Here is a 142,125-nt window from a genome sequence, read left to right as displayed (position 1 = left end):
TCTTTTCCATTTCAATGCAAGCAAATGCAATACCATGGGTAATGAAAAAAAAAAAATATATATATATATATATATATATATGTTATGTTTATTCTGATCATGCATGCAAAATGGTTGGTATATATGCTACATCATATATGCACAAAAATATATATATATATATATATATATATATTTATACAGTCCGTCTATGGTGCGGACGGTCCTCATGGGACCACAGTATTGGTGACAGTTTTTCATAGTATTGGTGACGATTTTCTAAAAAACCGTCGTTAATACTATGAAAAACAGTTAATAATACTACGGTTCTCATGCGGACCGTCCTTACCATAGAATTTCCATATATATATATATATATATATATCCTACCTACATATGCAGATAGGCACAAAAGCAAAAACATATCAAGTGGAATGAGTGGACAAATCTTAGGCCTACTTTGGACGTTGGGTCACATTGCTCATTGGCATAGCCAGTCCAATGAGTGGATGAATATTAGGCCCATTTTGGAAGCCTGGTCACACTGCTCAATGGGCCACATTGCTTTGCTGGTACTCTATATTGGCTTGTGTATCAAAACAGTACATCGTCATGTTCTTTTATAACCAAAAAAACAAAAAAACAAAAATTGCATATTTTTGTAAATTAATAATAATAATAATAAATTGCATACTGTAACAATAGTAGTTCTATTAAAGTGTGTCAAATTTTTAAATTATTAATGAGTTTTTTTTTTTTTTTGGGGGGCAACACGTGATATTGTATTAAAACATAATTCACTTTAACAACCCTCTAAACTTTTTACATCATAGAAGAAACAAATTCTTATAATAGAGTGGAAAAAAGTTTGTAACAGACTAACAGCATGATAACAAATGTGTTAGTATAATGACAGTTTTGTTGCTATCTTAGTTGTTTTTTTATGTTTAGTTATTTTATATTCAGCTTTATTCTAAAATACTGTTGTATTAGGTAGCTAAAGCATGGCTTGTTTTTTAGTAGTATGATTACTACAGTAGTTAGGTGAAAATTAGGTGGTTTACTATTTTTGTAAGCTTGTGTTTATATGTTTTTCTCATAAATGAATGAAGATAAGTTCTCACAACAGTTTAAGCCTTTTTTTTCTTTCCTTTTTGTTTTGCTGTGTTTTTTGTTCTAAAAATCCTATAAATGGTATCAGAGCTCTAATGATCTTAGTGGGGCTGTGAGTGAAATAGCAAAAAAATAAAAAAATAAAAAAAAATACAGAAACCTTCTTTCTGCCTTTCCTTCCTTTTTTTAAATGGCTTCAACTCATTTTTATACTCCATCACCTCCTATATTTTCTAAAGAAAATTATGCCATGTGGTCTATAAAGATGAAAGCTTACCTTTAAGCTTTTGACTTGTGGGAAGTTGTAGAGACCAATATAAATCCTCCCCCTTTGACAGCAATTCCACTATTGCTCAAATAAAGCAACATAGTAAGGAAGTTGCTAAAAAGTTTAAGGCATTATCTGCCTTACATGCTGGTGTTTCATATCTGATGTTCACTAGAATTATGGCTTGCACTACCGCCAAAGAGATCTGAGACAAGCTCAAAGAAGAGTTCCAGGGTAGTGCAAGAATAAGACAAATGGAAGTGCTGAACTTAAGAAGGGAGTTCGAAACTTTGAGAATGAAGGATTCTAAGTTAGTGAAAGACTTCATAGATAGACTCATGAAGGCAGTAAACCAGATCAGAATTCTTGTAGAGGAGCTAAGTGACAGGCGAGTGGTGGAGAGAGTGCTGGTTAGCTTACTGGAGAAGTTTGAAGAAAATATCTCATCCTTGGAGGAGTCAAGAAACTTGAGTCAGATTTCTTTGTCAGAGCTGGTAAATGCTTTACAAGCAATTGAACAAAAAAGATTTATAAGACAAGAAGAGGTTTCACAAAGTGCTTTTCTAACATTACATAAAGGCAAGGTTCCAGCAAACAATAACCAAAGGAAGCAGCAAGATGGAAGAAGTAATGATACAGGAAGATATGGTACTGGTACAAGCAAAAAGGGTGAAAGAAAGAAGCTTATGAAGTGCTCTCATTGCAAAAAGGACAACCATTCTGAATAATATTGCTAAGTTAAGCTAATGCTCAATATAGAGCTTGCAAACAACTTGGACATATTGAAAAAGTTTGCAAAAACAAAGGAGGATCAGTACAACAAGCACACCAGGTACAAGTTGCTGATGAAGCATGGCAAAGTGAGGAAAGGCCGTATGTTGCTACATGTTATGTAGAAAACGGCAGCAAAGAAGCCTGGTTGGTGGATAGTGGCTGCACTCAACATATGACACATGATGCTGATATCTTCAAGAGCTTGAACTGAAACTTTATTTCCAAAGTACAAATTGGAAATTGAGACTTTATTCAAGTTCAAAGCAAAAGAGATGTGGCTGTGGAAACTTCAATAGGTACTAAACTCATTTCAAATGTGTTATATGTACCTTAAATTAATAAAAGCTTGTTAAGTGTGGGGCAAATGCTTGGAAATGGATATTCTTTGAATTTTCAAGATAAGTCTTGCACAATATATTATCAACATGGAAGTGAAATTCTAAATGTTGGAATGAAAGATAAAAGCTTTGTAGTAGAATGAAATGGGGAAAAGAGTGAAGCTCAAGTCTCAGAAGAGAATTTTATCCAAGAACATGATGAAATTCAAGAGGAGACTGATTCAAATGATGAAAATACTATCGGATTCTGAGGTACAAGACCCATGATTGATGTATATGAGAGAAGCATCTAAGGTACAAGATCCTTGATTGATGTCCGAGGTACAAGACCTTTGACCGATATCCGAGGTACAAGATCCTTGACCGATGTCTGAGGTACAAAACCCTTGACTGATGTATATGGGGGATGCAACCTAGCACTGTGTGATCCAATTACTTTCTATGATGCAAATCAGTTCAAGATATGGAGAGAGGCTATGGAAACTAAAATCAGCATAATAAACAAAAACAAGACTTGGGAGTTGGTGAACAAACCTCAAGGCAAAAAAGAAATTGAAGTGAAGTGGGTCTTTAGGATCAAGCTTAATGCAGATGGTACAATAAACAACCATAAAGCAATATTAGTAGTTAAGGGTTATGTGCAGCAACCAGGTATTGATTATGGAGATACATTTGCACCAGTTGTAAGGCATGAGACAATCAGATTTCTACTAGCCCTTGCTGCTTAAAAAGGTTGGAAAGTTTACCATTTAGATGTGAAATCTACATTTCTAAATGTTTACTTGAAGAAGAAGTGTATATTGAACAACTTGAAAGCTTTGTTTTTCAAGGAAAGGAAGACAAAGTTTATAAGCTCCATAAGGCTCTTTATGGCTTGAAACAAGCTCCTAGAGCATGGTATAGCAGAATTGACTCACTTTGTGGAGAAACAATTTAAAAGGAGTAAAATGAGCTTACTTTGTACGTGAAGTTAGGTTCAAATAATGAAAAATTGATTGTTTCTCTATATGTTGATGACTTGTTTGTTACAGGAGGAGATTCTTAAAGTGTGTTAGAGTTCAAATCTGAAATGCAAAAGGTGTCTGAAATATCAGATTTAGGAGTGATGAACTACTTTCTTGGCATGGAGATATATCAAACTAGTCATGACATTTTCTTATCCCAAAAGAAGTATGCTGTGGAACTAGTCAAAAAGTTTCACATGGAGAAGTGTAATCCAATTGATACTCAAATGGTTTACAATCAAAAATTTGAACTCAAAGATTGGTGATGCCAAGATTGACGTTTCAGTTTACAAAAGCCTTATTGGGAGTTTGTTGTATTTATGTGCTTCCAGATCCAACATTATGTTTCTTGTGAGTTTGCTTTCTAGATTTATGCATGCTCTATTACATATTCACTATTCTGTAGTTAAAAGAGTGCTAAGGTACATTAAAGGCACTATAAACTATGGTGTTTGATTTTTGAAGCAAAAAGAATACAAGTTGATAGGCTATATTGATAGTGATTGGGCTGGCAGCATGGAAGATTCAAAAAATACTTTAGGGTACTTATTTTCTCTTAGTTCAGGTCCATTTTTAGGGAGCCCACAAAAACAAGGGTTAGTTGCTTAATCCACAGCTGAAGCTGAATATATTGCCGCTGCTACTGAATTGAATCAAGTTTTGTGGCTAAGGAAGTTGCTTGTTGATTTAAATGAGAGGCAAGAAGAAGGTACCATTATATATTGTGATAATAAGTCTGCAATTTCCATTGCTGAAAATCCAGTTCAACATCGAAGAACAAAGCATATTCCAATCAAATATCATGCTATGAGAGAAGCTGAAAGAAATGGTGAAGTGAAGCTGGTTCATTGCAGGTTTGACATCCAGCTTGCTGATATTTTAACAAAAGCTTTGCTAAGAAACAGGTTTGAAACATTAAAAAATGATCTTAGTGTTTCCAGCAAAAGTGCCAAGGAGGAGTGTTAGTGTAATGATACTTTTGTTGCTATTTTAGTTGCTTTTTAATGTTTAGTTACTTTATATTCAGCTTTTTGCTAAAATACTATAGTACTAGGTAGCCAAAGTATGTCTTGTTTTTTGGCAGTATGATTACTGCAGTAGTAGGTAAAATTAGATGGTTTACTGTTTTCGTAAGCTTGTGTTTATATGTTTTTCTCATGAATGAATGAAGATAAGTTTTCGCACCAGTTTAAGCTTCTGTTTTGTTTCCTTTTCATTTTTCTGTGTTTTTTGTTCTAAAAATCCTACAAAATGCTTTCTTATTTGTTCTAATTTATCTAGAACTGCAAGGCTATGCCAAAGTAAGAACATGAACTGCATTTAAATGGGCATTGATAACTAGTTTTATAAAGCAAAAGCGGAAGAGATTCTTACTTTGGTTGTTTTTTCATTATCAAAAAGAACCACTACAGTGACAACGAGAGCATGTATATTAACACTTCCAAAAGTAAGTCTCAAATTGAAATTAATTCAGACAGGAAGTTGTAAATTAAGTACCTTTCTTACTAATAAAGTACATTTTATTAAAAGCATGATAACATATGAATTCTCAATCGAGCCATAATAAAGGGAAATCATTAGGTGGATAGATAAAAACATCTTAATCAAATTAGATATTTAACTGCATTTACGGAAAAGATTATAGAATCCATTCCAACAGGCAACAATGAGAGGGAAAAACAAAACCAAAAAAAAAAAGAAAAAAAAAACTGAATCATCTCTAATAGAAAGTAGGTTAATAATGAGTGATGTATTTTTGAATTCATTTGGAAAAATAAAAAATAAAAAAATAAAAAACACACACTAAAGGCACTATATCAAAGAATGTAGTTAGAGAATCCATTCCAACAGGCAAAAACAAGAGGGGGGAAAAAAAAAAACACTGAATCATCTCTAATAGAAAGTAGGTTAATAATGAGTGATGCATTTTTGAATTCATTTGAGAAGGAAAGGGAAAAAAAAAAGTGATGTATTTTTGAATTCATTTGAGGGGGAAAAAAAAAACACTAAAGGCACTATATCAAAGGATGTAGAATAATAATACCTGAGCATTTTTTATGAAAGACGAACATGTCTATCCCTGGAAAATCTGAATATGAATGATCTGTATATCTCAAAAATTATAAATGATGGCAAGTACTACATGGATTGCAATTGATAAAGATATATCAAGTATTTACCATCGATCACTTCATTCCCGTTATCAAGTATCAGAGTATGCAATACCTTAATATTGCATAAATCTTCTAAATTCTCAATATCATAGAGGCTATATATATCTGATAACATGATAAATGACAAGCACTTTTGTTTTGGACTTCTTAGAAATTGTTAATCAACCTTAGACATGATTATCCGGATACAAACTTAGCCAAATCCTTAAACCAAAACTCAAGCAAAATGTTTTAAACAGAGTTCAAGCACTCCTCTAAACTCATTTTAGGGGCTTAGCCCAATCTGAATATGATTGTAGCCTGATCGATCCCACACAATCTTTCATATTGCAATCCAGCTAGACACGATGGAGCAAAAAACTTTATCGTTGAATCCATACACTGATTAAATGATTGAGGTGATGTCATTTGAATGAATAAGGTGGAAAGTCATAATGTTTCTGTATGCACAATTCATTTTCACCTTATGAAGCTTGGAAAATATAAATGAAAAAGAGAAAAAGAAGCTCAAACAATTAAGAAAAAAGAAGTTTCTAATGCTCATAGTCCCCTGCACCAGAGCATTTGCAAACTACGAAAAGTTGTTTCTCATTGTCCATAAAGTTCCAAAGAAGTTACTGATGGCAACCGACCAAGCTACATCGTGAGTGAGAAGAACGTGAACAGATTTTCGAACAGAAGAAGATATGTTGAGCAGAGTTGAGATATATACACCTTAGAACAACAACCCTTCATAAGGATATTGAAGAATCACAAAGTTTTATTATCTTGTCTAAAATTCTAGATTATTTACTATGTACCAATTTTATGAGTGATAGGTTTCACATACAATACAGAATCAGTTTTCATTAGTACAATTAATAGTGTTATCATGCCAAAATTAATAGTGGGATTTTAAATTAAAATTTTAAGTTTTTTTTCCCCCCTAATATCAGCATACATATGATTTAAATTACCTATATACTCCCTAGTGTAAACAGATATTTACATTCAACTTTTCTATTTCTATCTTTTTGTTGGTTGGAAGTTTTTCTATTCTTTTCCTTTCCTCTTATTTGCTATATCTGCATAATAATTCCTCATTTTACTATAGCACGATACTAAAACCCTTTTTTTTTCTTTTTTTTTTCACCAAAATCTGCATGTATTAAAATTCAATTGATGGTTATGGCTTAAAGATTTAATGCTCTTTCAAATTTGACTTTTTTAAAAATTCAATTCAAAACTAAAGAAGTCTTTCCCCTCAATATTGGATTTTTTTAAGATGCACTTCTTATTGGTAAATTTGGTGGGTGTTTATCGAAATCATCATCATCCTTGGAGTTATAATCATCATCCTTGGAATAACGGCCTCAATCTGCTCAAGTATATAATACCATCTCATCAAGGTCTGCTATAGAGATTTTATACAGAAAACTAAGTGCTAGTTTGACTTTCTTTTTGTGTTTTTTTTGGGCCTATGGTTAGCTAAGCAAACTACGGAAGCCAAACCAAAATTGTTGGTTCGAGTTGGAATTGACAAAGAAAGTCTTTGTATTCTAGTGAAGGAAATAAAAAGACAATAACATTTTTTTTTAATAAAAAAATAATAGAAGCCAAAAGTTATTGCAATTGAATTTACAATGAATGTACATTACTCATATCCTCAAAAAAATAAAAATTAAAATAAATCTTCACTCTCTCTTTTAATTTCTCTCTTATTTACATTTCTCTCCACTTCATCTTATACCTTCCTCCACTTTCTTTGTAACACCCCGTCCCAAATCACACCGGAATTCGTGCACGTTGATCGAGGTTGACCGTTGACCGAGTGGGTCAAAAGTTGACTTTTTGTTCCAGTTGAAATTTCTAGTTGACCAGGGTACCGTGGCGAAGTGCATGATGCCCCGAGTTCGTAGACTAGTAGCACGTTGAAAATGGAGCTACGGTTGAAAGTTATGGGCAAAACAAGTCGAGGTGCAAATAGTCCAAAAGGTGCCGGGAGTTGACTTTTTGTTGTTGTGTAATTTAGTTTTGACTTTTGTATGGTTGTAAAGTACTCGTCGATACGAGTTCATAGACTAGCGGCACGTTTAAATTGGACATCTGGTTAAAAAGTTATGGACGTTTGAAGTTCGTCGGATACCGTAATATTTTATTATATTTGGTTTAAGTGCACAGTAACGCCACGTGTCATCACCTGATTGGTCCACGTGGATGAATAGGGTCACCCACGGTGGCTTTTATTTGGCAAAAACGCCGGGGAAGAGAGAGAAAGAGAGAGAGAGAAAGAGAGAGAGAGAGAGAGAGAGAGAACGATTGGTCGCCGGAATCGTCCAATTTTTCGGCCGACCCTTGCTACACGCGCCGGCCAGATGGGAGCGCCTTCCCATTTCCGGTCAAACCCTGAAATTTCACGGCCGTTGGTCGCCGGACGCGCCCGAATCGAGACGGCAAAGTTCAGCGGCGATTTTTCCCTCCACCGCCGGCCACCGCCATTTACCCAGTTTTCGGCCATTTTCAGGCCACACGCACCAGCCACCCCTCACCACCTCCTCAATTTCGGCCTACCCACCAAATTTCACGGCCACCAGACCACCGACGCACCGGGATCGGAGCGTTTTCCAGCGAGGCGCCGAAAATCTTCAAACCCCGATCTCTCCGCCGTCCGGCCTCCATTTGCCTCACTGCCGGTCCCGTTGGAATCCTCTCCCCTCGATCTACAAAATTCCCAAAAATCTCAGCCAACGGCCACCGCACGCACCGCCGCCGGTGTCGGTTGCCGGTGACCGCGGCGACTCGCAGGAAGTCATTGTTCCGGCGAGTACCCAGTTGTACCGCCGGTCCCTGTCCACTGATTCCGACCCCCTGAATCCAAATCTGGCATCCTTTTCCACCAATTCGTGACGGTTTGGGAGAATTGAAGAGTCGAATCCTGAAAGCTTTTCGGCAAGATTCCGGCCACCTCGGGTCCGATCTCCGGGAAGTAAGACCGAATCCGTGATCCTCATCACTCAAGCTTCGATTCGGTATATCACTCGTAATTTTTAGTTGTTATTTATGTTCGCTCCACGGGTACCCATTTGGGAGTAACCTGATTAAAATATTAATATATTTGGTTGGTGTACTGTGGATGTTTTAGGTGCGCGTGCGAGTAGTGGAGTTGATCCTGCGGAGGATCTTAGCTGATATACGCGCTTAAGGTGAGTGACCCACCTTTAAAAAAATATTTTGGGGTAATTAATTATGTTTAATTGGTATTTGAATTATGCTCATATGGTGCAGTTTAATTATGATTTTATGGTGATTTAATTTTAATTATTATGCATGAGCAAGGTATTTTCAGTAATAAATTGTGCGTGGTTTTAAATATTATTTTCGGGCATAATTGGTTTAAATATTTTATGAAAATATTTGTTTAAATTGGTGGTTTAATTTTATAATTATGCCCATGGTATTTTATTGGTTGACCCTCGTATTACGAGAAAAATTATGGTTTATTGGTTATCGATGTTTTCGTACCGGGTTGTTAAATGGAATATGTGGGATGGTATTTTATGAAAATTGGTATATTTCCCACGGTAATTTTGGAAAGAACGGTACGGTTGATTTAATAATTATTTTAGACGCATTCATACAGTATTGGTGTTCTGGTGTATATATATGGTTAGCGCGCAAGTATTATGTCTCCCGTGGTTGCCATTGGACCATGGGCAGGCAAGTTTGATATTGGCCACAGCCGCCTCCCTCCTTGGCCGGGATGACGGTTTCAGCAGCGGTACTATCGGGACGTCGAAGTGCCATTTGCAAGTTTCTCTCTTTAATCTCCCCGCCAGTCGGTGCTCAGGACGCTGGATATCGGAGGGCATCACCGGTATATGGTGTGGTGCGTCAAGTGTAATTTTCAGATAAAGTTTCAAACCCCAAAGGTGTTCAAAAATTATTTATTATGATTTATTGCATTTTAATTATATATTGGGGTATTTATTTATTTATTGTTTATTAAATTGTTTGATCCCTTGGTTTTCAGGAAATACAAATATCGGGTTTGTGAAAATGTTTTAAAAAGGGAACATTTCCAACAGTGTGATTGGTGAGCGTTTTGAGAGAAAATATTATTTTCAACTGTTATTATTTGCCGGTATTACTTAAATTCCCTTATTGGTTATATTATTATTATTATTATTATTAAAAGTGTTCAGTAGCTAGGGTCACTCATTGAGATGATTAGTATCTCACGTTTTTAAGTTCTGTTCCCTTAGGTGCAACGGGTGATAGACGTTCTTCCAGGGCGAACCAATTCTCCACCGCTATCTTGTTTCGAGAAGTACTTTTGTACTCGTTCATTTCAGTTGTATTATTTTTTTCATCTTTGTTGTATTTTCTATTGAATAGCACTTCATGAAGCTCTGTATACTATTTGGACACCTCTGTTTTATTTATGCACTGGGTTGCTGCTATTGTTGTGAAGTGCTGTAAATTTGTGGAATCAATTTGTAGTTTTGCGGGAGGAATAAGGGGATGATTATAGAAGTGTGTTTTCAGTGCAGATAATTTTTGGTAAGTCCTACCCTTAGTGGAGGTGCTGCCGGATTTTCCGTTGGAAGGTTCGGTGGTATTTCCCTGGGATTAGGGCTTGTCTAGGGTTCCAGGGAGGAATCCTAGACGGGTCCTGACAGTTGGTATCAGAGAATAGGTTCTTGTAATCCTAAGGGACTGTGCATTGCTGTACAGCCCATCCGTAAATTTTTTCCTTTTGTAATCGTGGTTAAGTGTCCTTGTTTCTAAACTCTTGTTGTTTCCTCAGAATCTGCTACAATGAGTAGGCGGGACACACGTAGAACTCGGGAATGCTCAGCTGAGAGTTCCGAGAGTCGAACGAGCCTTAGGCAACTTGTCTCTCAACTAACTAGAGCCTTAGGAGGTTCAAGCTCTAGTAATCGATTCGTGAATCAAGCTCGACGTTTGGGAGCCGTGAACTTCGATGGAAGCCAAGGCCCAGCTGCAGCCATAAATTGGCTATCCAACATGGAGAAAATCCTGGAAGAGGGGATGCAGTGCCCCGATGAGGATATAGTGAGAATCTCTGGTTTCTTGCTAGAAGGAGACGCCCGGAAGTGGTGGCAAGTAGAAAAGACTCGCAGAAGACATACGTGGGATCAGTTTAAGATTGCCTTCTCTACTGAGTATTGTCCTCCTGCCTATCATGAGGCAAGAAGGAGAGAGTTCGAGGAACTGCGACAGGGGAACATGACAGTGTCCAAGTACGAGAGAAGATTTCGGGAGCTGTCCGAATTTTGCATGCACATGATTCCCGATGATCATGCAAAGAAGGTGAGGTTCATAGACGGCTTGAACGAAAACATCGCCCTCAACCTTGCTGGATCAGTACACCCCACCTATCAGTCCGCCAGGGATGCAGCGTTGGAGCTAGAGAGACAGGTGGAGATGCGCAAACCCTCAAGGCACAGATCGTTCGAAGGTTCATACAGTGGAGCACCTAGCTAGGGAGTGTCCAAGAAGAGCCATAGCTCGGCTCATCGGGTAGTGGTGGACCGAGCCCACGAGGCAGATTTCAGAGGAGAGGTAGTTATCGTATGCCCCAGTCAGCTCGCCATTTGATCAGTGGGGATACAAGCTCGTATCAGCAGTCACACTTTGGTTCTCCGCCGATTTGCCCAATTTATAGGAGGAAGCATTCTGGACCGTGTCAGATGGATGGTTTATGCTTTCAGTGTGGGCAGCCAGGCCACATAAGGAGGGAGTGCCCTTATGGTAGTGGCAGTGTGCTAGGGGTAGGTCGATGAGTACAGCATATTGGTGTATTTCTGGGTCAGAGTTCCCAGGGGAGTCAGGCAGTAGGAGCTTATTCGGGATCAGCCCAACCGTCTGCAGGATCGAGTTGAGGTAGAGGAAGGAAACCCCAGCAAACAGGTCAAGGTCGGGTGTTTGCTATGACACAGCAGGAAGCCAGGACCACATTTGACGTTGTTACAGGTACTTTGAATATTTTTGGTAATGACGCACGTGTGCTTATAGACCCGGGAGCAACACATTCATTTATCTCAAAAGAATTTGTCGTTCGGGTCGGTATGACCCCTACTCCTTTAGAATGTCTGTTAGAAATAGCCACTCCTGCGGGAGAATCCTTGTGGCCTAGCCAGTCGATCAAGGAGTGTTTCTTCTGCATCCGGACTTGATGTAATCTTGGGCATGGATTGGTTGGCAAGAAACCATGCATTCGTAGATTGTTTTAGCAAAGAAGTTACATTCAGGAGGCCAGGGTTGCCTGAAGTGGTATTCCGTGGGGAAGTTGGAAGGCCTTTGCCGAGGTTGATATCTACCTTTACCGCCAAGAAGCTACTGAATAAGGGTTGCCAAGGTTATTTGGCTCATGTGATAGATACCCGAGTAAGTGGGGTTAGGTTGGAAGACATGCCCATGGTGTGGGATTTTTCGGATGTGTTTCCTGAGGAGTTACCAGGATTGCCTCCGGTTTGAATTTCCCATTGAATTAATTTCGGGTACCGTGCTTATTTCTCTACCGCCATATCGGATGGCTCCAGCGGAGCTAAGGGAGCTAAAGGTCCAATTGCAAGATTTGGTAGATAAGGGGTTTATTAGACCAAGCATATCGCCATGGGGAGCTCCAGTTTTGTTTGTGAAGAAGAAGGATGGTAGTCTAAGACTGTGTATCGACTACCGATAACTTAATAAGGTGACCATCCCTAATCGCTATCCGTTGCCAAGGATAGATGATCTATTTGACCAACTCCAAGGTGCCAAAGTGTTTTTCAAGATCGACTTGAGGTCTGGATACCATCAGTTAAGGATTCGAGGGTCAGACATTCTTAAGACTGCCTTTAGGACGAGGTACGGACATTATGAATTCCTAGTGATGTCGTTCGGACTCACCAATGCCCCAGCAACTTTTATGGATTTGATGAATAGGGTGTTTCGTCCGTACTTGGATCGTTTTGTCATTGTATTTATAGATGACATCCTGATCTATTCAAGGAGCCAAGAAGAGCACGTGAGACATTTGAAGAGAGTGCTCCAAACTCTAAGCCAGCATCAGCTATATGCTAAGTTCTACAAGTGTGAATTCTGGTTGAATCAAGTGGGTTTTCTCGGACATATCGTGTCAACCGAAGGCATCTAAGTGGATCCCGATAAGGTGAAGGCAGTGCTGAGTTGGGAACGCCCTACCACTGTGAGGGAAGTACGAAGTTTTCTTGGATTAGCGGGATACTACCGTCGTTTTATAGAAGGGTTTTCGAGAATTACTGGACCGCTTCATAACTTAACCCGAAAGGAAGGTTGAATTTAGTTGGACGGACAGGTGTGAACAAAGTTTTCAGGAGTTGAAGCAAAGGTTAACATCCGCGCCTATCTTAACTTTACCTTATGGGAATGAAGGTTTTGAAGTCTATTGTGATGCATCCCATCAAGGGTTGGGTTGCGTGCTAATGCAGAATCAAAGGGGGGTAGCGTACGCATCACGGCAATTGAAGCAGCACGAACAGAATTACCCTACGCATGACTTAGAATTGGTGGCGGTAGTCTTGCTTTAAAGAAGTGGAGACACTACTTGTATGGGGCCACATGCCAAATTTATACCGACCACAAAAGCCTCAAGTACATTTTCACTAAGAAGGAGTTAAATATGAGGCAAAGGAGATGGATGGAGTTATTGAAGGATTATGACTGTGTGATTGATTATCACCCAAGCAAGGCGAATGTAGTGGCAGATGCTTTGAGTAGGAAGGCTATCGCATCTCTTGCTCACATCCAAGCCATTCAACTACCTCTCATGGTGGAGTTGAAGAAGATGGGGGTGTTAATGCATATGCATCCTTCAGGAGTTCTTATGGCTAGTTTTCAGGTGCGACCGGTGTTGGTGGATCGTATACTGGAGACTCAAATGGAAGATCCTAAATTGAGAACGATTAAGAGCAAGGTACAAGAAGGTCTTGATCCAGAGTTTTCCATAAGGAGGGATGGAGCCCTCGTGTATAAAGGATGACTTTGCGTTCTTGATAACCCAGAACTCAAGAAGGAGATCTTAGAAGAGGCGCATAGCTCGATGTATACGATGCATCCTGGAAGTACCAAAATGTACCGAATGCTTGTTAAGTATTATTGGTGGATTGGCATGAAGAGAGAAATGGCAGATTTTGTATCAAAGTGTTTGATTTGTCAACAGGTGAAGGCAGAAAGACAGAAGCTTTCAGGACTACTCCAATCCTTACCTATTCTTGTGTGGAAGTGGGAAGAACTCAACATGGGCTTCGTATTCAAACTTCCTCCCACACCTAGAAGGTACGACGGCATTTGGGTAATCATCGATCGTCTTACCAAGTCTGCGCACTTTCTACCTGTAAGAGAGTGCTTCTCACCCGAGAAATTGGCCCAATTGTTCGCGCAACGTATTGTAAGTCTTCATGGAGTACCGCTAGCCATCGTATCCGATCGAGATCCGCGTTTTACTTCACGACTATGGCGGAAGTTGGCTGATGCACTAGGAGCAAGACTTAACTACAGCACCGCTTTTCACCCGCAATCTGATGGATAAGCGGAGCGCACAATTCAGACATTAGAAGACATGCTAAGGTCTTGTATTATGTAATTTTGCGCTAGCTGGGATGAACAATTTCCATTGATAGAATTTGTCTACAACAGTTATCAGGCGAGTATTGGGATGTCCCTGTATGAAGCTTTATATGGGAGGCAGTGTCGGACACCTTTGTGCTAGAGTGAGGTAGGAGAAGAGAGACTCCTTGCAACGAATAATGCGGTTGGATCTGAGTATTTAAGGATGACCTTGGACAAGGTGAAGACCATTAAGGACCGATTGAAGGTTGTCCAAGATCGACAGAAGAGTTACGCCGATGTGCATAGGAAGGATTTGGAATTCGAAGTAGGAGATTGGGTATTCCTTAAGCTATCTCCATGGAAAAGAGTCGTACGTTTTGGTCGACGAGGTAAGTTGGGTCCTCGTTATATTGGACCTTATGAGATTACAGAGAGGATTGGCCCTGTGGCTTATAGGTTGGCATTACCAGAAGAGCTAGCCCGAGTGCACAACGTGTTTCATGTTTCGATGCTACGGAAGTATATTGCAGACCCCTTACACATACTCGAGAGTCCTGACATAGAATTAAGGGAAGATCTTTCGTATGTGGAGCAACCAGTGCAGATTTTGGATCATGAGGAATGGGTGCTACGTAACAAGACTATTCCTTCAGTTAAGGTTTTATGGCGGAACCATTTAGTCGAGGAAGCAACGTGGGAGCCCGAAGCGCAGATGCGTGATCAGTATCCTTATCTGTTCCAGTGACGTGCGGAATTTCGAGGATGAAATTCTTATAAGGGGGAAAGGTTGTAACACCCCGTCCCAAATCACACCGGAATTTGTGCACGTTGACCGAGGTTGATCGTTGACCGAGTGGGTCAAAAGTTGACTTTTTGTTCCAGTTGAAATTTCTAGTTGACCAGGGTACCATGGCGAAGTGCATGATGCCCCGAGTTCGTAGATTAGTAGTACGTCGAAAACGGAGCTACGGTTTGAAAGTTATGGGCAAAACAAGTCGAGGTGCAAACAGTCCAAAAGGTACCGGGAGTTGACTTTTTGTTGTTGTGTAATTTAGTTTTGACTTTTGTATGATTGTCAAGTACTCATCGATACGAGTTCGTAGACTAGGAGCATGCTTAAATTGGACATCTGGTTAAAAAGTTATGGACGTTTGAAGTTCGCGGGATACCGTAATATTTTATTATATCTGGCTTAAGTGAACAGTAACACCATGTGTCATCACCTAATTGGTCCACGTGGATGAACAGTGTCACCCATGGTGGCTTTTATTTAGCAAAAATGCCGGGGAAGAGAGAGAAGGAGAGAGGGGAGAGAGAGAGAGAGAGCGACCAGCCGCCGGAATCGTCCAATTTTCTGGCCGACCCTTGCTACACGCGCCGGCCAGACGGGAGCGCCTTCCCATTTCCGGCCGAACCCTGAAATTTCACGGCCGTCGGTCGCCAGACGCGCCCGGATCGAGACGGCGAAGTTCGGGGGTGATTTTTCCCTCCACCGCCGGCCACCGCCGTTTACCCAGTTTCCGGCCATGTTCACGCCACACGCACCAGCCACCACTCACCACCTCCTCAATTCCGGCCTACCCACCAAATTTCACGGCCACCGGACCACCGACGCACCGGGATCGGAGCGTTTTCCGGCGAAGCGCCGAAAATCTTCAAACCCCGATCTCTCCGCCGTCCGGCCTCCATTTGCCTCACTGCCGGTCCCGTTGGAATCCTCTCCTCTCGATCTACAAAACCACCAAAAATCTCAGCCAACGGCCACCGTACGCGCCACAGCCGACGACGGTTGCCGGTGACCACGGCGGCTCATCGAAAGTCAGTATTCCGGTGAGTACCCAGTTGCTCCGCCGGTCCCTGTCCACTGATTCCGACCCCCTAAATCTGGACCGTGTCAGATGGATGGTTTATGCTTTCAGTGTGGGCAGCCAGGCCACATAAGGAGGGAGTGCCCTTATGGTAGTGGCAGTGTGCTAGGGGTAGGTCGATGAGTACAGCATATTGGTGTATTTCTGGGTCAGAGTTCCCAGGGGAGTCAGGCAGTAGGAGCTTATTCGGGATCAGCCCAACCGTCTGCAGGATCGAGTTGAGGTAGAGGAAGGAAACCCCAGCAAACAGGTCAAGGTCGGGTGTTTGCTATGACACAGCAGGAAGCCAGGACCACATTTGACGTTGTTACAGGTACTTTGAATATTTTTGGTAATGACGCACGTGTGCTTATAGACCCGGGAGCAACACATTCATTTATCTCAAAAGAATTTGTCGTTCGGGTCGGTATGACCCCTACTCCTTTAGAATGTCTGTTAGAAATAGCCACTCCTGCGGGAGAATCCTTGTGGCCTAGCCAGTCGATCAAGGAGTGTTTCTTCTGCATCCGGACTTGATGTAATCTTGGGCATGGATTGGTTGGCAAGAAACCATGCATTCGTAGATTGTTTTAGCAAAGAAGTTACATTCAGGAGGCCAGGGTTGCCTGAAGTGGTATTCCGTGGGGAAGTTGGAAGGCCTTTGCCGAGGTTGATATCTACCTTTACCGCCAAGAAGCTACTGAATAAGGGTTGCCAAGGTTATTTGGCTCATGTGATAGATACCCGAGTAAGTGGGGTTAGGTTGGAAGACATGCCCATGGTGTGGGATTTTTCGGATGTGTTTCCTGAGGAGTTACCAGGATTGCCTCCGGTTTGAATTTCCCATTGAATTAATTTCGGGTACCGTGCTTATTTCTCTACCGCCATATCGGATGGCTCCAGCGGAGCTAAGGGAGCTAAAGGTCCAATTGCAAGATTTGGTAGATAAGGGGTTTATTAGACCAAGCATATCGCCATGGGGAGCTCCAGTTTTGTTTGTGAAGAAGAAGGATGGTAGTCTAAGACTGTGTATCGACTACCGATAACTTAATAAGGTGACCATCCCTAATCGCTATCCGTTGCCAAGGATAGATGATCTATTTGACCAACTCCAAGGTGCCAAAGTGTTTTTCAAGATCGACTTGAGGTCTGGATACCATCAGTTAAGGATTCGAGGGTCAGACATTCTTAAGACTGCCTTTAGGACGAGGTACGGACATTATGAATTCCTAGTGATGTCGTTCGGACTCACCAATGCCCCAGCAACTTTTATGGATTTGATGAATAGGGTGTTTCGTCCGTACTTGGATCGTTTTGTCATTGTATTTATAGATGACATCCTGATCTATTCAAGGAGCCAAGAAGAGCACGTGAGACATTTGAAGAGAGTGCTCCAAACTCTAAGCCAGCATCAGCTATATGCTAAGTTCTACAAGTGTGAATTCTGGTTGAATCAAGTGGGTTTTCTCGGACATATCGTGTCAACCGAAGGCATCTAAGTGGATCCCGATAAGGTGAAGGCAGTGCTGAGTTGGGAACGCCCTACCACTGTGAGGGAAGTACGAAGTTTTCTTGGATTAGCGGGATACTACCGTCGTTTTATAGAAGGGTTTTCGAGAATTACTGGACCGCTTCATAACTTAACCCGAAAGGAAGGTTGAATTTAGTTGGACGGACAGGTGTGAACAAAGTTTTCAGGAGTTGAAGCAAAGGTTAACATCCGCGCCTATCTTAACTTTACCTTATGGGAATGAAGGTTTTGAAGTCTATTGTGATGCATCCCATCAAGGGTTGGGTTGCGTGCTAATGCAGAATCAAAGGGGGGTAGCGTACGCATCACGGCAATTGAAGCAGCACGAACAGAATTACCCTACGCATGACTTAGAATTGGTGGCGGTAGTCTTGCTTTAAAGAAGTGGAGACACTACTTGTATGGGGCCACATGCCAAATTTATACCGACCACAAAAGCCTCAAGTACATTTTCACTAAGAAGGAGTTAAATATGAGGCAAAGGAGATGGATGGAGTTATTGAAGGATTATGACTGTGTGATTGATTATCACCCAAGCAAGGCGAATGTAGTGGCAGATGCTTTGAGTAGGAAGGCTATCGCATCTCTTGCTCACATCCAAGCCATTCAACTACCTCTCATGGTGGAGTTGAAGAAGATGGGGGTGTTAATGCATATGCATCCTTCAGGAGTTCTTATGGCTAGTTTTCAGGTGCGACCGGTGTTGGTGGATCGTATACTGGAGACTCAAATGGAAGATCCTAAATTGAGAACGATTAAGAGCAAGGTACAAGAAGGTCTTGATCCAGAGTTTTCCATAAGGAGGGATGGAGCCCTCGTGTATAAAGGATGACTTTGCGTTCTTGATAACCCAGAACTCAAGAAGGAGATCTTAGAAGAGGCGCATAGCTCGATGTATACGATGCATCCTGGAAGTACCAAAATGTACCGAATGCTTGTTAAGTATTATTGGTGGATTGGCATGAAGAGAGAAATGGCAGATTTTGTATCAAAGTGTTTGATTTGTCAACAGGTGAAGGCAGAAAGACAGAAGCTTTCAGGACTACTCCAATCCTTACCTATTCTTGTGTGGAAGTGGGAAGAACTCAACATGGGCTTCGTATTCAAACTTCCTCCCACACCTAGAAGGTACGACGGCATTTGGGTAATCATCGATCGTCTTACCAAGTCTGCGCACTTTCTACCTGTAAGAGAGTGCTTCTCACCCGAGAAATTGGCCCAATTGTTCGCGCAACGTATTGTAAGTCTTCATGGAGTACCGCTAGCCATCGTATCCGATCGAGATCCGCGTTTTACTTCACGACTATGGCGGAAGTTGGCTGATGCACTAGGAGCAAGACTTAACTACAGCACCGCTTTTCACCCGCAATCTGATGGATAAGCGGAGCGCACAATTCAGACATTAGAAGACATGCTAAGGTCTTGTATTATGTAATTTTGCGCTAGCTGGGATGAACAATTTCCATTGATAGAATTTGTCTACAACAGTTATCAGGCGAGTATTGGGATGTCCCTGTATGAAGCTTTATATGGGAGGCAGTGTCGGACACCTTTGTGCTAGAGTGAGGTAGGAGAAGAGAGACTCCTTGCAACGAATAATGCGGTTGGATCTGAGTATTTAAGGATGACCTTGGACAAGGTGAAGACCATTAAGGACCGATTGAAGGTTGTCCAAGATCGACAGAAGAGTTACGCCGATGTGCATAGGAAGGATTTGGAATTCGAAGTAGGAGATTGGGTATTCCTTAAGCTATCTCCATGGAAAAGAGTCGTACGTTTTGGTCGACGAGGTAAGTTGGGTCCTCGTTATATTGGACCTTATGAGATTACAGAGAGGATTGGCCCTGTGGCTTATAGGTTGGCATTACCAGAAGAGCTAGCCCGAGTGCACAACGTGTTTCATGTTTCGATGCTACGGAAGTATATTGCAGACCCCTTACACATACTCGAGAGTCCTGACATAGAATTAAGGGAAGATCTTTCGTATGTGGAGCAACCAGTGCAGATTTTGGATCATGAGGAATGGGTGCTACGTAACAAGACTATTCCTTCAGTTAAGGTTTTATGGCGGAACCATTTAGTCGAGGAAGCAACGTGGGAGCCCGAAGCGCAGATGCGTGATCAGTATCCTTATCTGTTCCAGTGACGTGCGGAATTTCGAGGATGAAATTCTTATAAGGGGGAAAGGTTGTAACACCCCGTCCCAAATCACACCGGAATTTGTGCACGTTGACCGAGGTTGATCGTTGACCGAGTGGGTCAAAAGTTGACTTTTTGTTCCAGTTGAAATTTCTAGTTGACCAGGGTACCATGGCGAAGTGCATGATGCCCCGAGTTCGTAGATTAGTAGTACGTCGAAAACGGAGCTACGGTTTGAAAGTTATGGGCAAAACAAGTCGAGGTGCAAACAGTCCAAAAGGTACCGGGAGTTGACTTTTTGTTGTTGTGTAATTTAGTTTTGACTTTTGTATGATTGTCAAGTACTCATCGATACGAGTTCGTAGACTAGGAGCATGCTTAAATTGGACATCTGGTTAAAAAGTTATGGACGTTTGAAGTTCGCGGGATACCGTAATATTTTATTATATCTGGCTTAAGTGAACAGTAACACCATGTGTCATCACCTAATTGGTCCACGTGGATGAACAGTGTCACCCATGGTGGCTTTTATTTAGCAAAAATGCCGGGGAAGAGAGAGAAGGAGAGAGGGGAGAGAGAGAGAGAGAGCGACCAGCCGCCGGAATCGTCCAATTTTCTGGCCGACCCTTGCTACACGCGCCGGCCAGACGGGAGCGCCTTCCCATTTCCGGCCGAACCCTGAAATTTCACGGCCGTCGGTCGCCGGACGCGCCCGGATCGAGACGGCGAAGTTCGGGGGTGATTTTTCCCTCCACCGCCGGCCACCGCCGTTTACCCAGTTTCCGGCCATGTTCACGCCACACGCACCAGCCACCACTCACCACCTCCTCAATTCCGGCCTACCCACCAAATTTCACGGCCACCGGACCACCGACGCACCGGGATCGGAGCGTTTTCCGGCGAAGCGCCGAAAATCTTCAAACCCCGATCTCTCCGCCGTCCGGCCTCCATTTGCCTCACTGCCGGTCCCGTTGGAATCCTCTCCTCTCGATCTACAAAACCACCAAAAATCTCAGCCAACGGCCACCGTACGCGCCACAGCCGACGACGGTTGCCGGTGACCACGGCGGCTCATCGAAAGTCAGTATTCCGGTGAGTACCCAGTTGCTCCGCCGGTCCCTGTCCACTGATTCCGACCCCCTAAATCCAAATCTGGCATCCTTTTCCACCAATTCGCGACGGTTTGGGAGAATTGAGAAGTCGAATCCCAAAAGCTTTCCGGTGAGATTCCGGCCACCTAGGGTCCGATCTCCGGGAAGTAAGACCGAATCCGTGATCCTCATAACTCAAGCTTCGATTCGGTATATCACTCGTAATTTTTAGTTGTCGTTTGTGTTCGCTCCTCGGGTACCCATTTGGGAGTAACCCGATTAAAATATTAATATATTTGGTTGGTGTACTGTGGATGTTTTAGGTGCGCGTGCGAGTAGTGGAGTTGATCCTGCGGAGGATCTTAGCTGATATACGCGCTTAAGGTGAGTGACCCACCTTTAAAAAAATATTTTGGGGTAATTAATTATGTTTAATTGATGTTTAATTGGTATTTGAATTATGCTCATGTGGTGCAGTTTAATTATGATTTTATGGTGATTTAAATTTAATTATTATGCATGAGCAAGGTATTTTCAGTAATAAATTGTGCATGGTTTTAAATATTATTTTCGGGCATAATTGGTTTAAATATTTTATGAAAATATTTGTTTAAATTGGTGGTTTAATTTTATAATTATGCCCACGGTATTTTATTGGTTGAACCTCGTATTACGAGAAAAATTATGGTTTTATTGGTTATCGATGTTTTCGTACCGGGTTGTTAAATGGAAATATGTGGGATGGTATTTTATGAAAATTGGTATATTTCCCACGGTAATTTTGAAAAGAACGGTACGGTTGATTTAATAATTATTTTAGACGCATTCATACAGTATTGGTGTTCTGGTGTATGTATATGGTTAGCGCGCAAGTATTATGTCTCCCGTGGTTGCCATTGGACCGTGGGCAGGCAAGTTTGATATTGGCCACAGCCGCCCCCCTCCTTGGCTGGGATGACGGTTTCAGCAGCGGTACTATCGGGACGCCGAAGTGCCGTTTGCAAGTTTCTCTCTTTAATCTCCCCGCCAGTGGATGCTCAGGACGCTGGGTATGGGAGGGCATCACCGGTATATGGTGTGGTGTGTCAAGTGTAATTTTCAGATAAAGTTTCAAACCCCAAAGGTGTTCAAAAATTATTTATTATGATTTATTGCATTTTAATTATATATTGGGGTATTTATTTATTTATTGTTTATTAAATTGTTTGATCCCTTGATTTTCAGGAAATACGAATATCGGGTTTTGTGAAAATGTTTTAAAAAGGCAACATTTCCAACGGAGTGATTGGTGAGCATTTTGAGAGAAAATATTATTTTCAACTGTTATTATTTGCCGGTATTACTTAAATTCCCTTATTGGTTATGTTATTATTATTATTAAAAGTGTTCAGTAGCTAGGGTCACTCATTGAGATGATTAGCATCTCACGTTTTTAAGTTCCGTTCCCTTAGGTGCAAGGGGTGATAGATGTTCTTCCGGGGCCAACCAATTCTCCGCCGCTATCGTGTTTCGAGAAGTACTTTTATACTCGTTCATTTTAGTTGTATTATTTCTTTCATCTTTGTTGTATTTTCTATTGAATAGCACTTCATGAAGCTCTGTATACTATTTGGACACCTATGTTTTATTTATGCACTGTGTTACTGTTATTGTTGTGAAGTGCTGTAAATTTGTGGAATCAATTTGTAGTTTTGCGGGAGGAATAAGGGGATGATTGTAGAAGTGTGTTTTCAGTACAAATAATTTTTGGTAAATCCTACCCTTAGGGGAGGTGCTGCCGAATTTTCCGTTGGAAGGTTCGGTGGTATTTCCCTGGGATCAGGACTTGTCTAGGGTTCCGGGGAGGAATCCTGGACGGGTCCTGACATCCTTCCTCTACACTTTCTCTACACTTCTGACACTTCCTCCATAGATCTCTAATCTATTATTATCTTTTAAACTTTCTATCACTGCTTTCTCTCGGGACAATTTTCCCACTACATTCTCTTTCTAATTAATCTAGCTCCTTATTCTAGTTTCTTTCTCCATTTGGCTATTGCCACAAAATAAATAATTTATTCCACAAGCTATCAATACTTTCTCATAAAATCCTACTTGATGTCCTTAATTATAGCAATTAATTGCTGCAAGTGTTCTCCTAGACTAAATTTTTTAACGTTTTAGTACATTTCTATTCATTTTGATAATTATTGAAAATAACCATCCAGCAGTTTTATCCTTTTTTTTTTTTTTTTGGGAGAATAATAAGTGTTTTATCTTTAAGATTATGAGCTAACATGAATATAATATGTCTACTAGTTTTAATATTTTTTTTAAATAGTAGATTTAATGAAAGAATTAACCTGAAAATCATATTAAAATTTAGAATATAGATTAAATCAGATATGTATTAAATATACAAGTAATTTTCCTTCAAAAATAAAATAAAATATATAAGTTTTTTTTTTTAATAAAAGAATAAAAATATATATACTAAAATTTAGCAATATCCATTTAAAAAATATAAAAATTTGTTGATTTCTTACTTTAGCCACTAGTTTCTTGACATTTTCTTTCTTAACATCCAGTTTATAGGTTACCTGTTTCTTCACTTTCTTAAAAAAGCTTTTTTACTACTTTCCTCACATTCTTTACATCATGTTCACAGGTTTACTAGTTTCTTCACTCTTCTTTACTTTCCTAACTTGTCCATTAGATTTCAGTCTTTTGAGTTTTTTTTTTTTTTTTTAATTACAATCAATGTTTTTTGTTTTCGGAAAAAAAAAAATTTTCTTAACTTCTCTTTTTCAAAAAAATTTCCACTTTTGGAAAAAAAGGAAACCGTGTTTTTTGTTGCTTATAAATTTTTATCACTACATGCATCGTTTTCTTATGTTTTCTTCACAATTTCTAATTTGTTTACTGGTTCGTTTCTTAATGTTTATTTTTTATTTTTTATTTTTTATTTTGTATATATTATAATAGTAGGTTGTTTTATATGTTTAATTTTTTTTTTTTAGGACATCAAAACTAAGCATTGATAGCATATGGAATAAATAATTTTTGAAAGAAAACTAGAAATAAAGTGCATAGATAAATTAACAAGAGAAAAATAGTACAAAAAGTGAAAGAAGAAATGAGAAAAAGGGGGGAAAAGTATAAACAAAAAGCAGTGAGAAAAAGTAGAGAGATAACAAAAAAGAGAAAGTAAAGAAAAAACCAAATAGAGAAATAAACTCAAGCGAGAAAGGACACAGAGAAAGAGGAAAAGCAGAAACAAAATGCAGAGATAGAAATTGAGTGAAATTGGAGAGAGAAAAAAATTGAAAGGGAAAGAAAGCAAATGAGGGACAAGAAGAGAGGGACACGCAGCACACCAACCTACAAAAGAGAGAAGAGAACCTCGGCAATCCCCGAGCATTTCTCTTCACCCAAACACCCAAAAATTTCATACTTTTATTATTAAACAGAGTTATTGTTACAAACTTCCTTATTTACATAGCCCTGAACCTTTTTTTGTAATTTTTATGCAACCCAGAAGCATTAAGCAGCTGTAGTCCAATCAGGAAACAGTTGTCAAAATATGCTGCCAATAAAAGATGTCAATCAAACAGAAGTTAATTTCTTATAAAATAACAAATATGAGGCATCTCGAGAATGCATATCATTGAGGATAAGAAAAGATCATCTAACATGAAGATTTAGAGACTGTAAATGAATATATGTAATATTTAAAATGAAGTTGACAAACTCTTTTGTTGTTTTTCTTATTGTTTGACACAACGTTTCTTCATATGGAAACAAAAATAAAATCCAAATGAATATTTTTGTAAGAAATTAAAATCCAATATAATATAAGAAAGTAATTTAAACTATAGGAGATGTTTAAGTAATGTATAGTAAATAAAAGTTGGCACTTCAACACGGATTAAGAGCGTAAATTCACCTTTGTAACAAATTCGGATAACAATGAGATATGCAAAGCCAAATTTCTAACGTGCTAAGGATATCTCAGCACTTGATCACAATGACAAGTGATTTTCACCCCCGACTGAAATGAAATTAATAGTATGTTTAAGGAACCTGTTCCAAAATGGTAAATCTGGGCATTGAAGAATCTTAATCAAAGGTCAATCCCAAAAAAAAAAAAAAAAAAAGAAGAAGTAAAGGACACAAAAACCAAACATCTCAGCATATCAATAAAAAGAGAAAAGGACCCAAAAACTAAATAACAGTTGAAGCATTCATTACCAACCAATTTCTTCAAATCTCAATGGAGGGACCACATGAACTGTAAATCTCTTCTATCAAGACTTACATCCATGCAGAAGTTGGAATCGTATAAAAAGGATAAATATCTGAAGTAAAGGTCAATTGGAAAAGAGATTTGCTTACCAAATGATCAGAGATTGCATGCATGCAATGATCCTTAGTCTTCACCAATGCAATCCTAAGCCACAACTTTATTAATGAAACAATGAAAAAAGAGAGAGAAACAATGAGCAAGGAAAAACATAAAAAATGAGAAAGAAACAGGCACATTTGCTGTTTATGATTTTTGGCTAAGAACAATACCCGAAATATTGTTTAGGCTCTGTAAGATCTGAGTTAGAGGATTTTCCCTTAGGAACAGGAAGAAGGCATTCCCTGCAATACGAATTTACATTTAAAAACCATCATATATTACATAACAGAAAGCAACTTCAAATAAGTAAGGCTTATGACTTTATAAGCACAAGAGATAGAATGCATCGAGTAACTTTTTTCTTCCATAACACAAGGATTACATAAATGATACTTCGACAACTCATATCAGATTTCTTTTTAACCTTTTCCCCAACTTTCATTTGTGGCTAATATGGATGCAATTGGTTTACAAATTGTTTTTCCAGGAATCAGATTGCAATAGCAAGGTTCTGACCGAGTTCAACGACAACTGGAAGCAAGTTTCCCCAGTTCAAAACTTGGCACAATTATTATAAAATCAAACTAACAGAAATTGAATAACTAAGGGAAAAAATCAAATAACCAACGGCTAAGAAAATTGAAGTCTTTTCTTTTTTTAATTCTTGTTTTGTTAAACTAAATCAATCGCCAAAAAAAAAAAAACCTAATTCGCTCTTTGCCCTACAAATTCCAAACTCCAAACAAAACCTAATTTGGCAAGAAACTCTTCAAACAAAGAAAATCATAAACCGCTAATTCAGCGATTGGGGTTGGCTTCTCCTTTTTGGTTCTTTGATTAGCCCTCAACTTTCTCACTTTTCCCGGGGAAAAAAAAAAAACAACTAATTCTTCGACTAATAGATTCCAAACTCCAAACACATAACTGATTCGGCAAATTAGTAAGAAATTCTTCAAATAAAGGAAAACAAAGAAGTAAGGAACTAACTTACGAGAAGAGGCATACGTTCGATTTGTAACGTTTTTAAACGTTTTCTTTATTGAATGATTTGGGTTAGTGGGGTTAATGGGGATTTAATGGGCTTTAAGTTGTTTTTATATTTTGGAAAAAGTGAAAAAGAAAAAGAAAACAAAGGGTTTTCATTTTTTAATTAATTTTTGAAAAACCTCTGACTCTCCCTCGCGTTTTTTTGAGAAAAAATAAGAAAAATGTGTTTTCTTGCATTTTGTTTTTTCCTAGCATATTTTACATAGAAAGAGTGGAAAAGATCTAGTACACTAAAAAGTTCGAAGAGAAACCTTCGGAGGTGCTAAATCCGAGAGTTTTTCGATTCCGTTGTATCCTGGAAAACAACCGTCGGGAAAACATCTGCACTGGTGGGACGGAAATTGTCTTAAGGACACTGTGGTACTACACAGACCTCGGATCAATTTATTTTTCATACACAGATCAAAGCTAAAGGACTTTCAGGTTGTATTTGTATTTATTATTTTTCATACTTTATTTGTGTTTTATTCCACACATATATTCATATATTATGCATATTCTAATATTTTATATTACAATCTTAAGACAATTTTCCCATTTAATATATATGTTTATATATGTGGAATTGTGAATAATTGAATATTTTTGTTTTGATGATGCTTTTGATGGAAATATATATATATATATATATATATACATGTTTTTATTCTTTTTGCCTTCAAACCCGTATACTTTTTGTTGATGGGTTTTTATTTTTAATTTATAATTATTTTGTATTTAGTTCTATGTTAAAAAATATATATATATATATATATATGTATATGGAAATTCTATGGTAAGGACGGTCCGCATGAGGACCGCAGTATTAGTGACGATTTTTCATAGTATTAACTACGATTTCTTAGAAAATCGTCACCAATACTATGAAAAACCGTCACCAATACTGTGGTCCGCATGAGGACCGTCCGCACCATAGATGGACTGTATATGTATATAATGTATATAGATATATATATATATATATATATATTTGTTTGGTCCCATGGGTTTGAGAATTCTTGGGTAATTCTTTATTATTGTTTAAACTATTTTTTTTTCTAAAATCGAATTACCCATGAATTTCTAAATTTTTTGATATTTTTCTGGTATGTTTTGGCTACTGGAACAGTGCAGAAAGTAAGAAAAATGGTGAACTGGATCAAAAAACCCATTTACTAGTGAAACGGGCTGAAAAAACCCGGTTGGATGTTGAAGACGGGTCAGAAAACGGGCTACTGGGTCGGAAAAATGGGTTTGGATAGGTTTCTGAGTCAGCAGGCCTGAATTTTAAATTCTGACGGATCTGGCCCAGCTACACAGCCCAGTCCGAGGTTAGAATAGATTACTGTTCAGACAAGGCCCAAGAGAATTCAGCCCGTTATGCTCACCACGTGTCTCATCCAGAGCCAGCCACGTGTCGCAGGCAAGTGAGGCCACGTGTCTATCTGATCCAGGTGACACGTGTCAGACTCAGATGCCGCCGTGTCACCAAAAAAAAAAAAAGAGCCACGTGTCGACCTGTTATAAGTGACACGTGGCAGTGAACAGTAACTGTACGGAAATGTACGGATGAACAGTCTCATGAACAGTACATTTGTGGTGTATACAGAAATCACATTTTTTGTATATTTTCCTTTTGGAAATTGGTTCTAATTAGTTTGTTAAAGATTGAATATAACAGGTAATTGAATTTCTGGGTTATTTTCAGATTCAGAAATGGCTAGTGGAGATGTGCCTACTGCACAAGTGCCTTCAAAGACTCCTGTTTTTCAGGTGCCTCCTCTGGCAGGTCATGCAGAGAGACCGGAGAAGTTTGATGGAGCAAACTTTAAGAGGTGGCAGCAGAAAATGCTGTTCTACTTGACTACGCTGGGCCTTACGAGGTTCCTGACTGAGGACGCACCACCAAGCAATGACAAGAGTGATAAGGAGACTCTAATGGCAGTGGATGCGTGGAAGAATTCCGATTATTTATGTCGGAATTATGTCCTGAATGACTTATCCGATGCGTTGTACGGAGTGTACTGCAGCACAAATTCAGCAAAAGAGCTATGGGAAACTTTGGACCGAAAGTACAAGACTGAGAATGCAGGGTCCGAAAAATTTGTGGTAGGCCGATTTTTGGACTACATGATGGTGGATACCAAGCCACTGATGAGTCAAGTACATGAGCTGCAAGTGCTCATCCAAGAACTTCTTGCAGAAGGGATGTTCATTAATGAAGTCTTTTAAGTTGCTACAATGATTGAGAAGTTACCTCCTAGTTGGGGAGATTTTAGGAACTATCTTAAGCACAAGAGAAAGGAAATGGATATGGAAGCTCTTATCGGAAAGCTTCGAATTGAAGATGACAATAGGAGGTCTGACAGAAGAGCCATGAAGGTCGGGATGAAGGCTAATATCGTGAAGCATGGAAGTAGCTCCAAGAACAAGAAGAAGCCTGGAAAAAATTCCAAGGTGGGGCCTAAAGGAGGCATCTCCAAGAAAGCTAAGTTCCAAGAGAAATGTTTTAATTGTGACAAGATGGGTCACAGAGCGGTGGATTGTAGACTGCCGAAAAAAAAAAAGAGAAACATGGAGGCAACGATGATGGAGCACATCACAAAAGAGGTTGATGATATTGACCTAAGCGCTGTTGTCTCTGAGGTGAACTTAGTGGGATCTAATCCAAGAGAGTGGTGGATAGATACAGGTGCAACTCGCCACATATGTGCAGATAAGAGCATGTTCATCTCCTTCGAACCAAAGAAAAATGGGGAGAAGTTGTTCATGGGTAACTCTGCCACATCCGAAATCCAAGGGGAGGGCAACATTGTACTGAAGATGACATCTGGAAAAGATCTGACTCTTAATAATGTATTGTATGTTCCAGATATTCGCAAGAATTTGGTATCTGGATCATTGCTAAGCAAACATGGTTTTCACTTAATGTTTGAGTCAGACAAAGTGATCTTGTCCAAATGTGGAATGTTTGTGGGAAAGGGCTATGTAGTCAATGGAATGTTCAAATTAAATGTAATGACTATAAAGCCAAAGAACATGAATAATAAAGCTAGTACTTCTTTTGTTTACTTGCTTGAGTCTTCCATTTTATGGCATGGTAGACTAGGTCATGTTAATTTTAATTCTCTGCGGAGATTAATTAACTTGAATCATATTCCCACTTTTGATATCGATAACAAACATAAGTGTGAAACTTGTGTAGAAGCGAAATTAACAAGGTTATCATATCAAACAATTGAAAGAAATAATGAACCTCTGGATTTAATACATAATGATGTATGTGATTTAAAGTTTGCACCGACGAGAGGTGGTAATAAATATTTTATCATCTTTATTGATGATAGCAAGAAATATTGCTATGTGTACCTGCTTAAAATCAAGGATAAGGCTACAGAGAAATTTATTCTCTATAAAACAGAAGTTGAGAATCAACTCACCCGCAAAATTAAAGTGATCAGAAGTGATCATGGTGGAGAGTATGTAACTCTATTTGGAGAGTATTGTGCTCAACATGGCATAATACATGAAGTTACTCCACCATATTCGCCACAATCGAATGTTGTGGCTGCACGGAAAAATAGAATTTTGAAAGAAATGATGAATGCAATGCTGTTAAGTTCTGGAGTACCTCAGAACTTGTGGGGGAAAGCCATTTTGTCGGCAAACGACCTTTTAAATAAGGTGCCCTGTAAAGATCAGGTGAAAACACCGTATGAACTTTGGAAAGGAAGACAACCTACCTATAAATATTTATGAGTGTGGGGGTGTCTTGCCAAAGTTGTGGTACCTACTCCTAAAAAGGTAAAGATAGGTCCCAAGACAGTAGATTGCATCTTCATAGGATATGCACAAAATAGTAGTGCATATGGGTTTCTCGTGTATAAGTCAGAAATTCCTGATATACACAAGAATACAGTAATGGAATCAAGAAATGCATCATTTTTCGAACATAATTTTCCGTATAAAATTGAAGCAAGACCGAGTACGTCTAAACGAACTTATGATGCTATCAGTGATGATGATCATGATAGTGATCAAGATCAGGAGACCGAAGTTGAGACTGAGGTTGAATTAAGACAAAGCAAAAGAGTAAGAACCGAAAAATCCTATGGTCTGGATTTTCTTACTTATATGCTAGAAAGTGAACCTCAAAGCTTCCAAGAGGCTATAAATTCTCCTGAAGGGAATTTATGGAAAGAAGCAATGAAAAGTGAGATAGACTCTATCTTACAAAATCACACTTGGGAGTTAGTAGATCTTCCTCCAGGTTGTAAACCTTTAGGTTACAAATGGATTTTTAAAAAGAAGATGAAAGTAGATGGATCTATAGATAAATACAAGGCAAGACTTGTAATTAAAGGATATAAGCAAAAAGAAGGCCTTGATTATTTTGATACTTATTCTCCAGTGACGAGAATAGATTCCATAAGGATGGTACTAGCGATCGCTGCATTACGGGATCTAGAAATACATTAAATGGATGTGAAAACAGTTTTTCTTAATGGAAACCTAGATGAAGAGATCTATATGGAGCAACTCGAGGGTTTCTCCGCTACAGGACAGGAAAAGAAAGTCTGTAGATTGGTAAAGTCCTTATACGGGCTTAAACAAGCTCCGAAGCAATGGCATCAAAAATTTGATTGTGCCATGCTTAGTGATGGATTTAAAATAAATGAGTGTGACAAGTGTATTTATGTTAAAAATACAGAGAATGGATATGTCATTCTTTGTTTGTACGTAGATGACATGCTCATAGTAGATAGTGATGACAATATGGTCAGAACTACAAAAGCAATGTTGAAATCCAAATTTGACATGAAAGATATGGGGCTTGCTGATGTGATTTTAGGAATAAAAATCACTAGGGCTTTGAATGGAATCATTCTTAGTCAAATGCATTATGTAGATAAAATACTGGCTAATTTTAGTAAAGATGATACTAATATAGCCAGAACACCCATAGATGTGAGTTTACACTTATCCAAGAATAAAAGAGAGAGTGTATCTCAAGTAGAATATGCAAGGGTGATTGGAAGTCTAATGTACTTAATGAATTGTACAAGACCAGATTTAGCCTACGCTATAAGTAGACTAAGTAGATACACGAGTAATCCAAATAATGATCATTGGAAAGGAATCGTTAGAGTATTAAGATACTTACGATATACTCATGATTACGGACTGCACTACACAAGATATCCAGCTATATTAGAAGGATACAGTGATGCTAACTGGATATTAGATGTCAAGGATTCTAAATCCACTAGTGGTTATGTATTTACATTAGCAAGTGCAGCCGTGACTTGGAAATCCTCAAAACAAATAGTAATAGCTAGTTCCACGATGGAATCTGAGTTCATCGCATTAGATAAATGTGGTGAGGAGGCAGAATGGCTATGCCAATTTTTGGAGGACATTCCAAGGTGGCCGAAACCTGTGCCAGCAATAAGTATACATTGTGATAGTCAATCTGCGATTGGCAGGCTACAAAATATGATACATAATGGAAAGTCTAGACATATTCGTCGTAAACATAATTTCATTAGACAACTAATCTAAACTGGGGTTATCTCAATAGACTATGTGAAGTCGAAGGATAACGTTGCGGATCCGCTAACCAAAGGGTTAAATAGAAAATTAGTTGAGAGATCATCGAAGGGAATGGGATTAAAGCCCATGAATAAAGTCGATACGATGGAAACCGAACCTAGTTGATTAGAGATCCCAAGATCTAGGTTCAATGGGACAACGCAATTGTAAAGACTGGTGTGGATCACTGGAGGGGTTAAGTCTCTGCTCATTCCCAAGATGAAACAGTGATCAAAAGAGGATAAGCATAAAAGTATGCTTTTAATGATTCCATTATGTGTTTATAGTAATCTAAGCATAATTATGCTAATTACATTGGAAGAGGAATCACCTATGTGAGAGAGAAGAGTGGCCGCTTCAAAGAAGAATTGTTAAGGGAACAATTCTTTAGAAACTCTCGCAGAACCAGGTAGGTGTTTAAGGCCAAAATGAACACAACAGTGAGAACTGAAGTGTACCAGGAAGGAATCTGTGTGAACTATGTTGTCATTTATACAAACGATAAAATGGTTCAAAAATATCGCATTTACCATTAGTCAGTTAAGAAAATGTAGTCTCACAAGGGAAGGTTCAAAGAATAACATCTACCTATCGTATGTAGGTTCCAACTGCAGAATTTTACCATAAGAGTCTTGCTTACTAGTCAAATCATTCATGTGGAAGATTGTAACGTTTTTAAATGTTTTCTTTATTGAATGATTTGGGTTAGTGGGGTTAGTGGGGAGTTAATGGGCTTTAAGTTGTTTTTACGTTTTGGAAAAAGTGAAAAAGAAAAAGAAAACAAAGGGTTTTCATTTTTTAATTAATTTTTGAAATACCTCTGACTCTCCCTCATGTTTTTTGAGAAAAAATAAGAAAAATGTGTTTTCTTGCATATTGTTTTTTCCTGGAAAAGATCTAGTATACTAAAAGGTTCGAAGAGAAAGCTTCGAGGTGCTAAATCCGAGATTTTTTTCGATTCCGTTATATCCTGGGAGACAACCGTCGGGAAAACATCTGCACCGATAGGACGGAAATTGTCTTAAGGACACTGTGGTACCACACAGGCCTCGGATCAATTTACTTTTCATACACAGATCAAAGCTAAAGGACTTTCAGGTTGAATTTGTATTTATTATTTTTCATACTTTATTTGTGTTTTATTCCACACATATATTCATATATTATGCATATTCTAATACTTTTATATTACACAATTTCCTGTGGAATTCATGAATATTCAAAGATATAGGTCTCGCCTTTTGATCTTTACTGACCATTGACCCAGCAAGATTGCTCTTCTGCACACTGTGTGAAAGGTTTCAAGGGTTTGGTTTCCCTCAGGTTTGGTCTCGTTGGCGATTAGGGTGGGTCGGCTTCTCCCTTTCTGGTTCTTTGATTTGCCTCATTACAAGATTAGGGTTCGAACTTACGAGTAGGGGCATAGGTTCGATCTGTTTCGAACAAAAACCAGCCATCGCCTTGGTGGGTGGAGCCCAATTCCTCAGCCATCATCTCCAATTTTTTCAAAACCAGCATTCTTTTTTGTCTTTTTTTCAAAATAAAGTACCTAAATACAAACTACCTGTTTACCTTGTGTCCGTATAACTTAAACTCGTGCTTTTGTGGTCATAAATTGGAATGCTCTACCGCTGAAGTGGACTCCTGAGAATGTGAAATGAAGTGGAATGTATATTTATAACATCTCGAACATAGGCTCTCAACGGTCCAATTTTTAAAATTTTGGAAAATTTTGAAACGTCACCGTTTTTTGCACTTGCATTTATGTATTTTCTTTGATTCTCTTAAATGCTAATAATACATGCATTTATGAAATAATTAGGAATTTATTTCAAAAAAGAATATAAATTAATTAGAAATGTTTTTCTGCAGTTTGAAAATAGATTTATTTTTTAATAAAATAGATAGACATAGTTTTTTTTTAAAAAAAAATTTGTTAAAATGACAAATGAATTAAAAGTTGGTGAGTATCAAGAACTAAGAAATATGGTATACTTGTTTTTTCTTTTTTTCTTTTTTTTTTCCCTTTTTTTTAATTATTTGAAACAAGAAACTTGGAAAAACAATATTATTTATACAGTTTTTACTAATGCAAGGAATTTTCATATTCCTTTTTTTCTTTAACATCACCATCTATGTCTCTTTATTTATTGATTTATTTTATCTATTTTCAATTCATTGATTTCTTACTTTGTCCTTATTCTATACACTTTAATGTTGAAAAAGTATTTGTAGCCTTGGTTGGTAAAGTCAATAAAAATATACCATTTGTTTTGGATTCAACTAGATTTAGATGAAACCCGTTTTTCTTTTAGTAAGCATTAAAGCTATCTCCAAAATAGTATATGTACAATAGAAAATGCAATTGTTTAGAAACCTTCATTAAGGCTAAGGAATTGTTGTCTTTTTCTTTCCATCCAAGCATCAAGGCTTATGCTACATATTGCTGCTCGTTCATTAAGCGAATATATATATATATATATATATATATCTTTTGTGACAGAGTTTGATTTTATTGTCACAGAAAACTTTTTGTTCTAGTGATTTCCTCTAGGCATACATATGTAATGGCATAATTTACATTTATGTATATGCTTAGCAAGCAAAGAATACAAAATCATGTTTTATTACAAGGAAAGAAAATTTTTGAAAGTAAAGAAGAGCTTCCCCTGCACATTAACTGACCTTGAAGAAGATCAATACCAAGCTAAAAATGTGGTTGAACCTGAACTGAAATTTACTTGGTCAAGTGCAGCATGATACAGTAGATTCACCTACTCGTAACCACCAATGGTAAAAACAAAGAATGAAATGAATTATTACCAAAAAGTAAAAAGAATATGTACAAATCTACATAAAAGGAAGAGAGGCCACAAAACCGCTATTACATGGAAAATTGAATCTCAAACAAAGATTGCGTCACTTACTGATTCTATAAGGACACCGAGAGCCATCCCTTAAAAAGGGCAACAGTTTAATTATGATTTGCAATACAATGTTGTAATGTGCTTCAACGTTCCTATAAATTCCAACGGAAAAATTGATTGAAGATGGTATAAAATATACATCTTTTCATTATTATTTTGTAATTTCTGGGTTTACCTGAATGAATTGAGAAAGACCATCTTGGGAAATATGAACATATGAAAAATAAATTTGATTATGCAGGGATGCTTACTGCAATATACCAGAGCTAAAAGTCGAATGGCTGTGAAAAGTAGGAAGTTGATCAAACCACAGCAATTAACTCCCCAAAACAGTTTGTGATAATCAAAGAGTCTGTGGAAGTAGGTAATACATATCTGAACACTAAAACGGTAAAGAAGAGCTAAAAGCAATTCTCAAACCATAAAGCTTTCCAATACTGAATAACTAAATTTTGCTTCCAGCTGTGCAAATTGCAACTGAGAGAACTTGGAAATGAAACCTCATTACAAGGTAGTTGAAATATTAAGGAAAAGAGTTTGTAATAGATCAACAACATAACTTTAGGCTGACTAACTTAGCCTTGTATCGATGTTCTACGGTGAATCTTTTTCTTGCAGTTAAAGCAAAGACCCTTTTTCCTTCTCTTCTCTCCATCATTTCAAATAATACATAATAACAAATTGCTTTCATATTTGTTCGCATTTATCCAGAACTACAGGGCCGTGCCAGAGTGAGGACATGAACTGCATTTAAATGGGTGTTGAATATTTATATCAAGTATAACTACTTTTATAAAGCAAAAGGTAAAAGAGCCTTAGTTGTTTTTTGATTATCAAAACTGATCTACCTAAAATGATGATGAGAGCATGTATGTTACTTACCACTTCCAAAAATAAGTCTCATTTTTTAAACTAATTTAACCAGGAAAATGTAAATTAAGGGCCTTTACTACAAATAAACTACATCATATGAAAAGCATGATAATCATATGAATTCCAAATTTACTCAAGCAAAATTTGTAGGTGTATAGATACAAACATCTGAATCAAATTAGATTTTAACTGTCGGAAAATATAAGAGAATCCATTCCAGAAAGAAACAACACAAGAACAAATTGAACCATCTCTAATAGCAAGCAGGATTATAATGAGTGATGTATTTTTTCTTTCATTTGAAAATAAAAAAGACTAAAGGCATTATATCAAAGATTGTAGAATAATAATACCTGAACATTTTTACAGAGAAATGACATGTCTATCCCTGGAAAATCTGAATATGGATGATCTGTAGATACATGAGGAGTGTGAGCAATCTTGATCCAATCTTTCCTTTGGCAATTTCGACTTAGCAAAGGACAGAAACCAAAATCCAAATGTGAAAGCGAAGCAGGAAGACCTTCTTCAGGCAAGCAATGGAGCACTTGGCATATTGAAATATTAAAATGTCTAAGGCAGGAAAAATGTCGAAAAGCCTACCATTTTAAAATGATTTCATTTGGATGGCTTCTTTGTCATCATCCCTGCCATACACACCAGATGCTTCTAGTAAAGAAGTTGCAAGGTGTTCTTCATGTAGGTGTTTTTGAAAACCTACTTTGAAGCCAAGGAAATCCTTTTATTGCAAAATGAATTCCAATCTATCAAGGATTTCCTCCATCTTCAACTCTATATCATGTTAGTTAAATGCAGTGAAGGAAGTTGAGATGAAGTTACCTGATGTGAGCTACTTCCAGATGCACCATCGATCTTCCATCGCAAAGCTTCGATCTCATCCACCAAGTCCTCTGCATCATATATTGATTCCTTGAGCTCAGCGACAGCAAGCCATGCCCTAACAGCTTTGTTTTTTATTTGCTTCTCCTCAGCATCATTCAACACTGAGTTAGCTTATAGCAGCTTAATCTTCAACTTCTTGGGCAAACAATCTTCGAGCTTCTTTCTCCAGATGAATTCATGGACATCCCCAGAAGCCATCTTTTCAAACAAAACCTAAAGAGAAGCAGAGAGAAAAGCTCCTCCTACTAGTTCTGCAGCCATAGTGTTTTTTGGTGTATACAAAATTGAGGAATTGGAATAATAAATGAAAAAACTTTCTTTGTAGCAAATAAGAAGAGTTTGATGAGTGAAAGAGGAGTTTTGATGATATATATGTTGGGTATATATACATAAATATGGCTGAGAGCATTCGGCTTTATTGTGTTTGATGGGCTTTAAGTCTTTGGCAATACCAATAAGAATAAGTGGGAAGCTCCCTGGTTGATTTCTTTTGTTTGTTTGTGTTAATAATTCTGCTTAGTTCCATGAATGTTAGGTGTCGAACCAGAGAAGGACAAGTAAAAGTGAGTCTCACACCCTTAATTGGATGCCATTATAAGTACATTTAATATGCATTTCTCTATTCCAATCCTTTAAATCCTTAGACCATTCGGATGGGAAACTTTTACATGCATTAGTCCATTTCCATGAATGTTACTGGAAACTTCCCATATATTAAAAGAACAACTACATATTTAACTTAATTTTATAAGGATGAAAAGTCTAAGTAAGATATGATACAGAAACAACATAATTCCCATTTTAGATCTCAAAGATCAATAAATTTATACTATTTTTTATGTTTACTGTAACACCCCGTCCCGAACCATGTCAGAATTTTTGCACGTTGACCGCGGTTGACTATTGACCGTTGACCGAAGGGGTCAAAAGTTGACTTTTTGACCCGATTGGAATTCTAGGTTGACTGAGATACCGTTACGAAGTACACGTTGGCACGAGTTCGTAGACTAGTAGCACGTTGAAAACGGAGCTACGGTTTGAAAGTTATGAGCAAAACAAGTTGAGGTCCAAACTGTCCAAGGGGTGCCGGAGTTGACTTTTTATTCATGCAAAGTTGAGCGTTGACTCATGCATGGTTGTGAAGTGTTCATCGATACGAGTCCGTAGACTAGTGGCACGTCCGATTTGGACATGTGGTTTGAAAGTTATGGACCTGTAGAGTTTTTCAAATACTGTATTATTTTAATATTATTTTTAAACGCGTAACGATGTGCCACGTGTGACTTAATGAAGGTGACCATGTGTCACCATGTTGAGAAGCCACATGTCAACCATGTGTAATATCAAATTATTTTTATTATTATTTTAAATAATAATATTATTATTTAATTTTTTATTTATTTTCCTTTTTCTTTTTCTTTTCTTTTTCTTTTTCTTTTCTTTTCCCCACGTGGGAAAACACTTTCTCTTTCTTTTCCCTTCATTCCCTTCTTCTTCCCCGAGCCTGACAGAGACAAAACGCAGAAATTGTTTTTCTCTCTCTCTCTCTCTCCTTTGACTCTCTCCCTCTCCCTGTTTGACCGACCTCTTGGCTGGATTTCAGTCGCCGGAATGCCACAAGCGCCGGCCATCGGTGTAGCCCACCTCCTCGCGACCTCAACCACCAAATTTCCCGGCCAGTCATGGCCGGACGCGCCCAGATCGGGCCGGTGAAGTCAGCGGCGGCCGGTTATGTTTTTCCGGCGATTCTCGCCGTTTCCGACCAACCCAGCCCGACCCATACCCCTATTCCACCATTTTCGACCACTCTGAGTCCATTTCCGGGGTTAGATTGCCCAAAATCCCCATCGTTTGAGAGATCCCTCAAGTTTAAATCCGGCCGAAGCTTTCCGGCCACCTCCAGCGGAATTGGGGTCGATGGAGACCGGATTTGTAATCCTCGTCGCTCAAGCTTCGATTCGGTATATTATTCGACTATTTTGAATAACGTTTGTGTTTGACCCCCCGGGTACCGGGTATTATTACCCGATTAAAATATTAATTTATTTGACTGTGTGTGAATTGTGTTCTAGGAGCACCAGTGAGTCATGGAATTGATCCCATGGTGGATCATGGTTTAATTGCGTGCTCCAGGTGAGTGACCCACCTTCAATTTAATTTTGGGAATTTAATTGGTGAATATTATGTGTGATTTGAATATTTGGAATTTAAATTCTATGTGCCAAATATTTATTTGATTTATTGTGGAATTATTGGTGAATTTATTGGATCAAAGAAAATGTGCATTTTATAAATTTATGCCATGTGAAAATTATTTTATGGTCTTGAGAATTTTGAAATTCTTGTGGTTTTAACATTAAATCAGGCATGATTTAATTTTCAAATATTTCAAGGAAAATATTTGTTTATGTTGGTGACTCCAATTTTTATAAAATATGCCCATGGAATATTGTGTGATTTAATTATTCTATTTGGAGAAATTATTTATACTATTGGGAAAATGTGAGTATTTGAATTGGTGGATTTGGGAGTTGGTGGATTTGAAAATCATGAAACTTATGGTGTTGATTATAAATAAATTGTGGAGAATTTTCGAGTTCAAGCGGATGGAATATACCTGCTATGTTTATGCAAAATGTGAGTTTTGTTATATAAATTAAATTTTTGGATTTTATGATTTTTAGATGCACCGTGCACGTACTGGTGTTCTGTTTATATGTGATATGGATATTGTGCACACGGATATGATTAGCGCGCAGGTGGGTGTGAGTAGCGCGCAGGTGATATTATGAGATTGTCCTGTGGTTGCCATCGGATGAGGGTAGGCCACCCCTCCATGGCCGGGACACCAGGTTAGCAGCGGCGCAGTGGGACGCCACGTGACCGTATGCCGGTTTCTTTCTATAACCTCCTGTCTGGCGGTACCTTGGGACGCTGTGATACGAACCTAGGACGACCTGCTCCTAAACCCGTATTATATTAGCCCGGATCTTAATTAAGTTCAAGTTCTAATGGAATGGACCTCAACCCCTAACCAACCTGTGGTTAGAAACCTTGGTATAATGTAGACGCCACAATAGGGGATGAAAAACCTATTGATAAGTCAAGCAAAACAACCAATTCTCTAATGGTGTTTTAAGTGTTCTCAAAGAACAAAGAGATAATTAATCTCACAAGTATTTTCTTAATCAAATCAAAGTTTTATTCATATTAAAAAATAAGCCTTTAAATAGGCTTTGAAAGAAACAAAGTAAACCCTAAAAACCCTAGGTAAAACAGGCCACACAATAAAGAGTTCTATGGTGGCCGAAATTCTCACTCCTTTCCTAATCTAATTTGGATTAATTAATTCCTTTATTTTGAATTAGAAATTAATTAATTTACAATGAAAATAATAAAATAATAACTTTCCTAAACTTATTTTTCCCGAAAATAAATAAATAAAAACTAAAAAGTAATGGTAATTTCCTAAAACAAAAAGTAGAATCAAATTAGGAAACTATAATACTAGCTTTTTGACTGAATTGACTTTGACCAATTTTTGACCAAATTGAGCTCCAAATCAGCTTCTAGATGCTTTTTAGGATGCCAAATAAACTGAATATGAAGGCCCACACGTTGACCATGCTTGGAAAAATAAGAAAAGGCTAATACAGTAAAATACAGTAAAGCCAGCAAGCAATACAGCAAATTCGGCCAAATTGTTGAAGCTGTCCGTACAAGCCCTTTTTTATTGCATTTGAGGATGCTTTAACTTGATTCCATGACCTATTAGGCATATGTATTGAACCCATAAAGCATTGGAACCATTTCATGCTCTCGGACTCCAAAAATGTACCAAAACCGTCACCCGGGTCCGTATCGGTTTCCACCACTTGGATGCTTAGAATAGGCTTTGTATCTTCAAGTATGGACAAGCTCTGTTGAGATTGATTACCCCCTGTATAAATACTTCCAGGTTGTCCTTAAATCTCTTAATTTGAGCTCTTGTGATTGGCCTAGTCTTCATCCGTGTCGAGTCAGCACCCCAGCGGGTTATCGGTGGAGCAGGCTTGGGCGGAATCACATCACGCTGGGTACTGTTGGCGTAACTGGTATATAGTGGGTGCATCAAGTGATTTTCAGAATTGTGATTTTAAAAATAAATATTTTGAAATTGTATTGGAATTAAAAATATAATTATTACTGTTTCTGGTATTTATTTGATGTCTTGGTTTTCGGGGAATACGAATAAAGGGTTTTGTGAAAAGGTTTTAAAAGGGGAACTTTTCCAACTGAGAGAATTGTAAGGGTTTTGAGAGAAATTATTATTTCCAATTAATTATTATTTATCTACTCTATTATCGTGATATTATATTGTATAGTAGATAGGGTCACTCACTGAGATGATTAGCATCTCACACTCTTAAATTTCGTTCCCCTAGGTCCAGGTTGGAGACATTGATTGTCCGGGGTGAGCCCAACGTCTCAGTTCGTTGCCGAAGGTTCAAGAAGTATTTCTTTCCTTTTTTTTCCTCTCTATCTTGTATTGTTTCCGTATCTGTCATTGTATAAATTCCACATTTATCTGTATAATGCTCTGTATACTGTATTGGACGTGTAGTTTTTATTTATGCACTGGGTTGCTGCTGTTATTATTTGAAGTGCTGAAATTTGTGGAATCAATTTGTAGTATTGTGGGAGGAATAAGGGGATGTTTTTAGAAGTGTGTTTTCAGTGCAGGTAATTTTTTGTTAGTCCTACCCTTAGGGGAGGTGCGGCCAGATTTTCCGTTGGAAGGTTCGGTGGTATTTCCTTGGGATCAGGGCTTATCTAGGGTTCCAGAGAAGGAATTCTGGACGGGTCCTGACATTTACTTTCTACTAAATACTTACTATGAAATATAATATCTAAAAGGTCATGCATACCAACCAAAGTTATGCAACAAATATCTTAACGGATCTTGTTCAAGTTGAATTGATAGTATACCTTTACCAATGCAAATCTTTAAGGGTATGATGTTTATCACTGATTGTTAAGTTTGATTTTCAAATATGTTGTGATCTGTAATAGTCAGCAAATAATAAGAGAAAAACTCATGATATATAAAAGTTTGCAAAGAGATTTTATTTTATATTTTTAAGTTTATTATTTATGAAAGAAAGGGAAAGAGATTAAATATATATATATATATATATATCGCTAGTTTTATAGATTTTACTTTGGGAAAATAAATAAAAATTATACACCATATACAGGAGACATAACTTTTCTTAACTTTCACGTCCATATCTACGTCCAGAACAATTTATGTAAAGTGGAAAATAATCAGGTTAATGCAACTGTTCGGAAACACTGAAACATGGTTGTACAGAGGAAACACAGTTTTTGAATGTAAACAATAACTTCCCCTGCATATTCACCCAAAAAAAAAAAAAAAAAAAAAAAAAAAAAAAAGAGTAGAACTTCCCCTGCATATGAACTGACTCTGAAGAAGGTAAGAAGCAAGCCAATGAGTTAAAAGTAAGAAGCTGAGTTTCAGACAAAGTCCAAATAAATGAATTTCATGACTCATGAGACGTTGTCTAGCCAGAAGACACAAGGCACAACCTGGAAAGATATAGATGTTGATGTTAATATTCCTTAAAACTCACGAAAAATATTTTACTAAGACAAAATGATAATAAAACAAAAAAATAAAAAAATATGCGAAAGTACTCAAAACACAATAGCAGAATGGAGAAAGTACAATGATTTTGAGAATGACTAGTGACTTGTGAATCAATATAAATTAAAAAAATAAATAAATAAAAGCATTTCCTGAGAGGCAAGTGAAACAACAACTTGTACAAGTAATACTTACAGTAAAAAAAATAAATAAATAGAAAAAAAATTTTGATCCAGTCACTTTTGGAAACAGAAATCACAAACTGAAAATGTGATCTTATGGCTAGTAGGAATAGACAAATCTGCTCAATGCACTTCATATCACCTCATCAACAATCTTAAAATAAGGGAAAAACCTTGGGCAAATACTACCCCTTTTCTCGCTGCATTGCCACCATTGGTTTGGCAAAGGACATCCATAGATTTTCAAATAAGAAATACAAGTGGGCATCCCTTCTTCTGGCAAGCACTGCAACTTATCACAGTAAGAAATGGACAACTCTTAAGATGTTGAAAACCTTTCTGCCTAAGGATTAAGGTTTCGAAAATGGTATAGCAAGAGTTCAACCACATAAGCTCGAAGCAGACCATCCTCTAAGAACAAATCCAAAACATCTTTACGTTTACATTTGCATAGTATATGAGCAAAATTTATTGTTTGGAGACCCCAGTGAAAGCAGTTTGCAAAAAGCGATTTGCAGCTGGTAATTTCAAGTGAACACAAATGACAGGAAAATCCAATTTCCCCATTGGACTAAACTTCTTGGGAAACCTGTTGTCTTCGAATTCCTAAGAGATGAAAATGCAGACATCTTGTAAATAAGGCCACCAACTGTTGATATCCTGTGATAAGATTTTTCAAAAATTGGAAGATAATCAGGCAAGACAAGTGCTAAGCTGGATTCTAAAAGGCTTATGAATGAAAATCTGTCTGGGAAATCTAGAAAATGCCTAGATAAGGAGAATCTTTAAAAGAAGATATAATGCAACACAAATGCAAGATTAAGAGAGATATTCATCCCAAGAAATAAAACTGTAAGGAAAATTCAAATAAAAGAGACAATGAATTGAAATTGGATACTCAAATTCTGAAACTCTTTTCATAAACTTCTTTCTATTATATTTTGTGAAAAGTAGTAATGAGCATACAACCTCCATTGTTTGTCCACCTCAATTAGTTAAGATGCATCCTAAATGTGTTGCTGTGGTGGATTCTGCCTTAGCTGTTATGCTAACTCAGTGATTTTAACCTTCTTTTTATACTACATAAAACTTGAGTAAGAAGGAAGTAACTTCTTTTGGTGCAGCCATTAAATAGGCCATCAGAATGGTCCAGATTATGTAGAAAGGTCTCTAACCAGAGAAGACGCAAGGTTGTCTAAGTCTTAGTTTCATAGTGAATTTCCAAAGTCAGTAGTTTTGTCTTCTGATTAGGTCACAAATGGAATATATTGGCTAAAAGTTAGTAACGTCATATGTGGTTTTACACTCTTAACATGTCCTCTCTTGTCCCTGAAGGCTGTGGTTGTGTTGGTTGATTTTAGCAACTTGTTATATTGCTTTTCAAACCAATAGTCGCATTTTTAACTCTTATCCAGGACTATCACACAGAAGACTAAACTCTAACAAGCATCAAGTAACGTATTAATTTCAAAGGAAGGATGCTTGATGCAACATATGTAGATGGGTGCAACACGCAGAAAAGCAGATCTTAAAAATAGTATCAGTTATGTTACAATTGGCAGTACCCCTGCTGTCATATGCTTTAAACATCCAGTAGTTTTCCTGCAGAAAAATCCCCTTTCTTGGGTTAAAGCTTGTATAAAATGGATAATATCGTTTCATTAATGTGTAATATGGAGTTTCTGTTCCCCGTATAATCTTTAAAAGTCCATTTTTGGGAACTCAAACATCTGAAATACAATCAGTTATGCAGGGGATGCTAACTGCAAAAGACGAGCCACATGTTGAATAGCAATGAAAAAGTACGGCGGACAAGAAAACCCACAGTCATGTGCTGGGATTACAGAAAAAAAATGAAGTTTCATAGTTTATTGGATATGGACTCAAATCCCAGTTCCCAAAATCACTTTGAAACAATCAAAGAGTCTGTGGTAGCAGGTATTCAATTACCTGAACACTGAATTGGTGAAGAAGAGCTAGAATTGTATTTCAAAACTGAAAAAAGTAAGGTTATTGAATCAGCTACTGCCAATGACAACAGTTTGCTTCCAAAATTACAATTGCATTTGTGAGAAGTTAGAAATAAGACCTTATCGCAAGTTAATTAAAATAGGGAAGAAAAGAGTGCACAACAGACGTGATCAGAATAAGAAATTCACTGCATTTTCTTTTTCTCTATTAGGGGCAGATAAGGAAGGATGTATTATGGAAAATGGACTGGCATTTGAAATCAGTATTGAACATTCCGTGAAGCATAACTGCATGTATGTTAAAGCAAAATAGAAGCAAGAACATGTATCTTATATAACAGTTTGAAAAACAAAAGCCTCAGATAGAAAATAGTTTGAACCGAAAATCCAAGTTGAAGATCTTTCTTACTAAAGGAATAATTTATAGCAGAAGCAGGGTAAACATGCATGTTTTGATCATGTGAGTTATAGTGGAAACAAAAGAAAGAGAAGTGAGAAGACCTTCTTCTTTTGGCAAAGCATCGCAGGTGATAGTGGGAAGAACGATGTTTTGAAATGTAGAAACTCAAAAGAAAATCCCTTATCCCACTTGTTGAAATAGCTCCAGGTTTTGGCCCATTGAGGGAAATAAGTAATCTGAAATTATAAGCATTTCCTGAGAGGCTGGTGAAACAACAACTTGTATAATTGATATCTACTGTAAAAAGTCTCCTAGTCAATGACTTTTTTCCAGAAAATGTCAGTCAGTCACTTTTGAAAACGCAAGTAACAAACAAAAAACTAGATTGCATGGAAAGCAGGGACAAATCTGCTCAATGACTTCATCTCAGTTCACCATCCATCTAACATAAGGGAAAGACCTTCGGCCAATACTAACCCTTTCCTCCCGGCCACCATTGGTTTAGCAAAGACATCCATAGATTTTCAAGTAAGAAACACAGCAACTCATCATGGTAAGAAATAGATATAACTCCATGAGGGAAGGAGGCAAGATGTCAAAAGCCCTTTCTGCTGAAGGATTTAAGATTTGGAAGACAGTATAGGCAGAGTTCAACCAGGAAGTGGGGAAGTGGACCTTCCTCTGAAAATGAATCCAACAAATCTTCACATTAACATATGCATATGTATATGAGCAAAACTGAGCGTTTGTAGACCCCAGTCGAAACAGTTTGCGGAGAGCATTTTGCACTAGGTTATTTCAAGTGAATCCAAATTACAGGCAAACCCAACTTCACCAATGGACTCATTTTTCCGCAATCTGTTATCTTCAAATTCCTAATAGATGGAAATGCATTTTCCACATATCGACTACTTGTAAATGAGGCCACCAGCCACTGACAACCTGTGATCTCAAGATTTTTCAAAAAATGGAAGATGATCAGGCAAGAGAAATGGCTAAGCCAGATTCTAAAAGGTTTATGAATGAAAACCTGGTCTTTTGAAAAATCTAGTCAAAAAAGACCAAATAACAAGGACAGTGATTTCAAGAAAGGTTATGTTACATAAATTCAAGAATCAAGATTATGATTAGTTTTATCCCAAAAAAATAAAACCTATGGTTAATTAAAATATAACAGACTAACCTTGAAAACGGAAACTCAACTTCTGAAACTCTGTTCATAAACTCCATTGTGTGTCCACCTCAATTAGTCAAGAAGTATCCTAAATGTTTTGCCACGGGTGGATTCTCATTCTGCTTTAGGTGTTATATTAACAAAGATATTTTAACCTTATTTAAATTCTAAAATTCTACCTAAAACTTGAGTGAAAAGGAAGTAGCTTCTTTTAGAGCAGCAATTAAATACGCCACTGGAATGATACAGATTATGTTGGAAGGTCCGACCAAAGAGAACACAGTAACATGGATAGTGTCAGTTTCTTAGTGGACTGCAAAGACATCAGTTATGTGTTCTGAAACTTCTGATTAAGTCACAAATGGTACACACTGGATACAAAGTTTAGTAATGCTATGTGTGGCTTTACACTCTAAACATGTCCTCTCTCATCCCTGAAGGCAGTGGTTGTGTTTGATGATTTTAGCTACTTGTTATTTTGCTTTTCGAACAAATAGACACATTTTAAACTCTTTCGTGGAAGATAATTTTAATAAAGACTCAGAGGTGAGACTTTTGCTATCAAGGTGCTGGAATACTTTCAAGCATGGAAAGGAAAATGCAAGTTCACAGCTAGAACTGAATTACAATATCTTCTGCTACAAGGAATGCAAGAAAAAACTTATACAAAAGAGTGACAAAAGCCATCATGAAAGTTTTATTATATAATTGAATACGATTAGTTATTCAATGAGATTAGCTTTTTTTGTTGGTATGCTGCAGATACTCCAATAATCAAAATTTAATAATCAAGAAAGTGCAACACCTGTAAGTCAAGGTTCCACCAGTTGTTGATATCAGCCATAATGATACAGGTAGATGACCAAACAGTTCAGTCCAAAAGAGGACTCGTCAGGAAATTATAGCCCTGTCAAGATTCATTGAAGTAACCTATTAATTTCATAAGGAGATGCTAGTTGCAACATAAGCGTAATACAAAATAGGTAGATTGGTGCAACTTAAAAAGAAGCAGATCTTACAATGCTGTGTGACACTTGGCAGTACCCCTGCTGTGTCATATGCATTAAAATATCCTGTAATTTCCTACAGAAAAATCCCCTCTCTTGGGTTGAAGCTGGTATAAAATACATAAATATCGTTTCATTGAAGTGTAATATTGAGTTTTTATTACCTTCATGAACTTAAAAAATAAAAAAATAAAAATAATAATAATAATAATAAAAAAATAAAAATAAAAAAACCATCTTTGGGAACTCAAACTTCTAAAATACAACCAGTTATGCAGGGGATGCTAACTACAAAAGACAAGAGCCACATGTTGAATAGCAATGAAAAGTAGGGAGCACAAGAACACCAGCAACCATGTGCTGGAATTACAGAAAAAATTATTTTCATAGTTTCTTGGATAATGACTCAAATCCCAGTTCCCAAAATCACGTTGAAACAATCAAAGCGTGTGGTAGCAGGTATTTAATTACCTGAAGACAGAAATGGTGAAGAAGAGCTAGAACTGTGTTTCAAAACCACAAAGAGTAAGGTTTTTGAATCAGCTTCTGTGAATGACAACAGTTTGCTTCCAAAATTATAGCTGCAAATGAGAGAAGTTAGAAATAAGACCTTATCGCGAGTTAGTTAAGAAAAGATTGCTCAAATACCAAGATCAGAATAAGAAATTCACCACATTTTCTATTTCTTCTATCCAGGACGTTAGGGGCAGATAGGAGGGGATATATTACAGGAAATGGACTTCATTTAAGATGAGTATTGAACATTAAATTAGGTATAACTACATGTATGTTAAAGCAAAATAGAAGCGAGAACATGTATATTATATGACAGGTTGAAAAATAAAAGCTACAAATAGAAAATAGTTTGAATTGGAAAATCCAAGTAGAAGACCTTTATATCAGAAGCATGTTTTGATCATGTGAGTTGTAGTTAAAAATAAAAAGAAAGAAAAAAAGAAAGAGAAGTGGGAAGACCCTCTTCTTATGGCAAGCATTGCAGGTGATAGCAGGAAGGAAGAAAATTTAGAACATAGAAACTTAGAACGAAATCCCTTATCCCATTGTGGAAATAGCTCCAGGTTTTGGCCAATTGCACGAAATAAGTGATGACTATTGCAAAATATATACAAAAACCAGGATTTGATTAGAGAAAAGAAAAACTAAGGATTAGAAATAAATAAGTAAAAGTATTACATCAGCGATGGTAGAAAAGAAATACCTGAAATGTGTGGACATATATAGGACATGATTGTAACCATATGGCTAATCAAAGTATGCTTATGTTTGGGATGTGATGGATTTTGGGCCAATCCTCCCCTGTTTCTCTCTCGCACCGTGGCATTAGGACTGGACAATATATGATCCTCAACTCAGAAATAGATGCGGGCAGTCCTTCTTCTGGCAAGTACTGGAGATGGTTGCACCATTCAATCGACAAGTTTCGAAGGGAAGTGAGTTGTTGGAAGGCCTTTCCATGTAGGGACTTAAGGAATGGAATATTAAATAGGTGAAGAGAAGTGAGAGAGGTGGGAAGCTGGCCTTCCTTTTCCGGAAATGTATCCACTTCTTCATCTACGTGTGTGATATGTAAGGATGTAAGAGAGGTGAGCATTCCTAGATTCCACTGAGTGATGTTGCTCCGTACGAAGAGCTTCGAACAACGGTCAATTTTAAGTGATTTTAAATTGGAAGGCCATCCCTCTTCCGAAAGTGACGCCAGTTCATTGCATTCCAGAATTTCAATTGACTGTATATCGGAGGGCAACCTCCCTTCTGGGAATGTCTTCATTTTTCGACACTTACATATTGTCAATACACGGAGCGATGGGTATTGATGCCCTGAGAGTGAGGCCGCCAGGTGGTGACTTTTCCGTATCGAAAGAGTTTCCAAAGATGGAAGATAATCAGGTAAGCACTCCCTTTTTAGCTTCGGACAGTTACACAACTGAAGTGTCTTAAGGTTTGAGAAAACTCCACGACCTCCTTCTCTGTTACCTTCAACTTCCACCACTGACCACTCCCTCCACTCTGCCATATCTGAAAATACCAAGCATTTTAACGACCTGAATGGTTTAGTAATCGCAGAAGAAGAAGAACCATCACTATCACTGTAAAATTCATTGCCTATCTTCTCCAACATAGTAAATTTATCAATGACGAGGGATTCCAAGGAAGGTAGCTGTCCCATTGCAGGCAACCAACAACAGTTTTTACAATCTAACAGCGTTACAGATCTTATACAAGAAAATGAATGGTGTCCAACCCAACGTGGGAAGCTTGTACCTCCATATTTGCGAATATATAATACTTCCAGATTTGTATGCGGTTGGAGTCTGTCCAAAACCTCTCGTGCTAGCTGTGAATCTTCACTATCACCCGTCCACACCAAATCCAGTTGAGTAATACTCTTCTTATCCTTCAATTTGGCCCCCGAAGCATCTTCCTCATTTATTACATTCTCAAGTCCTTTGATAAGAAAATCACGTCCCTGCAGATGTCGAAGCTCACCCAGCTCTTTAATATTGGCTCCGCTGTCTTTTCCTACGACAAACACTGGTAATATTTGCAGATTTTTCAACTTGCACATTTGGGGTGGCATCTCTATCAATCCTGTCCTGCGAAACATACAGCGGAAGAGATCTTTATCGTAGGAAATACCAAGATGGTGCAAGTTGATTAGCGTTGTGATGCCATTTGGCAAACGTTTAAGTTTATAACAACTGTACAACTTCAATGTTTGCAACTCGTGCAAATTACATATTGTATCGGGTATCTTTTCAATCCGAGACCAACTTAAGTCCAAATGCCTTAAATGTTCCAAATTGCCAATTGAATCTGGTATCTTTTCAATCGGAGACCGACTTAAGTCCAAATACCATAGATGTTTCAAATTTCCAATTGAATCTGGCAACCTAGTAATGCCATCTTCTCTTAGTATTAATGTCTGTAAATTGTACAAAGTACAAATTGAATCAGGTATTTCTTTAATTCCAGCACCATCGAACTTCAGATATCGTAACAGCTTCAAATTGGCAGTTGAGTTGAGCGCCTTTGTCATGAGAGGACTTTCCTCCCTTAAGAAACCTCCATCTACATCGAGCACCCTCAAGTATCGCATTGACGGCAACTGTTCAAGAAGATGCGTCAAGTTCTTGTCTACAAATGGCCAAGTCAGCATATTCCTGAGCAGCAGAGTGCGCAACGTCTTTGTATTGCAAAAATCCTCTAAATTCTTGATATAGTTGGATTTGCATTGCAAATATGACAAATGACGAGTACTCTGCTTGCTTGCAACTTCTGATACATTGTCATCTAAGCTAAAATAAGATTCACCTGACACACACTTAGCCAAGTCATATACAAGGTCATGCATTGTAACATTACAATGCTCCTCGAGATGGTAGTCGAACTGGAACAATGATCTTGATAACAAATCGTTGAAGTACTCCTCTCCAACTTCTTCTGCGGTCTTACTTTTATGGGTCTCCAAAAGATTCTCTCCCATCCATAATAAAATTAGTTTTTGTTTGTTCAATACGTAACCCTTTGGAAATATTGAGCAGTAGGCAAAACATCTTTTAAGATGCGGAGGTAAATAATAATAGCTCAACCAAAGGGCTGGAAGAATATGTTCTTTCCCAGATGAATCCCATACGTCATTGTTTAGAATCTTTTTCCATTCTTGTGGATTTTGTTCAGAACGCAAGAAACCACCAAGTGCTCTTACTGCTAATGGTATACCTGCACACTTTCTAACAATAAGTCTACCAATCTCTTCCAAATCAGGACGTGCACCTAGCTCTCTATTACCAAAGGCATGTTTAACGAATAACGACCAACCATCATCTTCTGACATCATCTGTAGCCTATAACTCGGAACATCTCCCATCATATTTGCAATTTTTTCACTGCGTGTAGTCACAATAATTTTGCTCCCACATGCTCCAACTTCAAAAGGACTTTTCAATTTATCCCACTCCATATAATCCCCATTCCAAACATCATCTAAAACAAAGAAAAATTTCTTTCCTGCCAACTCTTTCTTTAACTTCTCTTGAAGTAGATTCCAGTCAGTTATACCACAGTTTGTAGATGTGACCGACTCAAAAATTACTTTTGTGATTCTAAAAACATCAAAATCACCTGAGACACTTACCCATGCTTTCTTCTCAAAATGTTTCTTTACATTATCATCATTGTAAATGCGCTGAGCAAGGGTGGTCTTGCCAATACCGCCCATACCCACTATGGGAATCACAGTGATCTTATTCCCATCAACTTCATCTGATAGCAACAAATCAAGGATGACCTTTTTGTCACCATCCCTTCCATACACAGCAGATTCTTCTACTAAAGAAGTTGAAGGTGTTGTTTGTGAAGGTGTTTTTAGCACACCTTCTTTGAGGCCAATTAAATCCTTTTCTTGCAATATGAATTCCAATCTATCAAGGATTTCCTCTATCTTCGACTCTACTTCCTGTTTGTTAAATGCAGTAAATGGAGTTGTGATGAAATTGAGTACCCGATGTGAGGTGCTTCCAGATCCACCTTCAATCTCGTATCGCAAAGCTTCAACATTGATCTCATCCACCAAGTCATCTGCATCATCGATTACTTCCTTGAGCATAGCAAGCCACTTCCTCACAGCTTGGTTTTTTATTTGCTTCTCCTCGGCATCATTCAGCACCGACTCAGCTGACAGCAACTTAATCTTCAACTTCTCGAGCAGTCCGTTGTTGAGTTTCTTTCTCCAGATGAGGTTAAGGACATCCTTGGAAGTCATCCTGTCAAACAACACCTCAACGAAAGCAGAGAGTAAAGCTTCTCCTACCACTGCAGCCATAGGGTTTTTTGGTATACCCTACTTAAGCAGAGAATAAGGAATTGATAAACGAGGGGAAAGTTCTTTGTTTTGCAAACGACAAAGAAGAAGTGTTTCGACGACATGCCCTGTACATATATATATATATATATATATAGATCAGAGCATTCAGCTTTACTGTGTCAGATCGATTTTTAATCTATGGCAATAGCATTTACAAGCCATGGGAAGCATCCTAGCGGTTCCTTGTGTCACGTGTGACAGATAAGAAGACTAATACAGTGAGCCTCGCCACGTGTGGTAAAAATTTTAACATGCATAATAACTTTTTTTAATTATTAATTTGCTAAGATTTAACGTGTGTATTATTCCATTTTCAAGAATGTTAACTTTTAACTTACAAATTCGTTGTGCAAGATATTAGTCTTTGGAAATACCATGTTGTAAACTTCCTATATATCTTGTACACAACATATATATATTACAAATTTTTATTTTTATTGACAGGGATGAAAGAATTAATAATAGAAGAAAAAACATTAATGACATTTTTACATCTAAAATAGAAATAAATGTACACTATTTTCATGGTTACCTTACTTCCAATGGGAGATAACGAACATCTTCAAATTCTTACCACCCAACCCAATAAACCTATATAAAGGACCAGAACAACGTAAAAAAGAGGTTGAGCAAGCTAAACAGAGTTTATATACTGACTGAACTGTTTGTGAAAACAAACCATGTTTTGAACACAGGAAACACTGTTTTTTTTGCTTTTACTTTCCCAACCAAAACAACAACACCACACCACCCAACCCCCCCCCCCCCCCCCCCCCCCCCCCCGGGGCCCCGGCGGCGGCGAAATGGAGCAGGCTAACGCAAATCCTGTTTATACAATGTTTTTTATCCAAACCAATATCGGAATGGATTATGCATATGATGTGTATACACGTATAGCTCAGAGCATTCAGCTCTATTATTTTTGATGGATTTCAAGTCTTTGGCAACACAATTTAACTATACGTGGGAAGCAACATTGAATGTTAGGTGACGACTCAGAAGGAAGACTTGTACGGTGAGTCTGGAAAACATTTAACATAGCATTATTTCCTTTTCTCTGTTAATGTTTTAAATTTCAACTTCATTCTGTACTCCGATTTACCCGGCTATGTGCCTTAATGAATTTCTTACCACGTTCTTAAACACCTCCCCCCCCCCCCCCCCCCCCCCCCAAAAAAAAAAAAAAAAAAAAAAAAAGAGGAAAAAAAAAAATTCTCTATCGGAAAGCTCCAAATTAGCCACTTACACGTAAGATATGTTATAATCGGTATGCTGTCTTCATATATGTCATTACTAGGAATGAAGAAACATGTATTCTTTTGTTCCTTTGCAGCATTTAATTATAAATATATATTTATATCTGAATGAATACAGAGCCAATATTTGTCACTAAAAAATAAAAATAAATACGGAGCCATTGTTGCATTTTATTTTTCATAGCCGCACCAGTTTTGGTTTTTAGCTAGACTCTATTCAGTAACCTAACAGATAATTCTTGTCTCAGTTTTGTGTACGCAAATTATAATGACCTGCCTATTGACCAATTTATAGGGTGTTTTTAATGCATTAATTGATCAACAGGTTAGCAGCAATGCATGCATTTTGTTGTCATTGAAAAATTTGTTGCTTACCTATGTCCTAGTTTGTGTTTGATCTGTTTTTGAAAGTTAAAGCTAAACTTGAACATTAAATAATAGAAATAGACCAGACTATAGCTTGTATGCATACATAGAACTGGTTGCAAAAGTAAATCATGTTTTACACAGAGGAAATACTACTGGTTTTGATTGTAAACAAGAACTTCCCCTGCATGTCGACTGACTCTGAAGAAGGAGGAAAGCAAGCCCAAGGTTAGCCAGCCTAAGTTAGTTGAAGCTTCAAGCTTGGGGAATTTCTTTCCCTGAACCACCAAGATTATGCTGCCTCGCGGATATAAACAATCGGAGGATTGAAGGGGGTACTGAAATCAATAGCTCAACTGCATCATAATTCAATAGACTCGCCTTCAATACCATATAAGCAAGCCAGCATGCACAGGGAACCAAGAGAAGCATGCATATGAGAGAACAAAAGCAGTGATATTATGATGCAAATCATTTCTCTTGAGAAGAAATCCAGACAAAATTGCCTTTACCTTTCAATATTCAATGAGTCATAAATGAAGCCTGACAGAGTAAACGATTTCACTAGATGTTGCCCGGCAGTATATGATTTCACCAGAATTGCCCGGCTAAAGAACTTAACAGCAAAATCCTGCAGTGATATGGATGTTGTATAACCCATTGTTGTGTATTCTTGATGACTGATGGCACCATATTATCATCAATCAAGAAAAAAAAATCTGAAATTTGAAGGGGGAAAAAAATGAGCAAGGACATCAGACACCTTTTCAGATAGGTGGGATCAGACACTAACATTTATACTGAAGATATAAAGAGTACATGCTTCACACATATAGCAGAATGAAAAAACAAAATCGCTTTCTGCTTTCAAGTTTTTGTGAGTTGCAGATGAAGTCTGACGCAGTAAATGATTTCATGAGATGCTGTGCCCAGATAGAGAACATTTGGCACAACACTGCAGGGTAGTTGTCATATAAGCTATAACCACCCGCTGTTGCGAATTCTTGACAACTCATGCCACCATACTCTAGATCTTTCACATAACCAACGCAATATGAAATATCACTTTTCATAAACCAATGTAACAAATTGAGGATATCAAAAGCCTTGAATAATACTAGGGATACCAAATAAATGTACTTAGCATTACCCTAAAAGCCTTTCCAGATAGGTCAGACACCAATCACTTATATCCAAAGGAACAGAGAATCCATGGACTGATCCCATCATCTCTAACCTTAGGAACTTAGAGATCACCCCAAGGATGCATTTGGCATCCAGGTGTTGCAGACCGACCATAAAACCCTGTTCAATAAGGGACCTCCATGGATGCAAGATTGCTGTTAGAATAGAAGCATCAGCCCCAGCCACTTGCCTGATCACTGGGAGTATTTCTAACAGGTCTTCAAAACAGGTTAAAGAACCCAGAATTACAGAGCTGAGGGAAGTGACTCTGAGTCAGATGATGATGAGGTACTGCCGAACCCAAGTCCTCCTTTGACACCTTGATTTTACTGAAGGCCTCTCATGCAAATTAAATCCAAAAAAGCAAAACCCACCTTAGAAAACTCGATTTTCCCCAAGCCCTCTCATGCAAATTAAATCCATTTAGCCAATGTTTTGTCCTGGTATACTGATGTAACATCAAACTAAAAAGTATATGAAGCTTTCATCGATGAAGCAGGGCCTATTAATAATAACAAGCAAATATCCAAAGACGAAGAATGCGGAGGGTGAATGCACTTGAAGATGGTATAATCAACCTATCTTGTAATCACAAAGAGATATACGGTGTATATGCTTCAAAATGAAAAGCAGAATGGAGAAAGAACATTGCATTTTTAGAATGACTTTGGAAAATGAAAAATAAAAAGCATTACCTGAAAGGCTGGAGGAGAAGTGCCAGAAATATTTTAGAGAACTGCAATACTCATCATAAGGATTCTTGATCTATCTGTATGCAAGGAATGTGAGCAATCTTTAGCCAGTCTTCCCCTATCCCTCTTTGACATCGTTGTTTTAATAAATCACATTCATAGACAACCAATAAACAAAGAGAAGCAGGCAGTCCTTCTGGAATGCACCAGAGCTTATTACAGAATGAAATTCTTAATTCTTTAAGGGAAATAAGATGTTGAAAGGCCTTGTCATTAAGAGATTTAAGGTTTTGAAGATTGTTCAGCTCAAGGTGAGTAAGAGTGGTGGGAAAGAGCCCTTCCTCAGGGAATGAAACCAGCGATTCTTCTATGGATATGATTCGTAAGGATGTAAGAGAGGTAAGTGCTTGCAAATTCCACTTCATGTCAGGCGCAAAGAGTTTTCCACAATCAGAAATTAAAAGTGATTTTAAATTCGAAGGCCATCCCTCCCCTGAAAATGATTCCAGCTTTTTGCATCCATGTATTTCAATTGAACGTATATTCGAGGGCAAGTCCCCTCTTGGAAATGACCACAACTCTTGGCAGTTGAATATCATTAATAAATGAAGCACTGGAGATTTAAGCCTTGGGAATGAAGTCACTAGCTGGTCGCATCCCGATATGCGGAGGCTTGTCAATGCTGGAAGATAATGAGGGAAATAGGCCCCATCTAGCTTAGGACATTGAAATAAATTAAGCTTCTTAAGGCATGAGAAAACTTTATCTTCTCCATCACCACCAACCACTGACCACTTCTTCCACTGTGGCATTTTTGAAAAACCTAAATATTTTAAAGACTTGAATGGTTTAGCGACAGAACAAGAACCACCATCAGAATAGAATTCTTCACCTATTGTCTCCAGCATATCAAATCCTCCAACATCAAGCCTTTCAAGGGAGGGTAGTTGTCCGAGGGTTGGCAACAAATAACAATTTCTACAATTACTAAGCACCACTTCTACCATACCACAAAATGAATGATGTCCAACCCAATTTGGGAACCTTGTACCACCATAATTTCTAATACATAGTTTCTTCAGATTTGTGTGAGGTTGAAGTCCATTGAGCACCTCTCTTTCTTTTTGTGAATCATCAGCATTACCATCCCAACCCAAACTCAATTGATCAAGGCAACTTTTATCCTTCAAATTGGCCTTCAAAATGTCTTCAACATCTACAATATTTTGAAGCCTTGAAATAAAAAGACTTCCATGCAAACTCTGGAATTCTTTTAATTCTTTTATATTACATCCACTATCTTTGCTCACAACAAAATCACTTAAAGTTCGCAAACATTTCATTCTAGACATGTGCAGTGGCATCTCTTTCAAACATGTGCGCTCAATGTGGATATGCCGCAAGTTGCTTAGACAAGCCAGATTCGTCGGTAGTCGAGTAAGCATTGTACAAGAAGACAACAACAATGTGTACAAATTGTGAAAATTACACACTGTGTCTGGTATCTCTTTAATTTTCGTATAAGATAAGTCCAAATACCTTAGATGCTTCAACTTCCCAATTGAATGAGGCAACCCAGAAAGATTTTGGCATGATTTCAATAGTAACGTCTGCAAATTGTATAAAGTACAGACACTATAAGGTATCTCTCTAACATCGGTTGAAGACAAGTCCAAGTATCTTAGAAGCCTTAAGTTGCCAAATGAATTAGGCAACTTGGTGATAGAATATTCAGATAGAGAGAGCGCTCTTAAGTATTGCATTGTTTTTGATACTTCGAGACATCTGAAGGATAATTCTTGCTGTGAATTCAATGAAGAACAACATCCTAATGGTAGGAACGTGCGCAGATATTTATTTTCAAATAATGCGTCCAAGTTCTTCATATTAGGGATATTTCTTCTCATATATGACAAATAACGAGCTTTTTTGGCAACATCAAGTGAGTAACTGTCATCCAACCTCAAAACAAAGTCTCCAGATACAAACTTTGCCAAATCATTCACAAGGTCATGCATGGTAAAACCCCATGTTTCATGGCGTTGAAACAATGACCTTGAAAGCAGATAATTGAAGTACTCATCTCCAACTTCTTCTGCGCTCTTCCTTTGATGGGGCTCCAAAAGATTTTCTGACATCCAAAGTAAAGTTAAATTTTCCTTTTCAAATTGATAACCTTTTGGAAAAATTGAGCAGTAGGCAAAACATCTTTTAAGATGTGAAGGTAGATAAAAATAGCTCAACCATAAAGCTGGAAGAATGTTGCATTCTTTCTCAGACAACTCCCATACATCACTCATTAGTACATTTTCCCATTCTCGTGGATTTAATTCAGAACGCAAAAGACCACCAAGACATTTGACTGCCAAAGGAAGACCTTTACATTTTCTGACAATTTGTCTACCGATCTCTTCCAAGTCTGGATATGCAATTGGATCTACACTATCAAAGGCGTGTCTTACAAATAGAGACCAGCAATCTTCTTCCGTCATTAGCTGTAGATAATAATTTGGAACAGTTCCCATCATCCTTGCGATTCTTTCATTACGTGTTGTCACAATAATTTTACTCCCACATGCTCCAGATCCAAAAGAGGTCTTCAAAGTACACCAATAAATGTAATCCTCATTCCAAACATCATCTAAAACAAACAGAAATTTCTTCTCCAACAATAAATCCTTCAATTTAACTTGAAGATGATTAAGGTCCTTGCAATAACATTTTTGAGAAGTGACAGACTCCAAAATTGTTTGTGTTATCCTAAGAATATCGAATTCATCTGATACAAAAACCCACGCTTTAATGTCAAAATGTTTCTTCACCCTGTCATCGTTGTAAATGAGTTGAGCAAGCATCGTCTTGCCAATCCCGCCCATGCCCACTATAGGAATTACAGATAACTTATTGTCACTATTATCATCTGTTAGCAACAAGTTAACAATGACTCTTTTGTCAGCATCCCTACCATAAACACTGCATTCTTCTACCAAAAAAGTTGTAGGCAATCTCCGTAAAAAATCCGGTACACTTTCTTTGAGGCCAAGAAAATTTTTTTGTCGCAAAATAAATACCAATCTATCAAGGATCTCCTGTATCCTCTGTTCAGCGTATGCAGTTGAGAGGAAACTGAGTACCTGAGTTCTAGATTCACCTTCAATCTTGCACCGCAAAGCTTCGGTTTCGATCTCATACACCAAATCCTCTGCATCATAGATTGCATCCTTGAGTTCATTAAGCCACTGCCTCACAGCTCTATTCTTGATCTGCTTCTCCTCGGCATCATTGAGCACTCCATTAGCTGACAACAGCATAATCTTCAACTTATTGAGCAGCCCTTCATTTAATTTCTTTCCACGAATGAAATCAACAACCTCCTGAGAAGCCAATTTTTCAACCAACATACGAAGGGAAACAGAGAGAAAAGCTCCTGCAACAAGTTCCGCAGCCATAGTGTCCTTGTCTTTTCTATTCGATGTTTGAAGGAAAAATAGTAAGGTAAAGCTCTCGGTAAGAAACAGCAAAGAAAGAAGCGTCTGGAAGATATATATATATATATATATGATTATTTATTTTAAGAAAAAAAGATAAAATTATTGATTATAGTACAATAAAGCATAAAAATATTATTGTTTTTATTAAAATAGATAAAAGAAAAATATAAAATTTTATATAAAAATGAAACGAGTATTTACTGCTTAAAAGGTTCCAGAAATATACAAACCTCTAGAAAAAAGATTAAATTACAGTTGCTGGGCTCGAAGTCTGCTTCAGTTCCAACTTCCAAGACACCCCACAAACAAAAAATGGAAGTTGGGTTCTTCAGCTATTTCAGCGTTCAATCGCTGAGCTTTTTCTTACCCGTTATGAAGTCTAAAAGCCAGCGACCTAAAACACCATTAACGGTGAGAAGTACATCACCAAATTGATGCTATGCATAAAAAACATACGAGATACAAAAAATGAATGAAGATTATAAAAAAGCAACCTTTAAATAAAAGAACGCAGAAGGAGGAATTTTTTTCTTTATCTTTGGAATGGGATTGTGGTTGTGGAACATGTACTTCTTGAATCCTTCAAAAACAAGGTTTTTTATTTCTGCAACTCGTCAAAAACAATGTCCTCGACCTCCGTACCAAGCTCTTGATGGAAATACGAAGGAAAACCCGAGAAAGGCCCACGTAAAACTAAATATTCGGCCCATAATAAATGGGTCGAATTGTCAATTAAGATTCTCAATACCTCGAGCCTTTTCTGTATAACCTCGTAAAACTATTTACACATCACAAAGTTTGGAATTACCCAAATGGTAACCAGTCTCACATATTTTTTGGTTTGGGTTTTTAACTGTTCCGTTTAAAGCCAAAAGACTGAAAATTTTTCAATAAGAGAAGATTGGGAATTGAATAATTTTTTTGAGTGATTTGATATTTAAAGGGTGTGTGAATTGATTTCGACACTGTCAAATCAACTTACTAGTTTCCAAGTGTTTTGCTATTAAAATGTTGGTTGAAGAAAAAAATGTTGAAACCGAAGACACCCACCAGAAAAATCCAGGGACGAACTACTTCCTCAACCTAAAGATTTAGCATAAAACTAAAAGACCACCCCTTTCAAATAACATGCAGAAGAGACACGTTACGTTCACCGCAACCATGTCCACGGACCATGATGACACCTCCATGTGCGTAATCACATGTACTAACTATATAAATACACCTCGCTTTCATCTTGGGTCTTGTTTCTCTGCTCTTACAACATTGAATCTACACTGTAACCCTGCCACGTGTCCATTTATTGTGACCCCAAAGACAAAGTTATTCCGACTTTGACATATGGATAATGATGATCTGGAATCTGGATGATAAGATAAGCTATTTCTTATGTGTTCTAAGCTGGAGCCCAGTTGCAGAAAAGTAGAGATCTTTTTGGCGCTTCAGAAGATCACTGACTAGAAGATTACATGTGGGTTGTTACCAAGTCTTTGTCCCTCGGACTTCGATTGTTGGCTAGAAGATTACGTGTGGGTCGTACCAGATTACATTAACATGTGCAATCGTAACCGATAAATGACAGTTTCTTTTCTCTCTCTTTCTTTTCCTTTCATTCTATACTTTTTACCATTTTTGGTAGCCATATGAATTTTTGAGTTGATATTTCTTTGAGCATATAGCAAACCCAAATCGAACTTTGACATTGACAAATATCTGAAAGCTAATCAATCAGATAATTTAAAGGAATGACGTTTTTTTTAAGCATAAAAAAAGTAAAAAATTGGATTTTTCTTTTCCTTTTCTATTTTGCTTTTAGATAAAGGGCATATTTTTATATTCAAGAAACATTTTTTCTAGTTCCTTTACCTTAAAGAAAAAGTTTGTTTTTCTTTATTTTTTAATTTAATTTTATTTTTTAACTATTTGGTTTGAAAGGTAGAAGCTTTCAATCAACTCAGTTCAACTAGCATTGTCAGAATCTGCTATATACCTGGAAAAGACCGGAAACTCAGAAAGCTTCAAAGGCTTTAATGATTTGTCCATCCTTGTTTTTTTAAGGTAATCAAAAGGGGGGGGGAGCTAAATTTTTTGTTTTTGTGGTTGCAGGTTTATTATCATTGTCCAAGGGATATGAAAATGAAGCAGGGGAGGAAGGTTGTTAATTCTGAGCAGTCTTTAGGTGATATTACATTATACTGTGATAAATTATCTGATTGTCCTAGACATATATGCAGACGTGTTGATGGAAAATGAACATGCCTAAAGTGACTGATTATGAGTTGGATCATAAATTCAAATATATTTTAATAAAACTGTGCTATTAAGAATATATATATATATATATATATGGTCTGGAAAATCAAATTGGTGAGGATAACAGTTTTTAAGATAGTAGCAGCATTAAAAAAAATGAAGGCAAACAAATAACCTAACATCTGTGTATTGTAGCCATTGCATTGATTGGTGGAGGAACCTGGACTGAAAACCAACAAGTTGGCCAGAAATAAATGGGTTGGGTGTCTATTTAAGAGGCCTATAAAGATTGGGGTTGGATTAGTTGAAATGGGCTCCCTCGGCCCAAAAATCTTCAATATATTTGTTATTTTTATCTTCATTTTTTTTAAGAGATTATATTTTATCTTTTTTTTATTATTATTTTTATTTAAAAACTAACATACATTTTGGTACAATGCACACGACATATATAATCATAACGAATGATTTTTCAAATAATCTATAATAATTAATTATATTTAAAAAATTTATTGTTAATAAATTTTTTTTTCTTCAATCTATATTATAAAAATTTATTAAGAACTATAAATTTAACATTTATATATAATATTATTCAATAATGGAATTCAATTTAAAAAATATTTACCTCTTTAATTTTTTTTTTCTATAAAATTTTTCTATCTAATTTTTTTCATATATGAAATTTAAATTCAAATTGAAATGCATTTATATAATTTAATATATTTAAATAATATTTTTTATTTATATAATTCAAAATTCAAATTCAAATATATTTTTTAATTCTTTGCAAATGTATTTATATAATATTTTCCATTTATAGAATTTAATTTCAGATTTAAATATATTTTTTGATTCTTTGCAAATAATTAGTTTCCTTATATTAAATCTTTATGATATAATGTAATTATATTTACTATTATTGTTATTATTATTGTTACTATTATAAACTTATTAACAATAATTTGGATTTAAAAAGAAGTATATATATACACATATTATATATATACAGTTTCATTACCATATGTGTTAGCTTATATATTATGATATAGATCAATATTAAATTAAATATAACTAATGGTGTGTTATATATATTTTATTTGATATTACATATAATTTTATTATCACCTATATTTATTGTGCATTGCAATATTTATTATAGTAAATTTATATATATAATATTATAACTATATATTTATTGTTTATTTAAAATTTATTTAAAAATAAAAATTAATTTTATGTATATTTGGGTACAACCATAAAAGGTAGAAAAAAATTTTATAATAATAAAAATATACATTTTTGAATACCACCAATAAAGTAAAAAAATTTCATATTTTTAAATAACTGTTCCATTTGGTATTAATTAATATTTTGATAAAAACATAAATAATAAAAAAAATTAATTTTTTTATTGATAATTTTGGAGAAAATTTGGAATGATAATATGCTGACATGTATTACATGACTCTTCTGATTTTATATATTAAGTAGATATATAGATGTTTACCAATTTAATTTTTTCTAATTATGGAATTTTCCTATCTAAATTTTTTCATATATGGAATCTAAATTAAAATTCAAATACATTTATATAATTTAATTCAAATTTAAATAAATTTAAATAATATTTTCCATCAATAGAATTCAAATTCAAATATATTTTTTGATTCCTTACAAATAATCAATTTCCATATATTGAATACTCATAATATGATTTAATTATTTACTATTATTATTATTATTATTATTATTATTATTATATATCTTATAAACACAATTTTACCTTATAAGGTAAATTATTTTTAGAATTTAAATTAAAAATGTTTACTCATTTAATTTTTTCCATCTATAAAATTAAAATTCATATGTATTTATATAATTTAATTCAAATTCAAATGTATTTGTGTAATATTTTCCATCTATGAAATTCAAATTCAAATTCAAACGTATTTTTTTATTATTTGCAAATAACTAATTTTTCAATGTTAAATCCTTACAGTATAATTTAATCATATTTGTTATTATTATTACTATCTAATTAACAATAATTTGGATTTAAAAATAGATATATATATATATATATATAATTTCACTATCAAATGTGTTGATTTGTACATTATAATACAAATCAGTATCAAATTATATATAACTTATGGTATGTTATATATATTTTATTTTAATATTAAATATAACTTGATTATCACCTATATTTAATGTGTATGATAATATTCATTATAGTAAAATTTTATATATATATATATATAATATATTTTAAATATACATTTATTGTTTATTTAAAATTTATTTCAAAACAAAATTTGATTTTATATATGGTTAAGTACAACCATAAAAGGTAAAAAAATTTATACTTTTTCAATCAATCATCTAATATTAAGAATAAAAGTATATGTTTTTGAACATAACTAATAAAAGTAAAAAATTTCATACTTTTAAATAACTGTCCCATTTTTTTTTACTAGAATCATAAATAATAGAACAAGAGATATTTTTTTACTGATAATTTTGGAGGGAATTTAAAATGATAATATACTGACATGTGACACAAGACTCTTCTACTTTTATATATTATATAGATGTTTAGACAAAGATTTTGGGCAAATTTTTTTTCATGAAAAAAAAAAACCCTAAAGTATTATATTAAATGGTTTGTTTTAACTAGTGTAGATATAATATCAGAAATGTTTTTTTTTTTTAATTAATAAATCACAGGTCATATTAGAAAGGAGATTTTTATTATGTATGAAATTTTTGCCATTTATTTTTTGTTATTTGGAGTCAGAATTACTATCTAGTGAAAATTTATTAAATTGTCTCCAAAGTCCAGGACCATAGGTAAGACTTTGACAAAAAAATTCATAAAAAACCCCAAAAATAAAAAATAAATACCTACGGGGCTACCACAACTTATAAAGCATATAATTATTTCTCATAGAAATCGACAATATTAATAGGAGCGACCAAGTTCTGCGTGCAACAAGCGAAATGTGTAGCCAAAAGATCACCGCCTTCATCAAAAAACAAAAAAAAAAAGAAAAAGGACCACCGCTTTTGATCATGATTCATATGCAGAAACGTGTTAGTTTATAATTGCAACCAACAAACCTTGACACCTCTATTTGCGTAATCAGATGGACTTACAAAATACAGCTCTTTTTCTGGGTCTTTGTTTCTCTGCTTTTGCAATATCTAATCTGGATTGCAACCACGCCACATGTCAATTCGAGATTCCCCACGTCAGTGTAGACATTCTTCTTCTTCTGCCCTTTGAAAGCTTGCCAGCATGGCAAAGACTGAGTTTTCCCACTTTGACAAATGAACTAATTGCAAAGACATTCTTTTGATGCAGACTTCATTCTCTTTAGTCTGCAATAAAATGACATCTCCGACTAACCAGTTAGACAAAAATGGTTTCAAAACTGGCAAGCCAGTTTAACAAAGACACAAGCAAACTATCAAATTCCGCAAGGGGATAGTGATTGCAGCCAAGGCTGTAATATGAGAAAGCAAGATTGTGACAACCTACAAAGAAGCAATTTCACAAATAGCAGAAGTTCTTCTACAAATGGCGCAGTCATGCTGTGATATGCTCAAAAGATGGTTAAATTCCAGCATAAATATCCATCATCTTAGATAAAGCATGTGTGGAATACATACATACATACTTATCTTTTGATTTGAGGCAAAATCTACAACTTTTTTTTACCTTAACTGAATGAACTAAGAAAGTCCATTTTGGAAACCAACATCTGAAATTAATCCATTGCTACAGGAGCTTCTGAAAGCAAAAGACCAGGGCCGCAGATTTAATAGCAGTGAAAATAAGTGAGTACAAACCCCTGGATTCATATGTTGGAATTGCTAGAAGTTAAATTTTATACCTTCCTGGATAAGGATTCAAATCTCATAAGCTGTTTGAAGCAATTGAAGTGTCTAAAGTAGGTGCTAGTTACCTGAATGCCAAACTGGTCAGAAATTGTAGAATTGAATTTGAAAGCCATCATCTTGGCATTACTGAATCAGCAAATGTCAATTGAACAACTTTTGCTTCCAATATTGCCAGCATAGTTTATCACACTTGGAACTAAATCATACAAAAAGTTCATCAGCACTGAAGAAAAAAGTCTTAACACACCAACAACGTTTATAGAAAATGGACAGTTCGGACCCCACCAAAAAAAAAAAAAAAAAAAAAGTAAAAAAGGAAAAACTAAAAAATAAATTGACTGCATTCAAATTGGGGTATTGAATGTCCCTATGAATTCATTTCAAACAGTGTTTTAAATGAAAGAAGTACAACTGCTTACAATTAAGCAAAAGAGAAGAGAACCTCTTTGCAGATCTTAATGGTTTTCTGATCAGAAAATGGCAGTTACCTACAATGACAATGGGAGCAGAAAATATTGCACTTTCAAAATTAGAAGTCACAGGATAACAATATTTTAAACTGAAAAATCTAAACTAAACTATAACGACCTTTCTTACTAGAGAGTTCATTTGTATGACATGCAGGGACACATCTGCATGATGCTGATCATATGAATTAATGGATCCCGAGCAAGGACATTTGTACCCAGTCAAATAAGAAAGAGACATGGAAAGCCCTTCTTGTGGCAAGCACTGCAGCTGGTAGCAGGAAGATTGGCTTTCCCTCTGGAACTGAATCCAACAATTCATTTATGCATCTGGTACTTAAGGATGCAGGACAGATGATGCTTGCATATCCCAGTGCATGCAAATGAGCAAAGAAACTTTCTTCATTTGGAACTAGTTTACGATTTTAAACTTGAAGTCAATCACTTATCTGGAAATAATGTCTTTTTCCCACAGTGGGAAACACAGAAGTAACCTGAGTACACATGAAAACATCAAAATATGATTAGAGGTAACTGAATTTATTTTTTGAGAATATTAGAGATCCGCTCTAGCAACAAAGTAAAATGTGAATTGCCTCTAGAAAAAACTAGGAGCTTATAGTTTGTAAGGCTGAAAAATAAGTTTAAAACATAAAAATACCACTTAAGGTTGCCAACAAACCTTTTCAGATTGGTCAGACATGAATAATGTAAATTTAGAGGAATTAAAGACAAAATAAATTCCAGATCATTTGACACAAATGTATGGCAAATAGAGAAACAGCAATAACATATCATAGATCTCTATGCGAGGAATGTGAGAAACTTTCTGCCAATCTTCTCCTGTATCTCTTTGGCGCCATTGTTCTATCAAAGGACAGTAAACAGATATTTAAGACTGAAAAAGATGCAGGCAACCCTTCTTCTGGGAAGCACTGTAGCTGTTTGCACTTTGCAGTGTTGAATTGACAAGTGTTTAAGGGAGGTGAGGCGTTGGAAGGCCTTTCCATTTAGTGATTTCAGGTTAGGAAAAGATCACACAGATCAAGTAGTCAGACTAGTGGGAAGTTGACCTTCCTTTAGAAACAAATCCAAATCTTCTTTTATGTGCCTGATGGCTAAATATGTAAGATGTGAGCCTTAGCAGACACCACTGCATGTAGTGCGAAAATAGCTTTTGACAACCGCTAACATGTAGTGATTTCAAATTTGAAGGCCATCCCTCTTCTGAAAATGACTTTAATTCTGTGCAGTATCCAATTTCAATGGTATCTATATTTGATGGAAGTGGCCCTTCAGGAAGTGGTTCCACTTCTGCACAAGAGTAAATTTCCAAGGAATGAAGATATTGATACCTGCAGAGTGAAGCCACCAGTTGGTAACTTCCCTTCATGCGAAGACGTCTCAAGGATGGAAGATAATCAGGTACGCAAGCTTGATTTATAGCATTGGACGATACTTCAATTGAAGCACCTCAAGACGTGAGAAAAGTTCACCTTCTATCAGTAACCACACCTTCCACATTGACATTTTTGAAAAGCTTAAAAGTTTTGAAGACTTGAATGATTTAGTCATGGAGAAAGAGCCATTAAAATAAAATTTATCACCTATTCTTTCCACCATAGTGAATCCTGTGTACCAAATCTTTTGAGGAAGGGTAGCTGTCCAAGTGGCTGTAACCAATAACAGCTTTTAGAATTACTTCACTTAATACACATAATGTCCCACCCAATTAGGGAAGCTTGTAGCTCCATAATTTATAATCTCAAGTGTCTTGAGATTCGTGTGCGGTTGAAGTCTTTCCTGTACCTTTGTATCTTCCTCTGAATTATCTGTATCACCCTCCCAACTCAACCTCAGTTGACTAAGTTACTTCTTATTCTTCAAATTGGCCTCCGAAACATCTCCAACATTTAGAATATTTTGAAGCCTTGAAATATGAAGTCCTCCGTGCAAATCATGAATTTTAATTCCTTAATATTACTTCTACCATATTTGCCTATAACAAATCCACTCAATGTTTTCAAATTTTTCATTTTGGAAAAATGTAGTGGCATCTCTTCCAAAGGAGTGTTCTCAATTGGAGGTGCCTTGAGTTGACTAGGGTCGCCATGTTGGTTGGTAAATGAGTAAGATTTTCACAATTAGACAATAAAAATTTATGCAATTCGGACAAGTTACTGTTTCAGGTAATTCATTTATTCTAGTATGAGATGGGTCCAAGTGTCTTAGATGCTTTAAATTCCCAATTGAATCAGGCAATCTAATAGGATTCCAACACCAACTTAAAAGCACTATTTGCAACTTGTACAGTGTACATAGACTATAAGGTACTGAACATCAGTCCAAGACAAATTCAAGTACCTCACATGCCTTAAGTTGACAAACGAATCAGGCAACTTCGCGATTGGACATTTAGAAAGAGAAAGCACTCTCAAATATCGCATTTTCAGCAATACTTCAAGATGTTTGAACATCAGCTCTGGCTCATAACCGCAAATAACAATTTGAAAGTGGTAGGAATGTGTGCAAATACTTGTTTTCAACTAATGCCTCAGGGATTTTACTGTTATTGATATATCCTTTCATATATGACAAATGGCGAACTTTTCTTGCAACAGGGTGTGAGTAATTATCATCAAATGTCTAAAAAACCTCCAGATACAAATTTAGCTAAATCACTCATAAGGTCATGCATAATAATTCAGAATCATAGCCAATAAGGAATGCCCTTGAATAGCAGATCGTTGAAGTATTCTTCTCCAACATCTTCTGCTCTTTTCCTTAAATGAGGCTCCAAAAGGTCTTCTGATAGCCATAGTAGAATTAATTTTTTCTTCTTAAATCGATAACCTTTTGGAAAAAATGAGCAACAAGCAAAGCATCTTTAAAGGTGTGAAGGTAGATAATAATAGCTCAACCATAGAGCAGGAACTATGTTATTTTCCTTCGCAGACAACTCCCATATGTTGGCCTTTAGTACATTTTTCCATTCTTGTGGATTTAGTCCAAAGCGCAAAAGACCACCAAGAGATTTTACAGCTAAAGGAAGACCTCCACACTTTCTAACAATTTGTTTACCAATAACTTCCAAATCAGAATGTGCAACAACCTCAACATTATTAAAGGCATGTTTTGCAAATAACAACCGATAGTCGTCTTCGGACTCTTTAGCTTGTGATTTGGAATGTTTCCCATCATATTTGCTATTTTTTCACTGCGTGTGATCACGATTATTTTACCCCCATGTGCTCCACATTCAAAAGGACTTTTCAAAACATCCCACTCAACACAGTTCTCATTCCATACATCATCTAGAACGAAAAGAAATTTCTTCCCCATTATTATTTGCTTTAATTTTGCTTGGAGTTTATTCAAATCTGTGACATCATATACTTGTGTAGTAACAGACTGACAAATTAATTTTGTGATCCTAAAAACTTCAAAATAATCAGACACACAAACCCATGCCTTGAATGCTGATTAACTTCGCCATCATTATGGGAATCACAGAAATCCTATTGCCACTAACTACATCTGATAGCAACACCTTAAGTAAAACCTTTTTGTCAACATACCTGCCATAGACACCAGATTCTTCTACCAAAGACGCTGTAGGTGTTCTTCCTGAAGGTCTATTTTGAACACCTTCTTTGAGGCCAAGAGCATCTTGTTGTTCTAAAGATCTCATCTATCGTCAATTCTACTTGTTTGTTAAATGCAGTGAATGTAGTTAACACAAAGTTGAGTACCTGAATTGTGCTGCTTCAGGTTCCAGATTCACTTTCCAATTTGCATCGCAAAGCTTTGGTATTGATCTCATCCACCAAGTCATCTGCATCATAGAATGCTTCTTAGAGTTGAGAAAGCCACTCCCTCACAGCTGGGTTCCTGATTTGCTTATGCTCAGCATCAGTAAGCACTGAATTAGCTGACAGCAACTTAATCTTCAACTTCTTGAGCATCTTGTCATTTAGTTTCTTTCCCCCGAAGTCAACCACCTCTCAAGTAGCCAGCCTATCAAACAGCAACTGAAGGGAAACAGAGAGAAAAGCACCTCCAACTAGAAGCCCGGCCATGCTATTTTCGTCTACAAGAAACAAATTGGAAAAATGAAGGCAAGCTATCTATTGAAAACTAACTAAATAAGTACTTTGGTGGATGATGCTGTTTATGGTTAAAAACTAAACCATCCAGCTTCATTGTGCTATCTATATCCATGTCTTTGTAAATATCATCTGGGAAGCTTCCTATTTTTTCCTGGCCGATGATTACAAGAATGATAAACCAGGAGAGGGCAAAGGAGAAGGGATATAAGTCTTAGTATTGATGATTGCAAGAATGCCATCTTCGTTCTTTGCTGACGCCGACCAAATGGGTTGGGTTTCTATAAAAGAGGCCAGGAGTAGGAGAGTCCAACCCGTAATAGTCATTAGCAGGTTGGGCTTGTATTTGCTGAATTGGGCCCACTGAACCTGATTTTCCTTTTTCGGCCGACAACCATATATATGACTTTGGCACCATATGACCATATATATATGTATGATTGACAAAAATATATAAAAAAGAAAACCATATTTACCACAACAGATAATACGTTTACAACGTTGTTAAAGGAAAATAAAAAGTGGAAAAAAATCTAAAATACTATTATTTGTATCTGTCACAGATACTAATAAGGAAATGTTCCATCTAAGTTTTCTGAGATTTAAACTAATTACAACATAACTTTGATTGTAAAAAGTTCAACTAAGTTACAGCTGAAAAAAGAGAATAATAGTTTTTTGTAAATTAAGAAAAAGGTGATAAATTTTTTTGAAACATGAATAAAATTTATTTAAGCCAAAAAGTTAATGATATTAACCCGACAATCAAATATAAATAATAGAACCGACCACACATTGCGTGCTAAATGTGCAAGCAAAGTCATTTACCAGAACGGTCACCGGGTGGATGAGAAATCTGAAATCTAATAAAAACACAAAGAGCAGCAGCTTTCAATCCCCTCAAATCCACATGCTAGAAGCGGAAACGTGTTAATTTCACCAAACCCATGATGCCTCCATTTGCGCAAAATCACATGAGATATATAAATACGGCTCCTTTTTCTGGGTTTTGTTTCTCTGCTTTTGCAACATCTTATCTACTCTCTAAACCCTCCATATGTCAACTCCACAAAACCCCACGTCAGTTCAGACAATCTTTTCACATGGATGATGATTTGGAATCTGGATGAGAGATTTCTTATCCTTTGAAAAGAGCTGTGGGGCCCAGTTGCATAGATCTTCTGTCAGAAGATCATTGGTGAGATTACAAATTCGATTGGTTGTAGTGTATCTTGGCCCTCCGACTTCCATTGTCGTGGGGATGTAGTTTGGTCTATAAGAGACAAGGGAAGTTTCTGACAGTTTGTTTTTCTCTCTCTTTCTTTCTCTTTTTCTTTTCCCTTTTTTTTTCTTTCCATTTTTCAATTTTTGGTAGCCATTTATTCATTTATTTTTTTGCTTCAACGTTTCTTGTGCATCTAGTAAACCGAGATTGGACTTGATATAAAACAAACATCTGAAAATTAATGAATCAGATTATTAAAGGAATAAATATTTTTTGTAAGCATAAAAAAAAAAAAGTGAAAAAGACTGGATTTTTCTTTTCACTTTCTATTTTGTTTTTTTGTACAAACAGGGCATATTTTTTATTTTCAAGAAATATATATTTTCTAACTCCTTTACAAGAAACAGTTTCTTTTCCTCTTTGGTTTCGAAAGGTAGAAGCTTTCAAGCAACTGACTTTCTCAGTAGATTTGTCAGAATCTTCTACATACTTGGAGAAGACTGGAATCTCAGAAACCTTCAACGACTCTAATGATTTTTTCTTCCTCGAATTTTTAAGGTAAGCAAAAGGAAAAAAGAGGAAAGTTAAATTTTTTATTGTATAATTTTATGTTTATGCAGATGGGTATGTTTTTATTTGATTTAAAAGAGCTAGAATTAGAAACTCCATGTGAATATCTTCGACTGAGCATGATATTAAGCTGATTCGTGTATAATTTTAAGCTTAATATGTTTTGAGAATTGTTCTTTATAAGTTGTGTTTTAGAAGATCTCTTTTCTTTATCTTTCGGCTTAATTGGAGTAGAACAAAAAAAGTTAGAATTTTGGATGTTACTAGGTTTCTATCATTGCTATGTAACTAAAGAGAAAGTAAAGATAACTTATTGCTCATCATTTCATATGGTTGATCATTACAGAGCTTAGATTCTGGTAATGGAGATTCTTCCTTGTAGTTCTTCACCATGCTGTTATGTAAATCTGAAAGGGAAATTAGTGGCCAAAAGCTCAAATACGAATAAATCCAAGCTTCAAACTTTTAGGAAAGGCAGAATTTTGTTTGCTAAGATTGAATGTGTTAATGGGTCTTTGAGATTCCACAATTTAGGTCAGTCTTTTTTAAGGAACCCTAATCACCAGGGAGGTTTTGGGTCATCAAATGCCCATCAAAGTGATAAACACGTTGATTCCAAGGTCTTGAGTGGAAGCTATAATGGTTATGTGATTGATGGGGAAGAGGATGCAAGAACTCTCTCAGAAACTGGGAAATCAGGAACTAAGGTTTTGATTCCGGGTTTGCCGGACGAATCCAGTGGAGAATCTGCAGCTCCAATTCGTAGTTGCTTTTGGCAATGGAAGCCCAAATTCAATGTCCATTATGAGAAAACTGGGTGTGAAAATGTAACCTCTCCACCAGTACTGTTTCTTCCTGGTTTTGGTGTTGGTTCATTTCATTATGACAAGCAACTGAAGGATTTGGGTCGGGATCATAGAGTATGGGCAATTGATTTTCTAGGGCAGGGCATGTCATTGCCATTTGAAGACCCTACTCCTATGTCTAAGGAAGGGGTTGCATCAGATAAGAAAGATCAAGCGTGGGGCTTTGGAGATGAAACTGAACCTTGGGCAAGTGAACTTGTTTACTCTATGGATCTATGGCAGGATCAGGTTCGATACTTCATAGAACAGGTGCATACTAGTCTCAGTAGCTCCTGAATTTTGTTTCCTCTTCAATTATATAATGGAATTTACAAATAATACCTTAAAATTCTATTTAAGTAAAAGCTCATGTGTAAATATGCCAAATAATTAGTCATTATTTTTATTGTATAGCATAAAATTTTAGATTTCAACAACCGATTTCATGGAATTAGTATATATACAATGTGGTTTAAAAAGATTTGTTTTTCTTCACAGGTCATTGGAGAACCAGTCTATCTTGTAGGGAACTCACTAGGAGGATATGTAGCTTTATATTTTGCAGCATGCAACCCTCATTTGGTTAAAGGTGTCACGTTGCTCAATGCAACTCCTTTCTGGGGATTTTTACCAAATTCAATCAAATCTCCAAGACTTGCTAGACTGTTTCCATGGGCTGGAACATTCCCTCTGCCTTCTCGTGTGAGAAAGCTCACAGAAATTGTGTAAGTTTTGTTTAGTGGATTAGTTATTCTATGGTTTTTGTTTTCTTTAGGAGCCATATCTCCACTTGATATAAGTTTCATGCCAATAGGAATTCTGCTTGATTCATTTTAAGAACTAAGCTATTACAAGATGCTTGATGCTGTTTAGTTTTGCTTCATTGAACTTTAAATCATGATGAAGAAGTTCCCACATCTGCAATTTATGTTCTGCATGCCCAGTGTTCTTCAAGTAAAACCATTTAATTTTTCTTCTATTGCTTTTAGTTGGCAGAAAATTAGTGATCCCAATAGCATCGCCGAGATACTCAAGCAGGTGTATGCAGATCATTCAACAAAGGTTGATAATGTGTTTTCTCGGATACTTGAGACAACACGGCATCCAGCTGCTGCTGCATCATTTGCCTCAATTATGTTTGCTCCCAAAGGACAACTATCATTTTGGGAGGCTTTGTCTAGGTACCTAATACAAAATTTCAGACTGCTAAAGTTATCATACCATACTGCTTCTTATTAAAGGAGTTCATTGCATTTTTATTTTCTAGATGTCGAGAAAACAATGTGCCAATCTCTCTCATGTATGGGAAAGAAGACCCCTGGGTGAGACCTGTTTGGGGCCTTCAGGTGAAACGCCGAGTGCCTGAAGCTCCATATTATGAGATTAGCCCTGCTGGTCACTGCCCTCATGATGAAGTTCCTGAGGTATGCTACTTTATCTCATTCTTAGTCACAAATTTCTTCAATTGTCCATCCTGTGGTTCATATGTTGTGATTGTGAGAATAGTCACCAGGACTCAGTCTCCCATTGAAATAGTGGCCAAAGTTCTTTACTACCTCACATGCTGTGGATATAACTTTCTGTTTCCTCCATACAGGTTGTGAATTATTTATTGCGTGGGTGGATCAAAAACCTAGAATCTCATGGTTCAATCACATTGCCTCTGCTTGATGACTCAGCAAATGTCCAGTCTGACATTACCAAGGACTTGGAATTTGTCAGAGATGGAGCAGCAAAATCCGTGAGCGTACACTTCTTTGGATCAGAATTCTCACTTTGGAACCAGATTAGTGCTTATGTCAAATCTCGGTTTGGGAACGTACAATTGAAATCTTGACAACAAAGTTGGCAGTTAGTTCTTCAAAGATAGTATAGATTTTTTTAAAATGTATTATATCCTTTGATTGATAATTATATGAAGTGAATCATTCAATAGCTTATATTATTTTGAATGATAATGTATATGTTTCAAAGTTTAAAACCCAACTCGGTGTGGTCTTCAATGGTTCACAAATCTTAATATTATATTTATATAAGTTAAAACGGGAATATATTACTTACCATATCATAAAGAAAGAACAGGTTTTGAGATCATGTTTCTTCAAATAGAATCATTCCAATATTAATTGCCTTCACATACATGCGTATATTCAATCTGCAGTTTTTTTTTTTTAACAAAAGTGGCTTTTTTTTTTTTTTTTTTTTTTTTTTGGGATAAACGTTAACAAAAGTGGCCTTTGTAGTGGGAGCACCATCATAATGGTACCTAAAAAGTCAAACGCGCTTCTAAATATCCTAGCTTATTATATGGTGGCACCATGTAAATGATGACTTTTCCAGGAAAAGCACATATGTCTTTCCTGAGGTGGGAGGGAAAAAGAAGTGGGGTTGGAAGGAAGTTTCTCATTGACAAAAAGTTTCCCTCGAATTGCCAAGTTTTGATTGAAGTCCGAGAGAAATCAGTGTTTCTTGGGATTGTTTGTACTTTCTACGATAGAAAGTGCTGCTAAGAAATCAGTGTCTTTTTATTTTTATTTTTTCTCTTCTTTCCTAACTTGCAATGGCAGAGGCAGTTCTTTCTTCACTCCTTCAAGTGATATTTGAGAAACTGTCTTCTCAAATCTTTGATGAATATGGTTTCTTGCAAGGAACAAAGAAGGAGATGAGAAAGCTTCACAGTGTACTGTCATCAATTCATTCTGTCCTTGAAGATGCCGAAGATCGAAATATACTGGAGAAAGCAGTGAAAGATTGGCTGATAAAGCTCAAAGATGTGGCATATGATGCAGATGACTTGTTGGACGAGTACATGACAGAAGCTCTACAACACAAAATGGAGTTCCATGATCCGCAGGGCTGCATCATAAAAATAGTACGCAACTTCTTTTCCCAATCAAATCCAATTCTCTGTCGTTATAGAATGAAGAGAAAATTAAACAATATAGTTGAAATATTGAATACAATTGCAGATGAAAGGTTTAAACTTCATTTGAGAGAGAATTTATTTAATGTTCATGGTAATGAATCAACTGGAAGGTTACAAACTGATTCTTACTTGCATGCATCTGAAATATTCGGGAGAGATGAAGAGAAAGAGAAGATCACAACATTTCTTATGGATCCCTCTCATGATCCTGGAGATGTTTCAGTCTTTCCTATAGTCGGCATGGGTGGGTTGGGAAAGACAACCCTGGCCAAATTGGTCTACAATGACAAAAGTGTGGAGGAGCATTTCGAGAGAAGAATTTGGGTTTGTGTGTCTGAAGAGTTTGATGTTAAGAAGATCATGAAAGCAGTTGTTGAATCTGCAACTGGTAACAGATGTGATCTTCTTGAAATGGAAAAGGTTTCTACTGGTGTTAGACGATGTATGGAATGAGGACCATGAGAAATGGGACAGATTGAAGAACTCAATGAGGCATGGTTCTGTAGGAAGCAAAGTTTTAGTCACAACTCGTAGCGAAAAGGTTGCACTAATAATGGGAACTGTCAGCCCTTATCATTTAAAGGGTCTTTCAGATGAGAATTGCTGGTTGTTGTTTCAGAAACGGGCATTCAAGAATGGAAAACCAGAAGAGACTTCAAATCTAATAGCAATTGGAAAAGAAATTGCAAGGAAGTGCAAGGGTGTACCTTTAGCAGCAAAGGCTCTTGGAAGCTCATTGGCTTTGAAAAGAAAGGATGACTGGTTAAATGTTCGAAACAGTGAAATGTGGAAATTTATGGGGGAAGAAGTTGGGATTTTGCCTGTGCTAAGATTAAGCTACAGGAATCTACCCTCACATCTGAAACAATGTTTTGCATACTGTTCCCTTTTCCCAAAGGACTACAAGATAAAGAAGGAGAATCTCATTCATTTGTGGATGGCAGAAGGATTTATTCAACCAACTCGAGGGAAACAACTTGAAGCAGTCGCAAATGAATGTTTCGATGAATTGCTGTGCAGATCCTTCTTCCAAAATGCAGCCAAAGACAGCAATGGTGACATAGTTGAATGTGAAATGCACCATCTTCTTCATGATCTAGCAAAGTCTGTAGCAGGTAATGCTTGCTTGATGCTGGACGTTTGTCAGCAACCAATTATTCCATCAGATACGCGCCATTTATCAGTACTTTGTAATGAGACTAAAAAAATGAAGTTTATAAGGGATAATTTGAAGCTGCGCTCTCTCCTCCTATTGTTTGGACAGCAAAAGATTGCAAAAGTGCCACACAATTTGATCATGAGAATGAAATGCTTGCGTGCTTTAGACATAAGCAGTACCCGGATTAAGAAGCTGTCCAAGTCAGTTGGTGCCTTGAAACATTTAAGGTACCTTAATTTATCTCATACTCATATTAAGAAGTTACCTGACACCATCTGCAGTCTATATAATCTAGAAACTCTGCTGCTCCTGCAATGCATTCGGTTGGAAAAACTACCTGATGACTTGAGAAAGTTGATTAACCTGAGGCATTTGAACATCTATGGATGTGGCTTATTGTCCAAATTGCCGAATGGAATTGGAGAGCTCACCTCCCTTAAAACATTGCCAACATTCATAGTTGGTAGAGAAATTGGATGTGGCATTTCAGAATTGAAGAGCTTAGACCTCCACGGAGAGCTAAAGATTACAAATCTGGAAAACGTCAGGAATGGTGTAGGATCTGTGAAGGATGCGAACTTGAAGGATAAAAGGCACATCCATTCATTGAAGTTCATCTGGAAGGATGTTGCTGATGTGAGTTTAAGAGAAAATGTAGATGGTGTTATTGAAGCCCTGCAACCAAGCAGTGAGTTGAAGAAGTTAACCATTGAGAACTACATGGGTTCGAAATTCCCCAGTTGGTTAATGAATCATTATCTCACAAATCTTGTGGAACTCTCCTTGATCAAATGTTGCAGGTGTGTGCAGCTTCCTTCACTAGGGAAGCTACCTCTTCTTGAGTTTCTCACCATTGATGAAATGGATGCCACAATGTACTTCTGCAGTGATTCCAGAGAAAATACCGGAGTTGCTGACGATGTATCACTAAAAAGACTGTCACTGAAAAACATGCCTAATCTATTGGGATGGTCATCAGCAGAGGGAAGAGTTATACTTTCCTGCCTGAAAGAATTGAAAGTTGAAGATGCACCTGAGTTTATCAACTTGCCAAATCTTCCATCCATCGAGTGTTTAGAGCTCATATATTGCAGAGAAGATATACTGATGAATGTGACAGAGATGACATCCCCTTCAAACATCACACTTGGTGGATTTGAGGAACTTGTTGATTTGCCACAAGGTTTACTGAGTAACAAAACAGGTCTCCTATCATTTGAAATTAAAGACTGTCCAAAGCTTGTTAATTTTTCAGGCGAGCTCAATAGTCTTTCTCTACTTCAATCATTATCTATCAGCAACTGCCCCAATATCAAATGTTTATCAGAGTTAGGTGTCCTCAAAGCTCTCAAGTCCTTGGCTATAGACAGGTGCCACGGTCTACTTGCATTGCCGGAAGAAGAAATACAAGGCTTAACATCTCTTCAGCATTTTTCACTCTCAAACTGTGAAAATATAACAGCCTTGCCATATACCATGCAGCAATTTACAAACCTCCAAACACTGCATATCTGGAGTTGTCCAAAAGTAGATAGTCTGCCTGAGTGGTTGGGAAACCTTGTTTCACTTAGAGAGCTGGAGCTTTGGTATTGTGAAAATTTACTTTATCTACCAGAGTCAATGCAGGGCCTGACTGCCCTTCAATTTTTGTCAATATGGGGCTGTCCTCAGTTGGAGATACACTTGGAGAAGGACAGAGGTCCAGATTGGTACAAGATCCAACACATTCCTTTTATCAAGATCAATGGCCCATACTTTCAAGCCATTGGTTAGTACCTAAAGTTTGTGTCTGTATAGAAAGTTAAAAAAAAAGCAGCTATTTCATTCAGTTTGCAGAAAATGAAAAAATCATGATTTTTCATTTGGGACTAGAAAATTTATTCTCTTATGTGATAAAAACCTTCCAGACAATCCAATGAATGAAAATCAAACCCTTGTCCAACTTCTTTATCTGTTTTATTTTCCTCAGAATTCCACAATCTAGTATTTTAGTTGAGCTGGTTTTGATAATTAGGTTATTCTTGCAGCGCTTACGTAATAGCTTCACCCTTTTCCCTTGATGTTTTGTTTTTTATGGTTTCTGCTAAGCAGTGTAGATGAACAGCCATCCATGTTACTATAAGTTTACACATTACCTTTTTTTTATTTATTTTTTTTTAAAGTACTGGTTACCTAAAAACAAATATTTTTTTTTAGAAAGAAAAGAAAATCTTGAAAAGAACAAATATTTATAGAAGACCCATAAGAAATAACATAAGCAAATACATAAAAAAAAAAAAATATATATATATATATATATATGTGTATGTGTGTGTGTATGTGTGTGTTTTGTTGACATTTATACGTACTTCTAAAATTAGAAAGTAGACACCAAAGCAACATACATTTTTCCACCCGGTCAAACTTTTGTCCGTTTAGCGGCTTTTTAACTTGAAACAAAATAAAGAATTACCAAAAAATGATGAGCAAGCTCTCTGCCACATTCCCTTCCATAAAACACCCAAAACCCAAATCCAACCCTTCCAAATCATCACTATCCCTACCATTGTCATCATCATCATCATCATCATCATCATCATCATCATCATCATACTTGTTATCATCAACAAGAAGAAAAGCAGAAGAAAAATCGAGTCTTGGTTCAGATTCGAGCTCGTGGTCTGCGTATCTGATTCTTTCCACCAATGCACCCATCAAGACCTACGTTGGCGTCACCACCAATTTCTCTCGCCGGTATACCATTCCGTTTCTTACATATTTTTACCTGGAGATTAGCCCTTTTGAGAAATTTTTGGCAAATATTTAGATGGGTCTTCGTTTCTTCTTATTCATAAATGTTCATTTGGGTCAGAACAACTTATGATGGAGAGCAGTTTTTGTTAATTGTATTTTGTCTAGTTTTGATTAGCTAGAGCAGTTAATTATCAATTGAATTTTTTGTGTTGGAGAGAATTAGAATTGGTGTTTGTGTTGTTTCTGGAAATTTTTGGTAGCTGTCATAAGGTCCTCTGTAGGCTGCATTTTTGGTTCTTCTGGAGTTTATCGGTATATCTTCGTTATGAATTTTAACATGTTTACTCACAGTGTATTTCCTATTTATTATTTCTTCCTTATGAAATATGAATTAGTGTTATTATGCTTGGATATTTCATCCATAGATGAACCAAAGTTATGAAATCTAGGTCATGTTTTCATTCAGTTTAAAACAACATAATGGTGAACTTAAAGGTGGGGCAAAAGCATCCCGTGCTGGAAGGCCATGGATTTGTGCCTGCCTTATTCAAGGCTTTCAGGACAGAAGTGAAGGTATTTTCTTGAAACCTGTCAAAGAAAAATCAGGTCTTTATTCCTTTGTTTCCACACTAACAGATTTCTGAATGGTTTTAGCAAAATTCTAAACTTTTGAAAGTTTGATTCTTCATAATTGTCCTAATCCTTGGAATCTCATCAACTCGTCCATATTGTACTAATCGTTTGCAAATTGGAAAACCATTCTAGTCTAATTAAAATCAGCTGTAAATTTTTTTGACTTATCGCCAAACCACTTGGAGAAGTTTCTTAATTTTCATTGCTTTTGTTGGAATTGCTTTAAAAGAAGTAATTTTATTCCTTAAATTTTCGACTGCTAATGTTGCCATATGGTCATAGTTGAATTACTTCATCTTTAGGAACTGAATGTTGAGTTGCCTAACGGAGGATCCTCATTCTAGTATTTGGAAAACATAATGTAGCTATGCTATCAATAACAATGAAAAACCTGCTATTTATGCTATACCAATTATTCCATGATAAAGTTCTGTTTTTTTCCCTTTTTGTTGTATCTCTTGTTCATAGCTTCTGTGTTTGAATCAAAATGGAAAAGTTTCTCAAGAAAGTTGCCCCAGAAGAAGAAAAACGACAATGAAAAGCAGGTAGAAGAGTGCTCAGTTCTATTGCTACAACACAGGCAAGCAGCTTTAAATAAAGTTAAAGGTTCATTTGATTGTGCTCACTTAGAAATTGACTGGCATCTCAATCCTCTCTGATATCAAGATTTCATATCTCAGCAAGCTTAAACCCTGTAGTATCAACAAGACTATGATCAAAAGTATCAAATTGTTGTATAATTATTTGGTGAATATTGTAACATATGATTGGTTCGGTGCCTTTGATGAGGCCTACCCAAAATGTACCATTTCTCTTTACAAAAGTAATATACTGCCATTTTTTTCATTAGTATTGCCTTTTAACTTCTTTTTGGCCCTTTAACTTTTTCTTTTTGCTCTTTCTTTTGGGATAATATACGGCTCTTGTATTAAGTAATTCTATGAATTGTCGAATTTTGTTATAGCTCTACCAAGAAAATGTTCTTCATGAAAAATAAAGGATATACATTTTACAAATGCTTATGTAAAAAACCATCTCCAACAGAGAGCAAAGAACCAAACAGCAAAAACCTCGTACAAATCAAGTAATACAACATAGGCATAGCAATTGCCAGACCAAAGCTAGAACAACTTATTATTCCCTGTGCCCTGCAATGACATTCTCACAATTCTTCTCCACTAAATTTTTAGTACTGAATTGGACAACAAATGCCAGAATTTCCATATTACTAATTTCTGAATTTATTGTTAGGCATTCTGGCATTTCTCTCAATGACTATACAAATAAACAATAAAAGCATAACATCATCAACTAACAGAGAAAAGTTGCACTTACAAAAGAGCTCGATCTTCATTGCTTCAATTGCTTGGCTGATGTATTGGTCCAATTCTTATACAGAAACAATATAAGTACTCTTCATCAAACTATGCTTTTACACTTTGTGTGACAAAAATGCAAATCAAACATCCATATAAAATTGATCAAATGCGGAACAATAAATAACTGACTACAGAGCTTGCAAGTTTCTAGAAACAAAGGTACGACTAATATTCTTCATGAAGTTGCCTAGCACCGCATACTCTTCATGCATCCGAGCATCAGCTCTGCAACGAAGTAACTGAGGGAAAAATTGCCAAAAACACGTCACCATCACAAATGATAATGTCAAACTCCGGGAGATCATTCTTGGTAATTGAAACTTTCCCTTTGGTACTGCCTTCTTCAAAACAACCTCAACTACTAAACACAATCCATGAAGAAGGAAGAAACAGGTGATCTCCCAAGTTGGCTTGGCACGCCCCAAGTAGTAAAACATGAGTTCATGCATGATAGCAGACACCACAAAAGTTGCCATTATCGCCGGGACTGAAGCCCACTTCCGGCCAATGGCACATGACGAGAGATTCAGTACAGGTTTATATACTGTTGGCCTTAGGATACCGCTGACCATAAGGTTCCATCTTCTACCCCAGAAGTCTTGCAACGAGGTGGAGAGGTAAGGCTCATTAAATTGCGGCTCAAGTTCTAGTCCTAGCAGGGTTCGAGTCAAGGCTGCAACCATGGCTAGGACGAGTTCAAGAAGGAAATATATGTGGATGGCATAGAGAACAAGTAAGACCTTTGGATGCATATAGTCACTGTAATCATAAACTCGAACCAACATGGCCAATAAAAGACCCTTTACTGCATAATTCAAAAGGGATTTTTGGCCTTGTTGAGGCACTTCAAGAGGCAAATTTTCTCTGTTATTTCCGTTTAGATGTGATTGCTGTGTGGAATGTGATTTTGCTCCATTTTGGTCATTTTTTGATTTCTCTAAGACTGTTTTAGAAGGGTTATGCTGAATCTTGATTGGAAAGCAAGCAACAGCAATAAACCGTCCGAGAGACATAGAAGGATCAGAAGACAAAGGACCTTTACCAAATGCAAAAAGCAAGAGCTTGAAATTGGCAAGCCAAGCAATAAAAAATGCTGTCATTCCTCCAAGGTGCAAGGTGAAGAGTCTAAGAGGAAGGTAGAGAAAGAGGAATATAACTGGTATAATAAACAGAAATCTAACAGGACCTTTGGACACTGCTTTACCAGTTGCATAGCAGTAACAGAGAGAGATAAAGATCAAGAACCATACCTTCACGAAGTTGCGAATCTCACCCTCCATTTGCCTCCAATCTTGCTCTTCTCTTTGCCTTCGGATCTTTTTTCTGTGAGGAGCCTAAAGGATGACCAATACCATCACCATGTACGGCTTATGGTGAAAGTTAAAAAAGGGGTTGACCTGAAGTCATTCAAGAGCCTAAAAAAAAGAGACATTATAGAACTATGTTGAGCCATTTTTTGTTGACAACTCATAAATGAACAGGGTGTCAATTATTCTCGGAATTGGTTTATTTTATTTGTTTTGTTATATCATGATTAAGTTCTAATTAAGCTTTGACTTATTTGTCTCTCTGGGCATTCAATCTGACCATCCAAGCTATATAAAAAAGTTTTATACAAGATTTTAATATAATTTCCATCTTCTACCAGTTACCATTGGGAAATGGACATGTGTCTTGCTAATAAACCAATAAGAAGTATAAGATTTTCAATGAATTATGATTTGAATATTTGAGAACAACCGGCTGCCTTAATTAATGGCTAAAATATTTTGAGCTTGTTTTGGCGTGCTTCCAACTTTAATTTGGTCTTCTTTAATGGGTGGAAATTTGCACAAAAAATTAAAACATGTCAAATCATGTATATGTTTATTTTAATGATTTTCTATATGCCAAACAGCGAAGCTCAATCAAAAGCATATGAAAATAAATAATAATAAAAAGAAATGCTTAAACAGCTTGAATTAAAATTACTTCAGGATCATATAACAAGAATATTTTCTTTTCATCAATTATTTTCTTGCAAAGAACATTTCTTTTGGAACTCAGTGATTAATACTTAAAAATTCTCTCAAATTAGAATCATACAAGCTTTTCTAACAACCTAAATGGAAATTCCTAATCCATCACAAAGAAATTCTTAATTTAAAAAAAAAAAAAAAAAAAAAAAAAAAGCAAAAGAGAAATTCCTCTGCATTTTCGCTGGTTTCACATTTTTCAGTGATAGTTTTCCACGTGATTTCTCCTGGAAAACCGAGCACAATGAATGGACCATCAATTTTGACTATCAACTAGAATACAAACCGTTGGATTATCTGACCAAAGATGCAAACTTTTGACTTATACTCTTCAAAAAAGCACCAAAATCAGCATACTCTTGAATGATTCTAACGTCAGCATTACACCGAAGGAATTGAGGAAAAAACAGCCAATAGCAGGTTTCCATCAAAAAACCAAGAGTCAAAACCGTCGGGATCATCCAAGGCAACCTCCACCTGCCGGGAAACACTAATACCAACTTCTTCTTCAATACGATCTCGACCGCCAAACAAAGTCCATGGAGGAAAAAGAACCACGTGACCTCCCAGGTTGGTCTGACACGCCCCATGTAATAGAAAATCAGCTCGTGCATCAGACCAGACACCAAGAAAGTTCCCATTACAGCGGGCAATGGGGCCCATTCACGACCAATGAAAAGCTCGGAGAAACTGATGATGGGTTCGTACACGGTCGGACGGAGTACGCGGGAGACCATGAGATTCCACCTTTTTCCCCAGAAGTCTTGGAGAGAGGTCGAGAGCAATGGGTCGTTGAAATGGGGTTCGATTTCTAATCCAAGCAGAACTCGAACAGTGAAGGCCACTGTGGATAGCAAAATTTCAAGGAGGATGTAAATCAGGAGGCAATTGAGGGCCAAGATCACTTTTTGATGGAAATGTTCTTTGTAACCAAGCGCATGGACTAGAACAGCCAGGAGTAAACCTTTCATTGCATAAACCAATAGTGGTGATTTAGAGCCTGATTTCTGAGGTGGGTTTTCTTTGATTTTGCCATTCTGATTTGGATTTGGCAAAGATGGGTTTTTTATTCCAAGTTGGATTTTTTCAGGTCTCTTCAATGGTTTTGAAGGTGGGATTTCTCTGTTTTCGCCATTTGGATGTAAATTTGGAGATGGGTTTTGTCGGATCTCAATTGGTAAGCAAGCAATAGCTAGAAATTTTCCTAGAGACATTGATGGATCTAAAGCTAGAGGACCTTTACCAAAACTGAATAGTAAAAGCTTGAAGCTTCCAAGCCATGTAATGAAGAAAGCAGTTCCACCACCAAGATGAATGGTGGAGAGCTTGAGAGGTAGAAGGAAAAAGAGGATGACAATTGGGAAGATAAAGAAGAGTCTTGGAATACCTACTGGGACTAGTTTAGCAACACCATAGCAATATGATAAAGATACTAAAACTGAGAACCATACCATCATGAAGTTGTTGAATTCGCCTTCCATTTTTTTTCTTTGTCCAGTTTCTGGAAAAGAAAGATGGAGATGGAGGATTTTGTTATAAAAGTTTAGGTGTAGATCGTCAACTCCACCTAGAGAAACCACTATCCACTTATATTTTATATAATCTCTATCATGTAATTACAAACCATGCCTAATCACCCAAAAATAAATAAATAAATAAATAAAAATACAAACCATGCATAATCAGAGTATGATCTTAATAGGATTTACTGAGTGAATGAAAATGGACTAGACGGTGATGATTTTGGAATATTAGAGGCAACAGGCTAACACCAACCTTAATATTATGATTTCAATGTTTATGTTCTGCAACATTATTTTCTTTTTCTTTTTCTTTTTCTTTTTTTTTTTTTTTTTTTTTTTTTTTTTTGTTTGCTGAGAATATGTTTTTCAATTTGTGTGCACGCAAAGTGTAGAAAATGGGATATATAGCATGTGACTCCCATGTGTTATGTATCTATTTAATGAGATTTGCCATATGTTGAACTCGAAAGTATAAACATTTTTACATATCCTTCCAAATTAAATTGACAAAAAGATATCTAAGATCGAAGGTGATGAAGATGTGTAAATCAATAATTAATTAAGTAAACTGTACACTTTGGAAATTTTTATTTTTAATAGATGGAATATTGTTTGGTATGCATTTTCTAAACTATTTATGGGTCTATTTCTCTTTTTCTGGTGCACTTTAAAAAGTATCTAGTGTTCTCTTAGTTCACTAGTTAGTTTATGCAGTCCTTTTTTAACATCCTTTAATGTTTCAGACTTAAAATTTTGATCTATATAGATATAGATATATCACTTTTTATCATAATAGAGAACATTTTGTTTTTTAGTTCTATTTAATTGATTGTGACTTGTATGGTTTGATGGCTCATACCAAATTTTATCCATAACAAAAAAATATTTGCTTAAACAGCTTGAAATTGAATAGCACTACTTAACATGACAACAAGAATATTTTCTCTGCACCAATTATTAATTCTTGCAAAGAATATTTCCTTTGGAACTAAATAAATGAAAATTTTCTCGCATAAGAAATTCTTCATCCAGCATAAAGAAAGCTTAACTGGCTGAGAGTGAAGTTCTTAATCAAAGAAAAAAATATGTATAATATTCCTCTACATTTTCATTGGCTTCGCTTTTTCCAGTATATTTTTCCACTTAGATTTCTTCCTCCTTTTTTTTTTTTTTTTTTTTTTTTGGGGGGGAAAGCGAGCACTAAAATCTAGTGTATCCATCTTGACGATCAACTAGAATAGAGACCGTCGGATCTATCTGAGCCATTGAAATTTTGACTGATATTCTTTAAAAAAAAGGCCTCGTGAGCAGGCCTACTCTTCAACAAGCCAATAGCAACTCTCCATCAAAACCCAGGAGTCAAGACCACCGTTTTCTTCAAAAACGATCTCGACCGTCGAAAAAAATCCCGGGAGGACAAACAACAACGTGAACTCCCACGTGGGTCTGGCCCGACCCACGTAATAGAAAATCAGCTCCTCTATCAGGCCATACAGACACCAAAAAAGTTGCCATGGTAGATGGGATTGAGGCCCATTTACGGTCCATGACATGCTCGGAGAAACGGAGAAGATGGATGCATATACACTGTCAGACGAAGGACATGGGAGACCATGAGGTTCCAATCTTCTTCCCAAGAAGTCTGGGAGAGAGGTTGAGAGCAATGGCTCATTGAAATGGGGCTGAAATGTCTAATCCAAACAGAGTTCCAACCATGAATGCCACTGAGGATAATTGAATTTCAAGGGAGAAGGTAAATCAAGAAGCAATTAATGGCCAAGATCACTTTTTTTCTTCATTTTTTTTTTTTTTTTAACGCAAATGTTCTTTGCAATAAAGCATAGGAACTAGGAATGCAAAAAGCAAACCTTTCAATGCATAAACCAATAGTGATTTGTGGACTATCAATTTAGAATTAGAACCTTTTTGGGGTCCGTTTGATGATCTCTGATATGGGTTTTTCCCAAGTTGGGTTATTTTCAGGTCTCTGCAAGGTTTTCTATTTCGGCCACTTGGATGTGAATGTGGTGATGGGTACTTCTGAACTTGGCCATTGATATTTGATCTCATGAGGGTTTTACAATGGTGTTGGAGGTGGGTTTTGCAATGGTTTTGGAGGTGGGTTTTGCTGGATGTCAATGGGCAAGCAATTAATAGCTAGAAAATGTCCTAAAGAGATTGATGGATTTACAGCTGAAGGACCTTTACCGAAAAATGAAAAGCAAAAGCTTTGAAGCTTCCAAGCCATGTAATAAAAAAAGAAGTTCCACTTCCAAGATGAATGGTTGAAAGCTTGAGAGGTAGTGGGGAGAAAAGGAAGACGATGAGGATGATAAGGAAGAGTCTTGGAGTGCCTATTTGGACTAGTTTACCAACACCCTAGCAATATGATAAAGATACAGAAACTGAGAGATCTACCATCATGAAGTTGTTTGATTCGCTTTCCATTTTTGGTGAACTGGAAAGTATATGTTCATTTTATTTATTTTTATTTTATATTTTTCAACTTTTATGCTTATATACAGAGTAAAAGATATGATACATATATACAGACTAAAAGATATGATACATATAACGTCTGTATGCGTATATACATTTGATTAAAATAATAATAATAATAATAAACAGGGGTTGAAATGGAAAGTATAAACGTGTACGTAGATTCTAATTTAGTAGTCAAAAACATATTTAATTATTTGATTAAATGTGATGCAGATAGGATCTGGATCTTCTATCACTGTAGTCTGTCCCTGTCTCCAATCCTATGTCTGGCAATTTACATGCATGTTAGCTTCTTTTCTGCCGTTTCCTTTGATTTCCACTCGCAGTCTTCAGCTTCCTTTTCTTTTCTTTTTTTGGGAGGGGGGGTTGTGAAATGAATTGGTGCTCTATCCAATTTATAGATAATTTCTGAAAAGGGCTATCTATTTGATCAAAAAATCTTTTAAAAGATGATAATTGAATAATTAAATTAATCAAGAGAAGAGGAGATGATTCAATTCAATTTAGGGGGAAAAAATAAAAGAAAGGCTGGTATGGATGGCTGATTAAGAGTATTCTTTTAGCATCTTAATTCGAAAAAGTATGGGTCTGAATAACATATCATTAGACCAACCTAATTAATTATTTTTAATACCCTTCCATTGATCCATAAAAAAGAAAAAAAAAATAAAAAATCCTTTGTCTAACACTTCAATTTTGATCTTTATAGCTTTTTGTTATGATAAAAGCTTGGTTTAGTTATTTTGCAACCACTTGTATGGCTAGTTGTCATTCCATGGAATAGATCCACATTATTACAATCTGTATATATAATTATTAATTTCTTATGGCTTAAACTTAGTAGCAAAATTGATGTGGCTCTCATTGCTAATTATTATGAGAGAGAGAGAAAGCAAAAGAAATGAAAAAGTCACGTGTAGTAATCTCAGGAAATATAAAAACGAAAGTGGTAAAGCATGATGCCTACCAGAAAGGACACATTGGTGAAGTTTTCTTTTTTTTTTTTTTTTTTTTTTTTTTTTTTTTTGGGTGGATAATTGGTGGAGTTATGTATGTGGCGTATAGTTAACACTTTAATAGAAGGCCTTGGATTTTTCATTATCATTTTACCAAAAAGTATTGAGTAATTGAAGGTTTAGACTATTAAGGGGGCTAGATAACAAAAAAAAGAAAGACCCAAAACGTAAGTGATAAAATGTTGTCTGTTTGTGACTATTATATGCTAGATTCAGTTTTACTAAAATGGGCTTCATCAAAAAGTTTATATGAATTATTTACACATTGAATTTTGACAGTGATATATAATCAAATTTAAAAGTCCATTTTGGTATCATATAACTCTTTTTTAACTTAAAGCCCACTTCTAACTACTGCTATTGTCTGTCAAAAGAGAACAAAAAAATAAAAAATAAAAATAAATAAATATATAAAAATAAAATAAAAAACAATTGTGCTATGTGGAAGAATTGCTTTAGAGACTTTTCCATTGCTATGTAGCTCCAAGCTTAGAGATTGCCAATAAAAAAGAAAAGTGATATTTTTCTGATTAATAACATTGTCAAAAAAGGATCAAAAAGAGAGTCCTAATTTTGCTCTGTCTTTTGACTCTACTTGATCTCTTTGAAGATGTACTATTTTCTGCTTCCTGCAAAGTGGAAGGGATGATTAAATGCCATTAATGTAGGCAAAAACATGTCTCTCTTTTCTTTTTTCCTTCATAAATTTTTAACTTTTATATACTTTTTTGCTTTTATAACATTTCCTTGAATAGAGATTGGTTTCCACAATATAGTGAAATAATAAATAGCAGGGAAATTACTATTTATTATTGAATGATATACGTGAACTTTGAAACATGACATATCATACATAGTTTCAACATATGCATATTGATCTTTGAGCATGTTGCAAAAGTTTATATATATATATATATATATACATATATGACATGTTTGACATATCAAATATACGTAGTCATGAGATAAAATTTAAAAAAGAAAAAAAAGAAATGTATTCTATCTTAATACAAATCAATGAATGTGACATATACTAATTTCAATTTTCTTTTTCTTTTTTTTAAATAAAGGGAGTAAAGTAATGAAAAGGTAAAAGTACATGTACAACACCGTGGATTTGTTTTTTTTTTTTTTTGTGTGGAGAGGAGGGGGTGTGAAACCATAGATTGGAAGCTGACCTAAAAGTGATTAGATGAGTTAATAGCTCTTGGTATATTTTAGCCATCGCCTAAAAGCTAAATTTAACTATATTTTAAAGACAAGTAAGGTATTGAATAGTTGTCAGTCACTTTGCTTTGAAAGGTGTTTTAGAAAAAGTATTTTCTCAAATGATTAGCTTGTTGTATACTTGGGGAAGAAGCAGAGCTAAATCACATTTTGGGGGGGCGGGGGGTTGTGGAAAAAACGAAAAAAAGAAAGAAAAGTATAACCTACTGTAGATATATATACACCCATGAAAATACATTAATATAGTGCAATTTTTAAGGTTAAAATACATAAATGGTAATTTATTATTGTATATCTCCCTTGGGATTCCTAGTTGGTGGGCTCACTAGACCAGACGCAAAGAATCCGCCCTATCGCCCCACCTTCTTCTCTCTCTCTCTCTCTTTCTCTCTCTTGCATTTAGACCACACAAAGACAGACATTTCCAAATCCCAAAAACATCTCCAAAACCCACATCCCAACCCAACCAGACCTCTTTTCCTCTACTCTGTTTTCTTTGATGTAAAAAAAGTTTCCATCTTTTTTATTCACAAACGAGAAAATAAGATATATAACACCCTCCATCTCCTTTCACAAATTCACTATAACCCAAAATCCAAAAACATAGAAAAAAAAGGTGAAATCTTGATGGGGTACCTATCTTGCAGAGCTGAATCTGCTATCTCAACCTCTAATTCCCATACCCCATCTTCCAAAACCACCTCTTCTCCTCAAGAAAGGCCCATCAAGATCCAACAGTTTGATTACAGTGACCTTGAGGCAGCCACCAATGGCTTCTCTGACCAGAAGTTGTTGGGGAAAGGAAGCCATGGTTATGTCTATAAGGCTGTCCTCCGTGGTCGTCTTGTTGCTGTGAAAAGGCCTTCTCGAGCCCATCACAACCTCTGTCAAAGACCTGCATCTTCCTCTGCACCAGAGATCACCAATGAGGTTGACAATGAGATCGAGATCTTGTCCAAGATTCAGAGTCCAAGGCTGGTCAATCTGGTGGGTTTTACAAATGATTCAAAAGATAGGCTTTTGGTGGTGGAGTTCATGAGCAATGGTACTCTTTACGATGTTATTCATTCTAGTCCTCGACCTCCCACCTGGGGGCGAAGAATTCGATTGGCTTTGCAAACTGCTAAGGCCATTGACACCCTTCATTCTTCAAACCCACCTGTAATTCATAGAGATATTAAGTCCGCAAATGTGCTTATTGACCGTAATTTCAATGCCCGTTTGGGAGATTTTGGCTTGGCATTAAGGTGCCATGTTGATGACTATAGGCTAAGGTCCACACCCCCTGCAGGTACCATGGGGTACCTTGATCCTTGCTATGTGACCCCAGATAATTTGAGCACAAAACTTGATGTTTTTAGTTTTGGGATTTTGTTGTTAGAGATTATTAGTGGTAGGAAAGCTATTGATGTTGGTCATTCACCACCTTCTATAGTGGATTGGGCTATTCCCCTTATAAAGAAAGGGAAGCTAATGGCTGTTTATGATCCAAGAATTCCACCTCCCAAAGATCCTGTTGTAAGGAAGCAATTGGCTGTTATAGCAGCCAAGTGTGTGAGGTCTTGTAGGGAGCGTAGACCAGCCATGAAAGATGTGGTTGTTTGGCTTAGTGGTTTGAGTAAGTTGGTTCCTCTGCATACATGGAATGGTTTTAATAATCCATGTTTGATGGTAGAGACTGTAGGACGCCCTGTTGAAGTTAGAAATCCTAATTTGAACATGGTTGAAGGTTTTGGAGAAGGGAATTTGGATTCCATGGATGCTAAGTTTGCTAAACAAGCCATGAGGAGTTCAAGGAGAGTTTACTCTGACTTGGGGTTCAGTAGCAATTTGATGGAGCTTATGGCTACTACAGATGGTGAGTCTGAATTGCGCGGTGATGCTGATGGAGTTGAGCCTGTTTCAAAATCCGGTAGTCGGGTTTCTAGTTCAAGATTTGGTAGTGGAAGACATATCATTGGATGGAAAACTCCATCCCGGAATGATGCTGGTAAAAAAGATGTGTTGCATTTCAGAAGAAACCGTTCCTTTGGGAAAGGTTCAGAAATATGTACGAGCAGAGACGATGTGATTCTTCGCTCAAGTTTTCGTTCTCATAAAGCTGAAGTTGTATAGTTCAGAGCATAAAATTTTGGTGAAGGGATTCAAAAATAGAGCAAAGGTTGGACCTGTAAGCTTCTCTGGCTTTCAATATTGAACATGTAAATTTGTTTGTAGCTCATTGTTTGTGGGTTTCATTCATTGTTAATCTGTTTTTCATTTTTACAATTGTGAAGATCATGGGCACATTGCTTATGTCCCAATTATAGGCTGTTTGATCGTTGTATTAGTTTTCATGTTTGTTGTGCAATATTGATTATGTATGATAAGAAATGCACTTTAATGCATACATGAAACTGATTCAAAAACCATCAAATGCACAGAAATTTGATGTTCATCCTTGAAACTTCAATTTGTCTTACTATTTGTTTGTACTAATATAATTTGAATGAAAAGTTTAGATTCACCAAAATTTGAATCAAAATGTAGGTTCTACATCTTCAGATTCTATCATTTTTTTTAATTAAAACCAGTCAAAAGCTTCTTTTTGAAATGGAGTGAGGATGAATCTAGGAATATAGTCAAGTCCTGAATGTAGGACGACTTGAAAGAAATTTTCTGTTATCTTCTTTGACAAGATAGCCGAAAAGTATGGCCCACAATATATTCCCTCGAGAAGTTTTCCAGTTTCTTCCATCTAGATATGGACAAAACATAGCTAAAAAATTTTCCCAAGAAAATAGCTTTCTAATTTTTGGGATGGTTGAAGTAATTCTTGGAGATACATGATGGGTTTTGAACTTTAACTTTCCATTAGGTTCTGAATGTGGCTTTGGAGTCTTTGCAAATTGTGGTTGAAGCTATTTTCAGTTTTTCTCTGTGAATTTTTTGGAAAATTGAAAATTTGATACTATTTTCGATTGGAAGTGAGTCGGGTAAAACGTCACAATCATAAGTAGGTTAATCACTTACCTCCATTTTTTCTGGCACTTTCATCCCAAAGAAACCCAAATAGATTTTTGCACCAAACAAGAGAAAAATATCTGCATTATTGGGATTCTGTCTTACTTGTAACTCTTTTTCTATCTGTTTTTTTCTCCAATACATAATTTCAGAATTTGAAAAATGTGGTTGGCTTTTTTCCAAATAATACATGATCAGCCCATATCCACCTAAGAAAATCAAATAGCAAGACAATTATGTAGTGGAGCATCAGGAAACTTCTGTTTATATAGTTTAGCCATTTGGCATCAAGGGGCTCAAGATTTTTATGGTTGGCAAACTATATACCCAAATAATATAATTTAAACCGTCAATACACTTTCAAACCAACTTAATTATGAAGATTGGCAAATTACTCAAGGTATTATTCGTTGAAATAATTATATCTTTTTTAAGTTTGTTCATAATTATTTAACTTCCTTATTTACATCATGTAAGGATGCTTAAATATCATGTAAGGATCCAACTATAAGCATGACTCAGATTCCCATGTGATGCCAGCCCAGCCTTGTCATTTTTTCTATGCTCATTATCTTCCACAGCCAATAATCCTTCAAAGTCAAATATAATTAGTCAACTAATGCCAATTGTAACCATTTTTTCCCATATGACATGGTAATAAGGAAAAAGTTGTACACCACCAGTAAAAAAACAATAAAAATATTGACTTATAGTGCCCCGTTTGCTCATTTCTTAGAATTCCTTTTTTTAATTTCTTTTATTGTACCACGACGTGGTAAAATAAAATAATAATAAAAGACTTGTTGACCTAATTATTATTTCCAAGTGCAAGTTTTCTTTAGTTTTTATCTTTTCTCCTTTTTCTTTTTTTTTTCTTTTCCATCATAATGTTTCATGCTTTTGGGTACCAAAATTACTGAACCAACAACTTCGTTTTACTTTCAAAGGAAACGATTCTGTTATAAAAAAATAAAAAATAAAAAAATAAAATAAAAAAAAAAGAAGAAGAAGAAAACCAACCTTTCATTCAAATCATGTAGCTAGTTTGCTTCGTATTCCCCATTTGGAATGAACATCACTTTTGCTTTCCAAGAAATTTAAAGTAAAAAGAAGATTCACCCTCTACCATGTAAAGTTAGACAAAGACAAGAAATGAATTATCAAAAATAAAACCATTCTCCATTGTTTAAAAAAAAAAAAAAAAAAATTAAGACTATGCTGTATATATATTGTCGAACTAATCCTTACTATATAGAGTTTTTCTTAAGAGTTTCTATTCTAATGAAAAATACTGTTTTATTACATATAATGCTTCTTATTTAAATACTCAAAACTATATAAAACTAATTTAATCTAATAGTAAAACTTCTTTTGTTTTCACCCATTTCTGGGACGGTGTTGTACTGTTCAAGAAAAAGACTGCACACAACCCAAGTTACCTCTACTCAAGTGGAGCTAATGTTGCAGCCAAACATTCTCTTTTATTCAGATAAATTTTTAAATTTTTTTGTTTTTAAATGGAGAGAATAAAACAGCTCTATAATACAGACAAGCTGAGCTTTACTTATCAAGAATGCTTGGAAGCAGTGCACAAAACACTGTTTTTTGAACTCAAAACTGGGGCAATATTATCGATAACATTTGGTGTCTGTAGCTGTTATCAGGAACCTATAAGATGTTATATTCCTTTTACATATATTAAGGCTTTACAGCTCATATATATTAATTTTCCAACTCCCATCTCCAAAGTGCTTCTCTCTCTCTCTCTCTCTCTCCCTCCTTTTAAACTTCTGAAACTTGATATTTGTTTTTTAGAGTTTGTGTTTTCTGGGAAAGAATTTTGAGTGGTTGACTTCAAATCCATATCATATGGAGAAAGATGGACCACAACGAATCAAATATTTTATATCCTCGTGATTTGCACAAGCCCTCTATTCTTGTAGCCTAATGTGTAACAGTAAAAGTTTCTTCCTTTAGCTTGTGATATTTATATTTATATATTTTTCTTTTGCCTCTATGTATGTATCATTTGGAATTGCTTGAACTCATATATGTGTATATTCGCCAAAACTTGTTCAATTTATTAGGTTTAAATTTCCCACAATCTTTATGTTAAACCATTTTCATAAAAGAAATTTGAGATTCAAGTCTCTAAAGTTCATAACTTATTATAAAAGAATTTTGAAATTCAAATCTCTAAAGTTCATAATTTATTATAAAAGATTATGTTGAACATATAAAAGGTGATTTAAGTCTTTAAACTAATGTTCTAAAAAAAATGTTAGATATTGTCAGAATTTGTTTATGACGTTCCATTTTTCCAAATCTTTATTATAAATTATTTTCTTTAAATTATTTTACAATTTAGAATCTTAAAGTTCATAATAAAGTATTATAAAAGGTTTTTAAAAGCCATATTGTTCCAAATCTTTATAATTTCCCCAAGTCTTCATAATTTCCCCAAGTCTTCATTCTAAACCATTTTCATTAAACCAGTTTGCAATTTTGATCTTTAGACTTCATAATTAAGTATTATAAAAGGTTTTGATTAGTATTGTCGAAAACTTGTTTTTAAATGTCCAATTTCTCCTCAAAATCTTGACTCCAAACCATTTTTATCAAATCATTTTGAGATTTAGATCTTTAAAATACACCATAAAGTACTCTAAAAGGTTTTGTGGAACGTGTAAAGGTGAGTTAACTCTTTGATCTTTATGAACAGGTTCTCCTTGCAAAATGAATTATTAGAAGTGCCAGTTTTTTCAGATTGAATGGATATAGTAGAAAGTACAATCCTATGGAAGGAAAATAGAAGGAAAGCTAAGGTTTTTAGGTGAAATGAGAAAGCCTACAATCCTATGGAAGGAAAATAGTAGGAAAGCCAAGGATTAGGTGAAATATGAAAGCCTCACATTCCCTTGAAAACTTTTCTTTTGTCTTTAAATTACTCCCTTTGTCTTATTTAACGAACGCACATGTTTAGACACTTCCAGTGCATTCCAATATCCATTTTGAAGTCACTCAAATAAGAAGAGAACTGGACAAAATTTTCACAAAATAATACAGGATACTCAATTGCTACAATAGGAACTGTATGACGATGCAGACCAAATAATGTTCGGTGCATCCCATATCATCGCACGGCAGAACGGTTTTTTGTAATTTTTTTTTTTTAAAAGATTTTTTTAGGTAAATTTTTTAACCTGAGAGGGGAAAAAAAAATTAAAAAGATAAAAAAATCGAAGATTCCTAAAAGAATAAGAAAGTGATACTCACAGCGCTAAGCAACAAAATTTGGAGTCATGTTATTAAAATATGGTGTTCATATAAATGAAAACACAATGATGCTACAATTTGGCTAAACATTCTATAAACTTTTAAGGACAAAATTAAATTGAAAAAAAGAAAAAATCAATGCTATCTGTCAAAAGAAAAGTCCCATTAATGCACTGAAACTATCTTCACTAACTGCTTTTCAAACTCACTAGTTGTTGCCTTCAAAGAAGTAATTAATTGAAAGCCAGTCAAGATGTGAGGAAGAGCATAACAAGGACAAAACCCTGAAGCTGAAATCTGGCAATGCCATTCTTGTGTACAAATTTAGAACCGGAGGATCAGGGCTTGGAGATCATAACCACACATGAAAATTTTTGAAACAAGCAACCGAAATATTTTTTAAGATTTTATGCCCTCTCAACTCAATCTCACATTTTGCCTGGTCTTGATCATTCGCTTGAGTGTAGCTAGCCAAAAGTTGCACTCATCCCACTCGCTAGTGGTGAGAAGTACCTGACAAAAAGTAGATGAAAAAAGTCAACAGCCCGATCTAACATTTGCTCAAAAAACTAAGAGTTGTAAATGTTAACATTGCACCTGGATTTGCAAGGCAGTTCCAAAATCACCATTATCCAATGCCTGGCAGAGCTGAACAAGCTTATCACCAGCATTTTTAGATATGTCCCCACTGTTGAGTTTAGCAAATAATGCACCTATCTTCCTTGAATTGTCTTCAATTTCACGCTTCTTACCTGGATTTGCTCGTGAACCTCCCAAAGCTTCTGATGTCTCATTGAAAAGTCTCGTCAAAGTTGTGATGACAGGTTTTTGGTTGGCTGGATCAAGATATCCAGATAAGACAAGCTCATTAGTAAACAAAATTGGGAAATTAAAAATTTAAAAAAAGGATTTCCAAGCAAAGAGACATCAATTAAAAATATATATAATAGTATTTTCAAAAATCTTCAATTTATTTGATCATACACGTGATACCAACATCAGGAAGTTAAAGCTTTAAATAGACCGTTTTCCAAGTGTTACAATGGATTATATCGACTGCCCAACAGAATATTGCCATCCCATTTATGTCAATTTGGTGAGTTTTTCTTCTTTTGTTCCATTTTAAAGCATATAAACTAGCAATGCCTTTCGAGAATGAAGCTTTGTTGCAGCACCATCATGACGTTCAAAGGGGGCATCAGATCTAAAGAACCCAGGAAAATTTCAAATTTTCAACCTGGATATATAATAAATCCAATTACCTGGAACATTAGAAGTATCAACCGTCTGTATAGTAGGAGGTGGAGCTGCAGGTGTCACAGAAGTTTGTACTGGTGTTGATTGAGTAGGACTAGGTGGTTGTATTGAACCCAAAGTAGGTCCTTGAACAACTCCTGAACCAGTGACAGGCATAAATCCTCTTGGTGGAGGAGAGGGAGCAACAACATTTGACATTTTGTGGCCAGGAACTGCACCCAATTGTGATGGAAGAGTGCCAGCTGCACCAGCCACAGGTGGAACAGGCTGATAAGCATGGTTTGTTGTTCCCTGAAATGCAATTAGAGAAATATTAAGCTCATCCCATCATTCAAGTTACCCGCAAATCAAATGTAACACCGAAAGAAAGTGTATATACAGGATACAACTGAGAACCCAATGTAGGCTGCTGATATTGATCTGCATTTTTCAAGACAGGAGGAGTTGATGGAACAAAGGGCCTCACAGAAGGCTGAGAGGAAACAGGAGGTACAGGGAATTTCTCCTAGGAGAAGCAAGGAAATAAGCAGTCATGTTATATACAGATGCTAACACAATAATTATGATAGAAGAAAATTGGCATCTCCAAAAAGGAAATTGTCAAATTTACAAGGGTCTGATCGATATCCAACATCAACATAAAAATACCAATTTTTACAAACAATAACTTTGTGGAAACATAAGAGATTCTAACAAAGATATGATACGGAATCCAATTTTATCCACAAAATCAATAATAAAAATAGGCCTACCTACCAAGAAAACAAAAAAAATTACCTGAGGAATCTGAGGCGTCTGCGATGGAACAAACATAGCAGGCTGTGATGCAGGCTGATATGGAGCAGGCTGTGATGGCTGATATGGGGCAGGCTGTGATACAGGCTGATATGGGGCAGGCTGTGATGTAGGCTGATATGGGGAAGGAACACCATATCCTCTTCCATATGAAGAACCAACAGGTTGTTGATAGTTTCCACCATATGTATCGCCAGGAACATTTGACTGCAACTGTGAAGATGCTGGTTCCTATACAGTAAACAAGAGCGACTCAATTCACAATAAGGGCAACATTAAGAATAATTTTAACCATATACTGGCTATTGATCAGTCTCTAGGTTGCAACTCTTGATCATAGAATGTTGCAACTGTAATGCAGATATAGTCCCTGGACAACAATCAAAAGGAAAAACAATTGGCAAAGAAATAGTGAAGAAAAAAATACCTGATAATAGGTAGAAGATGCCCCAACGACGCCATAATTAGAAGAATCAGCAGCATACACAGCTCCACTTGGAGTAGATGATCCATCAAAAGGCAACGCCTTCTCAACTTTCTCTGTGTAAATTGAAGTACAGATATTTAAGTATCCTCAACTGGCATTGCACTCTCAGGCAACAAGATAATGACTTTTTAACAATAGAACAGCATCTATTGGAATACTTCAACTACCTATAAAGCTATACATTAACATACTATATGCTACCAAACTACTATACCAGATTCTGTAGAACGAGCGATACGATCCCTTAAGATTACAATTTCTGGTGACAATTCATCTGAACCCAAAAGTTTTAGGTACTCCATTGCTGTTGTTAGAAGCCCTTGACTAGCTAAAATTTCAGCATATTTCTCAACAAGCTTGCACAAAGATGCACTAAACCGTTTCTGCCCTGACGCAAAAGCAAGGACAATAGTCTTCTCCATCAAGTCCTAAAATATTAAACGAACTTTATTAGCTCCATGGTCACCCAAACAAAAAAAAAAAAAAAAGGGGCTCAAACCAGACTACAATAGAACCAAACTCACCTGAAGAAGGTCAACATACGACTTCCCATCATGATCAGTTTTCAAACTCCTTGACCAAATCTCTACCGTCTTATCAATATTTCCCGCACAAATGTAACAAATAGTTGCAGCCAGTGTATTGCCAGCAGCTATGAGTTTGGAAGCTAGTGTGTCACAAAGCAAAGTCCACTCATCTCTGGATGAAAACTGTTTATTCATAATAAAGAGATAGTAAGCTAAAAAGTCAACTAGTAGACATGTTTCCTTAGTAAAGATAATTCAAGAGGGGCATATCCACCACTGTAAATTTAGAGGAAAAAATGGAACAACCCAAGTATTAAAGCATCAATTGTAACCATCTAGTTTATTACAATTCAGCTTATCCACAAAATTGTGCCAAAGCTCAAATCATAATATCTGAAAATAATAATAATTAACCATCCAGCAGCATTTATTGTAACTAGAAACAGAGGAAAGAGGGCATAAGCATGCTCATGCTTGTTCGTAGACTTTTAATTAACAGGAAGAAGCAAAAAAGGGGATGTTTAGACATAATCAGCAAAAACAAAATAACTTCCATCGAAAATTAAAATGGCTAGAACTCTCAAAAAAAATAAAATAAATAAAAATACTATTCATTGCAATCTTGCTTTTTATCTGGTATCTGATACAGAATGCAAACTATAAGTGAATCTATTCTAACCTCGAGTTAGAAACTTACACTACAGAGAAGAGCAAGTGTCTCTTTCCAAAATTTGAGGGGTCTAGAGTTTACAAGACTCAGGAGATCATTGTTTACCATTGCTGAAACAACCTGAAAGTTAAAATGAGTCCAGAGATGAGAGAAACTTTCAAGATAATATTAACAATTTCCACAGTCGAAAGATAAAATGGAAGAAGTCAGATCTTTTTATATATCTCAAAGCTAATCGAATGTAAAAGATAGTGTTTCAATGCATCTAAGAATAGAAGATAGAAATTTCAATAACCTTTAGGTAAGGAGAACGGCTCATCTTAAGGTATTGATCCCGTGTACTCTCCCACAATGCTGTTCCACCAGCATGCGCAATAACTAAAGCATCGGCCATCTTATCTGCTGATATGCACTTTGCAACAGCCCCCTTATAGTCTCCAACAACTAACGCATGCTGAACACATTCATCAAAAGAAGGATCAGTGCTCTCCTCAATTCCATCCACCTCTTCTTGCATTTGTTCTGTACCAGGAACAGTATCTCCAACAATGAATTTATCACCAGAGGTTGCCAACGGTGTATCAGCTTTAGGACTAGGAAGATTGTTAAAGAAATCTTCCCCGTTGTCAGTGGGGAAAATGGTGGCTTCATTTTCACCCCCGAATCCCACTTTATCAGTTGTTTCTTCAAGTCCAAGAGCATCAACTTCCTGGGATAGGTCATCTGGAACGCTATCTTTTGCTTCCTCAGGTAAGGTGAATCCAAGGTGAGTGAGAAGCTTTGTCCTTGCAGTACCATCATCTTCAAACATAACTTTTAATAAGCCCCATGTTTCTCGGTCATCCTCAGATCTATTAAAACAAAAACAAAAATCAGAAGACAATATTTATTCTCCTATCTAAGATGATAACAGAGAATTAAGTTCTCGGAGAGACTTGTTATCCCCCCTAGTGACTATGATGACATACTCAGACTCTTGTGATTTCCTATCGCATAAAGCCCTCAAAGACGATCTTTCACCACTTTGTATTGCAGCTTCAAATTCAGAGGAACGACTTACTAAACTCTGTTCAGTAACCAAGCTGTGTACAAAAACCTGGACACCAGGAGAAAAATCAACAATAAAGTTCATTATAACAAACAGCTAGGTGCAGAACAAGAGAAGCATACCTCTGAAACACCAGGTGAAGCACCCGAAACAGATGACTTAGGGTGAAATGACAAAAGCTTGCCTCCAAAGCCGAAAGATACGCCAACTGGACGTTTATACCATTTTGGAGCTCTCAAATATGCTGCCATGAAAAGGATATAACATATCATTTCAAGATAGAAGTTAGTTACCAGGACTCCCCACACAGAGACAAACATACACTATATAGAGAGCATAGACAATTAGTGCAGAACTGTAGAATAGAGTACATATAGTTAAAAACAGGGTTATCGCTCATTCATTGCAACTACTAACTAAAACTACATTACCTGAACCAAAATCAGCCTCACCAACACCATATCTGCTGCAGCCCTGCAGGGTGAAAAACAGGGTAAAGAAATTATAAATATTTAAAATTAAAAAATAAATAAATAAATAAAAGAGGCAATATTCATACAAACTACAATATTGAGTAGGATGATGGGTTCTCTAACAGATGGGTGATAAACCACAATCCATCGATAAAAAAACTATGTAGATCAACGCTACTTGAGTCCCAAGGTGGGGTATCTGTTGAATCTATGTCTCTCACGAAATGGACATATCACCACATTGCAAAGTTTGTGATACAGCTTGCTCATACAACAAATATGGCAATTCCATTTAATGAACTAATGCCAAGATAAATGTTGACCATTTTAGATTGGGCATTTACATTCCATCACTCAATACAACAACTTTATTGAAAATCTAAAGAAGCATATATTGGGTGAAAACCAGTAATTACAAATTAAGCATTGTGGAATACCTCAATATTGTAAATGCCAATTTTCCCATCAAATGAAGATGCTGATATAACTCCGGGTATTTTTGGATACCAGTGTACATCAAAATTCCAGTTGGTGCTTGCTGGCAATTCACAAGCAATCTAAACAACGAGTTTAAAAAAAAAAAAAAAAGGGCATTTCCATCAGAAACTATTGTAAATTTATCACAACTTGAACATAAAACAAGAGGAAGAGGACAGAGGGGCCGAATAGAAAGGGCTCGACACAGATATCAGTGGCTGCTGGAAGGAATGACAGAGGCCATACCTCTCCAGAAACTGTGTCCCAGCAAATAGTTCGGTTGTCCTTGGCACATGTAAGCAAATAGGAGTTGTCAATAGGGCACCATGACATTGCAATTACACCTGGTGTAAGAATGCAGGTAAAGCAGACAAAATCATAAGCATGTCCAGTAAGGTGTATGAGGAAAATATGTTTGGAAAATGAAAGTGCATTTCGTAGCAATGCTATGTCACATTTACTATACTTCAATTGAACAAAAGAAAAGAAAAGAGAAGGCTATGCAAAACCGATGGGTAAAAGAGTTTTTTCTAATGTCAATGTATGGTAAAAAAATGTAACTCGAGTAATCTGCTAAAACTGAGAGACACTGTAAAGGTGCTCTAGCTTTAATGCTTTAACATACAAACTCACTTGCACTTGTCATTAAGTGGCAAAAATAGCCAAAAGGAATAAAAGAATAACATGATAAAACATATGCTAGTGAACCATTAAACATCATTACAAGGAAAGAAAAAAGGGAGAAGATTCAGTTTGCTAACTTTTTGTTACCTTTAGTGTGTCCCACAAACTCTTTGACTGGTGACATTACATTCCGCATATCCCAAAGCTGCTTGCAAAATATACTAAATAAATTATGAAGTTTTACCCCTAAAAATACAGCAATATAAGCAGCAAACCTATTACCCTCAAAGCAGGAGAGCCATCTTCATCTGATGCAACTACAAGCTGAGTGGCAACATCAGGATTCCACTGCAAAACAGAGCAGCGCCTTCTAACCGAATCCGAGAAGCTGCAAATTGGAAAAGGTCATTCAGATTATCAATAACACCATTATGTCTCTTGACAAGAGACTCTAATGAGTAAAAATACATAGATCAGTCCAGAGCAAATAGCATAAAGATTACCTTATTACTGGTTTTTGCTTCTTTAGGTCCCAAACCACTGGAAAACAGAAGATATTCAGTTTCCAACTAAACAAAAATTAAGAGATAACAATTAGTTGACCATAGGATCTTTCCTTACCCGTTGTTCCATTATATGAAGTAGATGCTAAAATGTGTTGAACTTTACTATTCCACGATAAGAATGATATCTCACCCTGAGCAGCAGAACCACTACCCTGCTCAACAATGACTAAAACTGTGTTAGATATCCGCATAGATTTAACCCATATGATCTATCAGAAGAAAAAGAGATCTGGAAAGTTCATGACACAAAGATGTATCTAAAGAATTCAAAAAACTACTGAGTATATCTAATATATGAGGAGACTCAAAATAAATGTTTAAAAGAATAACTTCATGCTTGTTAACTTTCTCTTCTAGTAGCTTCTTATAGTATCATCTCCTACTTCTGTATTTTCAAACACATTCTCAAACTTTTCCATGTCACGGTAGTACATATTAATGTTCTTTATAATCCTGCCACTTTTGGTGAAAATAACTAACAAACAAATAAATGAACAAAGTGACAAAGTAACTTTAGTGTATATGCATATATAACTACCTCTAGAACATTAGTTCAGGAAAGGAACTGCCTCTAACATCCAACCAATTTGCCTTGAGGCTATTTTTAATTATAGATTGTTAAAAGAAGTACCAACTGAAAAGTTAAAATCTCTTTGGAAAAGGTATCTACCAAATGTTTTCCTACTTTTAAATTACCATATGGCAATTGATGACATGATAATTTCATCGATTGTTAATAAGAGTGAACTATAAAAGGTAAAGTATGAAACAAATCTGAGTTGATATTTATGTGCACATTCGAGGAGGAGAAGGATTTAAATATTAAACATTTAGAAATGAAGAATTTAGCATCCATTTGGACTATCAGCAACCAATGACCACAAACCTTGAGAGGTGGAAAATGAGAAGGTTCTGCAGGATTTGCCAAATCCCAGATGCAAATTTCACCATCGTCAGCACCAGATGCAAGTAAGTTTGGTGCAATTGAATTAAACTCAAGGCCACGAACCTAAGATTCAAAGAAAAAGTTGGAGAAGGCATGTAATGTAATCATCATTTGCCCAAATGATTGAAAAAGCATCACAAACAGCAGGCAAGCAATTCACAGACGAGGGAAACTTACAGGCCCTTTATGCCTCGTGAGATGTCCAACAAGAGCACTTTCACTTGCCTCAGAACTTAAAGAAGAAAAAAACGATAATAAGACTTTTGCGAACTAGAAATTAATAGTCTTACTAATTACTGTTACTTATATCCTTCATCTTATCATTTTATACGCAAGGCAAATAAGTCTAGTTACACTGCAGTCTGAATTAAACAAAAGCATAATTTCCAGCAACCATTTAACATCCATTCAGTCACTCAGCCACGATGGTACACATATTATTTTTCATTTTATGATTCCAATTTGCCACCAAGCAAATAGGTCATTAGTCAAATTTCACTCTCATTTTCTCCCAAATTCCATAAAGCAAGACAGTCGCTCGAATTCACCACAATTGAACGGTGAAGAAAACCAAAATGAGAAAAAAAAAAAAAAAAAAAAAGACAAGATCGGATCAGATTGAACGGGAAAAAAAAAAGCATTGCAACAAAGCAGTCACAGATATCAAATTTCTACAAAATTAGCATTTAATTAGAAATTTCAGGCCAGGTCATACAGGTAAATTTCCCAGCATCAATTTCCCGCCCATCAAGTTATCCAAAATCCAAAATTCTCCGTTTATCTACCTCCAACTTCTCGACAAATAAAAATTAGCTTTAAATTACAAGAACAAACCATGTCCCCATTACGCAAAATAGAGTCTTTCTCTGAGTCACCCCAAATAGGGGGAAAAAAAATTTCCTCAAAAAGAAATAAAAAAAAATTCAAATTTGGGTCACATTCAAGTACCACAATCCAATTAAATTAAATCAAAATCCTCAGTTTCCCACATTTTCTCAACACCCGTAAATAAAACTACAATTTCAACCATAAATCCAGATATTTCAATAAAAAAATCCAATTGAATTCGATTCACATTCATTCAAACCCCAAAAAGAAAAAAGAACGAAATTCAAAAAATTCAGAAAAGAATTACCGGATCAGAGCGAGTGGGTTCCAGATATCAATGTTGCCATCAACGAGACCACCAGCAATGAGTCCGAGCCCAAACTGCTCATTACCAGTACCAGTAGGCTTAGCCCAAGAGAGACGATTAAATCTCTCAGAGCTCGGAGATTCTCCAACAAGAGCTAGGTCCCGATCGTCAGACTGGAAATCCAGCTTAAAGATCTCGATATTAGCAGAAGAGCTGAACGACAGATCCACCGCACCGGCCATCGTCCCCGCGGCCATGTAAGGCGCGTCCGGTGCAAGCGCCACCGAGGCCGATCTATTTATCCCTTTAATACACGCCATGGCCGAAAAATTAAAAAACAAACAAACCCCTTTAAACCCGACCACTAACCAATATCTATATACGTATTACAGATTACACAGAGAAGAGTGTATTAAAAAAAAAAAAATTGGATCTGTAAACAGAGAATTTCAAATAGGGATTCAGATATGCGAAAATGGAAGATTTTTGAGAATTGAATTTAGGGTTCGATCTGATCTGTTTGGAAAATAAAATTCTTTTTTGTATTTGCGCGAAAGTGAAAAACACACACTCTCGCTCTCTCTCTCTCTCTCTCTCTCTCTCTCTTCGATTCGCTCTCTCTCCTCTATTTTTATTTTTATTTTTTTCTCTGTGCGGGTGTGTGTTGTGTGAAAATATTTTTGGCTAAATTTTGTTGATTTTATTTTTTTACGTTACCGAGGGTTTTGTTATAAGGTTTCAAGTATTTGTCGTGTGGACTAAGGTTCTCAGTATCAATATGCTCAAAAACTAGTACCTTTTCCGAGTAATCGGTGTTTGTTGATAAAGTTAAGGGCATTTTGGTCTATAATGTACACATTACGTAGCGGTTGCTTAGGAAGTTGACATGAAATTACAGTAGAGAATAAAAAATGAGCGAGTGTGTGTTTTCTCGTCAGTTGTCCAATTAAATCATGACAAGTGTTCCAAGGGTTTATTAATTTTTTTTTATTTTAATATTTTTCTTTTAAGAGCCCTTAGTTTGGGCCTTTTTGATGGTAAGGTCAGGTCCATTAATCCAGATCCATTAATCCAGCTGGAAGCCAGGAATCGAGCAGTAGCCCAAAGTTTTTTTCCTTCCATGTTTTTTTTTTTTTGTTTTTTTTAAGAAATGTTTTTATTTATTTTTTTTCTTTTGATTTTCTATATTATCCCCTATAAAATTTAAATATAAATGGTTTGAATATATCTTATTTTAAAACGAGATTTTTGTTTTTCTTTTTAGAAAAATAATTTTAACTCAAAATTTTAAATTTGTCCAAAAAAATCAACTTTTAAAATAAATTACAGATTTAGTAATCTAATAATATGGATCTTCTCTTAGTTTTCTTCTATTCGTACTTATTTGTTGTAGCATTGTAATTTCTTTTCGAGAAACTGTTTTCATTTTAAACGTGATTTCCAAATTGACATTACATTATGCGACCAAAAAAGAAAGTGACATAACATTCGTATTTCTATAAAAATATATAAGATGAGAATAAAAAAATCACATAAGCTAATAAGATGTACGGAGTCAATTGATATTTATATATTTTAGATGTGACACACATGATAAAAGCTAGAAAATAATTACTTGTTTGGTACTGATTATTACCTTATAATAGCAAACATTAGAGTGCACCATACTATTGAAGAATGAAGAATCTCACTTTTGGTTTAAAAACCGGGAAAAAAAGAAGAAGAAGCTTTTGGAAGCATTGGATAATTTATAATTTTAGTTTCCAAAAATAGGTTTTAGCCTTACTCTCTAGAACATGTTCACTGAATTTGAATCAAAAGCTTCCATAAGTTCTATTACTTAAATATCATTCAAAAACTTCTTTTACATAACAGGTACTTTGCAAGCAATCTCAATCTTTTTCTAATGCAAAGGCAATGAAATTCCAATTGAAAAGAAGCTGCATCAATTCCCATTGTTAAGCTCAACAGGGGGATTATGGCGATCAAAAGGAAGCTTAATTTTGCCAAATGAACCAGCAGGAACAAGCTTCATATTCTCACAGTTGCAGATTTCAATCATAAACCCATCTGGGTCATTGAAAAAAAGCTGATCAATTGTAGTCCCACCTTCATCATCTTCCAATGTTCTCTTCATATACTTTATATTTCTCTCTTTCAGTTTTTCCTCCACTGCTTCCATATCTTCACACTGCCCAAAAAAATAAATAAATAAATAAAAAATAAAGAAAGAGAAAAGAAGACAGCGAAAACCACCATTGACAATGTCCATGAAAGCTCAAAAAAACAAAGGGATTTATAGGAAATTTTGTATGAACCTGGAAAGAAATATGGTTGTCCATGGGATCCAAATGATCAGTGTCTGGCAATCTATCTTCATCCTTGGACTGAACCAAGTGAATCCCAACTCCATAGTTGAACAACCAAGCACCATCGAAGTCAAAAGCTTGTGGCCTCTCAATCAGAACGAAACCCAGAACTTGAGTGTAGAAATCAATGGATTCCTGAACATTTCTACAGAGCCTGGATACATGATTCAAAGCCATTAAAGGAAGTTGGTCATGATCACCATCATCTCGACCTTTCTCTGTTTTCTCTGCTTTTTTTGAATCACTGTCTACTCTGTTTTTCAATTGTTCTTCTTTCTTCTCCATCTTTGAAATGTTGATGTTAAAGATTATGGATGTGTTTGTTTGTTCATGTAAAGTGGCAAAAGAGAGCTAAGCATGGTTGTGTTTTATATATAAAAGCCATAGACATGGTGAGGAGGTGGAGGCTGGAGAGGATACATAACACGTGGTGGAAAAATACAAAGGGAAGGTTGTACGTGTGGCTGTGTCAAGGAGACGCCTGCATTTTGCTGCTGATGATGAGGTTTATGATTACCTACTTCAAATTATTATTAAGGTAATTAATTAAACCCATAAAATGTATTTATTTTTAAATATTTAAAATGAATTTGCATCATTTATTTTGTCCTTTTCAAAAAAAAATTAGGAAAAAAAAAGAGGACAAAATTTCATTATTTTGTCTTTTTATGACCTCTCAATTAATTTTAAAATCTATAAAGGTGTACTTTTAATTATTCTTTGGAGCTTTTTGGAATTTGGACATAGTAAAACATTTCAATTTAAAATTCAAGATCCTTTTTATGAAAATAAAAATAGAGAAAAATATTAATTCCCTTTAGTAATTTTAAACATTACAGAAACTATACAATACTTGACTACAATTTATTTTATTTTACCATTTTTTTGGTTATTATATTACACTATTTTTTAAAAGATCAAACTATTTTAACACTCTCACTATAAACCATAACCATTATAACTTTTTTTTTTTTAATAAGAAAAGTACAAATTTTTGTTTGAAAAATATATTAAAATAAAAACCTGTTAACTTTGCAAAGAGGAAAAGTACATTCTCGGAACTTTCCCCAAAAACACACACACACAACTCAGTTAAACAATCCAGGTTAATTTTTCTACAAAAGAAAATTAAAAAAAAAAAAGGAAAAAAGAAGAAGAAAAACCTCCCAAAATCCAAAGCACAATCTTAGAAAAAAAAAAAAGAAAAAAAATCCCTCGAAAAAAATCAATAATGAATGAATGCCACCAAAAACTTAGCACTAACTCAATCAAAAAATCACTTTTTTTCAGCACCAAACGCCACAGCCTACCCGCAAAGCAGAAACCAACAAACAGTTAAAAAACAAAACCCACCGAGTTTCCACTTTTATTTCTCCCTTTAGCTTTCCACTTTTCTTTTTCGCCCACAGCCTACAAGCTTCTCCACCACGTCGCTTACCACAGAGAAGATCAAACCGGGTAAGCCGGGTCTCAGACCGGAGTCACCACCACCATCACCATGTACAGGGACGTCTCGAGCTGCAACAGTTACAACTATGGCGATGCCCTTTACTGGGATGCAAGATATATCCAGGAAGGTGGTTCTTTTGACTGGTATCAGCGTTACGTTGCTCTCCGACCCTTTGTCCGCAAGTATATTTCCACTAATTCCCGTGTTCTTATGGTGGGCTGTGGCAATGCTGGTGATTTCTCTCTCTGTTTACTTCTAGATTTCTGGTTCTGGGTTATTGAAATTTTTTTTTTTTTTGTTGGTTTTTCGCTTTGTTTGGCTAAAAAATGAACTGGGTTGTTGTGGGTCATTGAAATTTTTATTTTTATTTTTTGTTTGTTTTTAGCTTTGTTTGGCGAAAAGATGAACAGGGCTAGAGAGGAAAGGAGCAAGATTGGATTTTTTCGATATTGGGTTGTGATTGGTGATGTTTAAGACTTCGAATATAACCTTTTCCCTTTTCCTGGCTGGGTTATAATAAAAGGAAAAAGAATGGGGTTTTTGGTGCAGTTCCTAATTATGGAGTATTTGATGCTTGTTTTGCTCGTTCTTGGTAGTGGATAAAATTGTGTAGAAATTTGGATTTGTGCTTTTCTCTTTTATATGTAGAGAATGGATTAGGACCTTTTATATTTCTTTTAAGTAACCCGTTTGGGTATTTTCGCTTCAGTTTGAATTTCCCCAAATTGAGTGGATTCCGTTATCTTTTTATTCTGTTTGGTCGGTGAGAAAGTGTGGTAAACGAAAAGAAGTATGATACTTGTCAAGGCATGTATGATTCAGTACCTGATGTGAAAATCTTCGTTTTACTTGAAAGTTGGGTGGGGGGAGGTTAGGGGATGATCCCTAATTATTAGATTTGTGGTGAATGAGGTTTAAATATGAGTAATGGATCCAATTCTTCATAAGCATACATTATTGGGAACTTCAGTTTCAATTTAGCTTAACTGTTTTATTTAGTGGAGCTGATTTTCTTAATTTGTCACAGCTTTGGATGAATCCATCAGGTTGGGCTTCAAACTGGAGCTCACCCACATTAGAGTCTTCTAAGGCATTCTAGGAGCTTACCAGAAAATTTTCTGTGGAGTCCGATCTTTTAAAAACCTAGAAATGGAAATATCATGTTTAGTTAGCTAAAAAAATCAAAATTTAGATAAAGTTGATCCAGCAAATGTATTCTTTTAAACTATAGGATCTAAGACTAGTACATTAAGTTGCCAAGTTTTGGCGTTGAAATTTGTAGCATCTTGTTTCTCTAGTTTAAACATACTAGTTGCTTGAGATAAATGCTTCTTTTGTCATCCTTTTCATTGTGCACTATTATACTCAAGATGGTAATTTTACATTTTGATCTATGATGTAATCATTCCAATTGACTTGTTAAAATGAGAATAAGATTCCAGATTTTAAAATTACTGGTATAATGTGCTAATTTGGACATGGCGACATATTCTAGTTACCTTCTATGTGGAAGTTTAGAGTTTTATGCAATGATGTAATGCAAAATACTGTTTAGGGTGCTTTGACATGCTTCTACCTGACATCCTCCTTGCCATAATTGAAAATTTGAAAGGCAAAATTTTGATGTGATTTACAATTTTATTGGAGTAAAATATATGGTATATAAGCTTTTGGCTGTTTGACCATTTTCTCATGGATTACTTTCTGCCTTTTTTTTTTTTTTTTTTTGAATATTTTGGTAGTTATGTCTGAGGATATGGCGAAGGATGGATATGAAGACATAATGAACATTGATGTTTCATCAGTTGCCATTGACCTGATGAAAAAAAAATATGACCACGTCCCTCAGCTGAAATGTATCCTATTGATAAAATATTGATATGCATAGTCCATTTTGTTTTGATATTTCTTAACCATGAGCTCAAGTATGAAGGCAAATTTCCTATATAAATCTTAATAGATATGGAAATGGATGTTAGGGATATGAGCTTCTTCCCAGATGAATCATTTGACGGTGTCATTGATAAAGGTATAAATTTATTACATTAGTTTTTCGGAATTTTCTGTATTGTGCTCTAATTTTGCATTTAATGCATTTCTGCTGCGTTGCTGGTGCCACCACTTGTGCACAAATGGCCTGCCAAACCTCCATAATAGGCACTCTTGATTCTTTGATGGTATGTTTCATGCTCCGATGTTCTTACCACTCCTTGTTCATTGCTGGAACTGTTCTAATACTTCCATCTTGTTCTGATTTTAGTGTGGCACCGATGCTCCAATTAGTGCTGCCCGGATGCTAGGGGAAGTGAGTAGGTTGTAGACTTTAAGACTCTATAAGCTCAACTATGTGTTGCAGTTAGTTACATATTATTGTTTAGAGGTTGAATTTTGTTTATGTTTGTTATATGTATTGTTAATATCTATATTTCTAAAGTTATTATTTATTTTTTTGTAGGCTTCTTAAACCGGGGGGTATTTATATGTTGGTAACTACACACCTCTAGACATGCTTTATTTCTCCTCATTTTGTCTGTTCTTTCTTTAACCTGAAGCAGAAAACTTATTATCTGTTGTTGAATTGTAAATCCACAGATAACATATGGTGATCCTTCAGTAAGGATGCCTCATTTGAGTCGACCAGCTTACAGTTGGAAAACTGTATTATACATCATACGTAAGTTTTTCATTAGATTCCTTTTTCTTTTTCTTGTCCATATTTCTTTGGTTCTTTGGATATGACTCTGCTTCCATAGTGTTACTTATTCTGCTTAATAAAAGGCAGTGAAATTAAGTTCTATTGATATTTTTTTCCCATTGAGGTAATTTAGGCTTTGGAACTTGTTTATGAGAGCATAAACAATAATAGAAGCAAATATCTACGCAAATATTTGATTATAAAATTAGTCTAGAACTCATAGTTTGACAAACAGCAAACTTCAATACGGAAGAGGATATTGTTGATCATGCAAAGATATCAAGTTGTCTTTTATATTGCTAAATAATTTTTGTTTAGGTTTTCCTCTTAGTTCCTTATTCCTCCTTTGGGTTCCTTGTGAGGTGGTGATGGGTACAATTGAACTTAAGAGAAAGCCTTGCAGTGCAAAAATGAAACTGTTTAAAGGGGTTGCTTGTTTATAAAATTGTCTTTTCTTGAAACTTGAGAGTGATTGATTGTCGATTAAGAGCATTCTGTCAATTCTTTACCCTCTTTCTATTCCTCTCACTTCTTTTTTCTTCATTTTTTTCCTGTCCTCTTTGCAGCTAGACCTGGATTTGAAAAGCCTGCAGGTTCATCAACAAAGTCAAATTTGGAACCTATTCCTACCACTGATAAGGGCTTGCTTCCGCCAGATTATGTATTGGAAGATCCAGATTCTCACTTTATATATGTGTGTAAAAAGACGGATGATACGGAGCTAAGCAATGCAACCGTCTATCCATTGAAAGCTGATGTTTTATAGTAATAACTTCCACTGAAAAGCACTGAACTGATGAAGAGGTAGCGGGTTACACCCTATTTTACAAGCTTCAACAATCATTTATATGTGATCATTATTCTTGCTTGTACAATGAGGACTAATCATTAGCATTCTTGAGGTTTTTGTAACTGATAAAAAAGGATTCTGTTTTGTTGAATCAATGTGCCAAGGCTAGCTTTTAGTGTGGAAAATAAAGAAAAAACAAAAACAACAGAAGAAAAAAAAAAAAAAAACCAAATATACCGATCAGATACAAGCATCCCTTTTTTTTTTTCCCATGTACTTTAGTGTACCAGTAGAATTTTAATTTGTTTTTAAGTTTTAATGTCTCAAAATCTACTGATTCTAAAATGATTGATGGAGAACTAGTTTTTGCATAAGCTAGTCTTTACATAAATTAGGATTTTAGCTGAGGTGGACCTTCTATGTAATTGAATATTTGATTGAATAAGAAGAGAAAAATTATACAGGGGTTGATAAAGGTGTTCATAAAAATTGTATTTTTTGTCGAAGTTGAAAATTATAGGAGGATATGTGAATTGACCCAATTCAGAGATGTGATTGGCCTTGGGTATCTATGCCCCTTTTTTCTCTTCTATTTTGTTGGTGTCTGGAAGGTAAATATGTTATGGTTTTTGGCAAGCGGACAATCATTTTTGATTCATATAAGCTCTGGAAAGTTTTAAAACCAGTTCTAATATCCAAATGATAAAACAGTGAGAGAGGGAAATTATTTAATGTCCTGGAAACTTGGCCCATTTTTGGTTTTTTGAACATGTAAAACACCAGCAGAGAAGAGGATTGGTTTTTAAGGACATGGTCTGTCTTATCAAAGGTCCATGTGTTTGGACATGAGATTGAAAATGGTAGAGACCAAGTCATGAAACTTTGGACTATGTTTATTCCTATTTGGGAAATTTGTTTTTGAAAATACATTTCATCCAAATATTTCTTCCGAATCAAAATTTCAAAGTACGAAAGGGTAACAAGGCCATCCAATTATGTCTAATCATCTTTTTTTTCCTTTTTTGTTTTTTTAAGTGATTTCATCCATCTAAATGTCATCTATTAAATCTGATATTGTAATATTTTCAATCGGATAAAAAAAGGTATTATCATCGAAGAATGAATAATTTAAAATTAAAAATCATAATTCAAAACGGTTACTTTTCTTGGACGTCCCCCCCAAAAAAAAAAGGATATAAATAAATAAAAAATAAAAAGGAAAAAGAAACAGTTATATTTTGGAAATTATTGGGGTAGTTCAGCAGGTAATTAATTTCTCTTTTTTTTTTTTTTGAAAAAGGTAATTAATTTCTCTTTAGTCGTACTAAAGATTTATATAAATCTTATCTTTTCTAAAATTGGATACTTCCTTTTTTGGGAAGCCACAACCCATATTATTAATCATATTATTTATTCTATTTTGATTATTTTTTACCCATTTGTTATATTTAAAATTAAAGGATAATCACATTAGTCTTCTAGATTTTTTTTAATTTTTTTTAATTTTCAGATTTGCTCTTAAAATTTGAGAAGACTATGAAAGAGGCACTTCAAAATTGATGGGATTTTTTTTTTTTGTTTTTGGAAAAAAAATTATTTAGTTAAGAATTTGATGATATTATGCTTGGCAGTTGGCAGCATCTTATGCCACACTATAAATAATTAAAACTGTAAATTGAGTCTTTACCCATATAAATAGAAGGACATAATGCATATAGATATACAGCATCAAAATAAATAACACCAAAATTAAGAATTCCCCATTAATGAAGAAAACCCAAAAACGTAGGCTAGTTAAAGAGGAAGTTAGGGGATAATTATGCAAATAGATGAAGAAGGAAATTAAAAAAAAAAAAAAAAGGAACAAAGTTCCATATCTAGCAAAAAAAAGAAGGCAATTAAAACCATAAGGTAATCAAAACCCAAAGTTCTAAATGTAGCAACAGATTTAATGCAGCACCCCTCCAAAAACAGACAGTTTTCCTTTTCAGAAAACCTATATATATATATATATATACAGATATAAATATAATATCATTTTGGGCATTTTTACTAAAATGTGAAATTACAAAAATGTTACAAACCCTGTTAGCAACTTTTCTATAAGTAGAAGGCACTAATTTGACACTAAAATTGAACTCCTTCCCAAAACAGCAAATACTTAGGGAAAAACAAAAATAAAGAAAAATTTCCTCTAAATTTTAGAGTGGCTTTTACCAAATCCAACACTTAAATGTAACAAAAAACTAATTATTGTGGGAAAATAGATTAAAAAACCTAAAATAAATTTAGAAAACACAAGTGGGGGCCACAACAGACCCAATTGACCAAAAACTGTATAAATGTAGGAAAAAGGATAGCAATTTGCACTTCCTCCCCCACATCCCTAAAACAGCAAAGAACACAAAATAGCCCCACTGCCTCTTTCTCTATATTTGGCAGTAGCTTTACTATATGTAGCAACTATAATTATAAAAACTACCAAATTTGAATCCCAAAATAATAATAAAAATTTAAAAATAATTAAATTTGTTTTCATTGAGCTGAAAAGTGGGACCCACAGGACAGACTGACTGAGGAACTCAAATTAAAAAAAGGAAAAAAGATAGTTTGTGGGACCCAACCAGAGACCTATTAACACCAAATCACTCTAAATGTGGCAAAAAAGAGTCATGCACAACTCTAAATAGTATACAGAGCCATGCAAGCTTGCCGTTTCCAAGCTCTCGCCATTTGGGGTAAAAAACGCTCTCTCTTTCTCTCTCTTTCATATACACGCCCCTTTATCTTCTCCCCACTCTAAATTTAGCAATCTCGCACACCCTCTTTCCCAAGTTTAGCAGAAAACCCAAATGGGTTAAGAGAGAGATTGTACTCTTTTCTTTTAAAAAATAAAATTTCAAAGAGAGAGAAAAAGAAAAACCCATTAAGACTTTGGAATTGAAATCTGTGTTCTCTGTGTGTGTGTGTGTGTGTTTTGGTTTCTTTGAAGTTTCTTTTTTCTGGGTTTTGATCAATTGGATATTTGGAAAAATGGGTAGGGGGAAGATTGAGATCAAGAGGATTGAGAATGCAAATAGCAGGCAAGTCACATTCTCTAAAAGACGCGCTGGACTGCTCAAGAAAGCTCAGGAATTGGCTATCCTTTGTGATGCCGAGGTTGCTGTTATTATCTTCTCTAACACCGGCAAGCTTTTTGAGTTTTCTAGTTCTGGGTATGTTTTTCCTGGTTTTTTTTTTTCTCTGAGATTTTTCATTTCTGATGGTTTGGGATTCTTGCATGTGTTCTTGGTCATGTGTTTAGAGCCATTTTTTTTTTTTTTGGTTGAGATTTTGTACTCTGTCATTTTAGGGAGGATTTCAATGTTTTTATTTTGGCCTATTTTGATTGGACTTTTCATAGCTTTACAGGAATTATCTGAGGTATTTGCAGTAGCTACAGCTGCTGCTACTGCTTCTGAATTTTCATTGTTGCTTGTACTTGCATGTGCTTGGTTTTTAAGATGCTCTGTTCTTTTATTTTATTATTATTATTATTTTTTTTTTCAACCATTGTTAATTTAAAGCCTCAGTATGGCCTTTTTTAGCTATGGCATTTCTCTAGTTTTTCTCCTTAAAAAAAAAAAAGGGATTTTTTGGTTCTGTATCGTATGCCTTTGTTGAAAAGAAAGAAAAAACGATTCTCACATTTTCTTGTTACTGTTGAAGCATACTAGAATCATGCTAAAAAGCCATTTTTTTCCCCATGGAAAAATATGATCTTTAAAGTTCGAAGTCTATTTTCAGTGAGATTCTGTTAAACTTGGGCAGCTTTGAGGATTACCCCATTCCCAAATATGCTTTTACATTGGAGCATTCTAAGTACTATAATGCTTGGCTTTGTGAGGGTCTTCCTGATCAGAATTTGATGAACCCTGCTTTGAATGAACGGGTTAACCTTTGATCTATTTTGTGCAGTTATATTTGCTGGATGATCTCTCTTAATGTTTTATCGAGGTTAAAAAGTTCTGTAGAGTTTAAAGTTTTTGGTCCCAATGCTGCAGTCCAGTGGATTTTATTGGGGATGATTACATGGTTCAAGTTTTTCTTGTTGAACACATATTAAATTTTGATGAATTCTTTTGCTTTCATGACTTGTGAAATTGAATTGCTATGACAAGTCAAGTTCAAAGGTGCATTCACATTCTATTCTCTGAAACATAGGTTATGTTGATTATTTAGGAAATTTACTGGAGGAAGGAATTGGAACGATTTGTAGGTAGAAGATTTTCAGTAGTAGTTATGTTAGCCTATGATGATTGCAAACTTCTATATGATATGGGCAGGCTGCAGATGGAGTTCAAATGCATGCTTCATTTGCCAAAAACAACGCCTATGGATGTTTATTTTCACTAACTTTTTGCAGAATGAAGCGAACACTCTCAAGATACAACAAATGTCTAGATTCTCCTGAGACTGCTGTTGTAGAATACAAGATGGAGGTATTCAATGAAACATGCCGGCCTTGTTACTCTTGGTGATTTTTGTTGTCTTAGTTTTAGTTCTTGTTGTGACAAACTATTCCTCTTTCTTCTATAACAAGATCACGACGAGGTATGGTTTCTCATAGAATTTAGGTAAAGAGAAAGAGATGTCCAAACAAATGCATTGTAACATTACATTGACATCCTGTTCAGTTTGCCTAATTTAATGAAAGATATGTGTTGATGCACAATGTTCAACTGAAGAAGATGTAGGGTTTAACAAAATGGTCATACATGAGGCTTGGTGGACAGTTTCAATAGCTTCTTTGAGAATACCCTTCTGTCCTCAGATTTTGTTAATATGCTTCTAATGATGGTATTTTGTTTTTATTTTTCAGAAACAAGATTCTAAGGAGGCGGATGTTCTAAAAGAGGAAATTGCAAAGCTACAAAAGAAGCAATTGTATGTTTCCTTTGGTTTATTGGTATTAGATTCTTCCCCACTACAAGATCTTCATCATGTATAACATTGAATCTTCTGATTCTGTAGACATCTATTGGGTAAGGACCTTACTGGCTTAACCCTGAGAGAATTACAGCACCTAGAACAGCAACTAAATGATGGATTGTTGTCAGTGAAGGAGAGGAAGGTCTGCATATTCAATCTTCCTCTTTATCTTTTTTTTTTTTTTTTTGGGAGTTCATATTAGGTATTACGTCAACTAATATGAAAAACAGTTTGAAAGGCCTTAATAGATGTCTACCATTTCAGGAGCAGTTACTCATGGAGCAACTAGAGCAATCAAGAGTACAGGTACATGGCCCATCTAAAACTTGCAAACCTTTAGTTATAGTTCGGGAAGTTGGCTTCTTGATAAGAGTTTAACTTTATTATTATTATTATTATATGTTTTATGAGTTTATAATTATTGCTGTTTACAACAAAGAATACTTAAGGGTAATATATTTGTTCAATTCTTTGTTTTCAGGAACAGCGTGCTGTATTGGAAAATGAAACCTTGCGCAGACAGGCAAAAACTTGTCTTCATGCTGAATAGAATTTGTGAAATTAACTTGCTTTTGGGTGATATATTAAAAGCTTTTTTCTGGCTATTTTTTGTAGGTTGAAGAGCTTCGATGCCTATTTCCACAAACAGAGTACCCAGTTCCATCCTATCTCGAATACTACCCTATTGAGAAGAGAAGTTCACTTGTAAACCATGGTATCTTGAATACAGACTTGTCCTCCAATTTTGCAGTTGAGAAAGGAGATTCAGATACCACATTGCACTTGGGGTAATCCTTCTTTCTTATGTCATTAAACCTTTAACTAAACTGAAAAATTGTTTTGTTGCTTATTCTGCATCCTTGACAGTTTTAACCAAGTAGATTATTCACATAAGTTTTTAGTATAATACATTTTCAATGTTCTATCTGATCCATGCTCATTCTTAGATCTTGATACATATAATTGAAGACTTCCTTTCATGCTATACTACTTGGAAGTGGCAATTTTTCAGTTAGAACTTACAGTTTTGGTATTCTTCTTCGGCTACTGAATTGCATATCATATTTATACACTGGCTTTTTCAGGCTGGCAAGTGATGTTTATCACAAGAAGAAGATCCACGAGGGGGAAATTCACTCCAGTGACTCGGGAAGCCAATTGGGACTTCTGTGATCGTTTTTTCATTTGTAATTTTTCTTGCACAGAATCAACAGAACAGGAATTTAGTACAGTTGATTCAAGTTTAGCAGAGATTGTTGAAAAAGTAACATTAGCCATTTTAGAAAAATGTAGGATCCAAAAGCAATGCCAAATTTAGAAATGGAGATGGTGTTTCTATATTCTGCCAGTTCAGGTGGAGGAGAAAATTTTCTAGTTGTCACACCAGTTTTTTAAGTTGTTGGTTTTGGATATTGCAAATTGTAGACTTTTTTTTTTTTTTTTTTTTTTTTTTTTGGGGTTTAAAAGCATGCAACAAAATGGCCTGTAGGTTCTCTTTTTCTTTCTTTTGTTTGCAAATTCATCTTTCTATCCTTTACGAAGAGTAAAAAAGAAAAAAAAAAAAAAAAGAAAAAAGAAAAAAGAAAAAAGAAAAAGAAAAGAAGAAAAACAGAAAAGGAAAATAAAAAGGAGTTGCAAAATGCTTCATGGGATTTACAGACGCAATTATGAACTTCTTATATTTCATTACATGTTCTAATAACAAACATTTCAAGACCAGATTGACATGATAAACTTAAAATCATTCTGCAAACCATTCAATTGAAGAATATAAACAGTAAACAGAATCACGAAACCACAAGATCAATCATTTTTTTTTTTTTTTGGGTAATTCACAAAATCATTTTACACCATGAATATTAGCTATTTTTCAGAATATGGAAGGTCTTTCTATGAGGAAGAAGATTATACACGATTCCAATCAAAACAAATAAGATACATAGAAAGATAAAACATTAAATTTTTGTACAAAGAAAAGCTAAAGCAATTGAAAATTATTGTTTTCTCTGTTGCAGGCTTTTGAGCAATTGGTTTCTTCCATTCAAAACCTCCTTGAAAACATGATCTACTTCCTTACCTAAACCCTCCAGCAGCTTCTCAAATTTCTCTAATCTTCTTTGCAATTCCTCAGCTCCATCTCTGTACTTCCCTATGGTTATAGCAGCAACAAGGCAAGCCTCTGCATCTTTAAGCTCTTTCAACTCTACCAACTCACTCTTTTTCTCCATTATTGCCTCGCAAATACTCGAATCTAATCTCGGAAATGAAGAAAAAACTACCAACCGACTGGAAAATTTTCTCATCTCTGAGTATGGCTTTTCATCCCCACATATACCAGATAGCAAAATCCCACATATCCAAAATCCCATGCTCTCCATAACAATCATAGCTTCATGGATGACTCTTTCCTTTCCTGAGTAAGACTTTTCTTTTCCATCTTCTTTATTCATATTCCTTTTGAATTCCTTGCTGGAATTCATAGTATGACTTGCTTTCAGACTCTCTATAGCCAAAGAAGGAGATTCCTCCACAAGGCTCAAAGCATGAGAGATTCTAAGCCTGGAGTGTCCAAGATTTGAAATAGATAAACTAATTGAATTGAGAAGTTCCAGCAAATTCAAGCTGTATTTCAGATATTCTTCCACAGAAGCAGCTTCCCATTTGTTCATAGGACAGTCTATGTCCACAACTAGTTTGGCAAAAGCTTTGTTGATGATGTTGATGAGCTCAAAACATTGCTGAATCCATGAAAATGATAGAATTTCCAACCTGGGTTTTGAATTCACTGACAGCTTGTTCAAACCATTCGAAACATCGGATCTAAAAGCCTCTAAAGCAGATGATAAAGCTTCTGACTTGCAGCCAAGATGATGACTTTCCTGTTTGGTATAGAGTTTGCCAATCTTTGGAACCAAAAGAACCATGATGGAAAACAATACCAAGAAAAAAAAAAAGGAGTTTTGAAAGTTCTTTACAAAGTTTTGGTGCTTGTGCTTTATATACAAGTCTTTTAAAAATTTGTGTTTGCTTTAGCAGAACAGAAACAATAAAGAATGGCAAAAAAAACAAGCAACATTAGCGGTTAAAAAAATACCCCATTGAATATTCAAAAACCATGGACATCAAAGTTTGGTCAAATGTGCTTATCCATTTCCCTTATTTATTTATTTATAATTTAATTTTAATTAGTTTTATCAGCCTACACGCTACCTTATAACAATTTGGTCCAGTTATACCTTAATCTACAAGCTTCTTTGAGAGGACCAAAAAAAAAAAAAAAAAATATGGAAAACCCTTTCTGTTTTTCTCATTCTTATTGTTTGTTTCCTGGTGTAAAAAGGACTACTTTTTAAGTCCTTTCACTTGGGGTTCTAATAGATAGAAGCTTGAAAGAAAAGGGTTCTTCGGCGAGGATGGTATTTTTTGGTTCATGTTCATGAACACGTATTATTCTATGCTTGCTGTTGTTAAAAGCAGAAACATTTGTACGACTTAGTGCCCCCTGATTTGATCAATAGTTCACATCATGGTGCTCCACCTGATTATAAATCTTTTTGAGTTTTTGGTTGCTAATCAAACAATGAAAAAAATGCATAGTCTGAAAAAAACCACCAAAAAAATAATATATATATATATATATATATATATAAAACCACAAAAAAAAAAATAAAAATATATATATATATATATATATATATACACATATTTATGGTCCATATACAAGTCTGTGATTGTCCCAAGCTAGCCATTATCATTCTAAGACAAAACATCTTGTCATGACTGATTTTCACATGTAGTTGCCCTCAAATGAGCGCTAGGTGCAAAACCCATCTGAAATTTAGCCATCAATAATCCATTTTTATATGAAGATTTATTTTCTGATAAATGTTTTTAAGAAAAAAAATTTCATAAAAGAGTTTTGAATAAGAATATGTGATAAATGGTCAATTTCAATAAAGATGATTGAAGAAGAAGTTTATGCTTTGTTGAAATTCAATTGGTGGTGAGGTAGGTAGAACCTGGAAGGAAGTGTATCCCTCCAGAACACACGGTTGCAATCTAGAAATTTCATACCAACACGTTTTGCTTCAACTTGCTATGCCCCATGGAGAAAATTAGCTCATTATGCTTGAAACATTTTCCCCTTTTTTTTTTTTTAATTTTTAAAAAATTTTTTTTTTTAAAATTTGTTTGGAAAGAAAAGTGAAAGTAATTGGTTTGATAACAAAAAGTGTAACCCACGAAATTATTATTTTTACTTAAAAAGTATTCAATGAAATAGACACAAGAGAAGATATTTTTGTTGTTCAAAGAACCCAATAAAATAACATGAAGATATTTCCCTTTTGCTTTCTTTTTGTTTAAACAACTCAAAAAAATTCCCAAAAGTAAGAGCCAAATTAGACATGTTTTCATCGTTAGTGTTGGTTTTGAAGCAAACTAAGAAGCAACTTACAACCTTAATATTGGAAAAACTTTTCTTAGTAAACAAAAGCCATCCGAAAAGAAAAGGACAATGGTAGATCTTCTTAGGCTTGCAATCCTCTATTAATCTTTCTTTTACTTAATATAGTAATCACTTTATAACAGTCATAAAAGCCCTTCATTGGTATTTGCAACTTTTCTTTATCATTTTTCAAATCTACTTGTACTATAGTACAGGATCATAGTTAGAATTCATAAAATGGAACGTTAGGTTACCAAACCAAAAAATGATTGTAAAAGGAGGGTAAATTTCCAATTCTTACTTGTTAATCAAAACCCCCACTAGATTTTTCTAGTAAGTATATAAAGAAGAGTTATTAAGGGGACTTCTATTCTAAAGCATATCTTGATCATGTGAAAGAAACTGGCTCAAAAGGATGGTCTAATTCCTGTAGGCAGAATTCTAGGAGAGGAAGGTGGGTATGTCATATTCTTTTTGTGTCTGTTTCTTCATTTGAGAAGAAAGCAATTGCTTATAAGGTTCGTACAACTTTTATTTTAATATTAAAGGGACAAATAAAGCACATGCATATAATACATTCACAGCTAGCATAGCACATGCAAATCATTTCTATTATAAACCAGATAACATACATTATGGATGATACATATTATCATGGTTTCTTTGAGTTCTTTTTCTTCTTATTATTTACTTTATTTTTTCTGAATCATACCTAGTAAGGAAGTATAATTCAATTATAGGAAACCAAAATATTTCTTGTTACTATCAAACTAAACGGGAAATAAGGAATAATTCAACTGGCTTGAAATTTGTATATATATCCACAAATATTCTGCAGCAACTCTTGTGCCTTCTAAGTGTCAGAGAGAACATAAATGAAAAGTACCTCTAAGCAATATGAAACTAGTTTAAAATAGAAACATAGCCAAGAGTTCTATGTATAATATGATTATGCTAATTGTATAAACAAAGAAATTGTAATTTCCAGAGCAAACAATGTAAGGACAGAGAAAACTGGCGCATGTGTAGGCTAGACAACTAGTATGTCCTAAGAGAAGTTTTTGTGGGATCATAATGGTGAAAGAAACAAAAGAGAGAAAAAGGCCCAGTAAAAATGTCACATGGGCTGGGTTTGAGAAAATGGGGTCAAGATGGTGAGAGGTTGCAAAACAGGATAAAATTGACCTCAACCTTCAAACGGAACTGGACCCCACAAGGAATATACTCTAGTTTTTTTGACCCAATTTTTAAAGTTAGCAAAACTAGAACAAAGTATTACCATCATTGGTTTTGTATTTTTCTGTTTACAGAATTATTGGATTCTTTTGTGTGTATTGTTTTCCAATAACAATACAAAAACATTTTAGGTAGTATTGAAAAGATAAAGCTTTTGACAATGAAATATAAACCACTAAGAATATTACTCTACATACATAAATAATTTCAATCCACCCCCAATTCTAGTGGTTTTCTTATCTTTATGAACAATTGTCCTTAATATATTCAAGGCATAGTCATCATCCTTTACACTCATCTGCATGATTTTATTGTAAAACTCCTCCAACTGGAACAAGCTTTTAAGAATATATATATATATATATATATCAATAATTGGACCAAATTTGGAATTTTTTGGTGGTCCACATGTTCAAATGTGATTGGTTATTAGTTCTACGTCGAAAATTCATTGTTAACCATCAGTATAATTTCAGTAATTCTAGTTTAATTTTATGTTTATATGCCCATGCCTCACTACCATAACAGCTGAAAAGACAACTATTTTTGGTTTTTCTCTGAATCAATAAATAAAATAAATACATAAATATAGTTATCCATTATACTAGCTGAGGGAATCTACTCACTGTTAGAGTCCAATCCATATCCCAACTATGTATCTTCCATTTCAAAAAGACTCCAAATCGGCACCTCATATCCAATGATATCATCAAATTCCAAATCCAAACCGAAAAATCCTCCAATTCTTTGTTTTCCTCTCCTTGATAATATATGTTACTTTATTTTTGTTTTCTTCTTTAATAGAATATATATATATATATATATATATATATTTTAAAAAGTATTTTTCACCCAACTGTTTTCAATAACAAAGGTATTTTGTTCTGGCTCATAGATGGTTGTTTGTAATATAATCTGAGATTCCTAAATGAAAAAGTAATTCAATGCCTACAGCTAGCAAAGAAAATTGACCATTTGAAGTTAGAAACTGTCTCTCTCTTAAGAGTTTAATATAATTGGGAAAAAGCTACAGATCATTAACAATGTTGATGAAAATTATGTGAACCTCTTTTGCCTTAAACTTGTATCTACATGATAAATCTTTATCAAAAGGGTAATACTTTTAGATAATCATTCATTATTCTTAATTTGTTCTTGCTGTTACAGTTTAATTACTGCCTTGGGATACTCTCTTTACAATTTTCTTTTTACACATTTTCAAATTCTTTTCCCTGGATATAGACTTTTTCTTGGGCAATATATGAAATTAGGGGATGTTGACTTTCTGCATTTAAAATCTTTGGTAGGACCCACTTTGCATGTTCATGAATTTGACCCATCAGGATTCTTTTGTGATGGCAATTAAGGGTTATGTATTATTATTCTCTGGTTCACATGGAAAAAGGGGATGTATACGTGCGTTAGGAATACAATTCTACCAAGAAAACCACAGAAAATTAATAATATAAAAAGTAGTACGAGTATAAATACACCCCTCAAATCTTTCTGCTGTTTTACATATATGTATGTGTGTGTAAGAATCTTTTCTTTACATCAAATTGATATATCTATATATATATATATAGAGAGAGAGAGATATATATAAATATATATAATTATTATTCCACCATGTAGAACTTTGTTCTTAGTAAAATAAAGGGGCATATAGGGACCATTTATGTATGTCCCATGAAAAATTATATTTGCTTGTTGTGGTTTATTGCATACAATTTTGTACCTAAATTCTCATAATTATTTCAAAGGGGCAATCATTAAGTAAGCCATCATAATTGAAAGCTAAGATAAGGTTTTCTTTCTTATTTTTGTTGAGAAAACTTATGAAATGGTGAACAAATAATACAAGGAATGTTAGATACTCCTGATGGAACGCTTGAAATTTCCCAATGAAGGATTTATAAATGTTAATCTTACTCATTTTATTTTTGTCAGATTAGATTTTCATTATTATTATTATTTTTTTGTGTCGAATGATTAGATTTCCATTATTGTGTGTGTTGGTAATATTAAATGGCCTAGCACTACCTGAACACTACTCACATGGCAGAACATGATTGGTAACTAAGAAACATACTTCTCTTATATATGCTTCCCTTTATTTTAATTTTTCATATATATATATATATATGTATATTAATCAGTCACACCCAGTTAATCCCAGCCCTTCAAATTTTCAAGGTTCGTTGAAACTTATACATATAAAAATACCCATACATTCACCACTTGATCATATCAAAACAGCTAGCTTGGATCCAAAAACTCACAACTCAGCAAAGCCCTTCTATATAAAAATCTCTTGTTCTTCTCCTTCCATGTTCTCTTCCTCTCTCTAATTTGCCAAGAGCAAGAAGCAAAACATGGAAAAAGGCCACCATTGTTATAATTTCCTTCTCTTTTCCATATTCCTCATTCTTTCCTGTTTCACAGGTCAAATCCATGCCAGGAAACAAACACAATCACTTTCTGGCCATTACAAGTCCAAGCAGAGAGCTGGAAGTTCAGCCATGGACATAAGCCTTTTCAAGGCAATTGGAAATATTGATCATGAAAGCAATATTCATCCTCAAGAGGGTCTTAAAGAGAAAGATAGGATCATCAGATTGCCTGGACAACCTCAGGTTGAATTTTCGCATTATGGTGGTTATGTTACTGTGGACAAAAATGCAGGAAGAGCACTTTTTTATTATTTTGTTGAAGCTCAGCATTCTAAGGATGAATTACCTCTTCTTCTTTGGCTAAATGGAGGTATATTATATTTATTAATAATATTTAATTTCTACTATAAATGACTTTATATTCATTCAACCATTTCATTCCAATCTTCAATATGTCATTGCCATTTCTTCAAGCTATATATATGGAATTTTCCTTTTTGCCTTGTCAGTGAATAGGTTGATTGCTGAAGCAGCAATAAGATAGTTATATTTCTTATTACTTACCCTTTATACCCTTTTATTTTATTTTTCTGAGAGAATGGTTGAGAAAATTTGATCAAGATCCAAGAAAAGTCTATAGCATCTGAACCTGAAATAGTTGATAATTTCTATCATTGTTGTGTGGTAGTTAAATTTCTAGCATTGTTGTGTGGTAGTTATTACACTTTCTCTATATCTCTTTGTTATTCTTTCTTCTCTAGTCTTTGTACATTATTTACTTTTGTAGCAAAGCCACAGACTTTTGCATGATAGTCACTTTGGTTTTTTCTTTGCTTTAGGTTGGAAAAAATTTAATATTAAAAAGAAAGTTGGAAAAATTTTAGTATTAAAAAGAAAAAAAGATATTTCGTAATATCTTATATTTTATTTATTATTATAATAATCATATCGGACAATTAATGATTAGGCTGCTTTGCTTTTTCAAAATTGGATTAAGTTATCGTAAAAAGGGTCTTATAGTTTATGATATTATTGAATTTGGTTACCTAATTATTTTAATATCAAATTGTTATTAAAAAAAATAAAAAATTATTTTCAGTCTCTTGTCCAGATGAGTGGTACCACCGTACCAGCTCCTTTCCCGGGGTTCAAATCCCAAACTTCTCTCCCATGGAGGATTTCTCGCCGTGCCTGATGAAACTATCATTCTTATATATATATATATATATATATATTAAAAATTATTTAATTCATGATTTAGCATATCTAAAAAAGCTGTTCCATTAGATAATTTATGTGTACAGCTTTACTTTATTGACTTTTACGTTTATGCCTTTTACAAATAAGTACAGAAAAATAGGCTTCCATAAGAAAATTATTATTATTATTATTATTTTATAAATGTCTTAAATTTGATTATAATGCGGAGTTCGAGATAATCCTACAATTAATTAATTAAATTTTTGTTGGTTTGCAGGACCTGGTTGTTCATCTCTTGCATATGGAGCTATGCAAGAGCTGGGACCATTTCGTGTCTTTAGTGATGGAAAAACACTTTACAAAAACAGATATTCATGGAATTATGGTATGCTTAGATTTTAGAAAGAATAATGTAAAATTGATCATTTGTTTTCAAAATTAAATTTTCATTGCATTTTTTGTTTTTGGAATTCATTTTTATTTATTTAGTTTTTGTTTTTCAGCTGCAAACGTTTTGTTTCTTGAGTCTCCTGCTGGGGTAGGATTTTCATACTCGAATAGAACATCAGATTATGACAAAAGTGGAGATAGAAGAACAGCTGCAGATAACTATGTGTTTTTGGTGAATTGGTTGGAAAGATTTCCTGAATACAAAGACAGAGATTTCTATATTTCTGGTGAAAGCTATGCAGGACATTATGTTCCTCAACTTGCTCATACTATTCTCTACCATAATAAGAAGGCCAACAAGACCATTATCAACCTCAAAGGAATAATTGTATGTCTCCCTAATCTCTCTCTCACTCTACACTCTTAATGGGGACCTCAAGCTTCTTAGGATAGCCCAAAATCATGTCCTATGAAATGGGGCCCGACCTCAGCTAATAAGCACTATTTTCGTTTTTTGCTTTTGATAATTTCACGTGTGAAGCATTGTGTTATGTTTCTTAACCTATCTGTGAAGCAATGATATACCCATGTCTTTGTAATCATGATAAGTTCTATCCCCTTTTTTTTTTTTTTTTTTTAATTATTATTATTGTTATTTTTAAAATTTTTATTTCAAGGTTTTTGGGTATAACCTTGAGATTCCATTGGGTTTTCCTTGACCTACTTTTCCACATTTTGTGGAGCAATATTATAATTCGTCATGATCATGATTATGATGTCCCAATGTTCTCCAAACTCTTTCATCATTACCGATCTAGGTTGATAGTTTTGTAAGTGAAATCTAGACTAGGCCTTTTAGTGTATCTGGATCATAAAGCCCATTTCAAGTCTTGGGTGGTCCAAGATTGTTTACTTGGCCCATAAACTTTCATATGGGGAATTTCATTTTGTCTGCCTTTGGAGCTGAATAGTTCATATGCCAAATAACTTTGTGTGTCGCCTATTTTGCAGATTGGGAATGCAGTGATCAATGATGAAACAGATTCAAAAGGTATGTATGACTTTCTTGCGTCACACGCTATCATTTCAGATGATGCTGCAAATACAATCCGAAAACACTGCGACTTCTCACCCAATGCAACCTCTCAAACCGACGAGTGCACTGAAGCCACTGATCAAGTTGAGAAGGACATTTACTACATTGACATCTACAACATCTATGCCCCAAATTGCGCTTCTACCAATCTCACTTCTCGCCCCAAAAAAGCTTCTGTAAGTAACAAAAACACAATCCCAATTCCCATTCATGGGTTTTGTCCCTTTTTCCCTTTTGGAATATGAAGATTTATTTGTTTGTCATTTGGTTTCTGAGGAAGTTTCAGTTGGTAATATTGTGTTGTTGGTAATATATTTCAGGTATTGAAGTTTGATCCTTGCAGTGATTACTATGTGTATGCTTACTTGAATAGACCAGAAGTTCAAGAAGCTCTTCATGCCAATGTGACTAAGCTCACACATGATTGGGAACCATGCAGCGATGTGATCAAAGATTGGACTGATGGTGCCACAACTATACTTCCCATTATACACGAGCTAATAGCTAATGGACTTAGAGTTTGGATTTTCAGGTAATTACATGGTCAATCACCGATACCATTGGTTTCATGAAACCAGAACAGAGAATTTAAAACCTTGAATTGATATAGTGAAGATTGAGATTTTGAATCATGTAAATTGGGATTTGTTCGTGATGCAGTGGTGATATAGACGGAAGGGTACCGGTTACTTCAACCAAGTACTCCATTCAAAAGTTGAACCTTCCAGTGAAGACCCAATGGCATCCTTGGTTACTCAATGGGGAGGTAAAGTCAGAAACCAAAAGCTCTCTAATGAATTTGGAAAAAGACAGTTCAATTCACCAAGATGATTTTGTCCTTCTCTTTAAGTTTTTCCATGGAAGATGAAAACGAAAAACTCAACTATGAGCTTAGATTTTCTTCTCACGTTAAGATTATAAATCTTTGTTATGAATATAAATACAACATTTTGTGTTAACAGGTTGGTGGATACACAGAAGTATATCAAGGGGACTTAACATTTGCAACGGTAAGGGAAGCAGGGCATCAAGTGCCAAGCTATCAGCCTCCTAGAGCCCTTTCACTCATCAAACACTTCCTTGATGGCACACCACTTCCTGATACTTCGCGATATGGCTAATTTCTGTAATAAGCCTATCAATTTAGCAATATAACTTTTTTCTTTTTAGAAAATTTTATAGTATCTCAATGCTTAGTTGGTTTGTGTTTTTATAATGCTAATTATTTTACAGTTGATTTCTTTTCAATTTCATTGATTAATAAAAAAATCCACAGTAATTACCTCAAATGTTCAAATATCTACTTTACTTTTAACTGATTTTTGTGATTCTTTCTCTCTTCATGAAACTAGTAAATAAATTTTTTTTTTTCCATTGTTTTTTTTTTTGGCATTTGTTTTGAAAAAAAAAAAAATTGCCAACTTTTGAAGTTGAGCAGAGTAGTCTCCTAAACCGAATGAAAATTCTGATTTGGCGGCTTATAATCTCTTGCTGACAGTATAAGTTGGGCTGCTGTGGAGTAAGAGGGGCTGCTAACGCACAGTGTTTTTCAAAGCAAAACTCCGTTTAATATTTTGTTGGTCAACAAAGTAAAAATAGTTCCAAAATCCAACAACCATGAAGCAAGTTTTTATTTATTTATTTTTATAATGAAGACCAGCTCATGATGAGAGACTTAATTTATTGGATATATAATTTTATATTTGTGATCTTGAAACACCAAAAAAGGACATGATAGGATTAATATCAGACTTGTTTGCCATATCAGCAATAAAGTAAAAGCGAACAGCCCAGGATGATCAAATGATTTATAAAGCGAAAGGTGTTTGTCATCCACCATTTCCTCTGGTACTTGTATGACGGCATTGTTGAAAGTAAACAGCCTCAATGAGCATCTTTCCCCGTTTCCCTATATACTTATTAGTCGATGATCGCAAGCTAGATTTTACACTACCTAGTTAATTAATTAATAAATTAACCAATCAATTAATAACTAATTATATCTCAAATTCATTAATTAAAATCAATATACACATATATAGGAAGATAGGTTCACATCATATTGATCTTATATATTTAATGTAAAATTCTCAAATCGACTTGATATAAACTTTACTGATATATATATATATATATATAGACATGCAAATCCACCTGCATTCCTTGACTAGCCATGAACAGAAAGTCTGAAGGTTGGGGTTCAATCACAATCCATGTTCCATCTTTTGCTTGTACCTCTAAACCAGGAACATCAATCTATGAACCATGCTTGCAAAGCTGAGGTCCTTATGCCCTGAAAGCCTTACACCGTGGCCAACTCTCGTGCCAAGCTTAGCAGCTCACGTGAGCCTCAATACGCATCGTTTTGTTAAACGGTTTATTTGGTTTAAAAACTCATTTAGCCTACGTGTCAGCTCGTGTCCAATAATAGAATAGCTTATTTAGTTAAGTGGTATTAGTTATGTGTCTGTAATCGTTGCTATACGCACCGTTTTGTCCTTGTAACTGCTTAAAAGCCAGGTCGTCTTCTACCTTGAATCAATTTTGCCATTTTGTTCACTGTAAGAAACTTGGAGAGCAATGAATCTTCTGACACCCTATGACTCCTAGAAAGTTTCTGGGTTGTTCATTGGGTTAGTTTCTTCATTTCAATTACTCCTGAATCAAATTAATCACCTCGTTTTCTTAAGGTATAAATTTGTGGAATCTAAGAATGTGACTGTTGGAAGCAGCAATGGAGGCATAGTGCTTCCTTGCACCACAGTTCTCAAACGCCATTCATTGTACCAATTCATTCAAATCTCCTAATAGCTTGGCGTAAGAGTTTACAACTTCGCTGCAAAAACATAATAAGTAATTAATTCAACAGAAGATGGTCCTTTTCAGCATGCCACATGAGATTCATGAAGTTCTGATTTTCTTCAAGCAATCTAGCGGCGTCCATGCCCATGCCTTCAAAGAGTGGCATTTGCTTGTTCTAAGTACAGTAACCTCGAAAAGGTTCATCACTAGTATTTTTATTTTTGGTTTCTGTGGGAAGCTCAAACATATCCTTGGTTTGGCTCAACAATTTCCTAGAAAGTTGATCATATTTTGTCACGAAACAGCCATATTCCTCTAATGCATACCGGACATGGTTGCACGGAAATCCATGAAGATGCGCCAGGATTCAAGTCTTCCCTAGGGAAATCTATAACAGGAATTTGAGGGAGCCGTGTTTGGGAACTCATTGTTTTTTGTTTTGTTTTGTTTTGTTTTTTTCCCACAAAATAATTACTTTCTCTGCAGAAATGAAAGCTCAAGCTTGGATGCATTTTCGGTTTGTATTATCATGCTATTTAAAGAGGGTTTCCATGCACTTTTTTCAAACTTATTTTTGTTAATATATAGTTCATGAGATAACAAAATGTAATGGCGAATTTTCACAATTATTGTACATATTTTTCTAACAGTACTGCTCCAGACACCAATTTTGCTGATCAACCAAAATATTATTATGGTGGAAAAAATAATATAGATTAAACATGAATAAGTGAATCCTATAAACCTGATAAAAATTAATAATACATTATCACATAAATTGACAAATAAGTTGGTGCCTTGTAGTATTATTTATTGGAAAATATGTTTGACATATATTATCAAGTTTGCTTCGTATTAGATTAAATTTTTCGGATAGATAGTAATTTAACATGATATCAAAGCTTTGGTATTTTCGTTTAAATTTGAAATTATGTTGAATTGTTGTTTGGGTTATTTGGCACATGCAAAACATAGTTTCTTTCCTCCCTAATGGGTTGACATGTGTGGAGTATATTAAAAATAAGCTGTTAACTTTTGGAATAGATAGTGAATTAAGTTTTTTGTTGTTATTATTATTATTATTATTATTTTCCAAAAGTAATTGATTAAAATCATAATCTAGTTAATTTTCCCTCCCAACAATACCATGCCTTTGATTCAGACAGAAGATACAACAAGAACTGCTCATGCATACCTGTGAGTGTTTTAATTTCAAGTACGTCCAAATTGAAGTAGGACAGGATTTAGTCCAAGCATGCATGCATATAATTACTTTGATAGTTGAGTGATGTTTTCTTCAAGGTATATACGTATTCTTCTACCTTGAGAGCTTAATGCCTATATCTCCAGCTCTTATACACCAAACCAATTTTGCCAAATTAAATAAGTCAATTATTAAGATGGATGCAATTAAACCCTATTATCTAAAATCATACCTGCAAAAATGCACTCTTCAACCTTGTTAAGGCCCTTTTTTTTTATTAATTAGGACTTGATAGTTGGAAAAACCTTATCGACTTTTAATGTCTTTTTCGAATAAATCAATTTGTAAACCCAACATATACAGGGACGCATGTTAGGGTGTGTGTTTGAATATCCATGGAATATAATCTTTTTTTTTTTTTTTTTTTAATTTATTGAAACCACAATGGAATATAATCTTAAGATAATTTTCAAATAAATTAATTTTATGATTTTAATTTCATTATTAGAAGATGATTCGAATATCAGTTTTGTTGTCATATTATGAGCAAAAATGTAAAATTGTCTATTCTATTCTATTATGACATTTTAGTTGTAGTCTTCAAATATTAGGTTCTAGAAGAAATTGCCAAATTTCATTATTATTATTATTTTATTTTTTATAATTCGAACGTTAAATGTTAGGTTCATTACACAAAGCAATCCAGGTAATATAGTATTAATGAAAAAAGGACAAAAAAATTCCACATGAGAAATTGAAGTCGGATGGTTGGTTGGTTTTTCCTCATCATAGAACATTTTCAATTTCATTAGTGGATGATGCGGACGATAATGGCGATTAAAGCCCAACTTCCTGTTTGACCGAAATGGTACTTTTTGATAGTAAGCCCACTTCTTGTTCCAACATCAATATACACTCACAATTGAAATTTCAAAAGCCCAGAAGAGGGTATTGGTCCACAAAACCTCTTACGATAAGCCCATACGCCAACCCAATACCGTATACACACATATATATTTTGATAAATATTCAATAGCATGTGATTTTACTTCTTAGTTCCTAAAAGTTAAACCGTTGAGCGACCTGAGTAAAATAGAAAGAAAGAATCAATGAACAAATATAACTACTAATCAAAATGATTGAGCCCCTCCCATATGCAACCTTCTCTTTGAGAATATATGGATGGGAAATTGAGCAAGTTAATGGTGGAGAAAGATGATGGTATAAGGGGCTGATGTAGTTCTGACATGAAAAAAGAGAAAATGTTGACCATTTCTTTTTAATTTTTATTATGAGAGAATATTTAAAATACAAAAACACAATCCCACTTCATGGGTTTTGTTTCTTTTCCTTTGGAAGTAACAAAAACTATCTAAAAGAAATGTAGAAATACTTGTTCTTATGGGAATTCTTTTTTTGTGATTTTGGTTTTTGAGAAAGTTTCTGTTTGTAACATTGTGTTTGGTTTGTAATATTGCAGGTATTGATGAAGTTTTGATCATTGCAGTGAATACTATGTGTATGCTTATTTGACTAGAACAAATGTTCAAGAAGCTTTCCATGCCAATGTGACTAAGCTCATACATGATTGGGAACCATGCAATGTTGTGATTAAAGATTGGAATAAAAGTGCCTCAACTATGCTCCCCTTTGTTTAGATGTTGGTCAATGTGTTTGGATAGTCAGAAACTTTTAATGATTTGAGAAAAGAAACTTCAGACAAAAGAGCAGGACTAGACCATTCTCTGACTTTCTCCGTCTTTCAAGCATCAGACCACCAATTGCCAACTATTGATTTCGTCCTTCTTTATTTATTTATTATTTACTATTTATTTTAATAATGTGAGATGAAATCTGAATTATATTATATTTATTTACAAAAAAAGTCCTTTTTTCTTTTGAAGCAAAAGGCCAAATAGTTTGGTTTTGACTTGAAGTCAAAGATTGACCATTTACCAGCAATAATTTTGGCAATTTACTAAAAAGTATTTTTAGTGAAAATCATAATATGAGACGTGAAAATAGAATAGAAAGCATAAAACTTTAACGAGGAAATGAAAAGACATGACTAACATTCGTGCAGTTTCATAGCCTCATTCCAATAATATGAGCTATACAGCTTCATTTTACTTCTCTGTTCGGTAAAGTTTATAGAATCAGAATAATCATAGACATATGAGTCGGAAAAGCAATATACAATGATATTTCATATTTGGAATTTTGATACGTGTAAGAGATATATGGCTTTCCGATTTGGATATTTGTTGTTAGAGAAAAATATAAATGAAATCAAAATCCACCTTCCATCAGTTTAAGCCTTTGGAATAAGTGGTATTTTAATATTGTATCAGAACCAAAGATCCAAGAGGTCCTAAGTTCAAAATTTATCAACTCCATCCAAAAAAAAATAAATAAATAAAACTACATTTGAGAGGGAGTGTTAGAGAAAAATATAAATGAAATGAAAGCCCACCTTCTATCAGTTTAAGTTTTTGGAATAAGTGGTATTTCAACACTTATGAAAAATGTAAAAAAAAAAATAGAAAATGATATTTCATATATGGATTTTGGATTATAGATATGATACTTTTTATTATATGGAATTTAATATTTCTTGCTTTCCTTACTCATAGGATGACTTATGGTCATGGTTCCACAATAATTCAAATTTTGATTTTGGACTAAAAATTAGTACCTTTCTGTTTATTTGGAATTTAATATTTCTTTCTTTACTTTTTAGATGATGATTTTTCTGGTCACAGTTCTATAAATTCTCGCTGCAGCAATTGAAAATATTTCTTGCACAAAACCTCAATTCCATCTGATGGAAGCAATCCTTTTGTTGGAGAGGCTGTTGTAATTGCTGCTATTGAGTCTCCTTTTAACAAGTTGAGCTTCCATGAAGTTCTCAAGTTTGCTAGCCATCTACCTCAGGCTGAACTAAAGAATTGGAAGAAAATGCTGTTGGAAGCAAATAACAAATAGGGCAGTGAAAATATGGCTGTGTGACCTCCGAGACTTGACTTACGATCTGGAAGACATTTTAGATGAATTTACCACTAAAGCTTTGAGGCTGAAGTTGATGACTGAAGCACAAACCATCACAAATAAGGTATAAAAACTCATCCCCATTGCTAGTTGTACCAGTTTCAATCCAAGTGTTGTTAGATTCAATACTAAAATGGGCTTGAAGATAATGAAACTCACCAAAACCCTGCAAAATATTGTGGAACAAAAGAATTCCATGGACTGAAAGAGAGTTCATAAATGGGTTTAAATAGACTGAGAGAGAGGCTGCCAACAACTTCATGGTCGATGAATTCCATATATATGATAGAGAGAAAGATAAGGAGGTTTTGGTTGAAATGGGGTTGAATGGTGGAAGATGTGATGCTGGAGCCTATGTCATTCCAATAGTTGGCATGGGAGGAGTTGGTAAGACAACACTGACTCAACTTGTATACAATGATGAGGAAGTGAAGAAGGGTTTCGACACAAAAGTTTGGATTTGTGTTTCTGAAGAATTTGATGTTCTCAAGGTAACACGTGTAGTTTCACAAGCAATCTCAATTGAGAGTTATGATAACAAGGATCCAAAACTACTTCAAGTGAGATTAAAAGAGAGATTGTAATACCTTGTCCCGAAATATATCAGAATTTCTAAAATTTGACCAAGGTTGACCGGGTTTGACCATCGTTGACCGAGAAGGGGTCAAATGTTGACTTTTTGCTTCCGGTGGAATTTCATATTGACTGAGGTACCGTTAAAAAGTACACATTGTCACGAGTCCATAGACTAGTATCATCTTGAAAACAGAACTACAGATTGAAAGTTATGAGCTAAACAAGTTGAGGTCCAAACTGTCCAAGGGGTGCCGGAGTTGACTTTTTGTTCATGCAAAGTTGAGCTTTGACTCATGCATGGTTGTGAAGTACTCATCAATATGAGTCCGTAGACTAGTGGTACACCTGATTTGAACATTTTGTTGAAAAGTTATGGACTTGCAAAATTTTTCAAATACAGTATTATTTTAATATTATTTTTAAATATGTAAACAGTGTGCCACGTGTGACTTAATAAAGGGTGCTATGTGTCACAATGAGGAGATGCCGCATGTCAACAATATTAAATACTATATTATCTTAATATTATTTATTTATTTTATTATTTTATTATTATTATAAAAAAAAATTCTTTTTTTCCTCACGTGGGAAACACCCGCGAAAAATGGCTTTCTTTTTCTTTTTCTTTTTCTTTTCTCTTCTTCTTCTTCTTCTTCTTCCTTCTTCCTTCCTTCTCCCTCTCGGCTCCACCCCATTTCTCTTTTTTTTCAACCATATGAAGCCACACGCACCTGATGGGAAGGAAGAGGGGGAAGATTCCGGCCAGCAGCCGGAAAATGGTGGCCAACCATCACCTTATGCAACCGGATCGGGCTTCGTTGCCGGCGACAGCAAGATTGGCTTCGTCGGTGATTCGGCCACCACTCGGCCAAATTGATACTCCCTTCCACTTATTTTGGATCTCCTGAGCTCAATTTTGAGGTCCATTCAGCTCAATTCCTTGTCGTTTGAGAGATATGACAAGTTGAAGTTCGGCCGAAACTTCCCGTCCATTCTACCGGTCCCTGTCGATCAAATTGGGTCCAATGAAGGTTGATAATGTGATCCTCATCTCCTTAGTTTTCCATAGGCACCTTATTTGTGAATTTTGGACAACGTTTGTGTTAAACTCCCTGGATACCGGGTATTATTTATCCGAATAAAATATTAATTTATTTGACTTTGTGTAATATTGTTGTTTTAGGAGCACGTGTGAGCCGTAGAATTGATCCCATGGAGGATCTTGGGTTAATTGCGTGCTCGAGGTGAGTGATCCACCTTCAACATTATTTTCGGATGTTAAATTATATTTATTTTGTGATAATTAAATATTTGGATTTAATATTTAGCAAAATTATATTTGAAATTTTGATGGCACAATTTGAATAAATTGAAATGTATATGTGCATTAAATTATATATGATTTTTGACAATTATGGAAATATAGATTTTATGGAAATTTGATATTTAAAGGAATTGTGATTTTAATATTAATTGATTTATTGTGGAATTTATTTGTGAGTTTGTTTTGATTAATAAAAATGCATTTATATGGATTTATGTATTTTGGAAATTTTGTGGGATTTTAATGAAATTATACCTATCTTGAATTTTAAGGATTTAAGGACACTATTTTAAAAATTTATGCTTACGCATTTGAATATTATGGATTGGAAAATTGATGCATTTGAAAGTTGATGGATTTGAAATTGATGGAAATTGTGCGATGGCTTTATGACGATGATTTATAAAGGAATTGTGGAAAATTTACGGGTTTAATTGGATGGAATAAACCCGGTGGTATTTACAAGATTTTGAGATTTAAAAATAAATATATTAATTTTATGATTTTTAGATGTACCATACACGTACTAGTGTTCTTTATACATGGATATGATTAGCGCGCAGGTGGATGTGATGAGTGCGCAGGTAGGTGTGAGTAGCGCACAAGTGATTATGGGGTTGTCCTGTGGTTGCCATCGGATGAGGGTAGGCCACCCCTCCATGGCCGGGACGTCTGTTAGCAACGGCGTGGTGGGACGCCACGCGACCGTATGCCGGTTTTTCTCTTTAACCTCCTGTCTAGTGGTGCCTTGGGACGCTGGGTACCGTTGGCGCCACCGGTATATAGTGGGAGCATCAAGTGGTTTTCGGAACATGATTTTCAAAATAAATATTTTGAAATTATATTTAAATTAGAATGTATTTAATGTTGTTTTAATTATTTAATTCAATTGGAGATTTTAATACAAATTTTATGAAATTTTATTATGTTTTAATTACCTATTTATATTAATGTTTTAACAATGCATTTTATCCTGATTTTACTATTTACATTGATTTGATGATTTTAAAGAGATCTTACTATGTTCTTACCATTTATTTTAAACGGAGGTTTTGATTTGATTTAATTTTTCCTTGCTTAATTGTTCAATAAATTGATTTATTTTAATTACTTAATTATTCTATGAATTGTTTTAATGTGAGTTTTATTAATATTTCGGTATTAATTGTTATGACATGCATTAATGATTTAGTAATTGTTATAAGTTATTTTTATTTCAATTTATTTCATTATAAATTTATATTCTGAATTATCGTATTTTATTAGAAAACTATTGATTAATTGTTTTCCTTGGTTTTCGGGCATACAAATAGAAGATTTTGTAAAACGTTTTAAAAAGGAGAACATTTCTAACAGAGTGAATTGTGAGAGTTTTGAAAGAAAATATTATTTCAAATATTTATTACAATTATTTATCTAATTGTTTGGTATTGATTAATTAAGTTTCTTTTATTGTTATATTATTAATATTATTAATATATAATAGATTGGGTTACTCACTGAGATGATTAGCATCTCATATTTTTAAATTCCGTTCCCTTAGGTCTAGGTTAGTGGACGTTGATTGTCCTGGGGCGAACTCGACGTCTCAGTTCATTACCGAAAGTCCAAGAGAAGCATTTCCTTCCTTTTTACTCTCCATCTTGTATTGCTTCATCTGTCATTGTATTAATTTCACAATCATTTGTATAATGCTCTGTATACTGATTGGACACATATTTATTGAATCATATATTGATTCTCTGTTATTATTTTGGAGTGTTGTAAATTTGTGGAATTAAATTGTAGTAATGTGGGAGGAATAAGGTGGTGTATATAGAAGTGTGTTTTCAATGCAGAAAATTTGTGGTAAGTCCAATCCTTAGGGGAGGTTCTGTCAGATTTTCCATTGGAGGGTCCGGTAGGGTTTCTCTGGGATCAGGGCTTGTCTAGGGTTCCGATAAAGAATTTTGGATGGATCCTGACTGAGATTGTCATGAAAGACGTTTCTTCTTGTTATGGATGATGTTTGGAATGAGGATTGCGACCAATGGGACATTCTATGTGGACCTTTCATAGCAGGGGCATCGAGAAGTACTATAATAGTCACAGCTTGAAATGCAGGTGCTGCATCAACTATAGGTTTTGTTTCAGCATTCTGTCTAAAGGAGTTCTCTAATTTTGATTGTTGTCATTATTTTCCCAAAGTGCTTTACGAGCCGAAAACTTTGAAGGGCATTAAGATGTTAAAGTTATTGGCGAGGATAGTGCGAACAAATGTAAAGGATTGCTATTAGCAGCGAAGACACTTGGAGGCCTTCTACATGGTAAACTGACTTAAGGTGAATGGGAGGATATACTGTTAGACAAATAAATAATTTGTGGACTTAGCATAATCGGTTACTTATTATGCCATTAATGGAACTAATTTATTTTATTATTTTGTAGTAGAATCATTGGTCACACATTCTTTGTAATACTTCTGTTGGTCCATTGAACTAGATGACTAATTTTTTTTATAAGCTCAATAATTTATCCATATTTTTCCTATTATTATTATATTATAAAATTATTATTATTTTGTGTGTGTTAAAAATTAATAGTTAAGTTTGACTTGCAGAGACTATAAAAGGTTTAGGGCAAGCAAACAAATGTATGCCATATGGTATTTTGAAATTAGGGTTTTTAAAGATTTGAGAATGGTTTGAGAGTAGTGTGTCCATAAACACTACTTTACATTATTTTCTATTTTACAGAATTAAAGATTCAATTTACCAATGACTGCATTTGAAGGTTAGTAATTTATGATTAATAAAATTTATATTTGGATCCATAAAATTCTAACAATTAGTATTAGAGCCTATAGTTAATATGCATAATAAATTATTTTTGAAATTTATCAGTTATATTGATATGTTATTCGGCCATTGATAGTTGAATGTGTAAATTGATTACATGAGGTTTATATTTTTAATTATTTCTTCTTCCTTGATAAATATGAGATTAACCGTTGTGTTTGTAATATTTGTTAAACAGTATATATGTATATATACTCATGCCCGATTATTGTTTGTTCTATATTTTAAAGAAAAGAAAAAATGGTATCAGCCGTGTATTGAGTTTTGCAAATTTTGGGATTTTTTTTTTTGGGCACGAATTTGTGACCTGGGTTATCTTGGAATTTGATTTTTGGGTTGAATGGAATGTTTAACTGGTTTGTATTTGGCTTGAAAACATGTGAAATCCGGTGATCTTGAAGTACCCTTGGTTGGTGATAATTCTTGATTTCGGTGTTTGTTTTAAGCATTCCTTTAGCCAAATTGATCCTTAAAATTGTTGCCCACATCGAAACGAGAATATTGGCATTGGTTTTACAGAAAACGGTGGTCGGAATTGAGTTTTCCAACCAGGTTTGTCAAGCTGGTCGTGCGACCCGTTAACCAGGAAACCGGGTTGTCCTTGACCAGAAGAAGACGCTGACGTCAGCATCACTCTTGCTGATGTCAGCAACCGAAATTAAAATTCTTTTTTTGTTTGTTTTGTTTTGTTTACTTATTTGTTATTTATTTATTTGTTTATTTATTTATCTATTGTTCATTATTGTTAATATATATATATATATATATATATATATATATTGTTATTGGTTTATTTACTTATTTGTTTATTAGTTATTAGTTCATTTATTTATTTGTTTAATTATTCTATTCCAATTTTCTTGAATTAAATTAAATATCGATGCTTGGTGTATTCGATTGTGTTAGCTTTTCCTAAAGAGGATTTATGCCTAGTTGATATAGTAGTGTAGAATTTTAAGTACTCACCTATACGGGTAATTAGGCTACTCTGTCGGTGGTTTTAGTTGCTTAGTATGATGCTTGGAATGGCAGTGGAAGTTAATTAAATGACATGAATCACAGGTTCTAAGTTACCATGTCGGTGATTCAGTTCAATGCATTTGATTGTGGTTATTTGGCTGACTATTCCTGGCCCATGAAAGGGTATCTTTAGTGCTACAAAGATCCTAGCAATATTGATATTTTATGTTTTATGTTGGGGGGCTGGAAAATAGTTATTGTTTTATATATATTAAGTGCTTTAGTGTTTACTATTTTCACAGTTAGTAGCACCCCGAATGTTTTGCTTATGATTGCCATGATGAAATTGGATGGGATAAATTATCAGAAGTGGAAAAAGACCTTGGTTATGAATTTGACATTTATGAAATTGGATTTGGTTTTGGAGATAGATCCACCCGAGATACCAACTGATGATAGTAGTGCAGCAGTTAGGAAACTTTATGAGGATTGAAAGCATTCTAATAAGTGCTGCATGATGATGATGGAGAATTATATGGATGAAGTTATATATGCTAGTATTCCTAAGGTTGATACAGCAAAGGAACTTCTTGAGGAGATAGGAAAGAAATTTATCAAGTTTGACATGAAGGAGAAGCATTATTATTGGATTTTTTGAATAATACTAAGTACGATGACGCTTATCAGATAGGAGAAAGAAAGAGTACTTCAATGGAAATTATGGCTACTGCAATAAAGTTGGACACAAAAAGATAGAGTGTTGGAATTTAAAGGGAAAGCAAGAGAAGAAAGATAATATTTTAATGATTAAGACTAATATTATTGATGTGCCTATGAATTCTTGGTGGTTAGATACTGGAGCAGCAATTCATGTTACTAATTCATTGCAGGGGATGATAAGCCAAAAATGGCCAACCAAACTTGAGCAGCATGTTTATATGAGAGATAGCTCAAGAGTAAATGTGGATATCATGGGAACAATCAAGTTGAAGCTTGCCACTGAATATGTTTTAGAATTATAAGAAGTTTCCGATGTACCTTAAATTAGGAGGAACTTATTACCTATCTCACTTTTGGATAGTCAAGGATTTAGTTTTTGTTTGGAAATAACAAGGTTGAAATATATAAGGATAGTAAAGTTATTTATGTGGCAATTTATATAGACTTGATTTATTTAATAATGGTCTCAATTATTCTATTAATTTTATTGTTGCCCGTATTGTTGCTTGTAAACATCCAAGAGTTGATGATAATTCCTCAATGTTGTGGCATAAGCGTTTGGAACATATTTCTAAGTACAGAATGGAAATGTTAGTGAAGGATGGAATACTTCCTAATTTTGATTTTTCCGATCTGTCGACTTCTATTTAATGTGTGAAAGGGAGGCTAACTTCCAAGGTTAGAAAAGATAATATAGCTAGGTGTGTTGAATGTGTGAAAGGAAAGTTAACTTCCAAGGTTAGAAAAGATAAGATAACTAGGTGTGGAAATGTTTTGGAGTTAATCCATACTGATATATGTGGACCTTTTACACCAACTGCTTTGGGTGATTATATGTATTTAATTACCTTCATTGATGATTTCTCTTATTATGGACATTTTGAGCTTATCTGTGAGAAGTCAGATTCTTTACTTATTTTTAAAGAGTTTAAGGTAAAGATGGAGATTCAAAAGAATAAGAAGATAAAAGCTGCGAGGTCTGATAGAGGTAGTGAATTTTATGGTAGATATGATGAGATTGGACAAAACCCAGGACCATTCGCAATTTATTTA

General features: G+C 35.3%; 14 protein-coding genes, 1 long non-coding RNA gene and 1 pseudogene across 53 annotated transcripts; 8 read left to right on the top strand and 8 right to left on the bottom strand.

Moving 5' to 3' along the window:
- Window positions 1–41,774: 41,774 nt before the first annotated feature.
- On the bottom strand, window positions 41,775–51,939 carry LOC107427434 (putative disease resistance RPP13-like protein 1). 21 transcript variants are annotated; one of them, XM_048473196.2, is made up of 8 exons: window positions 48,137–51,939; window positions 47,389–47,498; window positions 46,930–47,024; window positions 46,716–46,817; window positions 44,838–45,678; window positions 44,317–44,361; window positions 43,932–43,968; window positions 42,287–43,026 (listed from the first exon to the last, which is right to left on the bottom strand). In XM_048473196.2, the coding sequence occupies exon 1, from the start codon at window positions 51,758–51,760 to the stop codon at window positions 48,185–48,187; it is 3,576 nt and encodes a 1,191-aa protein (XP_048329153.1). In that variant the 5' UTR covers window positions 51,761–51,939; the 3' UTR covers window positions 42,287–43,026; window positions 43,932–43,968; window positions 44,317–44,361; window positions 44,838–45,678; window positions 46,716–46,817; window positions 46,930–47,024; window positions 47,389–47,498; window positions 48,137–48,184. The 21 variants fall into 21 exon arrangements, with proteins under 21 accessions (XP_048329154.1, XP_048329163.1, XP_048329166.1 ...); XM_048473188.2 differs by lacking the exons at window positions 43,932–43,968; window positions 44,317–44,361 and adding an exon at window positions 47,589–48,027; XM_048473201.2 differs by lacking the exons at window positions 43,932–43,968; window positions 44,317–44,361 and adding an exon at window positions 47,589–48,027 and having other exon boundaries at window positions 46,930–46,993.
- Window positions 51,940–53,469: 1,530 nt separating this feature from the next.
- On the bottom strand, window positions 53,470–59,853 carry LOC107417466 (putative disease resistance RPP13-like protein 1). Of its 11 annotated transcripts, none has more exons than XR_007240902.2 (5): window positions 59,287–59,852; window positions 59,023–59,186; window positions 54,575–58,766; window positions 53,937–54,143; window positions 53,470–53,780 (listed from the first exon to the last, which is right to left on the bottom strand). XR_007240902.2 is itself a non-coding variant. In XM_048473555.2 (3 exons), exon 3 carries the CDS (start codon window positions 58,748–58,750, stop codon window positions 55,358–55,360), a length of 3,393 nt encoding a protein of 1,130 aa, XP_048329512.2. In that variant the 5' UTR covers window positions 58,751–58,766; window positions 59,023–59,186; window positions 59,287–59,852; the 3' UTR covers window positions 53,470–55,357. The 11 variants fall into 11 exon arrangements, 1 of the variants encoding a protein (XP_048329512.2); XR_007240904.2 differs by having other exon boundaries at window positions 53,937–55,187; window positions 55,305–58,766; XR_007240907.2 differs by having other exon boundaries at window positions 53,937–55,111; window positions 55,305–58,766.
- A 4,111-nt stretch (window positions 59,854–63,964) lies between these two features.
- LOC125422334 (uncharacterized) lies at window positions 63,965–70,919 on the bottom strand. 7 transcript variants are annotated; one of them, XR_009635612.1, is made up of 5 exons: window positions 66,104–70,919; window positions 65,543–65,915; window positions 65,374–65,442; window positions 64,208–65,150; window positions 63,965–64,074 (listed from the first exon to the last, which is right to left on the bottom strand). It is a non-coding gene; the product is annotated as an uncharacterized LOC125422334 (long non-coding RNA). The 7 variants fall into 7 exon arrangements; XR_007240892.2 differs by having other exon boundaries at window positions 63,965–64,905; window positions 65,020–65,150; XR_007240898.2 differs by having other exon boundaries at window positions 63,965–64,844; window positions 65,020–65,150.
- Window positions 70,920–71,157: 238 nt separating this feature from the next.
- Window positions 71,158–74,216, top strand: LOC107417472 (pheophytinase, chloroplastic-like). Its single transcript, XM_016026079.4, has 6 exons — window positions 71,158–71,310; window positions 71,669–72,437; window positions 72,666–72,892; window positions 73,157–73,348; window positions 73,435–73,591; window positions 73,765–74,216. Exons 2-6 carry the CDS (start codon window positions 71,685–71,687, stop codon window positions 74,002–74,004), a joined length of 1,569 nt encoding a protein of 522 aa, XP_015881565.1. The 5' UTR covers window positions 71,158–71,310; window positions 71,669–71,684; the 3' UTR covers window positions 74,005–74,216.
- A 332-nt stretch (window positions 74,217–74,548) lies between these two features.
- Window positions 74,549–78,194, top strand: LOC132800492 (putative disease resistance protein RGA4; annotated as a pseudogene).
- LOC132800663 (putative disease resistance protein RGA4) lies at window positions 74,728–75,160 on the top strand. Its single transcript, XM_060814873.1, has 2 exons — window positions 74,728–75,039; window positions 75,137–75,160. The coding sequence occupies exons 1-2, from the start codon at window positions 74,728–74,730 to the stop codon at window positions 75,158–75,160; spliced, it is 336 nt and encodes a 111-aa protein (XP_060670856.1).
- Window positions 78,195–78,347: 153 nt separating the features above from the next.
- Window positions 78,348–80,467, top strand: LOC132800491 (structure-specific endonuclease subunit SLX1). The gene is made up of 3 exons (XM_060814266.1): window positions 78,348–78,985; window positions 79,452–79,558; window positions 80,087–80,467. The coding sequence occupies exons 1-3, from the start codon at window positions 78,711–78,713 to the stop codon at window positions 80,275–80,277; spliced, it is 573 nt and encodes a 190-aa protein (XP_060670249.1). The 5' UTR covers window positions 78,348–78,710; the 3' UTR covers window positions 80,278–80,467.
- Window positions 80,468–80,670: 203 nt separating this feature from the next.
- LOC132800490 (acyl-CoA--sterol O-acyltransferase 1-like) lies at window positions 80,671–82,526 on the bottom strand. Its single transcript, XM_060814265.1, has one exon. It carries the CDS (start codon window positions 82,275–82,277, stop codon window positions 81,126–81,128), a length of 1,152 nt encoding a protein of 383 aa, XP_060670248.1. The 5' UTR covers window positions 82,278–82,526; the 3' UTR covers window positions 80,671–81,125.
- A 645-nt stretch (window positions 82,527–83,171) lies between these two features.
- LOC132800489 (acyl-CoA--sterol O-acyltransferase 1-like) lies at window positions 83,172–84,903 on the bottom strand. The gene has a single exon (XM_060814263.1). The coding sequence runs from the start codon at window positions 84,491–84,493 to the stop codon at window positions 83,306–83,308; it is 1,188 nt and encodes a 395-aa protein (XP_060670246.1). The 5' UTR covers window positions 84,494–84,903; the 3' UTR covers window positions 83,172–83,305.
- Window positions 84,904–89,601: 4,698 nt separating this feature from the next.
- On the top strand, window positions 89,602–91,717 carry LOC107417447 (serine/threonine-protein kinase-like protein At3g51990). The gene has a single exon (XM_060814754.1). It carries the CDS (start codon window positions 89,908–89,910, stop codon window positions 91,393–91,395), a length of 1,488 nt encoding a protein of 495 aa, XP_060670737.1. The 5' UTR covers window positions 89,602–89,907; the 3' UTR covers window positions 91,396–91,717.
- A 3,847-nt stretch (window positions 91,718–95,564) lies between these two features.
- Window positions 95,565–105,222, bottom strand: LOC107417475 (protein transport protein SEC31 homolog B). 2 transcript variants are annotated; one of them, XM_016026082.4, is made up of 22 exons: window positions 104,565–105,222; window positions 103,607–103,661; window positions 103,370–103,492; window positions 102,539–102,635; window positions 102,421–102,457; window positions 102,200–102,305; window positions 102,065–102,122; window positions 101,540–101,637; window positions 101,254–101,373; window positions 100,775–100,817; window positions 100,466–100,587; window positions 100,264–100,391; window positions 99,591–100,146; window positions 99,323–99,415; window positions 98,623–98,808; window positions 98,313–98,526; window positions 98,039–98,151; window positions 97,594–97,842; window positions 97,196–97,321; window positions 96,822–97,107; window positions 96,157–96,395; window positions 95,565–96,072 (listed from the first exon to the last, which is right to left on the bottom strand). In XM_016026082.4, exons 1-22 carry the CDS (start codon window positions 104,882–104,884, stop codon window positions 95,977–95,979), a joined length of 3,465 nt encoding a protein of 1,154 aa, XP_015881568.3. In that variant the 5' UTR covers window positions 104,885–105,222; the 3' UTR covers window positions 95,565–95,976. The 2 variants fall into 2 exon arrangements, with proteins under 2 accessions (XP_015881568.3, XP_015881569.3); XM_016026083.4 differs by lacking the exon at window positions 97,196–97,321.
- A 1,150-nt stretch (window positions 105,223–106,372) lies between these two features.
- LOC107417440 (glyoxylase I 4) lies at window positions 106,373–107,292 on the bottom strand. The gene is made up of 2 exons (XM_016026054.4): window positions 106,883–107,292; window positions 106,373–106,755 (listed from the first exon to the last, which is right to left on the bottom strand). Exons 1-2 carry the CDS (start codon window positions 107,216–107,218, stop codon window positions 106,510–106,512), a joined length of 582 nt encoding a protein of 193 aa, XP_015881540.2. The 5' UTR covers window positions 107,219–107,292; the 3' UTR covers window positions 106,373–106,509.
- Window positions 107,293–108,180: 888 nt separating this feature from the next.
- LOC107417449 (uncharacterized) lies at window positions 108,181–112,132 on the top strand. 2 transcript variants are annotated; one of them, XM_025074369.3, is made up of 9 exons: window positions 108,181–108,615; window positions 108,769–108,846; window positions 110,126–110,239; window positions 110,344–110,412; window positions 110,541–110,560; window positions 110,644–110,696; window positions 110,839–110,869; window positions 110,976–111,057; window positions 111,645–112,132. In XM_025074369.3, the coding sequence occupies exons 1-9, from the start codon at window positions 108,432–108,434 to the stop codon at window positions 111,842–111,844; spliced, it is 831 nt and encodes a 276-aa protein (XP_024930137.2). In that variant the 5' UTR covers window positions 108,181–108,431; the 3' UTR covers window positions 111,845–112,132. The 2 variants fall into 2 exon arrangements, with proteins under 2 accessions (XP_024930137.2, XP_015881551.1); XM_016026065.4 differs by lacking the exon at window positions 108,769–108,846 and having other exon boundaries at window positions 108,202–108,615; window positions 111,645–112,019.
- Window positions 112,133–114,657: 2,525 nt separating this feature from the next.
- On the top strand, window positions 114,658–118,179 carry LOC107417456 (agamous-like MADS-box protein AGL15). The gene is made up of 8 exons (XM_060814582.1): window positions 114,658–115,083; window positions 116,274–116,349; window positions 116,730–116,794; window positions 116,882–116,981; window positions 117,104–117,145; window positions 117,321–117,362; window positions 117,455–117,627; window positions 117,925–118,179. Exons 1-8 carry the CDS (start codon window positions 114,902–114,904, stop codon window positions 118,010–118,012), a joined length of 768 nt encoding a protein of 255 aa, XP_060670565.1. The 5' UTR covers window positions 114,658–114,901; the 3' UTR covers window positions 118,013–118,179.
- A 452-nt stretch (window positions 118,180–118,631) lies between these two features.
- Window positions 118,632–119,889, bottom strand: LOC107417441 (protein BPS1, chloroplastic). The gene has a single exon (XM_016026056.3). The coding sequence runs from the start codon at window positions 119,761–119,763 to the stop codon at window positions 118,834–118,836; it is 930 nt and encodes a 309-aa protein (XP_015881542.2). The 5' UTR covers window positions 119,764–119,889; the 3' UTR covers window positions 118,632–118,833.
- Window positions 119,890–124,636: 4,747 nt separating this feature from the next.
- LOC107417450 (serine carboxypeptidase-like 40) lies at window positions 124,637–128,890 on the top strand. Its single transcript, XM_060814581.1, has 7 exons — window positions 124,637–125,285; window positions 126,393–126,500; window positions 126,619–126,893; window positions 127,517–127,777; window positions 127,922–128,133; window positions 128,262–128,367; window positions 128,564–128,890. The coding sequence occupies exons 1-7, from the start codon at window positions 124,898–124,900 to the stop codon at window positions 128,720–128,722; spliced, it is 1,509 nt and encodes a 502-aa protein (XP_060670564.1). The 5' UTR covers window positions 124,637–124,897; the 3' UTR covers window positions 128,723–128,890.
- The last annotated feature ends 13,235 nt before the right edge of the window (window positions 128,891–142,125 follow it).

This window comes from Ziziphus jujuba, chromosome 2 (assembly GCF_031755915.1).
Source record: "Ziziphus jujuba cultivar Dongzao chromosome 2, ASM3175591v1".
NCBI classification, from domain to species: domain Eukaryota; kingdom Viridiplantae; phylum Streptophyta; class Magnoliopsida; order Rosales; family Rhamnaceae; genus Ziziphus; species Ziziphus jujuba.
This window is presented reverse-complemented; position numbering and strand designations above follow the sequence as displayed.

Coding starts and splice junctions, on each gene's coding strand:
- LOC132800489 (XM_060814263.1), bottom strand. CDS start 84,493: ATGGAAGGCGAATTCAACAACTTCATGATGGTATGGTTCTCAGTTTTA.
- LOC107417472 (XM_016026079.4), top strand. CDS start 71,685: ATGGAGATTCTTCCTTGTAGTTCTTCACCATGCTGTTATGTAAATCTG. Junction 72,893..73,156: donor AGAAAGCTCACAGAAATTGT/GTAAGTTTTGTT, acceptor TATTGCTTTTAG/TTGGCAGAAAATTAGTGATC. Junction 73,349..73,434: donor TTTTGGGAGGCTTTGTCTAG/GTACCTAATACA, acceptor TTTATTTTCTAG/ATGTCGAGAAAACAATGTGC.
- LOC107427434 (XM_048473197.2), bottom strand. CDS start 51,760: ATGGCTGCAGTGGTAGGAGAAGCTTTACTCTCTGCTTTCGTTGAGGTG.
- LOC107417441 (XM_016026056.3), bottom strand. CDS start 119,763: ATGGTTCTTTTGGTTCCAAAGATTGGCAAACTCTATACCAAACAGGAA.
- LOC107417450 (XM_060814581.1), top strand. CDS start 124,898: ATGGAAAAAGGCCACCATTGTTATAATTTCCTTCTCTTTTCCATATTC. Junction 125,286..126,392: donor TCTTCTTTGGCTAAATGGAG/GTATATTATATT, acceptor GTTGGTTTGCAG/GACCTGGTTGTTCATCTCTT. Junction 128,134..128,261: donor CTTAGAGTTTGGATTTTCAG/GTAATTACATGG, acceptor TTCGTGATGCAG/TGGTGATATAGACGGAAGGG.
- LOC107417447 (XM_060814754.1), top strand. CDS start 89,908: ATGGGGTACCTATCTTGCAGAGCTGAATCTGCTATCTCAACCTCTAAT.
- LOC107417475 (XM_016026082.4), bottom strand. CDS start 104,884: ATGGCGTGTATTAAAGGGATAAATAGATCGGCCTCGGTGGCGCTTGCA. Junction 100,818..101,253: donor TTGGCATTTACAATATTGAG/GTATTCCACAAT, acceptor TTCACCCTGCAG/GGCTGCAGCAGATATGGTGT. Junction 100,392..100,465: donor CTTCACCTGGTGTTTCAGAG/GTATGCTTCTCT, acceptor CCTGGTGTCCAG/GTTTTTGTACACAGCTTGGT.
- LOC107417449 (XM_025074369.3), top strand. CDS start 108,432: ATGTACAGGGACGTCTCGAGCTGCAACAGTTACAACTATGGCGATGCC. Junction 108,616..108,768: donor GGTGGGCTGTGGCAATGCTG/GTGATTTCTCTC, acceptor GTTTGTTTTTAG/CTTTGTTTGGCGAAAAGATG. Junction 110,697..110,838: donor ATGCTAGGGGAAGTGAGTAG/GTTGTAGACTTT, acceptor ATTTTTTTGTAG/GCTTCTTAAACCGGGGGGTA.
- LOC107417466 (XM_048473555.2), bottom strand. CDS start 58,750: ATGGCTGCGGAACTTGTTGCAGGAGCTTTTCTCTCTGTTTCCCTTCGT.
- LOC107417440 (XM_016026054.4), bottom strand. CDS start 107,218: ATGGAGAAGAAAGAAGAACAATTGAAAAACAGAGTAGACAGTGATTCA. Junction 106,756..106,882: donor ACAACCATATTTCTTTCCAG/GTTCATACAAAA, acceptor TTTTTTGGGCAG/TGTGAAGATATGGAAGCAGT.
- LOC132800490 (XM_060814265.1), bottom strand. CDS start 82,277: ATGGAGGGTGAGATTCGCAACTTCGTGAAGGTATGGTTCTTGATCTTT.
- LOC132800663 (XM_060814873.1), top strand. CDS start 74,728: ATGGCAGAGGCAGTTCTTTCTTCACTCCTTCAAGTGATATTTGAGAAA. Junction 75,040..75,136: donor AGGGCTGCATCATAAAAATA/GTACGCAACTTC, acceptor ATACAATTGCAG/ATGAAAGGTTTAAACTTCAT.
- LOC132800491 (XM_060814266.1), top strand. CDS start 78,711: ATGATGAGCAAGCTCTCTGCCACATTCCCTTCCATAAAACACCCAAAA. Junction 78,986..79,451: donor ACCACCAATTTCTCTCGCCG/GTATACCATTCC, acceptor GTTTTCATTCAG/TTTAAAACAACATAATGGTG. Junction 79,559..80,086: donor CTTTCAGGACAGAAGTGAAG/GTATTTTCTTGA, acceptor TCTTGTTCATAG/CTTCTGTGTTTGAATCAAAA.
- LOC107417456 (XM_060814582.1), top strand. CDS start 114,902: ATGGGTAGGGGGAAGATTGAGATCAAGAGGATTGAGAATGCAAATAGC. Junction 115,084..116,273: donor TTTGAGTTTTCTAGTTCTGG/GTATGTTTTTCC, acceptor AACTTTTTGCAG/AATGAAGCGAACACTCTCAA. Junction 117,146..117,320: donor TAGAGCAATCAAGAGTACAG/GTACATGGCCCA, acceptor CTTTGTTTTCAG/GAACAGCGTGCTGTATTGGA.